The sequence below is a fragment of the Coloeus monedula genome (assembly GCF_965178545.1).
Source record: "Coloeus monedula genome assembly, chromosome: 3".
Taxonomy (NCBI): domain Eukaryota; kingdom Metazoa; phylum Chordata; class Aves; order Passeriformes; family Corvidae; genus Coloeus; species Coloeus monedula.
In genome coordinates, this window is record NC_138783.1 from 115575580 (window position 1) to 115719758 (window position 144179).

Genomic DNA, 144179 nt, shown 5'->3' on the forward strand with positions numbered 1-144179 from the left:
AAACACTTGTTAGAGGCAAGTCTGACTCCTGTTTTAGAAGCTCTGTATCGTGGTCCCCTCCTCTATAGCTTAAAACCCTCTCCCAAAAGCAGACTTTGCTTGATATGATGTTAGAGAGAAGGGAGGACTAGGAGGCCTTTTATTTCCTTGTTCAACACTTCCTTATGCAGAAGTTTTGTTCTCTATGGGTGACTGAGGAAATTAGGGGCTTTTCGCTTGACGTTTTCCAGGGAAGGTGATTTTCAGAGAGAGTGATTTAAGGGCAAAAAAGCAAGAGTACTTTTTTAAAGCTAGATTTTTTTTTAGCCTCCCTCTGCCGAAACCAAGATCTGTTTAACTCAAACACTTCGGAAAACAAATTAGGAGACCCACATCTTTGCTTGCAATTAACTTCCTGTTCTGTTAATTTTGTTTTGGTTGAATTAAGTTTACAGGTTTTCTAATTTAAACAGATGCCAGAAGAAGATGATCAGACACAATGCAGGTTATACTTTCAACGTGTAAAGTTTAGAAAAAACACCACACACTGTAGCAGAGCAGTTGAGAGAAGGTTCTGGGCCAGGCACGGGAAGCTGGACACAGTGACTGCATGGGCATTTATAATTAGATTTATAATACAGTATGTAATAATACAGTATGTAAATATTGCCAGTGCAGTATCAAAATAACATCTCTATCTCATCTATTCCAATGGATTATAATCAGGTCACGGTCCTTCCTGTTGAGTCACAAGTGAGTTCCCCCTGCTTCCAAAACTTCTCAGAGCAGCCTAGGTGCAACCTGGTCCACTTACTGTCAGATTTGGTCAACAGTCCACGTCTAAGGAGTTACAGTATGAGCAGGTTCAGCTGGAAATGTACAGATTTACAGTCTTTGGCCCTGCAGAATTCACCATTACAAAGCAACAAAGCACCTCTGGAGCTACTTTAGGATTTTATGTCTATATTTGGGTGGACCTTGGATTTATACACCTGTCCAAAAGCGTTGGAGCTGGAGGTACCTTGTGGGTATCCCTGGTGGGGGCGCTGGGGGAAGTGGGGAGAGAAGGGGGTGGGAAGTGGGGGAAAATCAACCCAGAAACTCCCTGCACCTTTGGGACACCAGGCTGCCCTGTTGGCCCAGTCTCCAGCAGCATTTTATATCCTTTTTGTCGCCAGTGTCCACCAAAGCTAAACACAGACATCTCAGCTCCTGCTCTCTGGAATGAATTATTTATGCAAACATCCAGACATCCCGCAGTAACCCCCCAGCGTGTTTACTTAAGACAAACCCCATGGCTATCACAGAGGTGGAAGGGATATGGAGGGGGCTGAGGATGCATGAGGAGACCCAACTACCTTTTGTCACCCTTTACAAACATCGAGATGGGGTGCAGACCACAGGGTACACACACACACACCAGCCCCGAACAAAGGCACCTGCAGTCAGCACCAGAATAAACAAACGTGTGGATTTCTGAGGCCACACCTCTGTTCTCCCCCTGGACCTGGAAAGGGTAAGTAGGTTGTGTAACCCTTCCCTGTGCCACATGGCATAGTGATTTCTTTGTGTACTGAGCCGTGACAACATCGGATGGAAGAAAGGGGGAGAGGAAAACAAAACAGCTGCAATTTTTAAGAGCCCTTCTACAATGGGCCAGAATCCACATGTGAAACATGACACTTGGATGACATGATGATACTGAAAGTCTGCCAACAATTTCCTCTCACCAGAGCTGCCCCTGCCTCCTTTGCTGGGACAATACTGATTTCCTTGAGCTATACCTGCAGAATTTGCCTGCCTGTGTGTGGGAAGCCTCTCCCAGCACAACACGAAGCATTCTGCTGCTCGCCCACATCTGCACAAACACCAACCTGCTCATGGTTCTGAAGAGGAGTTGCTTTGGTTTTTTTGTAACGAGCCTTTGGCTTTGCATCTGGAGAAGATGAGAAGCCCCTACCAAAAAAATCCCCTCTCAAATCCAAGGTACAGAGCTGCAGTGCTGAACCCACACAGTTCTTGGATTATTCACTCTCTGTCCAGCCAGAGGAGCACATAAACTTCTGGCTGGCACATCCTGTGACTTCAGGATAAATTTTTGGGTAAATCTCACAGTTTCTGCGTTGTATGTTTATTAACTCTAGCTGTCTTCTCATAAAGAAAATGAAGCAATGCAAAGCTTACGATCCTACTCATAAATAGTGCTGGCTAGATCATCTTGCTGAATACTGGCTTTAAAAAAAATTAAATGCCATCTCTCAGTTGTCTCCTTTTAATGAGGAAATAATACTAACATCTTTTCTTTTTTTTTTTTTTTTTGCCACTCCAGAAAGCAAATAATCCTGCTCCTAGCAACTTTGTTTAATCACACTTACTTTAGACACTTTTTGAAGCCTTGTCACATTAAAATGAACGAAGATAACAGTAAAAAATTGCATTACTGTTTTTAGAAGAAGGAAAGGAGAAACTTACCCTTGTAAGGAGAAACTTACCTCCTGTAGCAAGGAGAAGCAGTGACTTTCCGAAACTTCTTCAGATGCTTTTTTATATACAGGCTCCACCTACCCACTACGATGACAAACAGCAGAAATGAAACTAATTCTCACAGGAGAAATATTTGGCTTCTGTGGAAATGACCAGGCTGTTTCAAAAGATAGATTTGCCACAAGTGGGTACCACTTGCTTACCTTGCACCTGGCTCAAATAAGGGCATGGTTATCTTAACACATGGATTGTGTCCACAGAGAATGGGAGACCTCACAGCCATAAGTTCAGAGAGCCATAGAATGCTAGAATGGGTTGGGTTGGAAGGACACAAAGATGATCTTGTTCCACGCCCTCTGCCATGGTCAGGGACAGGGACACCTTCCACTGTCCCAGGCTGCTCCAAGCCCCGTCCAACCTGGCCTTGGACACTTCCAGGGATTCAGGGGAAGCCCCAGCTTCTCTGGGCAACCTGTTCCAGGGCCTCACCACCCTCACAGGGAAGAATTTCTTCCTAATATCCAATCTAAACGTACTTTCTTTCAATTTAAAGCCATTCCCCCTTGTCCTAATACTACTTGCCGTTGTAAAAATCTCAGTCTTCTCACTGAAGCCTCTCAGAAGACCAGCCACACTTCTGTAACGCTATTCAGCAGATGATACCCAGGTGAAACTAAGCTTAACTATTGCTGAACTTTTAGTGAATTGTGAATTATTAATTAATCACTGTGTAGCCTTAGGATATTTAGCACTAATGCAGCAAATGCATTTATCAAAGGCAATTCTGAATCTGTTACAGCTGTCACCTCAAAACACAATTCTCAACTTGGCAAAACTGTCTCCATGAAAGTCCTTGGAGGGGCTCTGTCAGGCAAATGTGAAATTCATACTCTTAAGGTGACAGGTTTGTGATAGCTCTGGAAATAATAATGCAATGTGTTGGGATTTTTCCTTTCATTTCCCTGTTATGTTTAGTGCACACCAGAAACGAAACTCTTCACAACACAGCTGAGCTCCTCCTTCCTTGGCTGTACTGTGTAACAGGATGTCAGGGACAAATGGCAGCAGCATTTGGAAATAACTGCCTTTGAGCAAAAACTTGCCTTTCCTCCCCCACAAAAAGGCATCTCAGTGAGTCAGTTCGCTCATGCCTGGGGCAGAACCTGCTGGTTCAAGCTGCTGTGCCCCACTCTCAGTGGCGTTGCCTGCTGGGGATGCTGGTCCTGTGCCATCCAGGGGCCCTTTCAGCCTCCTCATCCCTCCATGCAAAAAGCACATGGGTGAGGGCCCCCTCCACACGAGAGGGATGTTTTTTCCACCTCCCAGTGAGACTTTCCAGCTCAGCCAGGGTGGGAAACCATGCCACCATTCACCTGGGCTGTGCCTTGGCTGCCAGAGGCTGCAGGGTATGGCTGAGGTTGTTGGATGTGGGTGGCAAGAAAGCAAAGTGACACACAGTATGATTTGTCTCTATTATGCACTGCTTCAGGACAGTTCCAAGTTGTTTCTCATGACCTTGTGGTATTTCCTCAACATCACTGGGTCAGGATGCTTCCTCTTCTGCTGTCTTTGCTTTCCTGTCCTCATTTTTTTGTGTTTTGGGATTTTTTCTTTGTTGTTAATAGGCTCTAAGCTGTTAAGCAACATCAGTATTCTTTGTTCAGTCAGGGGTTTTGCAAGTTGGATGCAGGATCACCCCTTAGTTCTCACTCCCTCTGGTTTTGTCCATAACCTCGAGTGATCTGCTGTTCTCCATTCCTGGCTGTTTTGGTGGGTTTCAAACTGCCTTACTCAGGTCCATGGGTCTGACTGCACAGCAGTCACACTTGTCTAGATCCAGCCCTTTTCCCTCATTCCTCACCTGGCAGTGATTCAGACAGGGCCTGTTCCCAAGCTCTGGCTGTGGGTGGCAGGATGTGACACACAGCCAGGCTGGGCACAGGCTGCAGCAGGACACCACAGCTCTAAGCTCTCCTGGCCTCTTTCACCACCCTATACTTGCACTTAATTGTACAGGAGAGCACTCTGAATGACATTCTAAGTCATACTCTTGTCCTGAAATGGCTTTTTTAGTCCTGTGTGCAGGAGGCTGATCCACACACAGAGTTGAGGTATTTGGTTTATTTACAGTTCTGCACAGAAGGAAGTGCTGGGTGGCAAATCCACAAAGCCAGCACAGCGACTACCAAAACTTTTCACTATTTATACATAAAGGTATTTATGTTCACTGGCTACAAGTCACAGAGTTCTCTTATTAACTAGTATTTTATCTTCTACTGATTAAATGATTCTCTCACTTCTTTTGCTAATTAGTCCTCATGCTCAGTCTTTCTCCTCTTTTGAATCAGTGAGTTTTTTGGGTTGGTGGGTGGTGAGTCAGTGGTTGTGATCTCCCCTTGCCAAAATTACCCATTCCCGATTTAATGAGCTGGCCTTGCTTTGTTCCTTGCTATCTGGCATTATCTTAGTTTATTCACCAAATGTCCTTGGGTTTTGGTTCAGCAGTGAGCTCTGTCTGGCTGCAGTTGATACATTAGCTCAAGTTTCTTCTATTCTTTTTTTTCTACGGCTGCTGCAATTACTGAGACACACTAAACATAATTTATCTTTTAGGGAGTTGTTCATCATTTCCTCCAGTTGAGGTTATGAAGCCACAACAGCACTCAAAAGCCTCACTTTTTATGAACATCACACATTTTCCTGAAATTAATCACAGGGATGACTGGCAAGTTAATTGCTTCAGGATTTTTCAAATGCAAATATTCAGTGCTGCAATTAAGACAAAGCATAACAGGGTTAGCATTGAGAGAGCAACAACAGGGTGAAGTATCTTACTGAAAATCCCTGTAAGCAGTTGGTGACCATCCAAAAACAGTGTCTCACCATTGACGTTCTGCAGGAATAGCTGCACCTTTCTTTCTGTTGTCAGATTTCCCCCCCCAACACAAAGTCTGGCTCTGCTCATCCTCCAGAATGCAAAAAAAAGCATCTTTTAAATCCAAAGCAGTCAAATAATTATTTGTCCATGATTGTTTTACTGCTCTTAAATCTTGTACCAGCCTATACTGCTGAGAACGAGGCTTCTTTTCTGGGGTCTGATTCAGACTGACCCTCTCCAAGCAGCATTCAGGATGCCATTCTCAGGTTCCTCTGAGCTCTGGTTCATTATTAAATGGATTCAAGCCTCCCGTGCCTTTTCTTGTGAAATACATAGAGGTTTTCTGAAAAAGGTTTTCAAGCATTTAACTTGCAGAGTACATCTTGTCCTAACAATTAGGGGACATCCTGGCATACAGAAACTCGTCAGTTTAGTGTCTCCAGCTGTGCATTCCATGGGTTGTAAGAATGGCTGTGAAGCTCATTTTCCCATTACCCCAACAACCAGAATTTTAACTCAGCAGGCCCTTGCAGAGAGTTATTACTGAATGTCTGGCTCTGCTATCCACCAGAAATGCCTGGTTTCAGCTGATGTATTATCTTAAATTTCTGTCTTCTACTCTTTGTTTTCTATAGCTGATGCAATTACTGAGACACGTTAAACATAATTGCTTTATTTGGGATCCGTACATCAATACAAGTGATTAACTTATGAATTTTCAGCAGTGCCTTTGTTATGTGATCAGTTTTGTTTAATCACAGGATTATGTTTCAAAAAAAGGAGGAACTCTGAGCAGTATCACTTGCTGTGAAGGGTGAAATCAGGGTTCTCCTTTCTCCACACATCAAGTACTTTGGTTCTCATATTTTGTCCTGAAACAGCAACATAAAAACTTGAGCCCCTTAGTGGGAAATGTTTTAGTGTAAGGCACTGAAAACAGTTTTCATGTTTATGTAATGATTTATAACAGCTTGTTTCACTGGCAATACAGTTCTACAGATTAACACAACACAACAGGGATGTTTAAAATAGACTAAGCAAAATTTAATTCAAATCTGAGAGCAGAGAGTATGTTTTGAAATAATTGTAATGAACAGAAAAAATGGGGCATGATGCAAAAGATGAATGACCAAGCATTTGTCAAAGCCATTTCACACCATCATTTAAAAAGAAATCAAAATATAAATGCAGTTGTTGGCAGGATCCTTATGTGACAGAAACAACTAGGCAAAATCCTTACTCATAAAATTATGCAGGTATTATACACGATGTTGTCTAGTCAAACCTTATAAATCAAAGTGTTTCAGACCATGTTGCCTAAGGCTTTATCCCAGTGAGTCTTGAAAACCCTCAGGTATAGAAATTCCACAGCCTCACAATGATATTCATTTAAATGACTGACTAATGACTTTTTCCCTTCTTCAGATCCAGTTGGATGTACTCCCCATGTTCTTACCCCGTCTCTCATTCCCCCACTGAGCATCTCTGCACAGATCCCAGTGCCACCCCATCAGACAGGGGTGCTGGGGGGCTGCTACAGCCCCACCCCCAGAACCACCCCTTCCCCAGTGTCCTGAATATGGCTGGGACAGAGTTAATTTTCCTCCTGGTAGCTGGTGCAGAGCTGTGTTTTGGAGAATAGTGTTGATACCACACAGATGTTTCATTGTTGCTAACTACTGTTTACCCTCAGTCAAGGACATTTCAGTTTCCAGTGCTCTGCCAGTGAGGAGAGGCACAAAAATCCAGGAGGGAGCAGAGCTGGAATGGCCAAAGGGATATTCCATACCATGGAATGCCATGCTCAGTGTTTAAATGGGTAGAGTTAGCCAGAGGGGTCCTACTGCTGATCAGGGACAGGCTGGGCATCAGTCATGGGTGGTGAGCAACTCTACTGTGCATCACTTGGGCTTTATTTCTTTAAATTTCAATTAGTAATTATTACAATAATATTTTACTTGTTCCAATTATTCAACTGTTCTGATCCCAACTCACAAGGGTTTTTTGTGATTCTCCTCCCCATCCCACTGTGGGGGGGATAGATGAGGGAGTTACAGCTCCTGCAGGAGCTTTGCAGCTCCAGTGCAAAGCTGGTTCAGCGCAAGCAAAAAGCAGCATGTCCCACGTGGTGGGAAGGAGTGGGTGGGGATTTGAAAGGCTTTAAAATAAACAGAGGAATGGAAAGATCAGAGAGAAAATATAACTGGCAGAGGGTGCATTCTTGGGGGGGGTGTGTGCATGAAAGGGTCTGAAAAATACATCAGTGGGTAGAATGCTCTCCCTGGTTTGGAGCAGAGAGAAACACTTAAACTCGAGGCATTCTCTTCAGTTACGTGTTCCTGAGCCTTGTTCTTCTCTAGTAAGGGATGAGCTATAGGGAATTGGGTGATTTGCTGTGTATGAACTCTTCCACCTCTTCCTGCGAATGTCTCCAGTGTATTTGTCTGCTGTTTGACTTGGCTGAAGTTTGGGTCACAGTGTTTGACATGCAGGTTTCATCCTTACAATGAGAAGGACAATTCTGAAGAGTGTGAAGGGTGGGATGAAACCAGTCCTCATTCATGTGAGAATCCATCCCTGTGTGGCTTCCTGTTAGTCACAGAGAGGGAGCCAAGAGTGTCTTTGTCTGAGTGTGGTTTGGTGGGGCCTGATTGCCTTATGTAAATTGGATATTGTAATTAAGGGGATCTTTTTCCAGGACAAAAATACCTGAAATTCGAGAGATCCAAATTACTTGAAGCAGTCAGAGCTGCTGACTAATACCAGGGTAATCCCATGTGCATTGGACTATCCAGGTAATGAGTTTTCTGCAGTCTCAGGTCCTTCCTACCATCGCCTTGTGGGCTGTGTTCTCTTCAGCTCCGTGCAGAGACTCACGGCTCCCATTACCTACTCACTGTCTGGGGGCTTTCCCTTCTTCCAGCTTTCCTGCACATTTGTTAGGCATTTCTGGGCAGAGGGGGTGGTTCAAACTGTGCAGGGCAGACAGGGGAAGTTCAGGTTAGACATCAGTTAGAATTTCTTCACTGAAAGGGTTGTTAAGCATTGGGAGGGACTGCCCAGGGAGGTGATAGTGGTGCTCAAGAGACAACTGGATGTGGCACTCAGTGCTGTGGTTTAGTTGATATTATGGTGTGTGGTCAAAGGTTGGACTCGATCTTGGAGGTCTTTTCCAACCTAATTGATTCTGTGATTCTGTGATTTGTTAGACTTCAAGCTTTCTGGGCAGAGGGGGTGGTTCAGACTGTGCAGGGCAGATAGTATCTCTCCTGTTTTTACTGCAGTGATCCTTCCTTCCGCCTGCCCTCCCTTCTGCCCCCCTCCTCTCTTCCTCTTTCTCTTGTGTAATCCTTGCATGGCTCCCCCCACTTGGAACTTTCCACCCTGTGGCATGCTAGCTACTATCAAGGCAGACAAAGAACGCCACAACAACGAGTTTTGATGTAAAAAGTCGTCGTCTTCGTCTGGCTTTATTGCAGCATCAGCTACATTTATACTGGTTCAATATACATACTGTTCTAAAAATAGCATAGCGTTATTTCCAAACATGGCATAACAATAACTCATTAATTAATTTCAGCATCTTACACAGTTGTCAGTTCTAACATCCTATCTTATCGTTTGCATCCTGTCCACAGCAATTATCCAACAGTCAACCTCCCTGCTTCTCTTGGCTTGCTGCTTCTGCTTTCTAGTTCCTCCTCACGTCTCAGGGGTAGATGATGATTGGTTTGTGGTCAGAGGACAACTCTGCAAGGTCATCAAGCCAGCTGACAGCCTTCACACCACCCCACCATGGAGCCAGGCACATGGAGCTCATCATCCTGGAGACCCTGACCCGTGATCACCAGAGGGGATCTGCAGGGAGCAAAGGGACCAGACCCAGATGTCACCCCCAAGGTTGGTGTGTGAGGACTCCAGTGGCTTCTGTGGTGGACAGAAGTGATTCCTATGTTTGAGTGTTGAGCAGTGGTTTATTCCATATGAACAGGACAGTTTGAAGAACATGTGGATCTTCTTGGGGTCCTTTACTGCAAATTTTGTGGTCATCAGAAGTGATTGTGGTAATGGGTAAAGCAAAGTGAAATTCAGATGTTCTGCTTGAGAGGCATGGAAGAGACTGTGGTTTCAGTTGATGCTTTAGCAGAATGTTGAGTAAATATACAAATCTAATGATGTAGAAATTTGGGTTCAACTTTTAAACACAGAGATTTATGTTTCCTTTCTGCTTTAAACAAAATATTTCTTTATTTCTCATAAATATTTATGGAGAGTCCTGTAGCTAGTCCCAACTCCATGTGAATTCCCAGGCTGGTTACTCTCAGCCAGAGCTGGATTCATCAACCAGAGCAATGATTTCACCTGAAAATGCTGTAACTGTTGGCTCTGTTTACAAATTGTCTGTGCTGGTGCACTTGCCAAAGCCATTTTGCCTGCCTGGACACTGAATATTGACCTAGGGCTTTTCTTTTTTACACTATGAAAACCAGAAGTAGCTTAAAAAGAGAGTCTGAAGTCAGTCCAGGCACTAACATCTGAACTCCCTCTTTGTTGTTGTTGTCCAGGCTCCTGAGCTTGTTTTCAATTACATGTTGCATTTTTTTATCTCTTTCGAAAATGATGAAATTTCCTATTGTACAGGGAGTATATGGTACAAACTTCACTGAATAAAGGAGTAAAGATTTGCTGAGAAGCAACAAAGAGCCTAACCCACCAACAGCTGATAAGGTGATGTATTTTTCTGTCTTCAAATTGCAAGGTAATCACAAGTAAAAACTGAATTAATGTATCAAAAAAGAAAGAAGAGTTTTAACTGTGCAGTGGATTGGACACTCCCCCAAAGCAAACTCTACACAGCAAGAGTCCCAAAATTAATTAAATAACCCCAATGAGTAGAAGCTATCAAAAATGGGGAAGAGGAAAAAATGAAGAAAAATATCCCCCCTCCAAGACAGGGACCATTTCTTCAATTTATATAGGACAGTGTGACTAAGAATTAAAACTTTGTTATCTAGAATATTAAACCAATTTGTTCAAGGGGTATTGAAATCTGTTAATGATCATTATGATGACGGTATTTAAACAGTTGCCACTGGGACATTTACAAGTGGTGATATTTTTCTCTAACCATTTTTCTACTTTCCTGGTTTCTGATAATGAAATAGGAATAGAAGAGTGCCATCTGTTACCGATAAGGCAAATAAAGGCAGTTCCTCACAGCTGTTTAGCATTAAAATATTACAATTTGGGTGGGGCAGGGAGAGTCTGAAACCTAAAACACAGCACGTGGTGTGTTTGATTGTCCGTGAACTGCTCAGGTGCAACTGGCTTTGCATCACCTTCCTCCTGCCGGTCCCTTTCATCTTGTTACATTAAAAATTACAGAGATGAGCTCCTCCATTCATGTAAAATACTACTGCTAACAGGAAGTTAAATGGTAGCAAAGGATCCAGCAGAACAATGTTGGGAGACTTTTGTATCCCTCGAGGTGGATTAAGCACGTTTGTACTTAAATGCAAAAACATTTAATGAACAATGTCCAGAGCAGAGTCCTACTGTCATAACTGGTTCTACAAGGACAGTGCAAAGATGTGGCACGGGCTGATTCCTTACATTTGCCCTGGTATCCATCGTGTCAGTGCTGGCACAGGGCACCTCATCCCTGTGGTCCAGTCCCCAGCACCAGCTCTGCTTCCCAAAAGTGGCTCCTGAGTGCTCCCATTGCAGCACTGCTACCAAAATGCTGCAGCATTTCTTATCTCATCACCCAGTGAAAACTCCCTCCCTCCCTGACAGGGAGCAGCCCTGGCTCTGGTATCCCTGCCTCCAGCCAGGGTAACCCTTTCTTTCCCTCATTCTGTCCACGCCAGAACATTCCTTGGTCAGGAATGACCATTGCTAGGCAGTTACAATTTGAATTATCCCTCCTATGCCATACAAGAAAACATGTTATGGACTTAATTGACGCTCACTCTTTGCTATGAAATACGTCGGTATTTCACTGACATATTCACTTCACTGCAGTAAAACACAAATAGAGGTGCAGACACCAAGCAGTGGACTGTGAGAGAAGGAAAATGCTTTCCCCACAGCACAGAGTTGAGGAATACAATCAGTGCAGGTGGCTCAGGATGCAGCTGCAGGAGCTGCAGGTTGAGCTCTGGTGGGTGGGAGCCCCAGGCAAGAACTGGCACTGACCCTTTGCCCCTCAAAGGTCACAGGAACCTGTGGCACCAGCGAGGGGAATAAATTGCTTTAAGGATCCAGATGCCTGAGACTCTGCTATGGGAAACCTGGGCTTGAGCTCCCAAGTCCACAAGGAAGCCATGTTATCTCAGGAATAAACATGGGAAAACAGCATCATGAAATGTGCAGGGTCATATCTGAATTGCACCAGTTGTGCCTTATAAACGTTCGAGAACACCAGAAACAGTCTTTTTCCAAGGAACAACGTGATCACATACACGTTCCACTGATGTTTTCTGGCTAAATTACATATATATGAAACAAACCCTGTAAAACTCTAAATGCAAATTTCTCTGTGGGAAATCCCTGGGATGTTAGACATCAATATCAGCAGCATTAGAAAATTATGGTCATAGTGAAACATGCATAAACAAAGAGTATTTATGCTCTTCTGAGCAGGGTGAGGAAGCCTTCCTTTCATTAGTTTTACTGCATCCCTAATGGAGTTAGAGCCAACCCAGATAGATAAGGGATATGTTGAGGTGCCGTGCAACAAAAACTGTGGGAAATTATATCTTAGGGAACTCTTGAGCCCTCATTTCTAGTACAGTGCTATGAAAGTTTTAAGATAACAACAACAAAATAAAACCTCCCCTTTTTTGTCCATGGGATTGTTAGGCAAGGGATCAGAGGAGTGTACCATTGGACTGGGGTCCTATCTGACTGGAATGTTACATAATCCAGAAGGGAAGAGCTGGGAAATTTACTTTGTTGAAGTTCCCCGGGGCATTTAGGAAAGTCCTTGGAGCTGTACATCGACATGGGGCTTGTGACAGGGAAGCCATGAACTTTCTGTGATCCTGGCCCATTTCCTGAAATGACACAAAAAAGCCCTCACAGTTCATCCATATGAGCTCTGAGAAGTGGGACTCAGTAAAGAAGAGATTGCTCTAAATCAGTTGCTGGTGATGTGCAGAGCTGCTCTCAGGCCAGTGCTACAGTTGAAGTGAACAGGGATGCAGGGCGTTCTGGTGAACCCTGAGCTCCACACATTTTACATATCACTAACAATCATCAGTTGTTTATTTGTGCAGGAGCTGTAGCTGTGTCCCCCAATCCTGTCTGTCAAGCTGAGCAAACAGTTCCTAAACCAGGTCTAACTATAATGTACTTGGACATGCACATATATGATGAGTTGTAAGTGAAGGAAATGAAAAGCTTGATCAGGAGATTCTCCATGTCAGGAGAAAGCAAGCACCACAATAAATGTCAATTCCCTGTTCTTTAATATTGGGCAACTGCAGAACAATTATAGGGTGTGTCTTAAAAAGATGAAAGACAGATTTGTGATGAGTCATACAGCAGTGATCTCTGAAGGGCAGGTGAACATTTGTTTTTCATTCATCTGTAAAAAGGGGTTGCTTTCATTTTCCTTTTAACACATCAGCTCCTGCAGCACAGTGAGGGAGAACTGATTTTCTGTTCTGATTTATTTTTGTAGCTCCTCTGAATAAATATTCCTGTAGATAGAGTGAGTATTTGGCCTCCTGTCTCTAGACCAGGATTTAATGGTTGCTAGTGGAAGGGCCTTAAAGATCATCTAGTCCCAACTGATTATCTTCTGCTCTGTCTCTGAGACCTCTTTCCTATTTCTTTCTATCTCTCTACCTCCCCTTTCTTGGTAAATAAAATCCATATTAAATGAAATCCATATGTTGTCCTCATATGGTCTCCTTTGCACTTTCATTCAGGCAGAGGCATCTCTCCCTCATGGGATCCTAACACCTGTGCAGGGTCCCTTCCAGCCACAAGCATTCCCAGATTCTGCCAGCTCCTCGCTTCCCTTTTCTTCTTCCCTCTGCTTTGAGCTGGGGCTGTGCTTGGGAATGTCCAGCAAAGAAGCCTTTGCTGTTTGCTCTGGGAGCCCACTCAGCTTCGGGACCTTGTCACCTGAACGTGTCTCTGTCACACCAGAACGCCTCTCCTGGCCTACTCTCCCCAAGGAAAGTGCCCCTTTTTGCCCATCCTTGGCAGCGCTCTTCTCGTCCCATTCTGCCCATTCTGGATGGTGGGGCAGAGCCTGCCTTCAGCGAGTTTGCTGGTGACACAAAACTGGGAGGTGTGGCTGACACGCCAGAGGGTCGTGCTGCCATCCTAAGGGATGGGGACAGGCTGGAGAAATGGGCTGAACCTGGCAAAGTTCCACACAACAAAGTGCCAAGTCCTGCACCCGGGCAGGAACAACTGCAGGCACCGGCACATGCTGGGAGCAGCTGGCTGCAAAGGAGTTTTGTGGAAAGGACCTGGGGGTCTTGGTCCACAGCAAATTTCATACGAGCCAACAACATCTCCTTGCAGCAAAGAAGGCTAAGGGCAGCCTGGACTGTATTAGGAGCGTTGTTGGCAGGCTGAGGGAAGGAGCCCTTGCCCTCTCCTCAGCAATGGTGAGGCCACTCCTGAAGTGCTGTGTCTCCACTGAAGAGAGAGGCCACTGAAAGGCCGTGAAGATGATTCACAGGCTGGAGCATCTCTCAGAGGAAGAAAGGCTGAGGGAACTGGGGAGAAGAGGCTACAGAAGTCCACGGGGGTGTAATAAATGAATTGGTTTCAGGGTGTTGGTTATTACTGTTTAGATGAGATATAAAAGAGGGGAGTTGAGGGTGGAATAGATGGACATGTTAATTGAAGGAAAGTTGCGAGACTGCACGGGTGTAATGCTGGAATGTAACCACTGGATGGGGATATAACAACGACCCAATGGGTTTAATGGAAGGAACTTTCTAGTCCATTGCTTCGTAGGGTACAAGGGATGAGGACGATGCCCTGGACTGGGATTGGAGAACGAGCCAACCAATGAAGAGAACTCATTTGAAAATTATTGGTGAGGGATGCACGGAGGAATGGACCAACCAGCGAACAGGGAAGGGACCAATCAGCACGAGGATTGAGAAATGCATCAATCCGGTGGCACCAAAGACTTTAAAAGCTACCAGGGGCTCTGCATTTGGTCCTCCTGCGGAACTTGGAGTCCAAGGCAGCACCTAGTGGATCTCACTGTCCTTTCTTTGTGTATTGTTTTACTCTGGTTTGTCATGTGGAGCCCGGGCTTATCCTGGGTTCCTGCTCTCAGCAGTTAATAAATAAACGAGTTGACTTTTCTTTTCAAAAGTCTCAGCCTCGTTTCACAACAGGGGGGCTTGATCAGGGTATAGAAATGCTTGAAGGGAGGGTGCCAAGAGGACAGAGCCAGGCTCTTGGCTCTGGTGTCCAAGAGACAGAACAAGACACAAAGGGCACAAACTGAAACGCAGGCGGTTCCCTCTGAGCAGGAGGAAAAGCAGTTTTTCACTGGGAGGGTGAGCAAGCACTGGAACGGGCTGCTCAGAGAGGCTGCAGAGCCCAAGGAGATGTTCCAAAGCCATCAGTGTGGCCGTGGTCCTGCACGAGCGGCTCTGGCTGGCCCTGCTCGAGCTCGGGGCCGGGACAAGGGGCCGGAGCGGGCGGCGGCCGCCCCTCAGCGCCGGCCCGGCCCCGGCGGGCGGGGAGCCCTGGGCAGCGCCCTTGGGGCAGCAGGGACCGAGCCCGGCCCGGGCTCTGGCCCCGGGACACAGCGGGAGGGGCCTCGGCCCATCGCCCTCAGCCCCAGCCCCCTTTTCCGTGCAGCGCGGGGCTCGCCCCCGCTGCTACCAGCAAGTGCCGGGCTCCAGCTGTTGCTCAGCCCCGAACAAGCGGGGCCTGCAGGGCAGAGACTCTTCGGCCCTGGGCTTTCCCCGGCCCTTGAGGCTGCAGGGACATTCCCCACCGGAGGGGCTGTGGGGCAGAGGCAAAGGCTGCGGGTGCTCCGCTCGGGCCAGCCCTGCTGGAAGCGGGGACGGGCAGGGCAAAGCCCCAGGGCCCAAGCAAGCGCTGGTCTGGAGGTGCTGGGAGCGGCCAGGGAGGCAGCGCTAAACGGAGGCATTTGAAGGTCTCTTCCAACCTTCATGAATCCGGGGCTCGGGGATTGCCCCAGGCCAGGTGCAGGACCTGGCCCCGGCCTCGTTGAACCTCGTGAGGGTCTTGTGGTGCCACTTGTGAAGCTTGTCCAGGTCCCTGTGCACGGCCCCCGCCTTCCGTGGTGCCCCTGCCCTGCTCAGCTTCCCGTCCCTGCAAAGGTGCTGAGGATGAGCTGGATCCACTCTCTGTGTCCTTGGGGAGGCCATTCAAGAGCCCCGGGGCCAAGGCAGAGCCCTGAGGGACACCCCTTGTCCCCGGCCTGCAGCTGGACATGGAGCCAGTGCCCAGAACTCCCTGGCTGTGTCCATCTGGCCAGTGGCTCGTGCCCCAAATAGCCCAGCCTCCAAAGCCAGGGCTCTGCAGGGTGGGGCTCAGGCTGTCCTGTGGGACCGTGTCCAAAGCCTCACAGGGGCTACAAGTGCCCGAGTCCAGGGCTGCTCCATGCCACTTCAGTGGGGTCAGCTGTTGAAGGGATGCCGGGGTGGCCCTTTGTGACACAGGTGTGTGGTGTGCCCTGGGGTGCCCAGTCCCAGGAGAGCTGCTCTCTCAGGAGAAAGCAGCTCCCGGGATCTTTCTGCGCTAGAGCATGACAGAGTAGGACAAAGTGAACCCCAACTCCCAGCCACCCAGCCCCTCGCCCAGCTGGCCAGAAGAGCAGGCCCTCAGTGGGCACTTGGTGGGGGCAGTGGGTGGCTCAGTCCTGCCCCTGTCAGAGACTGAGGAGGAGGGGGCCTTTGTCAACGTGGAGGAAGAATGGGAATCAGAGAGGGATCACGAGCTTTCCCAGTGGGGAGATATTAGGAGCTACCAAGAGGTCTCCAACTGGGAAGAATTTCTTGAGCAAGAGCTCTCCCAAGGAGATGTCAGTAGCTCTGGAGAACTCTCCAACTGGGAAGAATTCTTGGAGCAGGAGCTGTCCCAGGGAGAAGTCAGTAGCTCCCCAGAACTGTCTGGCTGGGAGGACTCCGTTGGCCAAAAGCTTTGCAAAGAGGAAGGCTCCATTGGCCAGGAGTTGTCCAAAGGGAATGGTAACAGACCGTCCGTGCAGTCCAGTTGGGAAGACGACAGTGACAAAGAGCTCACACAGGACAAGTGGGAACATGTCAGCGTCCACAGCATCGGGGTCAAGCCCCTGCTGCAGGAGGAGGACGTGTGGGACAAACTGAGCTTCTTTGAGCTGAGTGAGGAAGAAGACAGGGAGCAGAGACTGGGAGTTTTTGCAGAAGACGGGCTCCCAGTGCCTGTCCCTCAGGAGGCCTGGGTTGAGCGTGGGGCAGCTGAACTGTGCCACCAAGTGCTGCTCTGGGCCTCGCCTCCCCACCTGGCAGCCCAAGGGCTCCTCAGAGGACACGCAGCTTCTCCTGCCTTCGAGGAGCAGGTGCCAGAGGCAGGGACAGAGAGCTCGGTGCCTGCCTCGCTCAGCTGCTTTCTGTGCTTTTCCCAGCTGGGAGCCCTCGGGCAGCGGCCGGCGGCCCCCAAGAATCGCCCGTCCCGCTTCAGGCGGGCGCTGCGGGCGCTGCCCCTGCCTGAGGGCACAGCTGGGCAATCAGTGCCTGCTGGCAGCGCAAGGCCAAGCCCTCCTGCAGTGCAGGTGACAGTGGCCACTGCAGCAGAGCGTTCAGACGACTCCTGGACAGGCATCCAAAACACAGAGGTCTGATTCTCACTCTGTGGTTACGGCGAGTTCCCACGTTCCTGGTACTTCTGAGTTTACATGTTTTAAGTTTATTGGTTCAGGAGTTCTCCACCCAGTTTTATGTATAAGTTCATGTTTGTGTATTTCCCCTAGTTGCTTATGTATTAGTTCTGGAAAGTTCTCCTTCTTCGATGCCCCATTGGTCTACTCATGTAATTCCCTCCCCTAAGTTATCTCCATTGGTTATTCCCCTGTTATCTTCTCCTCCTCAGTCTATCCCCATTGGTTGTTTCCTTTTGTTCCACCGCCGTATAAAATGCTGTGCTTTCCCCTTTTTTCTGGTCTTTGTCCCTGGGTTTTTCCACTGGCAGTAAACCAGCTGGAACGTACGCAGAGACCCCTCTCTCATCCTTTGCCTCTACCGACGCTTTTACACCACCTTTGTTTGGGGCTTGCTCCTTGCAAAGGAGCCAGCTTTCCCTGCAAGCTGCAGCTGACAGCTTTCCCTGCTTGCTGCAGCCAACCCCTGCCTGATGCAGCTGACAGCTTTCCTTGCAGGCTGCAGCTGACCCCTGCCTGCAGCAGCAGAGGCCAAGGTTGTCTGCAGCTGGACGCTGTGCTACCTTGGGCAGCCCCAACAGTGTCAAGGCCCTGCAGGTGGCGGCCGGCCCGGAGCCTGCCCGGTGTCCTGAGGGAGCCACACGGGCTGCCTTTGATGTCCAGGTGTCAGGGACATCAGTTCCTTGTCGGGAGAATCTCCTGGCTGAGGCTTAGGGCTTGACAGGCACCAGTGGTGTCAGAGCTAAGGGCAGGTGCCCAAAGCCTGGGGAGAAGGAGCTCCTGCTCAGAGGGGACACCAAGGATGCAGGAGGGACAGGCCACAAGGACATTCGGCAGAACTTCCCAGATGAGGAAGAAACTCATAAAGCCAACTCAGCAGCTGTGCTGAAATCGGCTCTGACCGGGCATAAAAGTGCTTCAGGCACGGGGAGACGGCGACCACCGACCCCCAGCTCAGTGACCCCAGAAACCCAGCGAGAACAAAGGAAACTCTTCAAAAGAAGAGACAGACCGAGCACAGAGAAGGACTAGTTAGCATAAGAAGTGGGGAAACCTTCTAGTCAACAGAAAAATAGTAAGAAATTAATATTAAGATATTGATACTAAGGTATCAGTAAGTTATTGCAATTTGATATTAGTAAGAGAAAGCATCAATTTAATATTCAATAAGCAGCAAAACTGGCTAAAGGGTCTATGTTCTCATCTTCTGAAGAAGGAGCTGCTAGTGTAAAGCCTGTATTTTTGAGGAGAAGATACATTTCCTATGCTGCTAAAAACGTCTCCCAGAAAGGAAAACAAGACAAAAAACCAAACCAAAACAACCAAACAAAAAACCAAAGCAAAACAAAAAACCCAAATCTAAAGCAAAACAAAAACACAGCACAAAGAAAACCCCAAAAACAGAGCAGAGAATTGAAATCAAAACTTCAGAGTCCCCAGAAATGACGAACTGCTGTCACTCAAATGTTATTAAAACCACGCATCTCAATCCCCTGAATTCTAGTCATTGTTCAGCATTTCAGTGCAGCTAAGAAGAGATCACATAAATCACAGTCATATATTACTTCCCTCCCTCCAGGCACTATGTTTAAGTAAAAGCATCAGCTTCTCTTTGCTTGTCTGGGTGGATTGCACTTGGTCAGAGTCTTCAAGCACAGCCTGCCTCAAAATGAGCATCTTTCACCTTTCTTTCTTGTATTTTGCTTTTAAATATAGTGTAAACTTTCCACTTTGAGTTAGGTAACACTGCACAAAGAACATGAAGAAATGGTTGCCACTGAGAAACTGAAAATGTTACCTATTATTTGATCAATATTTCCTACAGCTGCCATTGAATTGGACCGCCAGGGATCCATGGAATTTTAAGAGACATGTCAGGACCCTGAAACACTTCTCATGCTCTTAAATGGAGAAATAAAAAAGGAACTCTGTCCAGGTACTTTGTTCTTGATAGGACTGGTTGTTATGTTAACACAGGAGATAAAAATGGGAGCATCTAAAATGTGTTTCTACATGGTCAGAGGGGTACGAGGGACCTCTTCCTGTGGAATGCTCTGCTAGGGATATTTGAAATGGGAGCCTGCCCCTGGCAAAGTGTAGGAAAGGAAGGTCTGGCACATTAGGGACAAAGCTGCTGGTGTCCATCCAAGGTGACCACCACCCATGTCTGTGGCTTCCATTGTCTGCCCAGGACAGGAAAGCACCTAAAGGTTGGGTATTTCTAGAGATGTAGACGATCTGGAAGCCACTGCTGCCACCTGCTGTGCCATCCCATCTTTAAATCCACAAACCCACGCCCTGAGTAGTGCCACAGCCTAAAGCTCATGGCTACCCATGGGATTTACCTACTGGGGTTAGAAAAAGATGGATTGCTGTGCAGCCTTTAACCTTATTGCATGGTGGTGACCCCACGTGTGTAATAAGCACCCAGAGGTATTACTGCTGGCCTGGTTCCTACGGTATATCACCGTGTCCCGCAGCCATAGGGAGGAGGAGGAGGAGAAGATCCAGCAGGCAGGAATTGTGCAGCAAGATTGATTCATTTAATTATTTTACAAACTCTTTATAGACTTTTTTCTTCATAGTCTAATTGGACAAAGGACCAGCCACCCCTTGGGGGTGATTGGCCAAAATCCTAAAACATCCATTGTCAAAATATTTTTCTACTATACCATAAACAAGACTTTTCAAGGTTGCAGGTGGCTTGGTTGTTTACATTCCCTGCTACCTCTTCTGTGAGAGAGAAAAGTCTCCCACGGACTTAGAAAATAGCAAGAAAATCCTCGCTAGCAGCATTTTTGTACCTACACAGCGCTATTTCCCAGCCCTTTCCCAGCTCAGGAGAACACAGGAAATCACTTCCTACCTGCTGCCTGTGGTTGGAAGTGTCACCTGGCATGGAGAACATTGACCTCCACCACTGCAGCTGTTTTTTTTCCCTAGATTAGTTTTTCAGAATTAGGATTCCATGAAAAAGCTTTTCACTTCTTCCTAGGAGGCAGTTCCCTTGAAAGTGTTCAAGTTGTAGGTGCCAAGTCAAAATCCCACTTTCAAAGCAACTCTGCAAGATTGCTTCTAATCTGAAAAGTGACTGAAAAAGTGGCAAGTGGTCACTTTCCCATGATTTCTTCAGATCAGAGGGTTACCAAAGTATTTGAGGGTCCTTTGCCTGCCATATTTAAGTACTGTGTCATGAACAAATGAAAACAAAGCTGATGATGGCTACTCAGCCCTGCAGATTATCAACACACTTCAGTCCAGTCCAGGTGACTCAGCTTCCTCTCTGAAAAAGTGAAAAACCCATGGAGTTAAAGACCATTTTTCAGGAGTTTGTGCTGTGAAAGGTTCTCGGGGTGGTTCGATCTTTGTTTCAGATGACTTGGATGATGATTGCTTTTACTGTTGCAAAGAGTGGAACACTTGCACAGAGCATGAAGAACAGAGCAAATGTAAAGCCATAAGAATGTTGTACTTCATGGTAACTGCTAAACAGAAAGTGAAGTAAAATTTAATTGTAATTGATGCGAGATTAATTGTGGCCTGGAGCAGAAGGCAGTGACTGCCAGACTGCACAAAGCTCGAAGGCTGTCTCAGAGCTTGGCACTCTGAGGACTGCCAGCCATTAGCACTGCAATTATGTTATTTTCACAATTCAGGCATGTAGCAGAGGGTGACTATGATGAAAAAGAATAAATGTCCTGCCAGTAACACAATCACCACCAAAAGTATTATTATTATTAAGAAGAATTACTTAATGTGGAAAAGCATTGAAACAGCTATTGAAGTGCTCAGTTTGTATCCACCTCATCAGCAGCAAGGTGCTAAGGAGCAACCACTGAGTCTGCCAAAGTCAAATTGAATCAAACTAATTTAAGTGGTTTTTTGGTAGTGCCCCTGGGCTATGGAGCAGTTTGCCAGCCAGTAGCAGGAAACTTCAGGGACTGGTGAGGGACACACCACCAGAAAGCTGCTGGGAACACAGCAGTGACCACAAGTGGCAGCCATGGTTGGAAACTTGAAGCTTTCAAGCTTCATTTGACGTTTCAAAGGCAGCTTCAAGCAGGAACCACAGAGCTAATGTTTTAATGGTGAGAAAAAATGTAAAGAAAGATTAAAACAGGTGGGTTCAGTCTAAGGAGGAGAGAGTAGATGAGAACAATCATCAGACACATAATGGACTGGTATAAAAAGAATAGTGATGAGTTATTCTCCTTGCAATTGGCTTGGTCCTTTTTGGCTAATTCCATATATGGAATGCTGCAGGAAGCAACTTAAGTTAGGGAATCAGCTATATGGGAGACTTCTGAACAACAGGGGGACACCACTTACAACCAGTCCAGACACTTTCTGTGCTTCAAAAAAAGGGAAATCGAATAAATGTTTCTACAGCTTCTTTTCAGTCATGTGCTTGATTCTATAGTTAACATGAACAACACTTAACCTTGCATGAAGTCACTGCAGTTTTGAAAGTAAGTTAAACTTACAGGAAGAAAAAATAATTACATCAAACTATGTAGACTTGCAGCTTAAATTTGGCAAAATAATTCAGGTAACTGGATCTTTACATGTTAGCATTGCTGTTCTGTGTTGTCAGCGTCACTAAAATCAGCTCAACAGATATAACTGCTCTTGCCATACTTTCTCCAAAGAGATGTTATTAATAAACTGACATCAAAGTAATTTGCTGTACTGCTAGTGTTTTTATATTACAATTTACATTAAGTTCCATTTGCATATTAGTATTTAAAGGGAACCAAAAGAAAAGACATACTAAAAAGAAACAAGTAAAACCAACCCCCTAAAAGTATTAATGATAACGTACACTCACTTTCAAAAATCCCACCATTTTATGACTGACCTCCTGAACATTGTAATTCCAAACCAGTCTATTCCAATTCCAGAGTATTTTATTTCCACTTATCAAAATACCTATTTGTTTTCAGATTAGAATAAAACCACAGAGGGGAAAGAAAGGTTAAAAACTCTGCATTTGACCTGTTTTATAAAACTTTTATACACTAAAAAGCTAGGAGCAGAGGAATTTTCCAGCTGCTGCAGCATCCTGTGAAGTTCTTCTTTTTCATGCAAGCTAACTGAGAAACAGTTTGAGGTTTTTGTAAACCAAGGCTTTATCTCACAGGTGCTAACTTGTTATGCATGGTCTTGTTATGGTACACTGAAGAAAATATTTTGAAATGGGTGTCAGAGCATTCCACCAATTACCCTGAGAGGTGGATGGTCAAGCAACCAATGGTGTTATGCCACCCTTGCAAACAAAGCTATATAAACTGATTTATATAATTAAATATAGCCACTTATCCTGAAACTGGACTCATGTTGTCTTTTCACTGTTCTTGGTACAACAGCGACAGTTTTACCATTGGTGTTTGGATGCTTACTGAGTTCTGGAGGCAATTTAATAGAGCCATAGATATAAAAATATAGAATTGTCTTTATTAATGAGGTATGCATTTGTTCAGATCAGGTTTCTTGGGATACAGCCTTCTATTTGGATTTCGGCTGGCCAGCCATTGTATCTGTTCTTCTTCTGGTCAGAGTGGTTTATCTGTAAAAATAAAATAGTTTTTTAAAAAAAAATCAGTATTTAGTTTTTTCTATTTACATACCAGTTTGTCAAACCTCATACAAGAGGAGGGGGTACTGAAGGAGGACTGGGAAGCTGAGGAGAATGTTGCACATCTTGCTTAATATAATGGGTAAAGATTCTGCCAGTTTCTCTCTTACACAGAGTGCTTTATTTATTTCCCAGATGGCTGTCATGATATACACTAAAATGAGTATCTTTGTCCAGCAGAAGCTCTGGAATGTGATGAATATTGCAACAATATTCTGCACCAGCACAAGCTGGGGGTGACCTGCTGGGCAAAAGCTCTGTGGAGAAGCACCTGGGGGTCCTGGTGGACAATGAGCTGTGCCTGACCAGCAGAGGCCAAAGAGGCCAGTGGTGTCCTGGGGTGCACTGGGAAGAGCATTCCCAGCAGGTCAGGGTTATCCTGCCCCTGTGCCCAGCCCTGGGGGCACCTCTGGGGTGCCGTGCCCAGCTCTGGCTCCTCAGCCCAGCAGGGCCAGGGAGCTCCTGGAGCGGGGCCGGCGGAGGCTGCGCAGCTGAGGAAGGGCCTGGAGCAGCTCCGTGCCCAGCACAGGCTGAGGGAGCCGGGGCTGCTCAGCCTCGAGAGGAGCCCCAGCTGAGAGGGGCCCTCAGCCCTGGGTGTCCCTGGCTGCAGGGAGGGCTCAGGGCAGGGCCCGGGCTCTGCTCCGGGGCCCAGCAGCGGCCCCAGAGCCACGGGCAGGGCCTGAGCCCGGCAATTGCCCTGCACAGGAGGCAGAACTGCTGCCCTGGGCAGGGCCAGCCCTGAGCAGATTGGCCACAGAGGCTCTGGGCTCTCCTCCCTGGGGATATTCCAGAGCCATCTGGACACAGCCCTGTGCTCTGGGATGGCCGTGCTGGAGCCACCATGGGAGGTGGAACCAGAAGACCCAGCGTGGTCCCTTCCAGCCTGACCCATTCTCTGAGTCTGTGATATTCTGGGAAAAGAGCCCCATTGTGGAAGATTGACATGACTGTGGAGGGAATCAGCATCATCCATGGACCTGACCTCTGTGTTGGGTTTTCTCGTTTGTGTCTGCCTCAGCCACACAGATGAACATGACCGGGCTTACAGAAAGTGAACACAACAAGGGCACAGATGGAAACAGAAATCTCTGTGAAAAACAGTATCTTTAGTCCTCCTGAAACCTGCAGGCAAGTTATTCCTAAAGTTTTTGTTTTGGTATGCACACAAATATGAAGTGAAAATAAACCAAATCTGACCTTTTCTTTTTGGAGATTATCTGGCAGCTTGAAGCCTTTGGCAGCTATAAAAACCCAGCTTGACCTGAACTTTATATTTTTTATTTCTGTACTTCCCAGTTCTTCTATTAATTTTTTGGCGTCATCTTTCAACCTAGGAGAACATAGTGAAAAAAATAAGTGTTAAAAATTCAGGATGTGAAAAATGATGAAAAAGATCATGGCTGATTCATGCTTTACATTCAGCATTAAGCCTGCAGAAGCAAAAACAAGATTTAAATAGTCCTGAGAGCTGTGGTAGTAGCATGACATTGAATTCACAGAGAATTGAATTTATCAATGTTTTTCCTTCTCAGTAAGTTCCTGATGTTAATACAACAGCATAGTAACAGCATAGCAGAAAGAAAAATGTATCTCAAAAACTATCTGATGTTTCAACAGAACAAAGGACAAGGGCATTAAACATGGATTAAGTCTTTTCCTGGACAATTATCATATCATGAGCTTAGCTAAAAACCCTTGAGATTCAAAAGCACCTGAATAATCAGGTTAAATGTAATAAGGAACCCAAACTAGAGACGTCATAATTGGGGGTGTGGATAAATAACATTTCAGAATAAAGAAGGTTATAACCCAGAGGTAACAGCAGTGCTCTTTGGGGTGCTTTTAAGCAATGTAATTTCTACCCATCCTAGGGAGCACCAACACACAGATATGTGCAATCATGGGAAAAGACATGGAATTAAAACTTTTAGAGAGGAAATGAGAGAACAACTCTTGAGTATAGAATGGAATTTACCATTCCTTTACACCAATTCACAACAGTAATTTCCCAGCTTTTAACTGCTCTGCACCTCAGCCTCCATAACCTCCTTACTTGGTGCTTCCATCATCGTGAGTGGCCATCAGAAGGAGGGTCCCTTCTGGTGCATTCCTGACAAAATCCGTCATCTCACTTGAGTGGTCTGTGGAATCAGTGACACAGCTGGTTATTCATGGCACACACACCACACTCCTGTTCATGCACCCAGGGTCACCAGCATTTTTAGGGAGTCAGGGAATCAGCTTCCAGTGCCTCGGAGCGTTCTGTTTCTCCTCACTAATAGGTGAGGAAACTTATTGTTCAAAGTTTAGAAAATGTGTTAAAAGCTATTCTTTAAGTAGATTATCTTTCCAGATACGTGGAAGGATGTTAAGAGACAGATTAGCAAATTTCCTATGATGATTTTATAGCTATGATGATTTTGTAACTAAACTAGTACAAGATACATCCGGAAAAGCAATTTTGCTGAGTGAAGTATCTGGATGTAGTATCTGGTTAAGTGCTATTCCTACCACAGTGAAATAAAGAAAAAGACAAAACAAAAAATGTGAAAAGAACAAGATAATTTTTAAAAAATTAACTATCTCAGAGAGAAATTCAGCTTTTCAGGCAAAATTTGTCATCATAGCTGGCCAGAATATATTTTATGAAGACAGCAGCTGTTTGTTTCTAGCTGATCCCTATTGATAATACAATCAAAGTCAAGCAGGAAAGAGGAGGATAATGATGTGAATTTAAGTCTTTTATTAATACTGAAACACTGACAAAAGCTCTATTACCCTCTTTTCCTTACCTCCTGTCCACATTTCAAAAAATTTTGTCGATATAGCTTTTCCTGTTTTATCTGTAATTAAAAAAAATGTCTAAATATTAGGAAACATTATTTTATTCAATCTGCAAACATAGCATTTTCAGCTAAAGCTAAGCATCTCTACTTTTGTGTATTATTTGGCTTCTTTTGTTTCATTTCTTAAATTGGAAGAAATACGAAATAGCACAAGTTTAAGATTTGGGGAGAATATATTTTGTTTCATGTAGTCTCCAAATCATCAAATGCAACTACAAAATTTGTATTACTTTTATTTTAAAGAAAAATTCTTTTTTTGGTGTGTGCTTCCATGTTTTTATATCTAAATGCACTATCCTAGATCACAACCATAGATAGGAAAACTGGTTAAGCCACAGACTATTTGAATGAGCTTAATTCTGTGCAGTGTTTGAGATGCCCAACCTTTCATCCCATTTGAATGCCATAGGACACTTATTGAGAACAGTCATTATCTTGCCTATCTAATTAGTGGACATGTGAAAAAATACGTTTTACTACAGACTGGTGCAGGATAGTGGACAGATTTACCTGCTCCTATTTGCCATCATTTTTCTTGTGCATTCAAGATGAGTATTTCTCCTCTTACTCTCATTTTTAACTCATTTTTATCTGTTATACCTACCCAGTAAAGATTTTATGATTATTGGAAAAAAAGGCAGTAGTTAACTGGGAAAAAATTTGGAACAGATTCTTGTCCATGGTTAATTTAACCTTCAACAAAATCATGCAAGTTTAGACAAAGCCAAGAGCTTAGCAATAGTGAGACAAAAAAATTGGAATATAAGTATTTTGTAATCAAAGCCAACTTGACTGTGCCTGTGAACTCCCTTTCTTCCTCTTGCCCACAAGATTTAGGGATTCATTCTTCCCTGGATCTGTTGTTGAATACACTGCACTTCATCACCATTCCCATTCATCTAAATCAAAATTTAGGATTTAGGTGCCTCCAAAGCTGGAATAAAGTGCACCTGCTGCTTTCCAGTGGCTTTTACTATAAGCAAAGACATGTAACGACAGTTTAATATTAATTAAACTTTGAGTTTGTCTTTCTGTACCCTGACCAAGTCTGGAAAAGGAATTTGTACCATGGCTACACCTTTAGGCAGTACTGCAACTCTCAGTTCCTGCTTCCTCCTTATCAGTGGAGCAGCAGATGTATTTTATCAAGGACTGATGCTGAAAGTTGAGTTCTGCTGCTGGAGATCACAGATATTCTTGCTGTGCTACAATTCTTTTGTCTAATAAAATACACTTATACCACTTCTGTGGACACATTTTCTGTTCTGTTTTCCTATACTGATTATGAACATGTTTCTTTTGTTTACCCAGAAGACTGTTTTTATCACACAGATTTGTTTTTCTTACATTAATGCGAATTAAGTTTGCAGTATTTTCCCTTCCATACTAGCTATTAAAAAAACCCACAAAACAAAATATCCAACCCCCCAAGAACATTGGTAATTTATTGCACTACAAAAGTATGTCTTTCTCTAACATTTTTTTCTCATACTTACAATTCACAATGGCAATGTTTATACCACTTCCAGCATCATCATTCCCTTCACTTACAAGCCTGGAATTGAAATTAACACAATATCAGTAAAATACATCTGTTTGGCAGGGCTGGTGCAAAATTATGTTTACCAGTGCTAAGTAATTTTCTGATATTTATGTTTTCTTCAGTTATTTAATTCAAGAGTTTGTTGTAAACAAGAGCTTAAAAATCTTGCACAATGCATCAGTCAGTTTCCTTCAGTGACTCTTTCAAAATGAGCCATATGAAGAAAATATTCCATACAAGTGCAGCCAGAAAGATAAAGAAGAAAAAAAACCCCAAAACCAAGATAAAGTGGTTTTGTGGCTGTATGCTCTGTGGATTGTGTCTCCAGGAAAGGTCACTGCAAGGTTTTGAAGTTATTCCACCTGTCCAGTAAGAAAAGCCATGAAAGAACCTGACTTTCAGAAGGTGCTGAGCAATCAACCTTCTGTAAATCTGTTATCCTGCACCATGAAAATTAAAAATCCCACTGAAAGCTAACAGTTGTCTGCAGTTTATGTAGAGGAACAAAGAAAATCACTGAAGATTAGGTTAAAAAAAAAAAAGATAGAAGCAGAAGAGTTAAATGTTGTCAGATAAATTCTGATGTTTTCTACCAGAATAGGAGCCCCTGGTTGGAGCTCAGTTGCTGCTACTGAACCAAACCCAAACACCTTTCCTCACAGTACAAAGCACTTGCTTAGATGCCAACTTGGAGTGGTACTCACTGCTCATCCTCAAAACAAATTTTAGCCCTCCTCTGTTTGCCACCGCCGCTGAGGATGCGATAGGCAAAGTTCCCAGGTGGGCAGGGAGACCAGTGGTCACACTTCTGCCTTTTGGGGGCTGGGGCTGCAACAGCAAAGATGAAAAAATGTTTTACTGGATGCTGCATGAACAATTTCTACATGGGATCAACCCCCAAAAGTCAAGGTGCTAAACTCAAACATCTAAACACAGAATCCTGACAGTTCTCTGGGATCATGGCAACATTATCACAGGTTTGTTTGGGCTGAAGGTGATCACTGATTATCAAATAGATGTTGGGTCAAAGCTTATCCAGGGAAAAATGCCCCATATGGTAAGATCTGGTATGAATACAAGGTATTTATTATCTGTTATTCCATCCACAAGGGCTACAAGGATAAAGGTTTCCTACCCACAGCTTGAAGTGAATAGTTATCATTCTTACTTTAAGCCCTTTTTTTTACACAGTAACTTAGTTGTAGAATGACAAAAATATACACATAAGTCACCTGAGCTAAAAAATAATGAGAATTTAATCACAAAGTTTAGGTAGTCGTTCAACTGCTTATCATAAATATAAACTACATGTGATGGAAGCTACAGCTTTGCACTTCTATGCCAGCAAACAGATACAGTGTTCTTATATCAGTGTTCAATGTGCACAGTGTCAAATACAGGCTGACATTGTGTTTCTTCAAAAACAGTGTCTAAGAAAAAGTTTAGCTTTGCTTTAATTAACTTTACAGTCAATTTTACAATAGCACATAAGTAATTTCTTAGCTAACAAGCCATCTGCCATTTAGGACATAAATACACAATATCAGATATAAGAAAAAAAAGAGGAAATAAATACAGCTACACACCCCTCAACACTGGTTTCTTTCCCATCTCTTGAAGTGCAGCAATAGATACTGTGTTTTGGGGTACATGAGCAGCAACAAAGTACCCCAAATACCAAGCAGCCAACGATGTCAACAGCAGTCCGAATAATCTCCAAACAGCTGTGAAGGCAAGAATAAAATAAAATAAAATAAAATAAAATAAAATAAAATAAAAATAAAATAAAATAAAATAAAATAACCACAACACCCCGAGACATAAAAATGTTTTCATAGCAACAAAAAAAATCTTGTAATATTTTCTGGATTGCTACCCAAACTGACTGTTTTCTGTCTGATTCACTGTGCTAACCACAGCCTTCAGAGATGTGGCAAATAGAGTATTTGTGGCATTCCTATCTAGGACAACCCCTTTCATTTCTAAAACTTGATCTTCAAGCAGAAAATTCCCCCCAACACTCCCTTTAATCCACATCTATAATACCCCAAAGAAACAAGAAATTCAACTTAATCCTAGTAGGATTTTGACTCTGAAAAGTAAGTACCAGCTATTACAGAGGTGTTTTGCAGTTACTATTGATTTTTTGAGACAGGCAAACACTCCAGGAATGGTTTTAAATGCTGACCACACAGGGAATTCCCTGCACCCTCCCTTTCAACACGCTGGGTTAAAACAGCAGAAGGCCCAAACAACCCCTTTCACACCATGAGCTCTGACTGCATTCAAAGAATCACAGAATAATTTGGATTGGAAGGGACCCTCACAGTTAATCTATTTGACCTCCTTTCAATGAGCAGGGGCATCTTCAACTGCCTCAGGTTGCTCAGAGCCCTGTCCAGCCTGACCTTGGGTATTTCCAGCGATGGGGCAGCCACCACCTCCCTGGAGAGCCTGTGGCAGTGTTTTACCACCCTTGTTGTGAAAAGCTCCCTCCTCATATTGAATATCTACTTTTCCTCAACACCAGAAGTGCTAACAGGCTTTCCTGATGAAATACACCACCTAATTTTATGATGCTAAACAAGGAAATATCACACTGCAGTAGTGGAACAGGCTGTTTGAGGCATGAATCACTTCCTGATGTGTAAAGAAACATGTCCTTCAAAACAAGGGTCTGTTAAGTGGAGAAAAAGAAAATTATTAGTTTTATAGTCCTGAAAACTGAGTTCGACAGGACCAATGTCCAAAAATACCCAGTATGTTCACTTTGCCAGCCTTCTAGAAAATACTGTGTATTATCTAGTCTAAATCTTCCTTTTAACAGTTTACACTCATAAGATACTTCTTTCCTTTCCTTCTTGGAACTGCCTTTTATAAACATTAAGATTTCTGCCCTACCCTTTCTCTAGAATAAGGCCAAATTTTTCACTTGTCCTCGTCAAGTCCTGTTTTGCTAGTTCTGCCAATTTCCTGTGAATTCTGCCCATCTGGTCTGCATCCAAATTCTGAAAAATTCTGCAGAATGAACACACTGCTCCAACACAGACATTCCTGAGCCTTTGCTTCTGGTTATTCATGCCAGAAGGAACTTTGATTTTTTTTTCCATAAGAGGAGACTTTACTGACTCAGGTTCTGTTGATAATCCGCCATAAAGATTGAATTTTCCCTCTCTAGCTACTCCCTATTTGTATTTGTCCACATGGTTATTCCTGCATTCTACCAGCTTTAAAAATAAAAAAGCCCAGCAAAACATTGCAGAAACATTTGTGTGACTGCAGGGAAATATTATGAGAAACTTGCTGTGTTTTCATCAAAGGATTAAGACTGAGAAAGTAATATAATGCATCTTCAGATATTATAAATTTCCCTGAGTATTCCCCATGAGAAATCTCTCATTCCACCACGAGCAGTGGTGCAAACCCACTCTAAAATAATACTGAAAATTACTCTGACACTTCATTTGTGCAGTGATGTGAACACAAACACTGACAAAGTTCACATGCACAACTCAGGAAGCTGCTGGAACCAAGCAGAATGACACCAAACTTTGCTCTTTGTGAACATTCAAAAAAATTACCAGATTTATACACAAAATATATTTAATTCATAAAGGAGGCCAAGTCACAAGTTTCAAAGACAAAATCCAGGAAGAATGACGTGAAAATGACAATTCTATTGAGAGATTTTAGTGACTGTTTTTGGGGAGGGGATGGGGCGTGGTACATTGCAAAGACCTATGAGAGCACGAGTCAGATTTTGTTTTGCTCATTCCATAGTTAGCTTGGCAGGTTTACCCTAACAGTGATTTTGCACTGTTTTTCATCCTTATTATGGAGCAACTCTGTTGCAAAACAGGTTCAACAGTGCAGCATTTTACCTAAATAGACGAGAAAGTACAAATGTCTAACTGCTGTTACGCCTGATGTTATTCCCTGGTGGCTGGGAAAACCATGGAACAGATCATCCTGAGTGTGATCACATGGCACAAACAGGACAACCAAGGGATCAGCAGCATCCAGCACGGGTTTAGGAAAGGCAAGTCCTGCCTGACCAACCTGATTTCCTTTTATGATGAGATGACCCCCCTGGAGGATACGGGGAAGGCTGTAGATGTGTGTACCTGGACTTCAGCAAAGCCTTGGCAGCATCTCCCGGAAAAGCTGCAGCTCAGAGCTTGGACAGGTGCCTGGGTTAAGAACTGTCTTAATGTCCAAGCCCAGAGAGTGCTGGCGAGTAGTGGCACACCCAGCTGGTGTCCAGTCACGAGTGGTGTCCCCCAGGATCACTTCTAAGGCCGTCAGGTTCAATGTCTTTATTGATGATCTGGGTGAGGGGTTTGAGGGCACATTCAGTCAGTTTGCAGACAACACTAAGTTGGGTGGGAGTGTTGATCTGCTATAGGGCAGGAAGGCTCTGCAGAGCCATCTGGGCAGGCTGGATCGATGGACTGAGGTTTGGATCAGGAATAGTGTGGCCACAGGACCAGGACCCACCTGTGCTGGGCACTGGTGGGGCCACACCTCGAATCCTGTGTCCAGTTCTGGGCCCCTCGCTACAAGAAAGACATTGAGGGGCTGGAGCGTGTCCAGAACGGAGCTGGGAATGGAGCACCAGGAGCAGCTGAGGGAGCTGGGAAAGGGGCTCAGGAACAGGGACAGGAGGAAAGGGAACGGCCTCAGGCTGGGTCAGGGGAGGCTCAGGCTGGACACCAGGAAGAATTTCTTCATGGAAAGGGTGGTCAGACCTTGGAAAGAGCTGCCCAGGGAGGTGGTTGGAATCCCCATCCCTGGAGGAACTCAGGAAACAACTGGATATGGCACTCAGTGCTACTCTCTAGTTCACAGGGTGGTGATAAATCAAAGGTTGGACTCTATGAGCTTGGAGATTTTTTCCAACCTAAATCATTCTATATATATTCTGTATTTTACTTAAAACACAAGCTTCTTAAATATTTTTGAAATATGCCTTTTAAGGCTCATACATTTACCAGCCCTCCCGCACAGTTTGTACTTGGTTCTCAAAACTCATGGAGTATTTTCACTGTCGACCAACTTTTGGTTTTGCTTTTGGGGACTCAGAAGGCACCAAGGGACCTCACTGACCCGAACTGCTGGGTCCAGCTGGCTCTCTTAGGTTTAAATTTACTGAGGTTATTTATCCTGCACACGTACATCATTTTTGGGTTTCTCCATAGACACGTGCAAACCTCTACACAGTAACAGCAAAACCATAGACTCAGACGAAGTTAACATAGCCAAGAGCGCTTCATATTTGTGATTAAGCAATTAAGAGTTATAAAGCACAAAGTCTAGCCAGCACGCAGCAAAGTCAGACTCTGCTTTTGCTGCTAGTAGAGGCTGTGGCTGCTCAGCAACAAGGAGCAGTGTGGGGACTGTGAGCTGCTTGCTGTGCCTCGCTCCATTTCTGCCACGGAGGAGCTCCCTGAGAGCTACTGCTCTGTTACTGTCATGAGGCAGAGATACTCAGCAATACTCACAGTGCAGGCAGAGAAGGCGGCAGAGAGGAGCCGGGAGGAAGGACAGTCAGGACGGAGGTGTGGCAGGACACATAAAACAGCAGAGCGCAAGGAAAAGATGGCAGAATCACAGAATACCCTGAGTTTAAAGGGAACGACAAGGATCATCCAGTCCAACTCCTGGCCCAATACAGGACACATCAGCAATCCCACCCTGTGCCTGAGAGCGTTGTCCAAACACTTCTTGGCGCTCTGTCAGGTTCGGTGCTCCCCACTTCCCTGGGGAGCCTGTTCCGTGCCCGACCGCCCTCTGGGTGAAAAACCTGTCCCTAATACCCAACCTAAACCTCCCCTGAGAGAGCTTCCTGCCATTCCCTCCGGCTCCTGTATCAGCAATCCCACCTTTCAGCAGCTCCCAATTTCCCTTCTCGCTCAGGTGCCCCTTGGCAGCAACTAAATCACCAAATATAAGCCCAGTATTGGGTTATTTTGTGTTTAGCTGATTCAAAAACCCCACGTAGCCACACCTCGCTAATACACACACCCACCCGCACGCAGCTGGGCTTGAACAGAGGAAAAAAAGCAAAAAAAGAGAATATATTTAAGACTCGAGCATGAATTATTCCAGACTAAGAGCTGGGTTTTGAGGCGGGATCCGCCTTCTCGCCCCTTCCCCATGGCGAGGGGGTCTCAGCCCGCCCGGAGCGGCTCCGGGGCGCATCCTACTCACAGTGCCGGATCAACTTCATTATTCCTCGTCGTCCTCCTCCTCCTCGTCCCTCTCGCGGCCTTCCCGTGCCAGCACCGGGAAGGGAGCGGGAAGGGGAGCGGCCGCCTGTCAGCACCGCACCGCCCCAGTTAAAGTTAAATCACTTTAAATTATCTTCCGCAGAAAGCACGCAGCTGGCCGGCGGCACAGAAGGAGGGCTCATATGCCACTCACTCACATGCCCGTTCGGAAAGCTGGACTTTTTCTTTTTTCTTTCTCCCCCTCCCCCCAATGTTAAAATCATACAATCACAGAATGGCTGGGTTGGAAGGGACCTTAAAGATCATCTGGTCCCAGCCCCGCTGCCGTGGGCAGGGAACTTCCCACTAATTACATCAGGTTACTCAGAGCCCCGTCCAGCCTGGCTTTGGACACTTCCAGGAATGGGACAGCCACAGCCTGCACTGTTCCAGTGCCCCACCAAGCTCACAGGGGAGAATTCCTTCCTAATATCTGATCTAAACCTTCTCTCTTTGAGTTTGGATCCATTCTCCAGATGAGACAGTTATTTCTGAGTTGAACCCAACCCAGGACTTTTTTCCACTGGAGACCCCTCCTCCTTCTTCCACCCCTTGCCACAGCATTGGGATGACACCAGCCCACCCTTGGTTCATCTTTTCTTGTGTGCCAGGTGTTACACACCATCACCTGTAGGTTTCCTTCCTTAGAAAATCGCTCCAACTACACTGTGATTCTGTAGTTGCCCTTAAAACATCTCAGATTTAGTTTCCATTTTCATCCCCTTTGCCTCTAACGATGCACAGGAATTATGTTTAGCTCTGCAAAGAGATTAATAAAATCCTACAGGAGGATCCATACAGGAACAGAGTGGGGCTTTTGCATTCCTTCCAGGACACCCCTGAAAGCTGTAAATGCTTGCAGTCCCTGGAGAAGAGCTGTTTCTTGTCCTTGTCTGTGAGTTGTATGTTATCCCATCAATTGCAGATGAAACCTAAGGGAGTAATTGCTGCTGGTTATTTTCAAATGTACTGGAGCTTGCAAATGAAAAAGCAACGTCCCATAAAAACTGGGAGCGTGAATAATTAAAGAGGTAGCATGGGACAAATAAACTTAAGGAATGAAAAGCATAGGACAGAAAAGAAAAAGAGTTCTAAGAGGGCAGGAGGAAGTTAAGGACAACACTAGTCTGGCATACTTTCCAACATACGCAATTATTTCTGCAGGAAGTGTTATCCTGCAAGCTGGCACATCAGAAAATTATGCCTCTGTTAATAAATGATTGAAACTGTTGAAGACTGCAGTTCTAGCCCTTAAAGTAACAATAATCCATCTCTAAACCCAAAACCCTGTGTGATAACCAAATGAAAAATTCCTCTATTTTTATTAAAGCCAGGAATATTAACTAAGACTTGGAATAATTTAATTTTGAAATAAATTTATTGTATGAGCACTGGTGGGTCACAGATTCCATAGAGAAAAATTTTAAGCCTTTAGGAACTTTGTCACCACCTCAATACGGTGAAAAAACCACTTCACTGGCAATCAGTGTCTATTGGGAAACTGCAATTTTACCTGCTTTTACCCACAAGAAAAGTGTAGCAGGTTACTTCCTTTTCATTACTGCCTAAACTACATGGAACTACACCCAGGCATTTGCTACAAATCCTGGTTTGCTGGCCTGCCAAATCCCAGGGATCCAGTGGCTGAGGGGATTTTAAGTACCTAAGGATCAGGAAACTCTAAAATGTTTTACTTCAGATATCTCAGTTTTGCATCTGCAAAGAACCAAGCGACACTGTCCTTTCTTTAGTGATTCATAGAAGATGTGGGGTGCAGAACCCTTCTGAAATATCAGTTCTGATTTTATCCTGCAAACATTCATTCTGTCATTTGAAATCTTAGGGGAAAACTTACAAAATATCAATCTTCACTCTCAATTCACGTGAGGCTGTAAGACCCTTTGGTGATAAGCAGGACAGGAAATCTATTCAGGAAACAAAGGGCACTGAATGGAGCAGGTGAACGCATCTACAAGGTCTTAGTCTTTTCTTATCATCACAAAATCCAGTCAGCAGAGGAAGTTAATGGGCTAACACAGTTAAAACTACACCAGAGAGCAAGTTCCTGCTTTCCCTTTGAGTCATGGCACCAACAGAGAGCTTTTCTGCAAACACCCCACTTGAATAACAAATGAGCAGAAGTGTCATTGCAGCCCTCATAGGAATTTAATTTACATGTTTTCTGCTTGCCCACAAATGGCCAACAGTGCATTTTCAATCCTGCTAGGACCAGTTCAAAGAATGCAATGATTTGAAATGGAGGCAGAGTTTGCAAGGCAGGGAGAGAATGCTGGACTAAATCTTTGCTTGTAGAGCTCACAAGAACTTAAAAAACCAGACCTCCTACATAAAGTGTGCAGCTGATGACTAAGTTAAGTAATTTTACCCAAGACTTGGGGCAGACAAGAACATGCACGTGGACAGCAGGGGCAGCAATGTGGAAGAGCAGTTATTTAACTCACCCGTAATTTGCCATGTGCCTGTGCCATAATTCAGGTAGAAACTCAGCATCCTGTGTGGTGGTGGCATGAAGAGGAATGTGGAGAAATAGAGATGTAAATGTGTATTGTAATACAATTACTGTTTTTTGATTGTTATTTTCTTTTCTGGTATACCTTGACTGTCTTTATGAAATCCAGGAGCAAATAATTAAAACAAGATGAGAGCTTTCAGATATTTCTTTTGTGGATATAAAAGATTAAAATCACCTTCCCCAAGATATGCAAAAATGATCATTTAACAAAGGGAAAAAAGCAAGCCTTGATTACTTTCAGCTGATAAGGTGGAAAACCTGTAATGCTTGTGAGCCTGGGACATTGCCGGCCTGCTAACAACACAAAGGTGGGGCTAATTTGTGTGTTTTTCTTCTGCTTTGTTAATTCAGAAGAACAGGTGGAAAATATATGGAATTGCACTTCATCCAGATAGAAGACAGTTACATCAGCAATCAAAAATAAATCAGGAGCTAAAAAATCAATATAAACCACCAGCCTAGAGAATGTTCAAGATGTCCAACAATAAAAAGAATCTCATACAGTAAGAATACAGAAAGCTGAAAGTAATGTTAAATTTACAATTAAAAAGCACTCAAGGGAAAAGTAAATAGTATTCCTACTCATAGTACTTCAGAACAATTCTGGGTGCATGAAAAGAAAGAATTTGAAGAATCACAATACCTTGTTTATTGCAAAAAAGCAGTCTTTTCTAGCTAACAGCTATAAAAATCCAACACTCTAACATTTGTGTAGGTACTGGCAGCACAGATCCTTGCATTCTTTACAACAACCTGCGTTTCTTGGGGTATGCTATTGAATTCCCTAGACAAACAAATGATGAGTCAAGGTGCAGGCAGATGGTATTTGTCAGCCTCTAGAACAAAAAAAAAAAAAAGAAAAAAAAAAAGAAGAAAAAAAAGAGCCCACAAGCCATTTATTTTTAAAGAGTTTCTTTTGGTGGAGAAAGGGAAGAATGGTTAACGTTTACTGTTTAAGTAACACATTGTCCTGAAAAATTACACTGAGCACTTGCATCGTCAGCCTTCACATATTTGTCTACACTCCACTGTCATTATCAAAAAAAGCCGTATTCTTGCAATAAATTCTTACTTTTGTGTTTCATACACAAAGTGAAAAGCTGTTTTGTTTCAACAATCCAGTTTTCATGGGCAAAGATGAGCAAGAGAAGTGTGAATAAACAGTTCTGCAGCTTTGGATTCTGTGAGCCTCAAGTCTGGAGGGTGCCCTGAAGATGATGGTAATTTCAAGAGCATAAGAGAAGTTTAGGCACAAGTAAAAGAATGAAAAGTTGTGAGCAGAGCTGTGTAATAATAGAATCATGGAATGGTTTGGGTTGGAAGGAATTTCAGAGACCATCCATGTAGTCTCAGCTCCCATACCATGGGCAGGGAGGACACCTTCCACTATCCCAGGTTGCTCCAAGCCCCATCCAACCTGGCCTTGGGCACTTTCAGGGATGGGACAGCCACAGCTTCTCTGGGGAATCTGTGCCAGTAATGGAGAGGCTTCACTGAATATCAGGACAGAAATAAGCAAAACCTGCCAGCTTTGAAGGAAAAATATTAAACAGTTGGTGCCACTCCATCGTACTTGACCAACGCCCTTAATGTGCAACATACACAATAAATACACCCTGCTGCCTTTAGAAAGCTCAGGGCTTAAAATAAGGGACTTTCTAAGGAGGCGTTTAGGTGGAGGGAAGAGGGAGATGATAAACGATCAGAAGACCCTAAGTTAAGGGCCTTTGAGGCCGGATATTTAGAAAAGAAAATAAAAGTACTTTTAATAGGATTCGGGCAAGGAACAGAAACTGCTGGGAGGGTCCCGGAGTTGGGAAACGCCCCTTGGGCTCCACCTGGCGGGGAAAGAGCGCGGAGCAGGGCGGGCCCTGCCATGGGGACAGGGACAGGGACAGGGATAGGGATAGGGACAGGGACAGGGATAGGGATAGGGACAGGGACAGGGATTTGCGTCCCTTCCCCGCCCGCAGTACAGGGCAGCACCAGCCCAGCTATGAGCCGAATCCACCCCAAACCAGCAGCACCTTCTCAGCTTCATGCTTTCTCTGCTCGATGCTGTCCAACACTGACATGAAAAGCTGAAGCAGAAACATCTGTTATTCGGGAATAAGCAGGGAAAAATCACCTCGGAGCTAAACTTGGCCACCTCCTCCTCCTCCTCCTCCTGCCAGGGTCAGATGGGACCTAAAGCAGCTCTGCTTTCCCCGCAGAGCTACAGCCAGAAGGTGGAATTGAGAGTCACAGGAGGAATCTGGACCGATAAAATTGATCAGCTTTGAAGTTCATCTTAACAGGATTTAAAAAGACACACAGAATAGGCTGAAAGAATTAATAATTTATTTTACGCAGCATAAAATTTGATTTTTTACATAGTGTTTATCTGAAAATGGCAAGACCTGAAAGTACAAAGTATCAATTTTTGAAAAACTGAGTAATGAGGCTTGACAGTAAGTGGGATAGAGATCCTAACATAACCTGAAGATTGAATTAGAAAGACTATACCCCCATTTTCAAAGTTTTGATCCCATTTTCTTTTCAGTCAATGTTAAAAACATTGTCTAATAAAAAACCAAAACAAAGCAACAGGTGAAGAAATGCCTCTCTAAATTGGAATAATTTCCTTAAAGGTGAAATCCTTTCCACACTTCCTGAATAACTATCAAACAACAGTTAATGTAGTGTTAAAACCTTAAAAGATCTCTGCATCTCCATATAAAATTTGCAATAAAAAATGTGAACTGCCTGTTTCAGGTAGGTCTTAAACACTGAACTTTGTATAGTTTATGCACACACACAGAGTATTGGCTACCAAAGCGATTTCTTCCCCAGCACATATTGCAGTAATCCACCCTTTGTGCTGTCAAGAAATTGTCAGTTGTCTTTTTATTTCCTCTTCAACATTCTCAAGTCCATTTTTCTTTTACCACAGAATTTTCCAAAGGACAACCATGCTGCAAATAGCCATTTAAGCATTCAGCTCTATAATCCCTCTCTGAAAACACAGGAATAAACATGCCCTTTGCAGGTTTGACTTGGCCCTGTGAAAATTTCCCTCATCAGAGGGGGATGCGATGAGAGCATTGTTACAAACAATGTCATTTGTTCAAGTGTTTTGCCTAAGTACACATTGCTGTAAAATCAGAGCAAACTCAGTTGCTCAGCTGGAGTTGTTTTTAGGACAAAAAATGTCACAGAAGGAGCTCTCACAGCTCCTCGTGGTCCTCTTCTCCACCCTTGTATTTCCCAAGGGCAGAGAAAAAGGAGAATGTACAGGACCAGGGAGTTATTTCCAAGTGGGAAGTGAAAGAAATCCAGGGAACGTAGTCAAATGCACAAAGGAGTTCTTGGCACACAGTAAAATTCAGGGAGCCTTGGCACAGGTAAAGCTTTGGCTCTGATTCTTCTAATGGCACTGCAAGTATTTTCAACCTGCAGCTAATTTTTCAAGTGCTAAGGAACTACTTTAAAACAGGTCTGTGAAATGGTAAACAAGAAAAATGTACCTTTTGTTAGAAGGCTGAATTTGGAATATGGAGGTCGTCAGCTTTTAGGAACTTTTGGTTTTCTGGGAAAGAGAAGGGGTGAGTGGGCCAGAAGACAAATTAGAAAAATCAGATTTACACCCAGAAAATAAGTAAGACAGCAAACATACTAAAATATATTTATTTTAAGTGATTGTTATAAATAAAAAAAAAAGAGAACACTTATTGAGGGCTACTTCTTTTTAAACTCCGAAAACTACCTTTTGTGTTTTACTCATTGGCTAGCTCAAAAGAAATTCTGTGTGTGCTTCCCTAGTCTAATCTAAAATTCCCAGTATTTCAAAGACTACCTGACCACAAAGATCCAGCCAAATGCAAACCATTTTTGTATCACTACTGCACAGTCACTGATGTCAGCATGTTTTATGAGATCCTGTCCTGTTGCTTACAAACTGGCCACTGCTGGGGGTGAGAAACAGCTGTGTGTGCCCTGTTATATGAGAGGGGAATATTCAGCAGGTGGGCAACGATCCTACCTAAAGATGATCGTGCCCTTTGTTCACCTGGGAGTGGATAATTCCCAGTAGCACCAACAGGCACCTTGGAGTGCTGGTTTCCAAAATATCCAGGCAAGTGGACCCTTATCAAAGGAACTGGGGACTGGCTGATGTTGCACCTACAGCAGCTTCTCAGCAGCTGCTGTTGCTCTCTGGCTTTTGTGTTTTGGAGCCATCCCATCCAGAAGTTTGGCTGAAGCCAAGTATTTCTGCTAGCATTCCCAAAGCTATAAGCAGGATGCTGGATTACTCACAAGCCTGGATTAGCATCTAATTAGGACTCAAAAGCCAGCAAATCTAACTGGCTCAGAAGATTGCTTGTATCCCATTACCAATCTGTCTTCACTTCTCTCAACAGCAGCAAGGGCTTCAGCAGCCAGAAATGAACAATTTATCAATCAGAGAGTCAAGTCTGACAGCAACTAATGTCTTGGTAAAAAGTACAGTACTTCTGAAAAGGATCAACCTGTTATGCTCTTGCCATTTTTAATGAAACTAAAGGAATCCTATTTATTTTTCTTTCCATAATTTCCTTTACTTCTACCTCCATAGGTCACTGTACCAACACCTTTCATTACACAGCTCATATTGCTATTTATATTCAGGGCTGAGATGAGGATATGACAACCAACCAGCCCAGTTGTTGGAAACCCTGCAGAAATCAAAGAAACTTCCAGCAGCACAATCATTTTGTAATATTGGAAAATTTAAAGACTTCTCTCTCTCTCTCTTTCTCTGGAAATGTGCTGTGTTAAGCAACTCTCACAAGCTTTTTAATATTTAAAAGGAAAAGGTTGGCAGACAAATGGCTCATCCTTCAGTGAAACAAAGCCAGCATACACAACAAGGAACTGGGTGGGGTACTCACAGGTTAACTTTAGACCACAAATTTTACAGTTGTTGAGCACAAGAGATACCAAAACCCCTTACACGTTGCATTTAGGTTGATCCAACGTGCACATCCTAAGCACAATCCTTCACCTTAAAAACAGAACAATCCCCTCTACCTAACTTCTTTTACAGCACCTAAACAAAAGCCTTATTAAAATGCCTCATTTATTTCCTTCAGCATTTAAATTGCGCCAAACAACCCCCATGATAATTCTAAAACTTGCCAAGGCAGCAGGATAGGATTAACCTATTCCGAGGGCTGGGCTCAGGTTTAACCACTCGAACTCAAACCACACCCCCTCAAACCCCTGGCGATTGCACCGATGGCATCAAATTACCTGCAGGGCTGCAGCCAGGGGCACACGGCTTTCTGACACTTTCCTGGGATGTGGTGTTACATTCCCATCAGAGGAGAGCTGGGTCAGCAAGAAATATGGACATGTGTACAAGGGATGGTTTGGAGTGCTGTGATTTGGAGCATCCTGCCTTCCATAATAAACAAAGGATATTTTCCAGTATCATCTTTACTCAATGCTCTGGGTTTTTTCACTCCTCTTCCCTCCTTTTTTTATTTTTTTTTTTTTCAAGGTGTGGTTTATTCTTACACCTGAAGTTGGTTAACAGGAGCATAAAATACCTCACAACATATGTATTTTTTGAAATATATCAGGGAAAGAGATCACTACAAGTTACCAAGTGATTACACTTGGTTATAGTGTAGTCTGTCACTGCGTTTCATCTTCTGTACAAAACTGCTAAAGAGCATTATTTTTCTTAATGTGTTGTAGGCTAAAAAGGAACCCTCAAGGGTTTCTATTGCTCTCTTTGTTGCCAGAGCAACAAAGCAATGCTCACCTGAATATCTGCCAGTCTAAGTATCAATTTACAAGCCCAGATGAAGTTTGTGCTGCTCACAGGTGTCACTCCCAGCATTTTTACTATAAGCCACATTTTAATTGTGAAGGAATGGCAAGAAAACTCAAGAATATGTTAGTATTTCATATGTGCTACTTGATTATTGCTCCTCTTCACTCAAGTGTTTCTCTTAAAATACCTTGACCAATGATATTCTAAGGGAAAGAGTAACACTTAAATCTTTTAAATGAAATCCAGTGCACTAAGAAGACTTTGTTAACCAACTCAGAAGAAACCTCAGCTGTCATTAAAAACCCTCCTCAGAACCTTTCCCAATGAATTCCTTCAGAAAACTCATTGTGGTGAGGAGATAAGAGGTTCTGGGGTGAGGGGAGCAGTGATGAAACTTTTTAAGAGCATACAAGTTGTTTTTACTTTCTGAAATGAAAGAGGGTTTATTGTTTAACACTGTATCCACCCAAAATCCATACTGTGTTTCTGTTTGAAACAAGTGACAGAAGAATAACTGCTATTGCCATACTGTAGAAAAAGAAGGAATACAACTCTGAAGTTATTTGTTATGTGTAAAACCAAACCCAGGAGGACAACGTGGAACTCTTAATTAAAATATATTAAGAAAGAGATATGGAAAATAGAACACTGAGAAAACAGCTACACTCTATGGCTTATTTCATGTAATTCACAATTTTTCTCCTCCTAAAAACTAAGAGGCAGAGGAAGAAGGAGGCAAACTCAAAATTCCCTCCTGTTTCCAACTCCGAATTCCAAGAGAAATAATTTTCAGATGTTGGATCACAGCATCAATTATTTTACTCTGTTGAGCCAAGCAATCTGAAAGTGCAAGAATTGAAAAGAAAACCACAGGCACTTCCAGTTATGACGTGAAAGACACAAGTCAGTTAAAAAACCCCCCACAGTGTTTTATTTTCGCACACATGACGTGCACCTCTGTAAATGCACCATTTCTGGAAAAAAATTAAAAAATCTTTCCTTATTCCATGCAGAGTCAGATGCAGAGGCAGTGTGAATCAGAGCTATATGAAGGGATTTTGGGCAGAAAATCGTCTAGGCGAGGGATTGGGAAATTCAGAGCTAAGCTTTTTTTCTTTTCTTCATTTCCCATACAGATATGCAAACTGCTCTGCTATCAAAATGCAAAGGAATACTTTTTCCTTTTTCTTTATAAAAAAAAAAAATCCTCAATGTTGCAATGTTTATCTTTCCAATCCAAACACTTAGGCCGGTGTTACAGAGAAGCCACAGAGGTCCTGCAACTAGAGAAAAGAAAAGAAAAATTGTCCTGTCTGCAAAGAAAACACCTTGTTCTGACCTCAGCATGACAATGTGCACTTGCAGAATGGAAGCCTGGTCAAATACATTCTGCCCTGCTCTCTCCCACTGTTGTTTCCAGTCCCACCTACATGTTTGTTTTCAGCCAGGCAGGACATACACTTTTCATTTGATTGACACCAAAATGAACACCTCCAACTGCTGCTCAAGCTGAAAAACAAGCCAGCATAAAGACTTTCACTTCACAGCCTGTCCATAAAGACAGGTACTTCTCCCTTGAATTTCTAGGTTGCTGAGCTCAGCCAAATTAAAACAAAAGAATGTGTCTTATTTAGTTTTCTTTTTGTTACATGCTCTCTAGAAATACAGCAGAACACAGACCTTGCTCTCTTGTCTGTCCACACATAAGCAGATCAGCCTTTTCTAAATATCAAACTCAACTCAAACAACAAACCCCACATGAGGGGGGGGAAACTGAAAGGTTTCTTTTTTTTTTGTTTTGTGCACCGAAGTGGAAAGTCATGAAGTATTAACTTTTATAAAATCCAAAAAAATTTCAAAGCCAAGCAGTTCTGTTTGGTTCTATGGAGCATCTTTGTGCTTCAAGACCAGTTCTAATCCACACACTTACCAGTGGTAGCATCCTTGTAAATTAAAAGAGGTAGTCTTGTTTTACTCTAAGGCTGAACAAGTTTGTTTCCTAGTTTTCACCACCTTGGACTATTTTGTTACAATTCTCAGGGAGGGTGACCCTCTCAAAGTGGCAGCAGTGATCTTGAGGGCAAGAAACCACAAACCAACATTTCTTCTTGATCTCACTTGCTTTCCTCTGCTGCTTAAGTCTGACTTTCTCCCTCCCCCATACCATAAGCACAGTTTCAAAATAAACTGATGTAAACAGAAAGCAGTATTCATTTAATGCAATTAATAAGAAAGATTATTAATTTTTTTTCTCTTTTCCTACAGTCAGGGCTTGATTAGTTAGAAAATACTGACAGCTCCTTTTTCTTTGTGAAAGAGAGATGGACAATTTTGTTCAGACAGTGGAAGAACATCATGGTGTGGTTTTTTATCTTTTTTTTTTTTAACTTTTTTTAAAGTTTTTTTTGTTAAACAAGGTACTGTAGAGACCATAAAGGCTCGTTGTACTGCAGTAGCAAATCCAGTACCGTAGCACTTCAGAGGTGGTTAACAGTGCTTTGGTTCAGAACTGGTGTTAGAAAATAAAGCTATAAAAGTCACGATGCAGGATATTTGGTGGGATTTTCAACAGCGTTTTGTAAGGAACGTAGAAAGGACTGAGGAGGCATTGGCTTCTTGCCCTTGGCAGAGCTCTTTGTCCTTGGTCTTGTTTTAAGTCTCAGTTTTCAGGATCCAGCCTCTCATTTCCACCGGTGGCGCACGAGGGAGGACTCGTCGTTGACCACGTCATTGTCCGTGTAGCGGTGCTGGCAGCGGGGTGGGATGAGCAGCAGGATGATCAGGACGAGCAGGATGATCCCACACAGGCTCATCAGGGCATAGGAGGCGATCCACAGCACCGGCTCGTGGAAGGAAAGGCTGGAAACGCAGTTGCTGGCGACGTCTGCTGTTGAGAAAGGGCCTTCGATCTCCGACACGGGAGAGCCGTCAACTTCTGAGGAGTTACAGACAGAAAAGGATCAGGTCTACAGACACCATTGAAAACCACTTGTATATCCCTCTCCCTCTGTCACCACACATCTCAGCCCATTCACGTTTTACTGCATTTCTCATTGCAATAAAAATGCAAGAATCTCATGTTTATAAAAAGGAACTCTGAAGCATAAGGAGACCGTGACACTCCCTCATCTCCACAGGCTGTCTAGGAGAGAACAGGCATTTCAATCAGTCAAAGCCCAAACCACTGGATCACTTTTTTCTCTCTGGATTAACCTTTCAGAAATGTCCTTTTAAATATCCTATGACAACCACCCTGGTGTAGGGCAGGGCCTGGGCAGTTTTTTGTTTGTTTCTGATATTTCCAACAACTGGAACAGCACCATAGATGATATTGTGATCGTCTCTGTTTGCTGTCTTCTTAGGGAGCAGCAGGAAGGTTCATTAATCCTTAAAGGACTTCATCCTAAACACAAGGTGCAGCGTGGAAAGCAGCACAGATACTCTTGGGGGTGAAAATCCAGAAGGAAGGGGAGGTGAGGCAGGAGAGCTGGGTGACAGCTGTCCATGAAAAGGGAGCGGAGGAGAGGAAGGTCAGTGTCAGGAGTGAGGAACAGGAACATGAAGGAGCAATGGTGCTGGGCAGGGAGAGCTAACCCAGCTGCTCAAAAAATGATAAAGTTAAGGCAAGAAGCAGTCATAATTCACTTCTCTAGTCAGCCACTTCCAAGACACATCTGAGTATTTTTTTATAAAGGTCTCAGTTTTAACTGTCCTGCTCAATTTCTCGCACATTTTATATACAGGCACACTCTTTCCTGATTGGAAGTGATCCCATCTACTGAAAACTGGATTTCTTATTTTCACATATCTTAGTCATGACTGCTGAAACCATGTTTGAAGAGATTACCATAAAATATCCCTTGGAAGGAAGAAGGGAGCCTGGATTTGCAACGGCAGGAAAGTGGTCTTTAAGGTTTTTTGTGGACAAAAAAATGTAGAATAGGTTGGTTGCTTTATCTGCATAGATTTTAGTCATCATTCAGTCCCTGGCCTCATAAGACCTTGTATTATTTTAAGATTTATGTTTTGTTAGACTTAATTCAACTTAATTGTGGGCTGGTGTTGAAAGGGACAATCCTGCACCCTCACTCCTGTCTCTCAGAGCCTCTTTTGTGTTGGTGGAGGGAATGGGAGGCTGCAACTCGCAGATCAGATGGGAAACCAACCTTCACAACAAACAAAATGCCCAAACAAGGAATTTTCTGTGGAATCACTCATCTGAACCAATCCCTTCTCCACCCCTAAGTGTGGGAAGACTCCTTTAGCAGGAATATGCCGTGAGAGCAAACCGGGGGAACCCGAGGCTGCACCCACGAGGACCCTGGTACTGGTGAATAACCAAACACCCACTCCCTAAACTCATTAGATGGTAAAATTCTGCCTAGAAGGTCTGTGGCAGAAATCCTTTTTGTCCAGAGCCCCAGGATTTCACTTTGTCTGCCATGCAATTATTTCTTCTGGACATTTCACCCCCACACATCGTTTGTTTGTCTCTATCAAGTTCTGCAACAACACCACTCAACCACTTAACACCAATCTGAAATGCAAGGCCTAAGTATCATTACTTAGTAGTATTTTGAAAAAGTGGGGGGAAAGAAAAAGCACTACAATTTCCCACCTTGGAAATAGCTTTGAAAATAAACAGTCTCTAATTACTCATTATTTGGCTTGAGCACAGTAATTACTCCTATTAAAGAAGAAAACACAAAACTGTTTCCATAGTGGCTGACATTTTAAACTGCATTTTGAGAATGCTTGATAGCAGCACAGACTCTGCTTTCTCCCCTCCAAAAGGCAAAAAAGATTTCCCTCACACTCTTCCACCCCCAGAGAAATTGAGAGGAAATTTGCCTAAATTGTTCAAAGAAGCCCTTAACATAAACTAACAGTCACACTCAGCATATTACACATTAACTAAATTAGAGTATTTCGGTGTATTATTTTAGAGTATCTGGTGGTACCTAACTACAATACTTTTATAACCTTGAATAAATGAGATTTTCTTCTCTGTTGATGATTACAGGACAAAAAGGCGCCTCTGTGTAGAACTCAACACATGCTGGCTCACCCACTTGGGTGGTTACAAAGGAAAAAAACCTGGGATTAGATCAAATTCCTCGTAAAATTGTAAAGTACAGCTTGAAAAGGGCCCCTGGAAGTTACCTAGACCAGGATCCTACTCAGAACAGGACTGTCAGGATCAACAGATCAGTTCTGCTGCAGATTTTATTTACCCAGCCAGGCCTTGTAAAACCCTGAGGATGGGGACCTGTTTCAGTGCTGTACCACCCTCCTGGTGAAGAAAAATCTCCTCATGTCCAGTTCCTGAATGTCCCTGGTGAACGTTGCTCTATGTTATGTAATTTCATTTTCACCTACCTTGGCTTGCATTCAGCTTAGGGCCTACCAAAACTTTCCCACAGGGCTTTTTTTTTTTTTTTTCTTATTTTTTTTCCTTTGTTTGGGTTGGAAGGGACCTTAAACATTATCTAGTTTTAACCCCCTGCCATGGGCAGGCAACTTTCCATTAGACCAGGCTGTTCAAAGCCCCATCCAACTCGGCTTTGAACATTTCCAGGCTGCTTCAGTGAAACCAACTCGTTGATCTGAATATCCTGTCTCAAGAAGGGACCTGATCCAAAAACCTGTCCTAGTCATCCTGTAAACAGTAGGTTATCAATGGGCAACTTGAAATTATTTGTCTTAAGTCTTAAAGGGTTTCATGTAATGAGGAAAAGGCATATTTCCTGCTACAATGGAGTATCTTCCTGCAGCAGTCTATCTAACTTTCCTCACTCTTGGTACATCCTGGAGAATTACAGCAGTCCAAGGAATATTGTGGGATAAGCCAGTTCTCATCTCTAGCCAAATCTGAAAAGTAACCAGGAAGTTCAAAGAAATAAAGGTTTTTAGTCCTGTTCCCTTAATTATTCTATTCATCGAGTACAGCTTTAACACCTTATAAAAGCATGGATTTAACTTAATGTTCACTCTAACAAAGCAAAGGTCATTGCAAAGCCACACCAAACTGTCTTTAACATTTCTCCATTTCTGAAGATTCAAGCCATCAGCAATTCAGTTTAATTTATGCCCACAAACAGCCTGGGAGGCTCCAAATAAATGGGATGAATGTAGTTGCTGTGGAGGGCATGGCTGGCCTCCACGGGAAGCCAGTTCGGCAGCTCAATCCCTCACCCTGCACCGAGGCGCTCCACTCGCAGCAGTGGCTCTCTGATGAAAGTGCTGTTAAATATGGAAACCACAAGCTGTGAAGAAGTGAGACTCAGCAGAACTGGCACATCCAGCGAAATGTCATCTGCCCCATGTGAGTGGAACCTGACAACTCCGTGCATCTTGTCCCAGCCAGTCAGATGATTCCTCAGGAAGCCGAGTTCCTGTGATGCTGGGTTACACATAGGCAGAAAACGTGGACGAAGAGACAAGGAGGAAATGTCTTGGAGCACCAGCTGGGTGTAATCACGTGTCCAAGCTCATGTAAATTCCAATGGCAGTTCTACTCAGCAAGCTCAGTTCTTCCTCTCTGGCAGAGCTACGTGAAGTGGTCAAACTATGCTTGCAGGTAGCAATATTAACACCGAGGTGTTACTATGCTACCCCGATTATTTTCCTCAACAAAGAAGGGCTGTCAGAGCAGTTCTTATGCACAGCAGCTGCCTCGTGTCCCCTGCTGACCACACGTGGTCAGTATGTTCTGTCAAATGCCCCCTCCTCCCCCCACTGATGGCTGCAGCGGGACAGGGACAGGAGGCAGCTCCACACTTGCTCCTGCTGCAGTCAGGAGGCACCAGGAAGAATGAAAGGCAGTGAAACCCGGCCTGCATTGTTTGTCCAGTTACACTCTCCTGCCAGATACATTCATGAAGTGTCTTTCATCACTGCATGGCACCTCACAGGGGTGTCCATTAAGCAACTCTCACCAGTATCGAGATTTTCTTTGGGAACGAGCTAAAACCTGACAAGTCTGAGCCTGTTAACAATGTAGAGATCAAAAAAAACAAGCTTTAAAATTGCCCTAGAGCTGCAACTCAGCCAGCCAGTTCTCTCTTCTTCCTCTCTATTACCTGATTGCATTAAGCACTCCAGCCCTAACTACCTTCACCCTCTCTAAGAGCTTAAAGAAGCACTGTCAGTTCCAGTCCTTTTCTCATGCAAACCTCAGGTGAGACAATGTTTTTCAGGGCACGGACCACTCCTGTTTGGGACAGAGACCTGCATATGGGTGCACATCCTTCCCCTCCTCTCCCACTTGGATGTTCTTGTCATGTTAAAGCAATGTCTGAACAACAAGGGGAAGAAACCCCAAAATTTTTGCTTTAGCTACCCTTGGTAAGAAAAGAATAATCATGAAAGTTACCCAGCACAGTAAAATCAGCCAAAAATTATGAGCTCTTTTATATCTCCTCAGCAGCTAGTTAAAAAATTAATGGCTTTCTGCTTACACTGAGAAAAGTATTTGTTTAGAACTAACACAAACACTGCAAGTCTAAATATGAGTCCAATTTTCACCTCAGCTCTTTCTTTGCAAATTTCTGAGGGGCTGAACAGGCTCAATTTACATGAAGAGAAAAGTGTGAGTAAGGCACTTCACTGCACACTGCAAGAGTTGGTTAAAGAATCCATTTATGCACAGCTTTGAGCAGGAACTAGCCCAAAATGAAGCTGCATTATAAGCAGGGACTCATTTGATGTAACTGTTGGGGAAACTGCACACACAGACAGATGTCCCAGAAAGATCATCTCTGTGAGAGGGAAGAACCCAGCACAGATACCCAGAGCTGAGGCTGATTCACTTCATGCCAAAAGATGTTGCAATACAGTTGGTTTTTTTTTTTTGTTTGTTTTTGGGTTTTTCCTTCCTTTGAAATGTGAATGGCTCGGAACTTCTTCAAAATACACCCTTCACACTGCGGGAGTCACCACGCTTTTCCCCAACAGATAAGTGGCAAAGGTGTTTCTCTGAGTTTCCTCACTCAAGTCCTGAGATATGTTTCTCTTACCTGCACAGGGGCTCACTGCAAAGCCCACTCTCCTCTGGGCTCTGTCAAAGATGACATAGAATCCTTCCATGACTGTAGCACCAATGACCAGAGCGTTTGTGGAGGAGGAGATGCCGAATCGGTAGCACTGCAAATTATCTCCTATCACAAGGATGGGTTGAATATAAAGCTGTTAAAAAGAAAATTTAAAAAAAGAAAAATAAATTAAAAAAAGGAAGCCAGAGTGTAAAAAGCAACACCTCACAGCAGGTAGAAGTTCAGACTTCTTCATTTTTATAGTTCAAGCACACAAATCCCACTGGAAATAGAGAATGGATTGGGGCAAACAGATTTCTGTACATGATTTAAAACCAGTCAAAGCTTACAGGCAGGTAGGAGGTAAAGCTTGTGGATTCTAAGATAAAGTTGAACACAGTCAGTCACTGCATGCAGGTCAGCAGCAAATTCTCGAGATTCTCACTATTTACCATATTTTCCATAAGGGAAGGATGGCTGAGGAAGAACTTGGGATATGAACTCAAATTAGAGAATAATTTAGTTATTAAAAAAATTACTAGGATGGAGTTGATTCAGAGAGCATTCAGTGTCAGCTTCAAGGTTCTAGATCTTACAAATTCAAGTCACATTTCACCCCCTGTCTCCCCGAGGAAGATGAACGATTGCCAAGCTACATGATCAATACAGAAAAAGCTTATCATAAGGCTGTACTATATTTCAAGTTAAAATGTACTTAATAGGTTCATTCTTTCCTTTGCTCCTGCGTGTCCCTTGAGGTAAAAGAATGTATTAATAATGTTGGAGGATACCAGCCTGTAGTGCACCTTATACTGGGAGGAGAAGACAGAGAAGAAAAACAAAAGTGGCACATTATATTCTAAAAGTTGGGATGGAATATTAATAAAAGATAAACCAAGTGAGTTACAGAAACTGGTGAAGAGCTCACAAAGGGTCATTGCCAAGATTTTCATATTCAGAAGAAGTGCTCCAACTCAAAATGCCTGGAGAAACAAATCAATTCCCTTCGCAAAACGAGAAGATCAAAACGAGCAGAGACATTCTGTATTGACATCTGATGTGGCCAAAGCTCATGAAAACAAAACAATAACTTGCCTATTTTTCCCAACAAATTGAAAAAAAAAAAATTCCCAACTAGATGGACTGCACTGAGAGGGAAATTGTGCTTTGTGCTTTTCCTTTTTGCTTTTAGGTTTGACAAGTTTGTTATTTTCCTACTTAAAAATTGATTTTTAAAATTTGATTAAAAAAGGTTTCCCTGGCATACAATAAGCCAGTCCCCTATTACTGCTAAAAATAGCTCCTGTTTTTTAAGAGCTTTATAATTTGCTTTACAATAGTAAAAATAAATGCACAGGTGAATAAACAAAGAAGGCTGAGACCTGTGGTAGGATAGAGATCCGAAACGACCTACTGGAGTTTTCATCCCTCAGGTAAATGGAGAGTTTGGGAAATAAGGACCAGGGTTTTTCAGTTCTATCCCAGCATGCAAGCTGTGAACCAGTCCAGAAACCAGAAGAGAATTCTTGTATCTGTAAAACAAACCAAGCAAACAAAATTACACTTACAGATTACAGACATTTTGATAGATTTTTGTAAATGATCACTGCCACTTGGATACTTCTTTCACTCCCATGGAGAAATTCAAGCATGAACACAAATCTCAGCTGCTTCTTTAAGGACCAAAGCAAAAACCCAAGCCCCAACACCCAAAGTGAGGTGTGTCATAACTCATCATGACTTGGGAGAAGGGAGAAGAGGCAAAAGCCAGTTTAGCTCTCCCTTCCCACTCTGTGTCTCACTGTTTCCACTGCTGCAGAGAACATGTGTGGTGCCACAGAGCCAAAGCACCACTGGGATTTCACTGCCTCCCTACCTCCTCTCTGGAGTTTTGAAGCAGCATGTTACATTTTATAAAATACACAAACCAAAATACAAACCACGTGAATATGTAACGAGGTCATCCCTGCTCCTCATGCACCTACAGCTTCTTACTCAGCTTCAGAGTTTTGAAGCCAAGGGCTAAGCCAAAAATCTCCTGGCTTCGAAGGGAACCAAGGTTTGCTGGAATGGAAAAGAACACATCCCTCTGTCTCTTCTGCTGCCCTGTCACTCCCTACCAGTATAACCTGACATGCTTTTGAAATAAAATTGATTAACAGCACTTAATATATCCATGGAACTAACAAAACAAAAAGCAAACCCCTACAGAGCTTGTTTGGCTAAGACAAACATCTTGCTCAATGCTCCTGCTCCCTGAAGTTGACCTGCTGCCAGATCTGAGCAAAAACCTTCCTTGTTTCACTGCATTACTTTGGCTGCTGGTTCTTGTTCCCCCACAAAGCAGCATTCAAGGGAGGAGCTTGATCTGAGGCTGCCCAGCCAAAGCCTCCCATCTGGGTGAAGAAAAAGATGGAATCCAGCCTCTGCACTGTCCTCATTTGTATTTATGTGTGATATTGATTATTCTGTAAGCATCAGCTCATTCATTAATATATGGCATTTTACTGCTGACAGGCACTCGCCACACACCTGCCTGTGAAGTGTTTGTTGGGGCTGCACAGAGACATTTTCCTATTTCCAAGTGCTCTGCTCTGTTCTTGGGCCAACAAGCACAGACTCATGTGAACAAGGAGATTTACCACCACAAACAGGCCTTTTACCCGTAACTCTCAGCACAGGCTGAAGTGCATCCCTTGGCAAGGGGCAGAACACTTTTCCCTCACAGCTAAGTCCCAGGCCAGACCTGATGGGAAATACAGTTCTTCTCTCTTTCCATTTTGTCTTGAAAAGCAGATCTGAGAAAAATCACAAGATACCACCCAGACAGGTCAGGCCAAGCCTATGAAGTGCTCTGTTTTAAGTGCCTGCTTTAATTTCCCACAAAGATTGCTTAATGCACTGCACTTCTTTCCCTTCCTTCTGCATGCTGCAGCAATGCACTGGGGAGATGTGAGTGCATGATACCCAAAAGGCTATTAAAACAAAGATTTTAGGATTATCTGAGCCTTCCTTTGTTCAACTTTTTAACTTAGCATTGTATTAATGCTGTCCTGACTTCAGCTCAGTGAGGTGTAGTAGCTGCCTGGCTCATCTCTGCTCATCTGCCAAAATCACCACCCTGCAACACCAAACTACATCTTAACAGCTGCTCCCTAAAAGACTTCAGTCCACAGAAGTAAGGTTCAAAAAACCATCTGCACCACTAAAGAGCACAGAGCTCACAGCCTTGTTTTTTAACGGAGCTGAATACAGGGATGTGTCACACACAGTTAACCCAGCGTACCTGAGGGGGAAATAACTTCTGGCTGGGATGCTCATAACAAGCTATGAGGAGCAGGAACTTGTTAACCTGGCTCGCCTGTGGTCAGAAAAGTGTGTCTGACTACAGCAGATGATTTTTTTTTTCAGTGGTACATCTCCTGCCAGAAGCACAGAGCCGCAGTACAATTGCTGAAAATACCTGTTTTCCTGACATTGCCCCTACACAGCTGGAATCCCATCCTTGCACCCTGTAACTACTTTCTTATTTAGCAGGCTATCTCCTTTGTTTAGAGCTGTCAAAGTAAATTTTGGGGTGTGTGGAGGGAAAGGGGTACAGCAGGAAGGTCCTTGAGATTAAAAAGAACTCTGAAAAAAAGCTACTGTATGCATTTTCTGTAGGAACAGAAAAAAACCCATTAAGCAGAGTGAATGGTTCCCCTCTAACACCTTAGTGATCTGTCCACTATTTCCTTGTCAGGTGGAAGGCCCCAGTTCAAATGTCCTGACCAACATCAGAGAGGAGTGTGGACCACTGTGAGCCACTTCCCAGGAGGATTCCTTATCCACAGGGTGACGTTACAAGAGGCCTTGGGGTGGCTTCTTTCAATTCCACCCCCATGGACTGAACTTGTTCCAGTCAACACTGAAGGGTTGTGCAATAGAGAAGAACTTGTACCTGGTACATTTATTTCAGATACTGGACATCTGCAGGCAGAGAAGAACACTTCATGCCACATCTCTGCTCTCAATCAAGTAGGGAAAAGGATCTCAATCTTGAATTGTCAGCACACAGGCAAATGCTCTGTCTTTGGGGCAGCTGCTTACTGTGTTTCCTGTGATTTGCATCAACAGCCACTGTCTGACTGTGAATCCATGACAAAAATACCAAGTTTGTTCACACTGAAATAGCTGGTATTTATTCTTCCTCTTTAACCTTCTTGGTGCTTTTCCTTGTATTGAACAAAAATTTATGAATAGTTTTTATTAACCAGAAAATGCTGCTTCAGCCACTCTACATACAGAGAACACCACCATGCCCTACTTCTAAAGCCCACTCTATTTCCAAAGAAAGATGCTTTTGAACATAAATAATTCAATAATGAAGGTCAAAAGCAGCTTTATTGATATGAATAATCCTAATGAATGGCATTTATTCTAGACAGCAGTAAGAATTACACTTGGAAAGGAACTGCTTGCAGCAGCAGGTTCTCCTACTTTACAAACACTCTGTTTTGAATGAAATGACTGATTTTTGCACTCTTAATACTTTGACTCAGAGCAACAGGGATTATGTCCTGTGTTTCTGAAATGCTTAGAATAAAATACTCCATCTCTGACCTATTTCTGATGCATTTCCATACACACACTTCTTGTCTGCACTTGGCCCCCCCCCTTTTCCCTCCTCCCTTTTTTTTTTCACCTCTTCCTTTCCATCAAAGGCCATCAGTCATTTCTGCCTTATTAACAGGGCTAGACCAAGGAAGATTCCGCTCCCCTCAGGTGAAAAACCCACGATTTGCAAGGCAGGCAGCAGAGATGACACTCCTTTCAAAGACCCTGTGATCATTTCCCAGGAATTTCACATTTTTGAGCAGGTTTCATGGCGTTATCTTACCAGGGACGTGCGAGCTATTGCCTGCACCACAGCACTGAAGACTTTCTCTGGCAGTCGAAGGAGAGTGGTTCCACTGTCTACTATGGCTTTATCAGCATTGTACTGGGGAGGGGAGAAGAAAAAAGGAGAGAAGTTGCACGCTGTAGTCACTGTAATGCACATCCCACTGTCTCCTAACCAGAACAAAGCTGCTCCTTTTTGGCAGCTGCCTTCCCAGAACTGCATGTCACACTTGTCAGCAGCTCTCTTCAGCTGATAGCTTCAATTCCAATGAAATCTGAGAGCAAAAAAAGCAAGATACTATCAGCCCAGACGCAAGAGTGGGTTTATCTGCACCAGTCAGGAAATTACTGTGTCACCACAGCTGGTGCAAATGGTCACACTGCTGTAAAAAAGTGAAGTCTGGCTCCTCTCAGAGGGGGCAAAAGCACTTTATTATTCAGTAGAGAGGTGCTGAACATCCTGATGCAGCTTCCTGAATCAAGGTCTGTGCTAGCATGGGTACAACTCTAGTTTAAACACAGCAGCCTCTTTTAATGGCAGGCATATCTAATGTAAGAATAGTCAGAAAAAAATCAGGCCTTATTACATGTCTGTACTGGCTCAAGAGTACAAATGCTACACCTTCATCCCTTGACTGCTGAAAACTGCTAAAACACGAACAAAAGCAAGAAACTTGAAATTTCAGTCTTGCTGCCTTAAAATCTGCACCACTCCCCCCAGCAAACAATGCTCTTATTATTAAAACTTCAACCCTCAAATTAAGAGATTTCAGCAAACTTCAGATACGGTCCATGAAATAGAAACTTTTTAAAGAGTAAATCCTTTTTCATGAACTCTTTAAAAACTATGATTAATTGTGGGGAGAAAAAAAAAGGCAAGCAGCAGTGGCAGCTATTTGCATTAACTACTTTTGCTGCCAGCTTAGGCAGCAGGATTAATATAACTGAGCTGTGACATGTTTATGGCATAATCATAAGACACAGGATGATATACAGCCTAAGCTACTTAGGAAGAGGTCAAATAGCAAGTGAATTTAAAATACACTGATTTAGATGTTATCAAGTCACATGGAGTCCCTTTAGTGCAGTGATGAAAATAAAACACACCAAAAAAGTAAGAAAAAGTAACTCTGATGGTGATTTCTACATTTCTTTTTGAAAGAGCTGCTGTAGGGCTGCCATACAGAGCTGACAGAAAAGCAAACAGGAAACCATTTATTACACACTTGGAAATACTGTTAAAGAGTGGAGAGAAATACCATGGCAGTTTGCAGTTCATTTTAACAGATTTGTACCACAAAATACACAATCACTGGCATCCTGGAATGCCACCCTTGGAAAAAAATAGTTAAAGAGGGTCGACCATTAATATAAAACTGTGCAAAAATCTGGGTGTAGCGGGATTGTTCACACTGGGGCTGAGCACCTGGTTTTGCCTTCTTGGCTTTCCTGGTTAATATTTACCAGTGCAAAGTGCACTTTTGGCAGCTCAGGACTTCTCCCAGCCCCGGCTGCCAGGCTCAGGGCCACTGCTGTGGTGTAGCTCTGGACAGATTCCCAGCATTGAAGCAAGGGAACAACTTTTCCCTGGCAAGAAAAGGAGCAGTCCCTGGTGAAGGCTGCAAAAAAATGTTCCATTTCCTAGAAAACAACGGAGAGGAGACAACAACATAGCTCCTCATCCTAGAGTGAATCATGCATCCTCTGCAAGCTCCTAACCAGCCAAAATTTAATTGTACTATTCCCATGTTACTGCTCTTCCTCTAAATTTCTGTGGGAAGGTTGCCTTTGATCCGGGAAGGTTTGATCCTTCTGCACCAGTGAAAGCAACCCCTGGCTCAGAAGAGAGCAACAATTACAGGAAACTTTCCTAACACACCACTAAATTTTTCAGTGAGTTGTTTTCTGGCAACAGCATGTATTAAACCACTGAAGGGCTCCCCTTCAAAAACATGTTGACTGTTTTTTAAGGCAAGAAAGAAAAGCAAACATTTGTTTTAAAGGACCAGTGGTTTTGCTTTCCTAACAGCACAATAGAGGCATTTAAATAGACCTTGTTTTGCTTATTGAGTTGAAAGATGCTGCGACTAATTTTAAATAATTTATATGGGATTATGATTTCAATATTTTGCATGGAAATATAATATTTATGCACATGTAATATTGTAATAATGAATTTCACTTAATTTATATGAACTGTAAAAACTTTAAACTTATCATGTCCCATTGATCTCCAACTAAGAGCACGAGCGTAAAATGAAATTAGGATGCCTAAAGAAATTGGGGCATAAAAATTACAGAACCAAAATCAAAACATGAATAGCAACAAGCAATAGTAAGAAAGAGATAAAACACACACATACACATATATCCTCCACAAAAAAAAAAAAAAAATGAAATGGCTTTGGAATAAAAATTGCAACAGCACGGTCTCATTAGACCGATCCAGATACAGCAGAACATTATTCCCAATAAAAACAGAAAGCTTATCCATCAGGAATAATAACTGCCAACCACAGGAGAGCAAAAGTTGATTGCAAAAATATAAAATTGAAAAGGAGGCATAGGATGAGAACTTGATGAAGCAACCCAGGATGACACCTGTGCACTGCCACCATGAACTGTGAGCTTAGACAGCTCTACAGGGGTCAGTCCAAAATCACCCACTGCCTTTGTTAGACCAGAATTGCTTTAATTTAATTCTCAGGAGACTGCGATGCACATCTGCTTGCCAAGACAAAACTGATCAATCAGGGTTTTTTTCTCAGCCAAACTTGCATTTTATAGAGACAGGAACACAGAAGAGCCAATACCTCCCTGCAGTCCAGTTCGAGGTTCTGTCCCCCGACCTCCAGTTTGAGGATTTCAACCTGGTAATACCACTCCTCTTTGATGGGTGTGTACCAGATATCCCCCGTGTACAGACTTGGCTCAATTCCACCCAGGACCTAAGGGAGAGGAGAAAAGAAGTCACATACTTTAAATTCCCAAATGTTCACTTTTGGGGCAAGTACATGCAGAAAGGGGATACTTAATTGTGATACCCAGGGGCATCAAAATTTTAATTTAGCATCATTTGTAAGGATTTTACTGTCAAGTTCTCTGTCAATAATAGAGCAGTATGAAACATCTAGACATTAAACAAACTGTCCTTCAGACAGAATTCCCATACTGGGCCAAATCAGCAGCATCTTCATCTACAACCTCACACTGATTCTGTTGTGAAAACTCCACTGTTGAAAATCAACACAGTGTCTTCAGTGGTTAAATCTAGGTAATGTATAAAAATGGGACAGAATATTGAACTTACACGTGAAAAACTTGCTTTATCAGATCAGAAAAGCTTTAACACTGTCCAAGAACATTTCATTTTTTCTTACACACAAAATGGAATCCCATCCTGTCACTGCTATCACTATTAGCTTCCATCAAAACCTAGGCTGAGGATGGCTGGGAGCATTTGTGGACTCTCAGACTCTGAACTGAACATAAGCAAATTCTCTCTTGGTCTTCAATTATATGAATAACATTTACAATATGCTAATTCTCTTGAAAACGAATATTTGTGATCAGCTCCTGTGCTGAGATGCTTATTTCAGCATCATTTGGGAAAGTCATTCCATCTCCCAGTTCCAGATACATAATGGCCAATTCATGGTCCCACTACAGCTGATGGAAAGACTTTCCAGAGTAACAACAAGCAGGAGATCTGATCTACAGATTTCTCCCTTTAATATGTTGTCGACAAAAAAAGAAAAGCCCCTTGATTCCTCTCCCCCTTTTCACATCATGTACAAAAAAAATTACTGGAGCATTTTGATGAGATTGAACAAATTTATCAGCTGAATAAGGGACTACTCAGTTTGAGAAATATAGCAGAATCTGCCCTGAGGAAACACCACAACATTCATGTTTTCCTTTGTTGAAAGATGAAAAGTTTACTCAAACTTGAGAGAAAAAAAAGAATCGAGAATGAAAATAAATAACACTCGAATTTTGCCTAAGGGTTTAATTTCCTTTCAAAAAAAAGATAGAAAGCATATTTAAAATATGAAAATATATTTAAACACTAAATTTGGCAGAAGTAGGGGATAGTCAGAGAAAAGAGGGAGAGAGATGAACAAAGATACATCTTCCCTCTCCTATTGACAGATACCCACAAGACTACCTCCGTTGGTACCACTTCCAGAAACAGGGAGTCCAGCACCACACATCTGCAGGGAGAAAATGTTGGGGATCTTTGCCTGCCTCACAAGGGAATCAAAGAATGTCTCCACAGAACTCGAAGGCTTGAAGGTGTTGAAAAACAAAACAAACAAACAAAAAAGAATTGCAGGGTTCATTAGAAAGTTTCTCTGCAGAAATCAGCAAATCATTCAAACAAGACCACTTTTCATGAGTAAATTGAATTTCTGACAACCAGCTGATGAAAATTCTAGACATAAGTCATTAAAACCTCAGTATCTGTCATTTTTCTGTTTCTGTTGTTTTTAAAACATTTTTACTCTCGACCACTGTCAGTGCTGCCGCCACCAAATCCCTAAAACACAAGAGTAATTTTCAATTGCAGTTTTCAAACTCAAACACCAGTTTCAGACAGAAGCTCTCACTGATAATTTCTGTCTGGAAGAAGCTTTGTGTTATTAGAACACTAAAATGTAACTTGTCTTTCACACCTTTCCATAGTTAAAAAGCAGAATTTTAAAGTCAGGATTTTCAGTTTTTCAACACTACTAAATTCTAATGAACTTTGAATTCAGTGGCCCTTATTTCCTCTCTTTTCTTTTGCAGAACTTCATGTCCAAGCACACTCTCTTCAGCTGGTTACTGGCCAACAGGCTCTTCCCTACGCTGCAGGTCCTGTTTTCCTTTGCCATCACTGGCGTGCTGCAACTTGCCTGTAATTCACATTTCTGTGCACGAAGGTCTCATGATGGGCAGAGCCCCTGGCTCCCTCCAAGGAGACAAACCCAGAGCAGCCTCAGAAGCCAACAACCCCTAAGTCCTTGGAAGAAGGGAAGAACAAATGCCCTGAGTACTCTCTTTGCCCGAGCCAGAGTTTGAGAAGAAGCTCTTCTCTTCCTGCTGACAGTCCATGAAGTCAATAAATACAACGCTCACACAACTCTGGAGTAAAGCAGAGTCGTCAGGCAGAGTTGAATTGTTTATTCTGTCTGCGTAGAACTCACTTTGAAAATTGTAACTATGTAGTATTCCAATCACGTTTTCAGTTTGCCATTTAAGGTTATGCATTTTGGACTAAAAATGTCAGGTTTTAATTGAATCTTCTACCTGAATTTCCTACCTCCAGAGGAGCAGGATGTGCTTGGTTCTATGTTCCTGAAAACAGTGTAGCTAATATTCATTCTGAAATTATCCATCCACCTCAGCTTTTACTTGATGAATGGAGAATCTCCCAGAATGAACTGCCAAGGGCTTTGCCTTGGACCAGTCTTGAGAAATGTCATCAGAGCTCCAACACCTCCCTCCACACACATCCCAACACCACTCTGATACTACAAGCTCTGTAAAAATGTATTCATTCCAGAGGAGCTAAAATCAGCATTTTCAGCACCGGAAAAGCCAAAATCCTCACATGGGACTGTGGTACCTTCACAACCCAATTTATTCTTTCTGGAACAAAGACAGAAGATCCGCAGGAAGGAGTGGCTGGAAGGGTGGAGTCTAATGCTGACAGATCATCTGCTGGCTTTATTTTAATGGATTTCTGTTTGCTGTCCTTGTGGAAGACAGTGGGGAAGGGATGGTTTACCTTGGCTAAGGCATCGTAGGCAAGACCAAGGATCCCGTGCCATTTAACCCCTGGCAGGAAGAAATTCTCTGACTCGAGGATAGTGGCAATGTTGATGGTGTAGCTGCCATAGAGTCCTTTGGGCATGGTAATGACATCTGTGCCCAGCACTCCAGTCCAGCTGCCTTGGCTGTACTTCACTGTGACTTCAATCCCTTCAGATCTGTATGTGCTTGACCTTTAAAAGGAAAGGATACACTCATGCACGAGCTGTTCACTTACAGTGCAAGGCAACAGAATATATTTGAGCTCAATTTTTCCCAGAGAGGGGAAAAAAATAAAGTGTGTAAAACATATATTCGTACTGTTTGTAAAAGCAGTAAAAAGCAGAAATTTAAAAAACCCAAAACTCAAGGCCCCATTTTTATGCAGAAGCCATCAATAACTCAAATCTTCACAATGTGTATTTAAAAAAAATAAATAATCTATTATGTCACCTAGTGCAGTGTCCCTGGCTCAGACTGGTCCATCACAATAGGAGCAACACTTTTAACTGGAGAAGGAATGCATTAGATGGCACTAGGAAGTGAAAAGCTGCTGAATTCAGATCTAAAATTGAAATGCCAAGATAACTAAATAGCTGTAGACTAATACCTCATTAATATTCTTAAAAGGTCCATTTTGGGTAAATTGGAATATTATTGTGAATATCAACAGCAAGACAGAGGTTTCCTAAATCTGCAGGCTGGCCTATGACCAAGTAATAGACTTGGATATTATTAACAAAAGATTCACTGACTTGGAGGAGGAAAGGAACTGATTTTTTCTAGACCAGGGAAGCAAAGGAAAAGAAGCAGTTAAGTATGGCAAGCAAAGGAAGGAGCAGAATCCTGTTTAAAAGGCTTAACAAAAACATTAGTAAAAGCTTCAACAGATTTTTCATTTTAAAGACCTGTAATCTGTAAGTATTGTAATCATATTCCACCCACAGCTCTGCTGAAGAGCTACAAAATTTCTAGATCCCTTACAATTTATTTTGGAGCCACTCCTTGGCATACAGCTTCCCCTTTGGAACAGACCAGACTCAGTGCATCTGAAGAGACTTTTCACAGCAATCCAGCTTTAATCTAACAGCCACGTGAAGTGGCTTCATAGCCCCTGTGCCTGAGCTTGCCAGCATGAATTTGGTGTGATTTTCATTATTATGAGGAACAACCTTCCGACGGCAACATGGACAAGCCCCGTAATTCAAACACTTTATCCTGAGGGACACTTTGGCCATATGGATCATGCAACTGACTCCTCCTAGCTGAGGGAGGGAGGAAGGAATAAGGAAGGAATAAGAGGCCAGGTTCTAACCCTAAGAAGTTCTGGATACTCCCAAGACCTAAACCTTCAAGGGTTAACATCCAAGGCAGCAGAAATACATGAGATAATATTCAAAAAGGCAGGAGTTCCAGAGATATTACCTGTATCTGATAATTTCCACTGCTACTGTGTAATTCTGCATTTGTATGACACTTACACAAAGGGACATCTCAGCTCAGGCAGGGTCTTCAGAACACCGCTGCGACACTGGCAGTACATTTTATAAATCAAAATAGAGTCTGAATAATTAGTGGCATAAGGGAAACTGGGGGGCAGGAAATGAAAGGGAGAATACAGGGTTCTTCATGTAGAAAAGTGTCAGGCTGGGCAGCAGAAGAGGAAACATCTGAAATCAGAGAGAAAATTGAGTGCTGGGAGAATAAAGCGAAACAAATCTGCAAATACAAGCAGTGCATGACTAAAACAGCAGCAGCACATGGCTCTTCTTCCATAAGCAGGAAGAGCCTGATGGATCAAGCTGTGGACCAGGACACAGAAAGACTGGATTCATTTTCCAGCACAGCTGGTGACCTTTCTTGTGGAAAGGCACGGCAAGCCCCTTCCTCACCATTTCTGCCTCAGCTTCCCCACCTGTAGAAATGGATATGAAGACACTCGTCTCATTTGTAAAGCTCACAAATGTCATATTGAAGAGAAGACTTTATTACTTCCTTCAAGGAGTAAAATTGCTAACGTGGGAAGGGATCCTGCCTAAACCTTGTAGCAGTAAATTATATTTTGTTCTGCAAAACCACCTCCTGCCCCATCTTCTTGCCTGTAATCAGCCACTCTGAGTTTTTTCACCTTTCCACCTCGCTGATCTAAAGGAAGAAAACTTTAGAGGTCAAAACTAGAGACTTGTTGTAATTCATGGGCAGAGTGTTTTAAAACAAACACACAGCACAGAAAAGAAAATTATAAACAAGCTGTTTTGGCTGTGATGAGAAAAGAAGAAATTCACATCTTCCAGCAGGACAAAGTGTATCTTAGCCAGAGGCAAAGAATAAGGTCTCCTAGATCGTGGTGCTGTAGTGACCCTACTCCCTCCTCCCTCTCCTTCCCATTTCTATCTTCTCTCCAAAGCAGCCACCAGAAACCTGGTCCTCAAACCTCAAATGGATCTCAAGCCTCAGCTGAGCAAACTAGCAATGGGGTGATTTTCTCTTGCAGAGTTAATCCTCATTACCAGCACACAGCACAGAACAAAACACAACCAAAATGTTATTTCTTATGTCACGAACCCTTTGCAGCAAGCTCAACATGGCAACAGCAAATCCACCACCTGCAGTAACACCAACCTCACCAAACAACTTTAAGACAAAGCAAACATGAAAATACAGCAGAAATTATTGATTTCTAACCAAGAAGTCGCATTTAATCTGCAGGGTTCCCATAACAAGTTTATAATTCACCCCAAACCACCAGCTGTACAGTGCACACAAGCAACGCCACAGGATCACACTGCAAAAGCAGCAGGTTTTTTTGTTTGCTGGTATATAACTTATTGTATTACCTCAATTTATTGCCTATATTTTTCTTACCTCCCTATCTCTTGGAAAGATCAACACTTGAGCAGCTTGCTTTTGAACCTTAAGATGGTGAGGCAGTAGTACTCAGACTGAAAAAAATGAATACTGTTCCTGAATAGTGAAAGCCCTGAGCATGTCATATTTACATATTGCTGCAGAGCCATTACTGATCACTTGGGTTCAAGTGTAAAAATCCCTTTATATGTCTGTTTAAGTAGCTCTTTTATCTTAAGTAGAGTACTCAACAAAACTACTTGTTATTTTGAACGGTGTGAGAAACAAACACTGTGATTTCTTTTCAGTTCAGGACAAATTTTGCAAAACCTTTTACATTGTGGTGACTTAGAGAGCGTGATTATCACAGCAAACTCAAAACTTTTCACAGCAAAGGTTTGTCACAGCCACTCAAAAGCCAAGTTGTGAAAGAGCTCATGGTAACAGCTTTACTCGCCTTGTACAGAAAGAGCCAGGCAATTGAACAGCAGGATTATATCACATAGATTATATGATACACAACATCATTTAACAGGTTAGTTCTAGAATTGCTCCAGGAGGGCTCTTCCTGAAAAACACACTCTTCAGGTCCTTTGAAACAGAGATAATGCCTTTCCCAAGCACCCCCCTCAATTTCAGTCAAAATAGAATCATGCATTCAATTTCTGATTTTGATCATCTGATTAAAATTAAACTAAGAGTGTGGCATCAGGAAATTAAGACCCATCACTCTCTCCAACACAACATGAATATTCTAATAAGCACACATCTATAACTCATAACCCATTAATTTAACAAATTACTAATCTTTCTTTCCCCTTGTCTTCAACTTGCAGTTTAAGACGTCGGAAGCACTCCATGACAATATAGGGAAAAACTGCAGGAGTGATTACCAGATGAGAGGAAACCTCTTTATCTAATCTTGAAGTGTTCCACCTAGGAAGGAAGAAAAGTGCCCATAGGTCGTTTTTCTCATTTACACATGGGCAAAGGTCGCTCTTGGGTAATTTTACAGATCCAGCTGATGTGGTATCAATGCCCCTGTTTACCATCTCTGCAAAATCATGACAACCAAGTGTGCTGGTTTGGGCTGGGGATAGAGTTAATTTTCTTCACAGTAGCTAGCACAGGCTGTATTTTGGGTTTGTGCTGAAAACAGGGTTGAACTATAGAGATGTTTTTGTTATTACTGAGCAGCTCTTGCACAGAGCTGAGGCTTTTTCTCCCTCTCACCCCACCCCACCCTTGCCAGGCTTGGTGTGCACAAGAATTTGGGAGGGGACACAGCCAGGACAGCTGACCCCAGCTGACCCCAGGGATATCACACACCATGGTGTCATGCTCAGCATATAGAGCTGGGGAAAGAAGGGGAAAGGGAGGGATGTTTGGGGTTATGTTGTTTGTCTTCCCAAATCCCTACTACATGAGTTGGAGCCCTGCTTGATGGCTCAACACCTGCCTGCCATGGGAAGTGGTGAACCAATTCCTGGTTTTCCTCTGCTTGTGCACACATCTTGGGCTTTACCTGTTACACTCTCTTTATCTCAACCCAGGAGTTTTACCACTTCTACACTTCTGATTCTCCCTCTGACCCCACTGCTGAGGGAGGGAGTGGCTGTGTGGGGCAGAGCTGCCATTGAGGTTTAAACCACGACACCAGGGAAGGTGTTCCAAATGCTCGGAAAAGTCTGTCCTAAGGCCAGTCTCAAAACGAGACAAGCAGCAGGACCCAAGGGACTGGAACTGACTGGGCTTCACCTCAGTTCAGAAAAAGTCTCCAAGAACAACCTCCCAGAATTGTTTCCAAGCACCTGAAGGACAGTAGTGCAGTCACAAGCACTCAATGAGGAATTTCACAGGCACATCACACAGGACCAGTCTCACTGCCTTCTACAAGAAGACTGGATGCACAGATGAGGAGAACAGTGGCTGTAGCACATCTTGGCTTCAGTCAGGCTTTGGACACCGCCTCTCATGGCATTTCCATGTGGAAGCTGAGGATGTGGGGCTGAACAAATGAGCCACTGTGTGGGCTGAAGATGGGCTGCACCTCTGGGTCCAAAGGGTGGTGATCATTGACTCATGACAAGCAGAGAGCCCCACGGGTTGTGAGTGGAGGAAAAACTGCTCACAGCCTGGAGGAAAGGAGGCTCAGGAGAGACTTCCTCACTCTTTACAACTCCCTGGCAGGAGGGTGCAGGCAGCTGAGAGTCAGTCTCTTCTCCCAGGCAACAGCAACAGGACAAGAGGACATAGCATCAAGCTGTGCAGGAGAGGTTCAGGCTCGACATCAGGAGGAATTTCTTCATGGGAAGGGTTGTTAAACACTAGAACAGGCTGCCCAGGGAGGTGGTGGACTCATCCTGCGTGGAGGTGTACAAGGAAGGCCTGGATGTGGCACTCAGTGCTCTGGGCTGGGTGACAAGTGGGGATTTGTCACAGGTTGGGTTGGACTCAATGACCTCGGAGGTCTTTTCCAACCTAAACGATTCTGTGACTCTGTGAATGTCTTCATCAAGAACCTACATGAAGGACAGGCTGCACACTCAGATTTGCACAGGTCCTACATCAAAGGGACTAGATGACATGCTGACTGCCAGAGCCATGAGTTACATTTTTTGAGGTTCAGGTTGGACAACAGGAAGTATTTCCTCCACAGGAGACTGTGGCACGGCACTGGAACACGCTGCCTGGAGAGAGCATGGATTCTCAGAGGTTTATAGGACTTGGCGGGACACAGCCATGGCTCACCTGCTCTGGTGACAGCCCTGCCTCATTCAGGATGTGTGCTAGGTGACCTACAGAGCTTTCTTGCAACCAGTGTTTTTGAAACATCTCCCTGATTTCACTGGGACCAGGATTCCTCCGAGACGGCATTTATTTAAATGTAGTTAAAATATTTAAAATGGAAGCAGCATGGTGTACCCAGGAGTCTGCTGATGTTTGTATTCTGAGCACACTGCAGGACTCCATCAGTGCAACCCAAACCAGAAACTGTTGCTGCAATTGCTCTGGAGTGTAATGACTTGATTTGGAATTTTACAAAGCACTCTTAACTAACTAACTCTTCAGGGCGCAGACTCCAAGGTTTCATTATCAACCTTGTATTAAACTTCTCAAAACACAGTATCCACTGAGAACACCGACCAGAGGCTGTAACCTTCACATGATTCCACAGTCTGTCCTTTTCCCCACACAAGCTCTGCTGTTGCTGTTTCTAATGGTTTATGTTTCTTATGAGAGAGGCCTTGTCCTTCCAGTCTCAATAACATCAATTAAGAGACAAGGGAGAAAGAATGCTTGTGCTTTTAATTCCTTGCAATTAAATTTTCTCTAGCCACTGCCTATGGAAGGGGATAACTGGCTGGCAAGGAATACTCTGCAGTAGCACAGAAATAGTTATCAAGTGCAAATTCTGGATTTTCCAGACCCGTATCATATCAGTGTGATGTGAAATATCTCTGTTAACATCTAAATATATGACAGGAGGTGAGGCTACTCTAGTAAGCAGTATGGAAATAATGGATTTCCCTCCATTACCAGTGCATCTTACTGGAAAAAGTGTAAAACCCCATGTTAAAACACATATGAGGTAGTGAGAAGGGTGATACTCTCCAGTTTCCCAGCCCTCTAAGTATTTTTATCCATATGCTTCAGCTAAAGATAGACACTGCATTTTGGAGAAGTTTACCTGAAATAATTGAAACTAGAGAAAGGCAGAAAGGGAGGAAGAAAAGAGGGAGAGTGATTCAGACAGACAAAGCTGTGCTTGGCTGTGATTAATGTCAGCTTATGTTAAACACAGCAAATTTAGTGCATAACAAACACCAGAACCACCAAGCTGTATTTTATAAATAGCAAGATTCATCAGGGTCTGTCCAGATCACTGACTGATTGAGGCCTGAGGCCTCAACTAAACATCAAATTAGGTTTTGACTAAGTAATTTTGCTTCTGGATGAAATGTCAAGTAACTGATACAATTACTGGGTTTTAATTTTTGTTTTCAAACCAAGGCAAAGCATATTGAAACTTTTAATTCCTTGCAAGTCTATTCAGGTAAGAAATTGGCTGAAATTGGTGTGATTTGCAAATTATTTTTTACCTTCTCTTTTCTCTAGCCCTTATTAGTGCTGCTGATATTCAGCCAGAGCTCAGCTGCACTGCCATCAGTGGGGCTGTTCATGGTGTCAGGCAGGATTTTGCATCAGGCAAGGCCAAAATTCCCACCAGGCAACCAACACCCACTCCCACGGGATGTCACAGGTGCCCCAGGAGCTGCCTTATCATCCTGTCTTGCACGGAGGAGCCAGAATCCAAAAGACCCGCTAATCTCCACCACGGGGTGTTGGGGTCCCTCCTCCCTGCCATGTGGTCCTGGGAGAGGGGCCCTGAGGGCACAGACACAGGATTTTCCTGGCCCCTGCTCAGCCTCGTTCCCATTGGTTGTTTTGTGTTCCCTTGCACGGGCAGAAGGACCCTCGGGTCCCGTGACTGCCTCAGTTCCTCGGCAGAGCCCCGGCCATGCGGCTGGAGAAATAAACATCTCTGAAACATCTGTCAAGAGTCGGTCCCTATATATTTCTTTTCCACGGGCCTTGTTGTCTGATACACGTGTTGCAGTATCCACACTGTAACAAATGGTGGATACTGCGGGCAGAACAATCCCTGATCCCTAAGGACAGCGACTGATTTGTGAGTAAACTCTGGATTTCTCTTCTTGTTTTTGTTTTGCTGTTCCATCTCTAAACTGTGGAGGAACCGTGGGAAGACTCTTGGCTCTCAGAGCCACATATGGACATTTATCTTAAACTTGAAAAGATTCTTGAACAACAATTTGTAAATTTTAGCTTAATTCAAGCTCAAAAGGAAGTGAAACATTTCCTTTCATGGTTGTTTAAGAACTTTTTCTACATTTCTTGGGATTTGATTCTTACCAAAGACTTCTGGAAGACTGTTTGGACACAGTTAATTTCTGAGTCAAAATATATGCCGATGGAAGAATATTTTCGTGAATATTATTTAATTACCGAGACTGTTGAGCAATGTCAGCTGTGTCCTGGCGAAGGGAAGCCTGGCGCAGGGACCGTGCGGCCCAGGCCCCGTGCACCGAGCGCTCTGCGAGCAGCAGCGAGGCAGTTCCTGCGTGCGGGCGGAGCCGTGAGAGCCGCAGTGTCGGTGGCGGAGCGAGGCGCGGCCGGAGCGGCGGGACCCGGCGGTGCCCACCCGGCCCAGCACAGCGCGTGGTGGAGCGAGCCCCGTGAGAGGAGTGGTGGCCGGTGGCAGTGGCGGCGGAGCAGAGCCGCGCCCGGCCGAGACGCGCGCTGGAGCAGGGCACAGGGGGGTCGTCGCTTGGGGCCCCGGCCGAGATGTGGGTGCAGCCCCAGGCAGTGGCTGTGCAGCTGAGAGCTGAGGTGGCGACGCACCAAGAACTGAGCGGCGCGGCCCGGCCCGGCCCACGCGGCCCCAAATGCGACCCCGGGAAGAGCGCGCAGGCACCAGCAGCCCCGATGGCCCCAGCAGCCCTGGCAGTTCCAACACGGGAGTGAGCGAAAGCAAAAGAGAAAGCAAAAGCACAGCGAGACAGAAAACAGCAGCCACTTGGAAAAAGGGAAAAATCACGTTAGCTAAGGTTTTAGGGATAGTAAAATGGTACAACGTTAAACAAAATTATGGTTTTATAACAAGATGTGACAACCAGGAAGACATATTTGTTCATAGACCTGCTGTTAAAAAGAATAACCCTGAAAAATACATCCCAAGTTTAGGAGATGGAGAAGTAGTAGAGTTCAAAATTGTGAAAGGTAGAAGAGGGTTACAAGCAGCAGAGGTCACTGGGCCTGATGGTGTTTTTGTGAAAGGCAGTATATATGCTAAAAATTGTAGTCATGTTAGACAGTATCCGCATTATAAACAGTCGCTACAGTCTCCCTTTCCTAATCCCACCTTTCCCTTTTACCCTATGTCCTATTACCCTCAGTGTATTCCCAATCCGTTTTTTCACTCGTGGTTTCCCTCACAAAACCATGCCTTTGCCAATTGTTTCCCCAGAAATCCCTTTCCAATGCCAAGTGGGAGATGAAGAGGGGGAGGGAAGAAATTAACTATTGTTGTTTAGAGTACCAACAGGTACAAATGGAAGAAACCCTCTCCTGCCTCAGTTTCCCCACAAAGCATGCCCGGAGAGCCCTGTCTCCCTTCTGTCAGCCTTAAGATGTTCCAGAGAATCTGATTGGACATTTAAAGACTCAGGAGGGTGGCTTGTTTTGTCTTGAAACTGTTCTTGTTATGCTTATCCAGTTGTTTTCAATGTTAAGTTTTAAATCTCTTTTTATTAAAAATAAACGGGTGAAATGTCGGGGTCTCCTCCCCCTGCCATGTAGCCCTGGGAGAGGGGCCCTGGGGGGGAGGCACAGGCTTTCCCTGCCCCTGGTCAGCCTCGTTCCCCGTTGGTTGTTTTGTGTTCCCCTGCACTGGCAAAGGACCCTCGGGTCCCGTGACTGCCTCAGTTCCTCGGCAGAGCCCCGGCCATGCGGCTGGAGAAATAAACATCTCTGAAACATCTACCAAGAATCTGTCCTTATAGATTTCTTTTCCACTGGCCTCATTGTCTGATCCATCGTGTTGCAGTATCCGCACTGTAACAACGGGCAGCAGAACAGGTACTTACAGCTCAGGATTGAAGTAGGACGTGACATCAGGATCAGGCACACCTGCTACAGCAAAATTACTGCTCCCAGTGTCAACCAGAATATTTAACTGCCAAAAAGAGAAGAAAGGAGAGGTGATTTGCATATCCAATTAAACAAACGAACCAAAAAGATTAAAAAACCCAATCATTGCAGTTTTTATCTAAACTCCCTTCAGTTTTAAAATCATGGTGAGCATTGCCCTGAGAAATAAATTTAGTGTCACTTTTGGGAAAGATATGCTGCTGCAGCCCCTCCAAAACAGCTGATCATGCTGAAATGCTTTAAAATAGTCCTGTTCCTGGAAGGGGGAAAACCCGCCAAGCCCACATTTGCACAGCAGATGAATTCTTGATCATCTCAAATTTTTTTGGCCCAACCCATGAGTCTTGGCAAGCTGTCCAGGAGATAGGCTGAATTATGGACTGCTTAAAGCACTGTTTGCCTTAGAGCTTATGAGATTCCAAGGTAGGGGCTGAGCGCAGGTCTGGACAGAAATAAGCAGGAGCAGGAAGCTGCCTCGTGGCCTGGAAAACATGGGGGCTATGCCCAGTTCATCCCAAACAGCAGCAACCTTCCACAGCCTTCACCACCTTTAAAAATGAGGGTGGCAGATTTATTAACACCGTGATTGAAAGGTGGCCTAAAAGGGGGCCACTTGTTTGGTTAATTGGGAGGGTGATTTAGGCTGAAAACTGCCTCACAAAACCACATGGACAAAACAAGACACCTCCTTTCCCCATCTGGCTCAGGTAACCAGGCTGGTCCATCACAGCTGCACAGTGGCAAAGCTGAAGGAAAATGCAGCCACATGCAGGATCACTTCTTTCAGTGAGACCTGGAAACTACATTAGGTACAGAGCCATTAAATGCTAAGTTCAAATCAGTCAGGGACACTGCTGCTACCAAAAGAATGGTCACACTTCTTCTCTGCTCCTGGCTGGATGCTTCCCAGGGCTCCCTGGTGCAGCCACGGGGCTGTGATGCAAATCAGATCAGGTTCCTCATCTACAGGTACCAAAAAAAAAAAAAAAAAAAAAAAAAAAAAAAAAAAAAAAAGCAATCTGCCCTATCAGGCAGCTACTCAAATGGAGATGGTAGGAGCATATACCAGAAAAAGGCAACCATGCCTCCTTTGGTGACAACATGGTCTCAGATTGGCTTAAAACACCTGTCCCCAGAAAAATATTAAGGAATTAAGAATTTTCCTGTAGGAGGGAGTGAGACACGAAGATTTGGTTGCCCATGCCTTAAAGCCAGCTCAAACCAGCCCCTTTGGTTGTCCTCATCACTCCTTAAGACGTGATGTAGCTTGGGATCTAGAACCGGAAGGGGATGTGGGAAGGGCAAGAGAGAACAATCAGGGAAACAGGTTTGGTGTTGACACGGGAAGTGGAGAAACAGGGCTGAGCTGAGAAATGAGTGTAAACACAAAGGAGAAAGCATTTGAAGAAGACGTGCTGAATCCTTCTCTAACAAGACTGAGCGTAGACAAAAAGTGTGAGTCAATGCTCAAAAACATCTTTGGTTTGCTCATGGAGGGGGAGGGAGGTGATGGTTACTCTCGTTTTACCCCCTTAAAGTTTTATCCCCTTAAGTATGGGAGTGAGGATCCCTGAAATTTAGACAAGAACACAAAACCAAGCAGTAGTTTCTGGGAATCTCTTCTCAACTGCTCGCACACTCTGTCATTGGTATTCCCAGCTCCAAACTTGCAGAAATTTTAAGACTAAAAAGAAACAAACCTACAACCTTAGCCAAGCACCTCGCTGCATCCCAGATTTTAGATTAAGCAAAGACAATACATTACAATTTATTGCACCCACACGAGTGAGACAAAGACATCTAAAAAGGACATCCACAAGTTCACCTGGCTCCAGGAGCTGGGGCTTTAAAAGAAAATAAGAACCTCTGAGACACTGCAATAAAATCCAAAGTTTGCTACATACTTCATTTCAATGATATCAAAACCCAAACACTTTTTCAACCACCTAACGAAGTACAAACTATTCATTTCCACCCCCCCTCCCTTCCCTGGCATAGAAACCATATGAAAAATAAATAACAAAGACCAGCTACAATGTGTGCATCTATCAGGACCAACAAAATTTGCCTCAAAGGGGTGCTGCAGGGCTTAAATTAATTAGCCTTTCCGAGGTAGTCCATGAAGCTTGAGTAATGGGCACTGTACATCAGCTGCATAAATACATGTAGGTGTTACCTTAGCCTCAGTGATATGCATGGCACCGTACACGGAGGAGAACTTGGGGAAAAAAACCAACCAACCAAAACCAACCAAAAATCACTAAATATGACACATATGAAAGATATTTTACCCCCGCACCTTAAATACAATGTTATCGTCAAGGAATTCACAAACCATCGGAGGAAAGAGCAAATTTACTACCCACAAGACGGAGCAAAATCAAGATTTCCAGAAGAAAACAGATATCCCCCACAAAGAAGGAGGGAAAGCACAAAGCCGGCTAACCATGCAAGCTCCAGCCCACTCAGACACAGCAGAGCTCACATGACAGATGCTATTGAGGCTGACATTCTCTATCCACATGTTTGTGCATAATGAGATGCAGGCGGCCAGGGCAGACACTGATTTATTGTAGTCCTCACAATAGTGCCAGTGATTAGCAGCTCATTTTGGGGTGGGTATAACTTACTGAGTTCTCTTTCTCTCGTGGCTACCCTTCGGGTCTGAATTTTCTTTAGTGCCTTCACGTCTCATTAAGAGCCACTTTCATGTTGTGAAGGCTCCACTGGAGCCTACTTCATTCCACGGTGCCCGCCGGGCTCATGGTGCTGCTGGGGGCAGCTTCAGGCAAGCTCTGGAGAGTCACAAGGTGGCCACTGAAGGAGCCATGGTCCAGGGCTGTCCATCCTGTCCTGTCTTGATCAACCGTGGAGAGCAGCCCTACCGAGAAGGACTTGGGGGTGCTGGTGGCTGAGAGGTTGGAGATGTCCTAGGAAATGTCAACTTAAAGCCCAGAAACCAGCTGTGTCCTGGGCTGCATCCAAAGCAATGTGGGCAGAGGTGAGGGGGGGATTGTGCCCCTGTGCCCAGGTGAGAGCCCACCTGCAGAGCTGCCCCAGCCCTGGGACCAGCACAGGGAGGATGTGGAGCTGCTGGAGAGAGGCCAGAGGAGGCAGCAGGATGAGCAGAGGGATGGAGCAGCTCTGCTGGGAGGAAAGGCTGCGAGAGCTGGGATTGTTCAGCCTGGAGAGGAGAAGCTTTGGGCTGAGCTCAGGGTGGCCTTGCAGGGCCTGAAGGAGCTGCAGGAAACCTGGAGAGAGACAATTCCCAAGGAATGGCTTCAAACTGACAAGAGTGGGTTAGATTAAATATTAGAAAATACTTCCTCCCTGCGAGGGTGATGAGGCACTGGAACAAGTCACCCAGAGAAGCTGTGGCTGCCCCTGGATCCCTGGCAGTGTCCAAGGCCAGGTTGGACGGGGCTTGGAGCAGCCTGGGATAGTGGAAGGTGCCCTTGCCATGGCAGGAGGGTTGGATTTGGATCTCTAATTTCCCTTCCAACCCAAACCATTCTGTGATTCTGTGATCTCCAGAGGACAGCCCTGCCCTCTCCTAAAACACGAAGCCACACTCTGTGCTCACTCCCCAGCTGCTGGACTTTGCTGCCTGGCTCACAAGCAAAAACTGAATTCCATGGCACCTCAGCCTGATTCCCTGAGCAATCCGCTGACAGCTGGAGGGTGACCACACCTCTCTGTGCCTTCACCGTTCTCCCACAGGGACAGAGGACCCTGACACCGAGGCAGAGCCAGCAGTGGTGGCACGGTTGGTAAATCGGAGCTCTCACGGGCAGGCAGAGCAGCTTCCTTGGGTTTATCATGGCCATCCCGAGTGGAACACTTCCAGTCACCCAGAGATGCTTGTTTAGTGATCCCCTTGTTCTGGCACAGATTGTCAGATGAAACCAGGTTTTGCACAGGCCACCTTCAGAGAGACTTGGCTGGATGAGGCTTTGGAGTAAAACTGCACAAAGACTGCTGACTGATCATGTGCCCAGCATTAAAACCAATGAAAAACTACTTTCCTTTTTCTTTTGGAAGAAGCAAAGCCTTGTCTGGGATTTTTTTTTTTTTTTTGTGGTTTCCAAGTGCAATTTCAGACCTAGACAGCAGACACTGAGAGCAAATGCACTAAATTGTTTCTTCCCCCCAAAGGTCATCTTTACCACAGCTGTGGGGCATGAAACCTGCACCTAGTAAAGCACCTGGAGATTATTTTGCTGTCTGCATTTCCTATATGCAAATAGTGTTATTATTAACAGGAGGTTCCCAAAGATCCCTAATTTACAGAAAGCAAGACAGGAACATCCACCTCTGCCATGACAAACTTACAGAGGGAATCTGGCACTATCTATATGCCATTAAGTTGTGGCTATAAAAACAAGCAAATCCAAACTTCTTTACTGAAAGTCACAAACACTGAAAGCAGAAGCCTCGGAGGTCATGCATTTTACATTTTTTCTACTCTGAAAGGGCAGAGACACTAAAAAAATCCCCAGTCCTAATGATTTCTTTCCACTAGAAGTCAAACACTTTGTCAATTCTTCAAGGATCCCTTAAACTTCCCACTGCTTGATTTAGCACCAGCATCAAATAGCACTTACTGTATGCTATGCTGCTTCAATAATTTAACTTACCACTATGTTTTTAATATTTCTTAGCCTTCCATTGCTAAATATTGTTGTATTTTGCTATCAGAAGAAAAAAAATTGCCTATTGATGTGTTATCTTTTTTTCATTCAGCAAAGCTTTGGCACTCTGTGCCTCAGGCACCTGCCCTGGAACAGCAGGTGATGTCAATATGACAACATCCACACTAGAATGGTTATTATCCATGCCTCATTTAACTGCCTGGCATAAAACAATTTGCAGTTATCCACCATGCATTCAGAAAGTGACTTCCTTCACATTTTGAAGGAAAGTGAGAGCAGCAATCATTCATTTTTTGCTGCAGAGTGGTTGCTCGTATCCCTTAGCTGGGACAGAAGTTGCCTCTGTTCTCATACACGGCCCGCTCACACTTTGTAGAAGTTTCTCTTCCCTCTTTTAGTTTGAGGCTGGGAGGTTTTGGTAACTTCCAGAAAAATATACAAAACAAATCCCACAGGCTGAAAGTGCAAAATGCACTTCTTTGAAGCAGCTGTCTGCATGATTTAGCATCCACAGCCTTTTCCAGGTGTGGAATCCTAGGGCTTGCCATCAAACCTCCTGCTTTTGATGTGATTCCCCAGGTCACCCACACTGAGCTAGGGATACTCTTCATCCTCACTAAGAGACTGGTCCATAGAAAAAAACGCTTTATTTTTTTTCCCCAAGTTCACAGGTCTGATCAATCCCTTTAGGTCAAGCAGTAAAGTTCCACAACTGGACAGGCTGCAATTTCTACAACTGCTTGAAAGGAGGTTGTAGTGAGCTGGTGTCAGTCTTTTCTCCCAGGAAGCAAGTGACAGGATGAGGGGGAATGGCCTCAAGCTGCACCAGGGGAGGTTTAGACTGGATATTAGGGAAAAATTTTACTCGGAAATTGTTGTAAAGCACTGGACCAGACTGACCAGGGAAGTGGTAGAGTCACCATGCCTGGAAGTGTTCAACAAACATGTGGATGTGGCACTTGAGAACATGGTTAATTGATGAACATGGAAGGTGGTGCTGGGTTGATGGCTGGACTGAAAGGTCTTTCCCAGCCTTAACTATTCCATGATTCTGTAAAGAAACCAGATTGCAAAAATGTATTTGCCTCTTCATTCCTGCTTCAGCTGAAGCATAGGCAGTAGGAAGAAAATTAAAAAAGGAATAGGATTTGCACAGAAAGGTCCATAAATGCAATAAACAATCTCATTCAGCCTTACATTTACTCTGGGATTCAGACAAAACCTTAATGGTAATTGATAATTTTCCTTCACAAGGCAGCAGAGCAAAGAATCTGGCTCTGTAAGAATTCATAGAATCATTGAATGGTTTGGGTTGGAAAGAACCACAAAGATCATCCAGTCCCACCCACTGCCATGGGCAGGGACACCTTCCACTATCCCAGGTTGCTCCAAGCCCTGTTCAGCCTGGCCTTGGGCACTGCCAGGGATCCAGGGGCAGCCACAGCTGCTTTGGGCACCCTGTGCCAGGGCCTCACCACCCTCCTCAAGGAAGAATTTTTTTAAATATCTAATCTAAATCTACTCTCTTTTAGCAATTATATCTCTTTTCCTGATGAAAACTACAAGCCATCATGCCTCCTCTGGGATTTTAACTCGACCCAAGGGTGCCCCTTTCTTTTCCCTCTTCTCTTGGCCTCAGCAAAGAGCAGCCATTCCACACCAGTAACGTTCATGTGCCACTCAAAATCTTGTCCTGCTGTGCTTTCATGATTTCTCCCAAAGCACACACAAAATAGGGCTTGCAATTCTACTCTGCTTGCTGGAGCATGTCACACAGTGAACTATGACAAAGTAAAAAAGTTTTTTTCCCCATGTAGAGACCAGAAATAGGAATCCTCTCATTACCTGCTCAGGAGCTGTTACCACACATCACAATGTACTGGCTTAGTAGAAGTCCACCCCATGTCACCCCTGAACTTGTACCATCTCTTAACTCTCTTTCTTACTTTGCCCTACACATAATAAACCCCCCAGAAAATAATCTGCTAGACAGTACTTAAAAAAAAAAAAAAGACTTCAAAGAAACGCTGTTTCTTGTTAGGGATTAGCAGCTAGAAATCATTTGGGTAACAGCTCTTCTTTTTCAAGCTGGTTAATAGATAGGAAAATTAGTTGGCAATTTAAATGCTGCCTCATTTAACACAATGATTCCTAATTACATTATCAGCCCATCTGGCAAGAATTGCTTACAACCATCACACAGAAAAGAAAACACCAGTAACTATGTGCTGTGTTTGCCCACAGTTATTACGTGTTATTATTGGCACTGACTGTCAGTCAGGTTATTTCAGCAATTTGTTTCTACAAATTAGTAATATTACAATATGCGGTGGCTTTTTAAGCACAGACACACTGTATGTTTTTTTTCCCCTCTGTGTTACTCAGAGTTAGCATTTACAGCCTACTTTCTAATAAAAAAAAAAATATCAGAAGGCTAGGCTTTAATATAGGTTCTTCATCTCTTCCCCTAAAGATGCAGAAATAAAAGCAATTTAAAAGACAAGTTAGAGAAATCTTTGGAAGCATTTCTAGATGTAGAAGACTGCAAAGTCAGACATAAAACTTAAAAAGCCTCCACAGAAACACATTTCTGCTTGCAGAATAACATGTACTTTGTTTAAAAGGTAAGACTGAAAATAAAAATAGGTAAACTTGTTGGGCTGGCACACTGCCCATGAACATTGGGGCAGGGATGGACTCTCCCATTTCTCACTGCTCACAAGCAGTCCCTGCAGCAGAGGAACATCTCACCCCAAAGCCAAATGAGCCTCTGCACCTTGGATGGAATTATGCTTCACCTTGGAGAAGGAGGAAGAGGAGGAGGAAGGGCACAGACCCACATTTTACACCAAGTCCAGGAGGAGAAGTATTTCCAGTGTTGCCCTGAGTGAGGTCACCTCACCAGAGAATAGACCTATCTGCTCCTACCTCCAAAAAAAACCCCTCCAGTGGTCATAAGAAGGGTTCACCCGTGCAGCCAAGATAAGAGAGGCATTGTGAGGAAGGAAAAAAAAAAGAATGGAGATTAATTTTCTAATGACGTTTGTTCAGCAGGTGGTGCCCACATTTCGCTGCAGCTCCGGGGATGCAAAGGAAGGTGATTTATTGCTGCATGAAAACATGGGCAAACCAGAAGGTCAAGTTTATCACCAAAGATAATTCCTGCTTTCACAACAGCAGAAGTTTGTCACAGAAACTGTGCTGTGTTTGTAGTCTGGGGAGTCAACAGGAGAACAAGTGGCAGCAGCAGGCCAAGCTCTCCAGAGTGTGTTTGGCCTTTGCTGCCATTCCCCTCACTCCATTCCCAGCTGGTGCCAGGACCTGGGATTTACATTTGCTGCCTTTACATTTGCTACCTTCACATTCACTCTCTTCCCCAGCCACTTAAAACATCTATTCCCAGAAACTCTGACACCCTCACTGGGCCCCACAGAAGATTTTTTCCCCTCAATCTCTTCATGATCTGCACTGCTAGACTGGGAGGAATACTTTCTTTTCCCTGCCTGAAAAGCAATAATCTCTTTGCTAGAAGATTACAAAGTACTATCTGGATTAGCCAATCTATCCGTGCTTAAGAGCACTGCATGCTTCTGTAGTGCAGATTTGTATAAAAAACACAAATGCTAAAATGACAGATTGCTCTGAAGTATAAACTTGCTAAACTAAATTGTGAGTTGAAATATGAGCATCTGACTGCAGGACTGATGAATAGTCATTTTGAAGAAAAATATTACAGGAAGTGCTTTATATATATTATCATTTTGACAATAAGGGAAGGCTATTATGGTTTAAAGACAAAAAAAAATAGTCAGCCAATCAATCCTGGTAACAAAACAAAATATCTATTCTTCATTTCTATGCTCTCCTTCCTGCCAGTGCCCTCGGTTTCCTAAACATTAGCATTCTTTCTGCACATGCCATCTCATGTGCTATCTTATTTTTCAGGCTGAAATTTATTTGCTGTGTCTAGATTTATCATACAGCACATCCATCCTATTCATGCTATATGAACATGCTTTGCTGTTGAACATGAGCCATTACTTGCTTATCTTAGAGCTGTGTGAATCGTAGCAATTTTGTCTCATTGCCTTTTCAGAAAAGATTAACCTTTTTTTTCCTCTTTTTTGTATTTTTCCCCCCAGACACAAGTCTCTCTCCCACCTCACAACCTAGAGCAGACAAAACCAGGTGTGTGAAGCAATCCTGTGGTTCACATAAACCAGCTGCAGCTGAAGTCCTGCTCTAGGCACTGGGTTTTGAGTAAAATCTGGACTCATTAGAGAGTAACAACAATGATCTAGAGAGCTAGAAAAAAAATCACCTGTAAATAAGCATTGACAGGCTTTAAATGGCTTGAGAAGACTAAGGGAAAAGTGGTAGTCTTTTAACAGATGTAGGGTGCCACAGAGACCCCCAGGGAGCCAAACCTTTCAGAAGGAAGGGGTTGCTCCCCAGTGCAGCCACCAACACTTAACCACAAGCAGAGTTAGTGCTTACTGAGAGCAGCAGGTTCCTCGAGGGCTCCCAAATCTGAGTGAGGAAAATCTGTAAATTCACTGTACTTATACCACACACGTTCTTGAATGGAAAGATAATGAGTGCCTAGATAAATGAGGGATTAAAAAAACCCCCACAAACACTCTGAAATTCAAGAATGAATGCATGAGACATCAGCTATTTGCGCTCAAGTGCACACAAAGCTCTTGTTAAATACAAAAGCCTGTTTCCACCTGTTAGTAGGTGTAAAGGAACTAAATTAATCAATTTCCTGGTAATTACAGCACAGCACTGACGAGACGGGGAGGCTGTAAGCCGAATGCCACTGGGAGCAACTCTCACATTTAACTGCAAGCCTCATGAGGAATCCCAGTGCCCACGCAGCCTCGGTTTAGAGACGGGCTACGTCTAAGCTCTGTGCCATGTCCTAAATTAGCAGGAGTCTCATCCAGAGCTCACCCCTCCCTCCCTGGAGAACAGGGTGACTTAAGGTGCAGGAGAGACAGCTATTGATTCAATAATTCCCCAGCTAGAAAGAGCCTAACTCTTGGAGATGTGCTTGTGAATGGCATCGCCCATCTCACAGGCTCCTTCTCAGCATAAAACTTTCTCACTCGGAAACCCCAGACTGTACCCACCTCAGAGCAGACCTGCTGGGCACTGTCCAGCAGGATCTTGAGCTCTTTGGGACAAGGGCCAGCCACATCAGATGGAGCTAAGGGTGCTGTAGGAGGACCTGAGGAGAGGGAGAGCTTCCAGCTCCACAGTAAACACGGCACTGTCTGAGTTAAGTGTCTGCTGTGGCTGTTCTGTTCACCTGCACTGCTTAGGGCATGCTCCTTCTAAAAAAGCAGAATCATGTCAAAGAATTTTAGAGGTTGGGTTTTCTTAAGGGAGTAAAAAAGAAAAACAAACAAAAAAGGAATTATGCTAATACATTACCTTTCAGAATACAATATTAAGGAGGGCTTTTTGCTTTGTTTTTTTTTTTAATTTTTTTTTTTTGGTTAAGGAAATGAAATCAGTAAGCCTACATTAATGTATTATATCCAGTGAATGATTACAGTTAGAAGCTGCATACAGTTCAGAATTTCAATTTTCCGAGGCTTTTGCTCTCCAAAATTAGCTTCCAATTTATTTTGTCAGGTCATTCTTCTCTTTTCCTCTATCGCTCATTAGACTCAGAGAAACTGCTATCAAACTGAAAGAAAAAAAAAACAAACAGGCATTTTTAACTCTTCTTCTCTACCTAGCCTCAGAAGTCCTACACTACAGGAAAAAAAAAAAAAAAAGCTTGTTTTGAAACTAAATCAACAGCTCTCCAACTGCAGTGAGACCAAAACAGTTTTATACATATGTACACAGCCAAGACATGCTAGGCAAACTCAAGAAGGCTTGAAGTGACTAATCTTTAAACCTTCCTCACCCTGTAGGTGAGTCACTGCCCATGTTTACTGTGCCATCTGGAAATAACAAAATTAATCAGGGGAATGAAGCCCCCTCCTGATGTTCTTGAGCTTAGGCTAGGAGGCATCCCTAGCCTCATGAGCACTGCTATTTTTTTGGTAATCTCCCTTTTGCCAAAGACACCACAGTCCCTTTGTCCTTCAGCAGCAGGCAGAAACCCTTCAGGAGAAGTTCAATCTCACTCCTTTATTTCTACCTCTATTTAAAGGTCTACCTCACACCACAGATCTGAACTTCGAACTCAAATTTAAGTAAGATCCCAGCTTTCAAACTGCATTGGAGATGTGAAACCAAGTGCCAAAGCTGCTCCTTCAGTATTTAAGAAGGTGTTTTTTTGTTTTGTTTTTGAGAGAGACTATTTAAAAGAACATGGGGAATGGCTTCAAGCTGACAGAGAGTAGGGTTAGGTGGGATATTAGGAAAAACTTCTTCCCTGTGAGGGTGGTGAGGCCCTGGCACAGGGTGCCCAGAGAAGTTTTGGATGGCCCATCCCTGGCAGTGTTCAAGGCCAGGCTGGATGGGGCTTGGAGCAACCTGGGATAGTGGAAGGTGTCCCTGCCCATGGCAGGGGGTGGGAATGGATGAGTTTTAAGTTCTCTTTCTACCCAGGCCATTCTATAATTCTGTGATTTGAAGGCAGCAAAAAACTTTGAGAAAAGGCTGTATTTTGGAGGCAAATAGAAAGAAAATGAAACTTGCACAGGACAGCAGTGAGAAAAATCAGATTTTTCAGAAGGCTGCATGCCAGGTCTGATCTCTCACCTCTCCTCCCCCCATCACCTCGCTTTTGTAGTGACACGATTCTTTCCAGGCTTTTTTTCCCCCTCCTCTGTCAAGATGTTAGGTTTGGAGATGAGGTTTTGTTAGCAAAGGTTTTTGAAAGCCTGGAGAGCTGTGAGGAGGAGAGGTGAAAGCAGGACACTCCTGACTCATCAAGTCTTATCTGTTCTCCCCAGAACGAGCTCTTCCCAACAGCACTTCCATACCCACACCGTGGGGCACCACTCATTAGAGAGAACATCCTCCTAGCTGCACTTACTGCCTGCTTTCAGGAAGTCCTCCTTATGTTTTTTTAGTGCTTCTCTTCAAGGGCACTGAATGCTTAGAGACATTTTCCAGTCTGTTCCCCTAAACGCTGTAACAAACCCAAAGTGGATAAGCACAGGTTTCCCTGGGTCTCCTCTATCCACACACCACAACAGTGAAGCAACCAACCTCCCCTAAACATGAAAGTCAATGGATATGATTCCATGGGAACACCCACCTTGCTGCTTACGTGAAGTTCATGGCTCTGAAAGCAGCCTGTCCCTCCTGGAGGCCAGGAAAGAAAGTACAGACATGTTCACGCTGTGAGATCCCTGGATTAGCCGGGATAGTTGGGTATGGAGAGGTAAATAAAGAAGAACACACCTTGGAAAACCAGCTGTGAACTCCCTGTACTTCAAGGCATGACCTCTGCTGTAAAAATGCCATGACTTGTTCTTCAGGACTGAACTGCAGCACTGCCAGATTTTATTTAACACGAGATCTGGGTTGTGTCAGCCTGAGGAGCTGAAAAGGCCGATCCCACCCTCTTAACTACCTTGAACCACCTCTTCCTCACCTGTCATAGCAGCTCCCACCTCTTTCCTCCCTTTCTGCCCAGAAACAGCCACCATCCCACACTTTCACACACCTACTGGGCTGGTAGGGTGGTAAAGGGACATGACTGGATCTGCCAGTGCAGGCGAGGGAGGGGAAGGAGGGAAAGATCAGGATAAAACCCCCAAGTTCAGCTGTGTCAGTCACAAGGACTGGAATTTGGTTATTCTGATTGTGTTTCCTGTTAAAAACGTTGTGCCACCCCTCTGGGGAAAAGGTGTAGGGCCAGGCAGCTTCCCACTGCTCCGTGCCATCTTCGGTGGCCACAGGAATGTGCACAGGCAGTCCTAGGTCTCAGAGCACAAACAAGGTGATGCAACTCCAGTGGTTTTATTTCCCTGGCAATTAATAAAGGGAATACAGCAGATGGAAGGCTTTTGCTCCCCATTGCACCTGACCTATTTAGGATACTGCCAAGCAGAATTTGATTGTCATCATGGGTGTTCCTTGGAATTATACAAGGGAGTTCAAAGGCACAAACAGAAAACAGCTTTATGCTCCATATTATCAGGAAGGACTATTTGATTGAGAAAAGAAAATAAAAAAGAAAAGGAAAAAAAAGCTGTTAAGCAATGTCATAATGATGTGTTCGATTAATTAAAAATAAGAATCATGTTTTATATTCATATTTGTTCTAACATTTTTACTTAAAAATTCATCAGGACAATTTAAAAGGCAGTTTTGATTCTCACGTGAAATAAGATATGCTTTTAAAAAAAAAATTCTCTTTTTTGAAAGCAGCACTGTTCCTCCCCCTGCTATTGGAGTCATTTATTTTGCTCTCTCCTTCTCAAACATTCATACTTTACTCTTTCCCCTGGCTAATACTGGAGAGGCAGCAGCTCTGGGAAATGAACCAGCTTTGCCCGTGGCTCATACATCATTACAATTGTTAACCAAGTTCCACTATAAAAATCTTGATTACACAGGAGAACACAGAGGCATGCAGGAACACAGCTTCATTTCCAGATACCAGATTGAGTTTGTAGGGCAGGAAGTTAAAAGACTTTGTTATGCTCTGGGGTTGATAAAGCCTGCCAGGACACACCATAACAGCACACGCCAGACTACAGCTTCCTACAACCCATTCCTCCACACAGCAACCTGCAGGTAGGACTGAGCTACCTTCTACCCTGGCCAGGGGTTACCTCCTGCTGTGAGATGGTGGATGTGTGATGGGAGCTGGAATTGGATGATCCTGAAGGTCCTTTTCAACCCAAACCATTCTATCCATACCACTGGAGCTGATGGTGCTCAGGGCATTGGAATTGTGGAATTTCGCCCACTGGCAACAGCAAATGTTGTTGTGCACACCTGCCATGGAGAAAAGCTCCCAAACCTGGATTAAAAGCTGCAGGTAGTACCACTGGCATCTGGTCACTTGCCAGTGACCAAAAGTCATTCAAGGTTAACCTGAAGGCTCAGCAGAGTGCAAATGTAAGTTAATTTTAGCTGGAACATGTAGCACACACCAGCGTTCATAACCACAGCTCCTGAGAAATTTTGGGAATTTTCCCCATCCCCAACATTATTTATCTCAGCAGTTCAAATGCAAAAAATCTGGCACTTTGGATCATGTGAAATGTTTGTGTTACTCCCTGAAGGACTTTGCTTCTGAGAAGTAATGAGAAGATTACTCTCTGACAGTTAAACTGAAGCACTGTGACTGCATCAGATGTTATATTGCTCCAGCAGCTCCCAGACTTTTGGGAAGTGTGACCACCTTTGAACTCCTCTGTCTTATTTGCAACCCGAGAGTCACTGAGAAGAAAAATTAAATAAAAATATCTTTGGTCACAGAAAAGGTAGGATTGATGAATCATTCTCTGACACACCTCACACCTCACTCTTTCCTGTAGCAGACATCTACCAGGCAGCACAGCAAATAAAAGCACAGCCTTTCCAAACCATGCTTAAGCAGCACAGTAATACTGCCCTGAAGAGCTTCCAAGTTGGTGTAGTGTGCTCTGGCTTGAATCAGAGAATCATGGAATGGTTTGGGTTGGGAGGGACCTTAAAGATCATCTCGTTCCAGCCCCCTTGCCGTGGGCAGGGAACCTTCCACTAGAGCAGGTTGCTAAAAGCCCCATCCAACCTGGCCTTGAAAAGATGCCACAACTGTTAATTCCTTGTACTGCAAACACTGACAGTCAGGGTTTCTGTATCAGCACGTATCATAACGGAATTTTGGAAGTAAAGTTTCCATTTACATAGGAAAAAAAATGTGAGGAAAAAAACCTCCCTCGAGATTTCACAAAGTCACAATTTTGAAAATAGATCCAAATCCCACAGTCAAAACGAGACACCTCAGTATTTTATTGTCTGTGTCAAAACTATTGCTGCCAATGGCATTCTTCAAATTATTTTCTTCCCAAACAGCACAATAAAATTTTCAAGTTGGCATATGCAGGACCCAAAGCAGGTAAGCCTTTTGTTCCTGTAGAAGCCCCAAATCCTGATTTTCTCTGGTGTGAAGCTTCTTATGGCAGCAAAGTAGAAAGCAGAAAGAGCCTGGGTGGTGAGAAAATGCTCACATCTGACCTTGACCTGAGCCTGAGCACCAGGTGGGCTCCAAGGTGCTCTTCTGAGAGCCACTCTCACAGGCAGATCCACTCACAAATACCAAGGAATTATCTGAGAGATGGCTGCCAAAAGTATCCAATTATTTTTCCCCTGTCAAATGGCAGGAGCTGGCCTTTAATCCTTCCCTCAAGTGGAAAGGTGACTCTCAGCTCTTGAGTTGTCAAGTCTTTTTCCTTGAAGAAAAAATGCCAATTTTGGAGTTTTGGATCCCTAAGGATGGATTCTTCTCTGTATTTAGGGGGGAGGAGCTTACCACGTGTTACTGCAGCATTAATACCTTTCCTCTTTTAAAATAAGACCAGCCTAGGATGTGAGACCAGCATTTTCCCTGAAAGCATGCAATGTAGCTCAACTGCAGTTTTTGCTAGTAAATAGGTATAAAAATAAGCCAACCACAAAGCTAAATAAAATCAACTAATTTTAGTACTTGCAAGCTGAGCAGAGAGGACAAAATCTACAAGTAATTTGTTTTTCACCGTATCAAATTATTAGTAAGCAGCGGTGAGGGAAAAAAGGGATTGCAGAGTGCAATTACTGTCTTAACAGATTCCCTTCAAAAGGGCCTAATTATGACACATTAATTGTATTCAGTGAATTGTAATTTTCACTCAAATAAGATTTTTTTCCCCCATCTAGCTTGTTTTATTCAAGTTCCCTCCCCATGATACCCCACAGATTTTATCTGTTTGAGAAGGACTCTTAAAAAAAAAAACAAAATAAAAGTCTAAAACATTTGTCCCCTGCTGCCCTCCCCAAAAAATACCCTTAGACATAAAAAGGCAGCGAGACCAGTAGGAAAGACAGGCAAAATGAAGAATGAGGGAAGAACTCTGAGGGAGGAGAGAGAACAGGGGAAAAAAGGTGCTATTTTATCAGCCTTTGGCAAAAGAGGAAGCAAACATTGATTCTGGCCCCGAGGCTTTCTGAAGGCTCCAGGGCTGACTTTGCTACGTGGCTGCTCTTGGATGTGCACAGCCAAAAGTCCATTGGACAGCCACGCCTGGAGCAAGGCTGCTGAACAGGCTGGGCATGTGGGCAGCAGCAGCTGCCACGGCCAAACTTTCATCCTAAGAGGGAGAAGTTTGCAGAGCTCCTTGGTGAGGCTCTCAGGTGATCCCAGGCTGCTGCATCTTTCACTGTGCAGAGCACGCAGGAGCTACTGCAGCAAAACCAAAATCATGGGGTTGGTGCAGACTCAAGCTCCCTCAGGTGCTGCCAGTGGTAGAGGAGCTCCCTGAGTGTTGCAAGTCAAGGGAAAAGCACAGAGGATTGCTCATGCTGAGGTCCTGGTCTCAACTAGGCTGTTAGTAGGCCGAGTGAGCTGGGTCCTGCCAGCCCAGTTCCTTAATGCCACGATCCAGTCACACGGCGGGCTGTGATGGAGGCACGTGCAGAAAGGAAAATAAGATCTATCAAGTTGTGGGCTACTTTAAGTGCTTTGAAAAGCACTGAGCTAATGGATACAAATTCAGGTGTAAAAGTGACCATAGAACAAGTTCTGTGTTTGCTTCATGAGCTGGATCTACAGAGCAAACCCAGGCTGGGAAGCACCAAGACATAGGACAGGCCCATCAATGGCAGGAAAAAACACTTCCTTTTTTAAGGCAGCTGAGCCTTACTTTTTACTGCCTCCTTTACTTTGAAGATTTGATCTCAAGCCTTAATCTATGCTGAAATAGAAGCAACAAGTTCCTTCACTTATTTACACAAGTTGTTTGTATGATTAAAACTGTATTTTACAGCCAGTAGGAAAAGGGAGAGAGGTCTGTCCATCTCGTACTGGAGAGGCACACGTGCAAGCCATTGTACCAGCTTCCTTCTTCAAACAGAGCTGTACTTGACAATGACCAGACAACATTTCAGGTCAGACTCGTCTCACTTACACTGAGTGAGAAAATTTCAAAGATAATAATATGTGGAGGCAATGTAATAGCTAATGTGTCCTCACATACTCAAAGTCGTAACTGCTCTTCAAGAAAATGAAGACTCCTGCAAGGTGTAGTAGCTTTTAAATCTCTCTTGGCAGATGCTGTCCCTAGAGCTCACAGTCCTCTAGTTGGGGGGGGGGGAGGGGGAGAAGGAAGAAAAAACAAAAACCCAAAAACAACAAGAAGAGAAAGATTTCTTCCTTAATAATTCAAATGAACCAAACACATGGAAATTCCACATGGGCTTTCTTTCGTCCACTGGTTCATTTTCATCTCATTTCTACTCCAAATCTGAACTAATTTACACCTTAATCAGGCAAAACAGTTATTTGCTCACCCTCTACTTTCCTCTTTCCAGATTTAACTGATGCTTTTTCCTTGATAGAGAATGAAATGCAAAGAGTGTAAAAAATGTGAGCCTGACACTTATTCCCACCACCCCTGCTCCTCACAACAGCTCTTCTGCACCAACCCACCAGGATCTGAATTCAGGATTGCCATGACCAGAGACCCTGGATAACAAAGCTTCCACTAATCCTCTGAAGAGGAGAAAGCACCTTTAAAGGAGCAGTTAGTGGGGCTCTAAACCCTAACTCTGGGAGAAGAGCACATCCTGAGGAATGACCACGGTGAGCCTCTTCCATTTACTGTAATTAGCACTCGTATTTTGGGTTATTCCATAGTACAGGCTCTACTCCCTCCATGCAGTCCCTTTTGCCAGGGCTAATTTTGAATGGAAGGAGGTGCTGGAATGCTCATTTGTAAAGGCAGGGATTTTTCTGTCAACCCAAACCTGGTATGTTTGTTTGCTTTGTCTTGGGTGAAAAATACATCACAGCCCACTAGACCGCAGCTGTTCACTGAATTAGTCCTGAATTACGACTGCCAGGTCTTTGTCCTTTTTATTTTGCAGGTATCCAACAGCAACAACCACCAAAATCTACTCATCTCATCATTTAACAACAGGCATATTTTACATTTCAGTAGTGTTTCTGTGAGACAGATCTGGAGGGATTTTGATGCTGCCACCTCAAAACACTCCAGTGCACCACAGAGCTCGTCTTTGCTTCTCAACTCTTCGTTTTTTCAGCTTTCATTAAGAAATCATAAATAAACACAAAAGACCCTAGTAATCACTGAACAAAATAAAATTAAAAAGACAGAAAGAAGGAGAGATTTGAGATGGAACCTGCCTTCTAATATTTGAACCAAGAAAGATCACATTTTAAAACTTCTATCTAGAAAGACAGTGCGCCCCTTTTCAGCAAAATTAAGAAAGCGGAGCTGAGGTTGTTGGGGAAGAGCACAACACCAGAAATCAGATTACAAGAGCAGCTGAATCTGTCCTCACATCTTCATTCCTTCCAACACTCAGGGAGTGAGAGCCACCAGCAATAAAGGAATAATGGCTGCAAGTTCAGAACTTGTTAATGTGTGTGTACATCACCTTCAGAACACGAAGCCATCAATTCTGAGTCCGTGACACGCTAGAGGTATTTAATACATATCCTTCTTTATCATTCCTTTCTTTAATAGCTGGAAGAAATGGAAGGGAAAATAACCTCCCACCAATTATGTGGGAACTGAAGTTTGTGTTTTGCAGCGGAGGCCGTTAGACCCAACATCCACGCTGACCTTAAAACTTGGGAGCAAGTTTATAGAAGGGGTTTTTGCTCACCCCATGCACAGAACAAACTGCCATTAGGATAAACAGCAGATAGAAAAGCCTCTTCATGCACAGAATGAAAAACTGACACTGAAAGAAAGAAGCAGTGGCATTCAGAGTACAAGTTGGATCCTTCTGTTGTTAATCAGACCCGGAGCTCTCAGGGGCCACACACCCAGCCACTCTTTCACAAAGAAGTTGCAGGAGTAACATTTACCTGTTCTCAATAAAAACACAGCTCAGAAATGCAGTGGGACCAGCAGGACTACCACCACCTCATACAAGAGACAAGATGAGGCAGTGGTAGTGTCCCTGCAAACATTTAATGCAGTCCAGATGGACTTCAAGAAAGCTGTGAAAAGCATGAGTTTTTTTAAGAGTGACTATTCTTTTGGTCAAAAGCTTGTAGGAGAAACAAAATTAATATGAAGAGAACTGCAGCGAAGATAGCAGAAAACCCTAAATGATCTTTGATTCAATTTCTCACAGTGCCTTTAATCTCAGGGTAGGCAAAATAATAAAAGATAGAGCAAAGGAATTCTATCGGATTATTTAAAGAAATAACTAAGAACACTGCATACAATTCATATTGGGCTCTTGCCACCTCTTATTTAAATCTGGAATTGGAAGAAGTGCACCTGTACAGACAGATATAAAGCACATCATCCATCAGGAGAAGGACACATAACACATCCATGAAATAAGGGACAAATACATCACACCCTTCAATTCAATAGACTGTTTTCACCTTTCACATAATCTTAAGTAGGTCTACATGTGAATGGGTAAGAATTAATGGGAGTAATAACATTTGACACCGACCTGGTAGCTGGTCTGGAGATCTGATAGGATTAGGAAGGATACTGTATCATAAAACTGGAAATGATCAGAAACACTTTGGCTGCAAACACTTTGCAAAACTGGATTGACTGCACTGAAGTTTCCTGTCTTGGAAATAAAATAAATTTTGACTTCACACAGCTGCTCTATTTTTGTACCGTCAGAACAAGTGTTTCAGAACTGCCATTGTGAATCGCAGTTCTGTGCTGTGTTTATCTGCTATATGACAAATCAGAATTGGAATGAAAGCCAAAAAGTATGCCTTAAATGACCTGAAAAACGAAATTCTGTCATCGTAGCTTCCTTCCAAGAACAGAAATTAAAAAAAGGAAAAATTCTAAAAATGCAGCTGAGCAGTAAAGCAAGCCCTGCAGTGCTGAAGCCTTTCACAAATGTTCATTCCCCATTCTGGCACAGCAGCTTCCAACACTTGACGCACACGCTCCCGAAGTCACTGGGCACCAACACTGATGTGACCACGACATCAAACCTGGTGCCTCTTCTCACAGCCTGCTACTTGGTCATGGTCCCCCACTGCCCTGTGTGCATTCCCCCATCCCCTCTCTCTCCCATCCAGAGCAGCAGCTGTGCCATCCACCTTTCAGTACAGAAGCGCAGCCGCGCTGCTCCTCCACTCTTCCTTGCCAGCATCCTCCTTCCTCCTTGGCAAAATGTCAGGGCAGTGTTCCTGCTCTCTGGGCTGGCAGTCCTGGGGCAGGCCTGGCTGAGGCAGGGAGCTGGGAAGTCCCAAGGTGGAGGGGTGCAAGAGCAAAGGAAGGTGTCCAAGCATCACTTAACAGCGCAGCTTGTGACGTGAAGCGAAGTCAGGTTGGGAGGAGCATTTAAATCAGGAAAAGATTTTCCTTTTCTACATGATCATGCACAGCCCACTCCCAGCTCCAGCAACGACTTGCCCAAGGAGCTTAACACAATCCAACGCTTGGCACTATCCAGACACTTGCTTTTAGTAGCAGCATGTGAAGCATTCCAGCACCAACAGTAGCAGCTTTGTAGCTTTATACTACTCATTGCAAAGCAGAAAAACAGCAAGTACATTTGTGATCTTTAAGTCTTCTGGTTTTAGCCAGGGAACGAGAGAACAAATTCATCCTCATCAAAAGTAGCGAATAAATTCTAACTGTGCTCCACTGAGTCATTACACACCAAGATCTGATTTGGGAAATAGAAGCATTTATAACCTTACTTACAACCTCAGTGGGTCTACTTGTAAATAAAGCCTCACATGTGTCAAACCAGTGGTGGTCTTTAAAATAATTAACTTTGCAAGAAGTCTGAACTAGTTCAAAATAGTAAAAGCTTTGCAGCCAGATTCAAAGTATGTTTTTTTCATGTGGAAAAAATAAAAATCAGAGACAAGTTCAGCTGAAACCTTACATCACCCGTCATACAAGTGATACGAGCTGTTAAGCATAAGTGAAGCCTCTGGGTGTACTGAGGGCAGCACATTTCTCCCTCTTAGACCTCCAGTCATATCATTAAAGGCCTGTCACATTTTTCCTTCTCCACTTCTTCCAATTTCAGAATCCCCCAAGACATGTAAGGAGATAATATGCTTGATAGCCACTTTTTCTACCTGAATTTTTTTTTTTTCATTTAACACATGCTGAATTGGGTGATTAGTCCAATCAAATCTGGTGCCTCGATTCTGGCAGAAGCCAATATTGAATGTTTGAATGTTCCCTGGAGTTATGAAGCACACACCATGCCACACTAACAGAACTACTCAAATATGCATCACTCAACATGGAGGAAAATTTATTTCATGGCCTCTGTGGCTACTGGGCCACACCTTGATATGTCAGACCTAGTTAGATTTTTTTTTTAAACCCTATTTATTGATTATAAAACAATGCCAGCCTTTCTCAATGCATGTATTGATCCTAGTGTGATACCTTTTGATTAGAGAGATGATGTGGTCAATCCTCACACATTCGAGGGTCAAAAAAACGTCCAAAAAATGCAATGACGGCTGAACACTCCCTATTGGCTGCACATTTTGGCATTCATTGGCTTTTTATTACGTAGGGGAGTTAAGCAGAAGAATAAAGAAATTTTTTTCCCCTGTCTACACTGGGAACATAAGGACCCAAACTCCTGAAGCAAACAAAAAGTTCTGAAGGAAAGCCCCGAGGGCTCTCAGGAAATTAATCCTAACTCAGCTGACTAGTCATCCCCACCAGCAGCCCAGCACCGCTCCTCCTGGGATCTCATGACACAGATGGAAGAGCAACTACACGGCAAAAAAAACCAAAACCAAAACCAAAACAAACAAAAAAAACCAACCAAACAAAAAAACCCCCTGAAACAAACTTCAGCCACTCTGCTGGAGGCAGAGAGGGAAGATTCAAGGCAACACGGTCTATTTGAAAACAATATTCAGAACACACACATTCTTTGCCCTGTTAATGAGCAACACATGGATTCCCGACAGAAGGGGCTGGTTGTGCCCAGCCATCACTTAGTTTAGCAGGAAGATGCCGAGTGATTCTCCCGGGAGCACCGGGAAGATCTTCCAAAGCATCCAATCACGATGCAGAGCAGCTTAAAAAAGCAAAGAATAATAAAAAAAGCACCCTCTGTCTCTAGAACACGGTCAGTTCGACTGGCAGAACAACTCGCTTCGGATCCAAACGCCGTGACACAGCCTAAAAAAAAGCCTGGGGACCAGATCCGCAGATTTCCAGAGCAGTGCCCGGGCCGGGGCAGGACAGGGCAGCCGGGGGCTGCTTCTCTCCTTTCTTCCCTCCCTGCCGGCCGGCGGAAAGTCGCTGCCGCCGCCGCCGCTCCCCCGCGCCGGGCACCGGCCCCGTCTCCCGGGAAGGGGGAGAAAGGGGAAGGAGGAGGCGCCAGCGCCGAGCACGGCGACAAAGTTGCGTTGGAACCGGGGGGGCCCGGCAGAGTCGCTCCCACCCAGGACAAGTTTGGCCCTCTCCTTCCCTTCCCTTCCCTTCCCTTCCCTTCCCTTCCCTTCCCTTCCCTTCCCTTCCCTTCCCTTCCCTTCCCTTCCCTTCCCTTCCCTTCCCTTCCCTTCCCTTCCCTTCCCTTCCCCTCCCCTCCCCGCGCCCCCAGCCCGCAGCCCCCGGCCCGCTCCTACCGCCTGCGGCGGGGTCCCGATCAGCATCTCCAGGTAGTAGCCGCGGCCGGAGTCGCCCTGAAGGTTCTCCACCATGGCTAAAAAGTTGAGGGTGCCGCCGGGATCCGAGGCCAAGGCCAAGCCGTCCGCAGCCCCGGGGGCATCCTGCTGCCGGCTGCCGCTCGCCGGCCGCAGCACCACCGGGGCGGGCGGGGAGCCGGCGGGGGCGGCGGGGTGGGACACGCGGAGCGGGAGGGAGAAGAGCGCCCGGCAGAGCCCCGCGGTGCCGGCCAGGAGGAGCAGCAACCCGGGAGCCGCCAGCGGCGTCCCCATCCCGGCGGCAGCGCGGGGCCGGGAATCGCTTCCCAAGTGCGGCGGCTCCGGCCGGAGGCAGCGGCCGCCTGGCTGCCAGACTGGAGCAGCCGAGGGGGGAGGAGGAGGAGGAGGAGGAGGAGGAAGAAGAAGGGAGCGGCTTACCCACGCCCCGACTCCATCTCCCCCTCCCCCGAAGCGAGCTCCTCCTCGCGTTTCTCCCGCACGGCCCCCGGAGCTCCGAGCGCTCCGGTTGCCCGGGGGCCGTGCGGGAAAGTTGCTCCGACCCAGCGCCCACGGGAGAAACTTCCCGGCTCGGCTCAGCCCTGCCCGCAGCCCCGCTATCGGAGCGTGACGGCACGGTGGGGAGAAAAGTTTCCGAAAGCCTTAAAGGGAGAGCGGCGGAGCGGGGACCCGCGGCTCCGGTCGCCTCTCGCTGTGGTGGCGGGGGTGACCGGGGCTCCAGGCTCCTGCAGCCTCCGTGGGGAGCCGCTGCCATCACTTCCCCGCGGCAGCGGAGGCTGTGGTCGGGCAGGAGGAGGTGGAGGTGGGAATTCGGGGTCACTCGGGGATGCGGGAGCGTGTCCCCGTGTGCCAGTTCACACGGTGGCGGCTGGTGTGAGGAGCGGGCGTGTGTGTGTGCGCGTGTGGAAATTCATCTGCTGCACCGGCAGGAGCGAGGCACGCAAGGCGTCTGCTTGAGAGAGCATGCGAGGCTTTAAATGTCTTCATCATGCACGGAATTAATAACGGCAGTCAAGTGCGGCCTTTTGAAAGATGGGAACACTTAGGATGGAATTAGTCTCGACATCTCTGGACTAATGACAGTGCCTGATGGATCGTTGGATGGAGCAGATAGTCCAAAAGCCTTGAAATGTAACACTGGGCAAGTCTAAGCAGAGTCACTCTGTGGTTGTTTCTGGCTCTTCCCCCAAGTCCTGGCTAGTAGATAAAAGTTGAAAAATATCCAGCTTAAGTCATGTGTTCTCTCGGTGTCCCCTGATCAATTTGCTGTCCTAGGCAACCACCTGGTCTCTCCCTGTGTGTGAATCTGTGCCAAACTGCGTGGACTAAGATCCCTCCCCTGCCAGAGTAAACTGAAAGAGCTCCCTCCTTCCCTTCCTTGAGCTGGAGTAATCGTCCGCAAGATTTCCAGGTGCTTCACAGCTATTAAATGAAGTTTCCCTAAGAGGTAGACAGTAGTGGTGTTCGTTCCTGGGAAGGCTGAGCAGCCTGTTTGGGGGAAGGATACTCGAGTGAGGCTGTTAATCGTAGCCATTTGTCAGAGTTGCTTGAAGACGGTAATTCTTACAAGGAAAGTGGGAGCCCACCTTCCCTTGCTGAAGGAAAATAGGTGTTTTCACATTTTTTCACTGATGTTTTCATTACTCTGGCTCTGCCACCTCAGATCTGGAGCCCTTGTGGTCACTTTGTAGGGCCTCCCTTGGATCATTTCTGGTGCAGCTGGATGCTTTTCCTCCTGCATCTATGGCAGGAGGGGGATGCAGACCCTGTCCTGGCCGGTGGAGCTCTCTGAAAGAAGGGAAGTGCTGCAGGGGATGTGGGAAAACCTGCAAGGACCTTGGCCTGGCTGGGGATGGAGGAGAGGATGTAAATGAAGCTTCCTCTCAGGAGGTTGTTGTGCTTGTGGGAAACCACACACCTTGCTAAGAGGTGAAATTGTGCAAAGTTCCCCTGCTGCACAAAGCTCTCTATTTGCCTGACAAGTAGGAATGTGAAATATCACAGCCCTGGTCTGTCTAGTCTCACCTGCTCCAGACAGAGGGAAAATGCTGCTGTGGGCTGATGGTAGCTGAACACCTGAGGGAGTGGCAGCCAGGCTCACACAAAGAGGATATCTCCGGGGTGCTACAGTAATGGCTTTTCCTAACGTAGCTGGGATAGTGACAGGTTACATTGTGGGGTCTGTCTAGTCGCAGATGAAGCTGAAGGGGAATTAAAATGCTTGGGGCTCTTCATGGGTGAGCTGAAAACTGGAGAAATGCCCCCGCCCCTTTGGAAAAGGGAATGTGAAAAGTAATCAGGAGTATAATTGAACACCCCCTCAGAGTGGTAGGGATGTATTTAGAACAGTCAGCAGCTATGTGCATTTTGTTTTAATTCTTTTACAGTACAGTAAGTCTTCCCCCTTGCCGCTGTTGCTAAGATACGTTACCACACTCCTGGCTAAAGCAATTCCAGTCCAAGGAGTGTATAGTTTTCAGAGCATAGAAGATATAGCATAGCCTTTAAGTGTTTAAGAGAAAACTTGTCCTTTTTTCATGCTGTTTGGTAAAAGTTCTTCTCATCCTGTTTTCCACAGCCCTGGATCGGTCTCGTAGTAAATGCACATCAGGCAGCTGCTGCACAGGAGATGCTGTGTGTGAAACCTTCTGTGAATCATCCCAGCAGGGCCTGTTGTGGGGTTTCTGCCTTGCCTCCTCTGTTCCTTTTATTTATTTAAGCATCTGATAAGGATTAGGCTGTGCCACGTACAGGTGAGAAGTTCCAGTGCATTTCTGAATGCTGGCAGGAATGGGCCTTAGAAGAGCAATGTGAACAGCTGCTCAAGAAAGGAGATATAAAAAAAAGTCCTCCCAGAGAGCCAAATGTAACTACATCCAAGATGTTCCTTGGAGAGGAAGTCATCTGTATGCAATGAACGCCACAGTCAACATGCACATTTGATTTTTTATGTATCACATACAGAAAATAAATGAAATGTCAGAAGTAGGCACAAGTTTACGTGTCTATATGCTTTGTATTCTACAATATTTGGTGAATCTTGTTTTTCTCTATTTTTGTGATTCCAAATATGTGTTCTTTGAGTAAATAACAATAAAAATAATTTAAAATATCGGCCTCTGTGAAAAGGTGTTGTTTTTTTTTTTAAAGTCAACTGTGCACATATAAATTTTCAGGTAAATCTTGACTTTAATCCAACTCTGCATTAATTTTATTCATTGGTACCATGGTGCTTTAAACCGTGAGGCACTTGACAGTGAATTAACATCTGTCTCTATAACACCATCTTCCACCAGTATTTACAGGATACAGAGCATCATAAAAATGCAACTGCTCTGTGCTGTGGGCAAGGTGTCTGAACTCAGTCAGAGGGGACAGTTGCTCTGTGGAGATGTTAGATCAGGCCTGCTGAGAAAACAAGCAGGAACAGAGAAGGCATCTGAAGATGAAGAGGAAGTGCTGGAGCTGATCTGAGCAGAGGAACTGTGTGTGGCTAAAAAGAGATCCTCTCCTTCCCGAAGAGGAAGCTATTAGGGGACTGCTCAGATCGAAGCGCCTTCTGCTGAGCTTCTGAAGGAGTCAGACTGACCTGTGCTATCGTTACACAATGATAAGGGCAGATGGACACAAAGACTTCTGTCCTAAAATTGCTTTGTATACTTTCTGTGTTCTTGCTCTTAGCATAATCAATACTTTGGTTTTAAGAAGAGTGATTGTTCCTTGCTGCTAATTCCGCACTGTTCTGGAAGGAAGCCCAGCTGGACCTGCAGTGTGCAAAGGGTTAATTCACAGACTTCAGCAGCCCTGGGAGAGGGGCGGTTTTGTTCTTCCTGAACCTTACTGGGAAAGGTCTTCTCTGTCTGTAGTTGTCTTGCAATCAGCTTTTTCATACTTTGGGCCTAATCCAGTGCAGTACTGCTTGTATGAGACAGAAGTGCAAACAATCAAGTGGCAGCAGAGGCCACAAGGTCTGGCTTTGTTTTATGTCTGCCAAGGTTTGGCTCTGTCATCAAAGGCCACGAATAAAACAGCTGCCCCATGGGATGAGAAATGTGCCACCCAGGAGAGCTGTTCCAGTCATATTCCCGGGGCTCTAAAATGTCCTCTGTGCCAAAGGGAGGGCAGGGACACTTCTGGACTTTTATAAGGATGAGTCTGTGCCCTGTGTGTAGAGCTCATGCAGAATGAATCTTGTGGCTGAAGACTCTGTGCTTGGGGATGTAGGTGCAAATCCTTATCACCATCCATCTCTTTATTTTGGGTAGAGAATCTGTGGGTGGGGGTGTCTTCTCTGGTCACTGTCTGTGCAATGAGTTGTCTGAATGATGATATCACCCTCTGGCTGCAGGCGAACATGTAAGGTGGTGTAGAGCCAAGGTGAGCAGAGGGATGGAGCTGCTCTCCTGTGAGGAAAGGCTGAGAGAATTGGGATTGCTCAGCCTGAAGAAGAGAAGCTTCAGGGTGACCTCATTGTGGCCTTCCAAGAAAGATGGGGAGAGACTTTTTACAAGGGCATGCAGTGACAGGACAAGAGGGAATGGCTCCAAACTGACAGAGAATAGGTTTAAATTAGATGTTAGGAAGGAGCTCTTCTGTGAGGGTAGTGAGGCACTGGAAAAGGTTGCCTGGAGGAGCTGTGGTGGCCCCATCCCTGGCAGTGCCCAAGGCCAAGTTGGACGGGGCTTGGAGCAACCTGGGACAGTGGAAGGTGTCCCTACCCATGGCGGGGGGATGGAATGATCTTTAAGTTTCCATCCAACCTAAACCATTCCATGGTTTTATGATCCTTTTTTCTCTAACAGAGTGGTGTCTGACCAATCAAAGGGCAGACATGCAAAATACACCTTGTTTTGTGCTTGTCCCAGTGCTAAAGCAGAGGGGCTGTGCAGAAGCCATGGTCCCTCCTTTGTGGAAAGGAGTAGGAACCAAGGAAGGGGAGGCAGAAACAGCTGCAAGTCCAAGTGGCTCCAAGCAGGGCTTGCTCAGGCCCCACAGTCTCAAAGGGCAGCAGAGAGCTGAGGTTAAGGGAAGGGTCATGAACACCCTGGTGCTACAGCACCATCAATATATTTGGTATTATGTTTGTTCTGATGGTTTATCACCTTCTGTTTGAGTGTTTCTGGTCTGGTGTAACTCGCTGCTGTCTGGGGAGCTGCCGTTTGAGCTCCTGCTCCACATCTGAGGCAACCTGCAGAGCTCTAGATAAATGCATTGACCACTCTCACAAAAGTGTTATTTCTCCTCAGAAAGTTCTGCAGGCTTCCTCAACTCTGTTCTCCAGCTGGCACAGGGGAAGAAATAATTTGTGGGTTAGACCTTCAAATGATCCAATATCGACCTCCTGATTCCAGACCTTCCTACACCACAAACGGCAATGGTTATAAATTCATAAACTATGAAAAATTAAACATGCAGTGAACTATAACAGGGCTTTGAAAACAACACATTGAGAGCTGGCACTGCTGAGATTACCCAGACATAAATGTGGGGCTGCAGCCCACTCGGCCAGAACTGCTAGACTGTTCATTTATTGTTAATAGTAAGAGTAGTAGGAACAGCTTGTTACTGAATGTTCAGGATACCCCTCAGCTAGGTTAAGACTTTTCAGAAGTGCTTAGACTCCACAGTATTTACTTGGAACTGGAGGACATGGGATAGAGAGTCCTCATGGAAGTCTAGGCAATAGTTGTTGAACTGCAAAGTTCAACAAATAAAAGAGCTCACACAGAGCAAAATTAATTCCTGCAACCTGTCTTTATAACCTGCTGCTTTTTTTGGTTCACCTTTCTTTATGACCCTGGTGCTGACCCTGGCAGAGCCTCTGAAGACTGGTAAATTTTGTCATAATCTATGAAAACCTGCAGTTTCCTTAACTTGGGGCCCTCAACTCAGTGACTGCCAGCTGGGCAGAGAGCTTCCTTCCTTTCCTCCCTTCCTGGGCCAGTGCATCTCTGGATTCTGGTTTAGATATGCTGCTGTAGTAAATCGAGTCTGAAATGCTAAGGCTGAGCATGAACCACGTGCCTGAGTGATTCTGGGAGGAAGGAGAATTTAGAGGGGCAACCTGGGGACATGCAATTAGCAGCAATTTTTAAGAAGTTTGTTTTGATAGAAGATTATTTGCAACCTGACAATGAGCTCTTTATTTTTCATTTTTGGCTTTTTGGTGTTGAAATGGTACTTTGTTTAAGAATTTTGCTTTTTTTTAAGTTTTTTTTTTTTTTTTTAATCCAAAAAAGTAACAAACACTGGAAAAAAATTGTTACACTCTTCCCAGTGACCTTGATCAAAATAACTTATTCTGTATCCTATTTCTTTCTGATTAAAAAGGCAAAACCATAAAAAAATCCAACAAAACAAATGAAATGAAACAAAACAAAAACAACAAAACAAAACCAAAAAACCCAAAAAACCAAAAACCAAAAAAAACAACCAACCAACCAACCAACCAAAAAAACAAAACAAACAAAAAAACCCCCCAAAACCACCCCCCCACACACCAAAAACCAAGCAAAAAGACCAAACAAAATTGAGCTCTGTTTTTCCAAAAGTCTTAGAAAGGTTGAAGTTGCTCAGTTCATGCATGTAAAGAAAAACATGTACATGACAAATGAAGATGTCACCAGCAAAGTAAGTCCACAGGCACTGAAATATTCTGGGCTTCTAAGCCATGGGGAAAATCTGATGCACCAAAGAGAGGTTTGCATCTATCAGCTTTGCAAAATAAGGTCGTCTTGTCATCCTTCTGGGCCTCTGGAGAGCTCTGGAAATGCCAGAGAAAGGTGGAATGGAATTGTGTTCTACAGAATGAACTTTGAGTTCAGGATGTACCAGGGTATATTTAGACTTTTGAGTGTTTGTGCTAATGATAAACCCAAAATGCTACTTAAAACTCATGCATACTCTAAAAAAAAGTGATAATGAGCTCTTTTCAGCTGTGAATGTTGGACTTTCTGCAGGATAGAGCTGAAAAATTGTTTAGGTGCTTTAAGGTTAAGTAAGTCAATTAGTAAAAGGACTGTTATCCTACATTCACCTGGTAATGACAGTAATGAAATGGTCCAGAAAAAAAAAATATCCTAAGGCAAAAGACTCTGATCCCTTTCTAGAAAGATGAGTAAAAAATGGTCAACTTAAAAAGTTTGATTATGTTATTAATGTGTAGAATGTTACACAACTTTGCACTTCAATTTTTCGCTGTCTTTCCAGCAGTTCATTATTCCTCATCAGACACAGACTTAGAGGTCTTCTCATCATTTATGTCTCCTGCCATTTGTTTCCAGAACCCAACAATGAGAATAATTATGCTTGCCTCTTGGAATTCTTTGTTTTCAGGAAACAATGCATCAAGGAGGCTGTTTCAGAGATGCAGCCTCTGCCAGGCAGCCAGCCAAAAGGAGGCAGAAGGCTGAAAATAAAGCTTAAAAAACTTCAGGTGATTCTTCCCTCATTTGTAATGGTAGAGCCCACTGAAGTAAACCAGATTGATTTGCTGCTTGTTAAGGGCAAGATCTGGTAATTTTACTTCAGTTTGTCTTTCCTTCTTAAATAGTTTGCACTGTTTCTTATGTTGGGCATCAGAAATATATTTCTTGGAGTTGTTTGCATGATTTCTGATTAATAATGCACAGAACCTCGAATTAGAGAAGCTTGTAACTGCTAAACTCAGAGGCTGAAGTCCTCTGGGCTGCAGGTCTGCCAGAGACTCACCCTATTTTCTGCAAGTTTGTTCCAGGCAGTTCTGAGGAATGCACTGGAGAAAAGCATATTGTGCTGCAGTTTGTGTTTTTTTTTTTTTTTTTAAATCAGTCCATTTGGGGTATTCATGTGTGAGAAGCAAATCTGGGATGTCCAGGTGCTAGAAAACAAACAAAAAATAGACTCAAAGGAAATTTGCCTTTGTATGAGGTATATATAATAAAACCAAATGTGACATTATTTTCCTGCAAAAATCAGTTTATATGTGCTCAGTGGCAACCCATCTGGCAGCTCCTTTCTTCCCAGGGTCCCTTTTACACCACATTCCATTCCTCTGTTGGTCTGCACCCTCAGGCTGGAGGAAGCTCTTTGGTCCTGGTGTGGGGCTGGATCAGACTTTCCTTGGAGGTCCTGCTCTTGGGCACTGCAGTGCTGAACACGGGGACAGAAATCACAGAAGTGACAAGAGGCTCTCAGGAGAGTGCAGGGAGGGAGACAGCTTCCAGCTGAAGTGGCCTGGCGTGCTCAGGGGTGGACAGAAGAGCTGTGACAGCACAAAGAGAAAGGGACCTGTGCAGTGACGTGACTTGGAGGAGAAAAAGGGCCCTGTTGGAGTGACAGGAGCAGGCTGTGGACACAGAGCACAAGAGCTTTAGAGCACTTCTTACCCAGTGAGGGTGTGAGTGCAGGAATCCAATACGCCTCAGATGAAGTGGTTTGGTAACTAATTAAGATTTTCCATACAGGAATCTGTTCTGTCTTATTTTGAGAGCAACGAGACCTTCTGGATTCTCCCTTTTCCTTCTTAGTCTCTACTGGATGAGTTTATTGACTGCATTTTAACAGTTTCTGAAGGACCACAAAAAAACCCTTCAGGGTTTCACCTTCTACTCTGGTCCCCATGGCAAGGGTTTGGCTGGTGTTGCTTTTGAATATGATTTTTCAGGATTTAGTACTGATAATCCTATTAGTCTATTTAGGAAATGGAAAAAATAAGAAATAGAAGCTGACTCAATGTTGGAGGTAATCTCCTTTATTAGACTTGTATGAGAGAATACATGTTTCAAAGAGGAAAAGCACTCAGGATTTTCTGCTTCATCTTTCTAGGGTCTCAATAGAGGTAGGCTGAATATAATGTCTGTGCAAAAGTGCTGAATAAGTTTTTGGTCACCTCGTATTAGCAATACCCTTATCCCTCTCCTGTACCCTATTAGCACTTGAGTAAATCTTACCCATTTACAACAAAAGAGGGCTGTAACACGTAGTTCGGGTTCACTGCACCTTGTATAAGCAAGTTCTGCTTTAAATAGTTCATAATAAGCATTTGGATTTGAAGGGAAGTTGGCAGGAATGCTTTCTGCTAGGTGACCTTTGCAAATGCTTCTGCTGCTGCTACACGTAGTACCTAAGGAGATGGTGTTTACTGCGCTGGTTCTCTCCTGGGAGCTGGGAAAGAGGACAAAGCAGCTCTTTGAGGCTTGGCAGAAGATAACCAGAGGTGTCACTCCCCACTCCATTCCTGCCAAATGCAATTAGGACTTTTGCTGGGGAGAAAATCATTTAGGGGTTGCAGTTGACATCTTCGAAGGCACATGTGAAATGCTTCGTTTTCGGCAGCTGATGCTGTTAACAGAATGTAGATACGAATAATGGAGTAGAATTTGTTTTTCTTGCAATGAATACAAGGTATAAAGTGTTTATTGACTTAAAAAGAAAAACTGAACAAACAGAATAAAGAAGAAAGCGTTCATGGCTGCTTTGAAGGAAAGAATGTTTTTATTTCATACTTTGAAGAAATTGTTCAAGTAGTTCAGCTGTGTAAAAATGTGACCCCCTCTAATGCTGCCAAGGGCAGTGAGATCAGGGATAATCTGCTGAGGAAATGCAGCTCACGCAAGCCAAAGGCAGAGTTTTAAACTTACAGCACCAATTTTTTCCAAGAGTGAAGCATGGGCAGAAGGGTTTTTTTTGCTTCCTGAAGAATCCCATTACCTGTTTTGATGAATGTTCTCTCTTTGCTGTAGATGCATGTGGATGTGAGGGATAGTCTGACACATCTTCTCCCTCCATGCTCTCTGTCTTCCCAGTTAAAAGCTCCACATAAGAGTAAAGGGACTTTAGGAAAACTATATAAAAGTTACCTTTCATCTTGCATTATTCTTCTAAAAGAATTGCAGGGTAAGTGCCAGAAAAAGTAGACCAAACTGGTACTTTGCAGCACTTTTACATTAAGCAGGGACAGTTTCCACTCTCCCAGGTTGCACAAACCCTGTCCAACCTGGCCTTGGACACTTCCAGGGAACCAGGGGCAGCCACAGCTTCTCTGGGCACCTTGTGCCAGGGCCTCCCCACCCTCACAGGGAGGAATTTCTTCCCAGTACCCAATCTAAACCTATTCTCTTTCAGTTTGAAGCTGTTTATGTGGCTATAGAGAGATGAATGCTGTTGTCACTGCTGTGGTGAGAGGTGATGTGCACATGCCAGGCTCATCACGGTTCTGGGTGTGTGCAATTTACTCTTCATATTTGTGTGGTGCTGTAGGGTGCCCTTGGACGCTGCTGCCTGTGCCCTCTGGTTCCCAGTTTCCACTGGAAAATTTTGGCAGTGCTTCCCCTCCATAGGAAGAATGGATAGAGAATTTTCCTCCTTACCTCTCCCTTTGGGATTGGTGCTGCCAGGTCTGTGTGGTGCTGTGAGTACTGAAAGAGTGTCTGAAAGAAGGGTTCTGTGACACAGGTGGTCCTACAGTCCTTGCATTGACATGAAAGAGATGAAGTATCCTAGAGCAGGTCTTTATAATTAGAGAGAGAGAGATACCACCTCCAACACTCTGCTTCTCCTAAAATGTCACTGACTTCTTGTTCCTGGAATATTATAACATCTCTCTTTGCTATTCCTGTTGTGAGAAAACTCCAGTGCAATTGCTCAGTAGTCCCTCGCAGTTCCAAATATAAAGTCCTATTTAAAACAGGCTGCTTCAGAGGGCCAGAACCCCCAAGTAGTTTTCTGTGCAGTGAGGAGGCACCCTCTGGCCATGCCTGAGATTGGGCTTTCAGGATTTCTGTCTGGGTGGGCTGTGAACCTGACCTTCAGGATGGTGTTTCTTAGGACAGTGTGGGTGTACATGTTAAGAGCACTGGTGAGGCCACACCTCGAGGGCTGTGTCCAGTTCTGGGCCATGCAGTACAAGAGAGCCCTGGAGGGGCTGGAGCGTGTCCAGGGCAGGGAAGGGAGCTGGGAAGGGGCTGGAGCCCCAGGAGCGGCTGAGGGGGCTGGGAAAGGGGCTCAGGCTGGAGCAAAGGAGGCTCAGGGGGGACCTTGTGGCTCTGCACAAGTCCCTGACAGGAGGGGGCAGCCGGGGGGGTCGGGCTCTGCTGCCAGGGAACAGGGACAGGAGGAGAGGGAACGGCCTCAGGCTGGGCCAGGGCAGGCTCAGGGTGGACAGCAGCAGGAATTTCCCCATGGAAAGGGAGCTCAGGCCTTGGCAGGGGCTGCCCAGGGAGATTTGGAGTCCCCATCCCTGGAGGTGTCCCAGGAAGGGCTGGAGGTGGCACTCAGTGCTCTGGGCTGGGGACAAGGTGGGCATCGGGCACAGCTGGGACTGGATGGGTTGGGAGGGCTTCTCCAACCTCAGGGATTCTGTGATTTCTCTTTCTCCATGTATTTCTTTGTAAGCTTAAAAGGTTCCCTACCATATGAGCAGCCATCAACACTTGCCTTAAAGCAATGGCATCACTTTCTGAAGCATCTTTCTGTCCCATGGACAACAGGCTGCTGGAGTCTTTACATCTTGTTCTCATCCTTGCCCTGTAATTTGTTTTGGCTGTTGTCACTGAGCACTTCCATTCTCTTGTTTTCAAAGTCTTCCCCAGTGCTGCTTATGCTGTAGCTGAAGTCTGTAAGGTCAAAATATCAATTTGCTTGAGTGGGCAGTGCTGCTGTAGCTGTTGTAACACAGAAAAATGGTGGTGCTATACTTCCCTGCACATCAGACTTTGTTCCTTCACCCTCCCCTGTTTCTGCTTTTCCCCTTCTGGGAAGAGAACCCCAGACACAAGTCAGTGGAATTTACCAAGTTAGGAGCGTGCTGAGTTAGAAAGAAATGCTGCAGGATGTACAGAAGGGTACAGAAATGTACCCTTAATGATAATCCTCAAGCATTAAGGGAGGAGCAGCTTTGTAGCACTTTTCCCTTCAGTGCTCTTGCTCTGTGTCATCCTGCTACCAGACATCCTTGCTTTGCTCAGGAATCACATCTCCAGTGCTGTGTTTGACCCAACAGTTTGTTCCTCCTTCTTTATCGTGGTGCTGGGGTTTCACTTCACCTCATTTCCAGCCTGACTGCTCAAGTTCTTAGCAGTTTTTGAGGTGCCTCTTTTAGCACTGTGCCCAAGGTAGTGTTTTGGCCTCTGTGTTGTCTCTTTATTTACGCTATCAGCAGGACTTTTGCTCCTGGCCAGTGATATTGGTATGCTCATAGCACCCAGGTATGTTCCTTCTTTCCTGTCTGCTCACACACTCATCAATAATTCTGTTTCTGCCTCCCTTATCTCCCTCTTGGAGAGATACAACTGCTTTAAAGATAACAAAACCCAGAAATTCTATTCTTCTCATCTGATTCTCACCACTCATCTTTCTCCCCTCACTAGCAACGGTTGTGTCATTTTTGTTGTCATTGCCAAGAAAATACCTTTTTTAAAAACAGTGGTGCTCTGCTCAGGACCCGTCTCGCCCACACTATCAAAACATGCCATGTGTATTTTTAGGCACAGTTCATCACAATTCTTAATTTTGGCTCAGTGGATAAGCCCTTCCATGTGCCTTTGTTTTGTGCCTCAACATCACCCATATTATCTATGATTATTTCTTCATTTCCCTGCCCTGCACTCTCGTAAAGCTGATACAAACCAGACTGATTTTTTCACTTTTTTTCTGTTCCTCATAATCCCCATCTTTTCTGAAGACTACCTTTTGTAGTCTGATATTCTCACCTTATGCTTATTGTGGCTGTTCTGTTTATTTTTCTCATCTCCCTCACCACCTGCCAATTCACTTTTTTGTTTTCATTTTAGCATACTTTTCTCATTCCTTGCTCTTTCTACATCAAGCTTTTCTCATTTTGTACTTTAGATTTTTTTTTAATAACTCCTTTCACTTCTTGTCTGTTTCCAAAGTTTAAATCCCTTCTTAAAAGGACTTTCTGTGTTTTTCTCCTTAATCCCAAGCATATTGTCTCTTATAGATCAGCATTGGTTGTTTTCTTTACTAGGCTATATTGCCCTGGAAGATACTGAGCTTGCCTGATGTTTTTATGTTTTTGTTGTTGTTGGTTTCTTTATATAATCCTCCTCCAAGTGTCATATTAGAAACCTTTGCAAAGGGTATGGACCTTTTATTTCCAACTTCATCATTATTCTGTTTCTGCTCAAAACTAGCATAATTTTGAGACTATATTTTCCAGCAAGACAAAAACATAAGAGGGCTTCTTTTCAAAGGAATCAAAGATATAAGAACTCACAAACAACTTCTTCAGAGCCTGAAAAAATATTGCATTGGGCAATCCAACTGTGGAAGGGAAAGGGAAACTTTGGAGACGGTTCAAGGCCCAGCTAAATGTAACACCTTGGGCTGCAGACAGTTTCTTGGCCTTTTTTTATCTGGTGTGTTTTCATCCCAAATGCCAAGCACAGCTGGTCACAGATTTCTGAAGTGCTGAATGAGACACAAGGAGGAAGAAAAAGACTACAAAACTGTGCTTGATGGGTGGCTGTAAGCATGGAGGCAACACCTAACTCTGAAAGCCAGAGAAAAATACTTCTGGTTTGGTGATTCAATGTGTTGTTTAGGGTGCTGATTCCATCTCAAGTCTCTCTGTGTTTGAGACAACACTCAGTTCCTGAAGACAGATACTTTTCCTGCAATTCTCCTCTTTCACTGGAAAAAAACCCAAACATTATCTATCCTTTACATCTCTAGGGGAAAGAACATTTGATGTGACTGTGTCTGAAAGATTCATAAACCAGAATGTGTATGAAGTCTTTTAAGATTTAAAAAAAAATCATGCTACAATTTCTAAATCCATCTTCTTGATTCGTGGGACAGGTGATTTGTCATTTGCCATCACAATCAGAATACAAATACCTCTCGTTCCTACCAGAGGTGGGGAGATGTGGAAAGCCCAGTTCCTTCAGAAGGCCTTTGTAGGCAGATGGACAGTGGGGAAGAGGAGTATTTCTATGGGAAAATCAAGGAAGCTGCATTTATGTGGCACAACTACTGGGAAAAGCTCCATCAGGTACAAACTGAGGAAACTAGGAGAGAATTGTGAGATACTGTTCCACATGGTGGCATGCCTGGGAGGATTAAGGTCTCTTAAAATGCTCTTAGCTGTAGCTAAGCCTGGAGTGGGCTAACACCTCTATTTCAGGCTTGGAGGCTTGGAGATGTGTAAAAAAGCTCACAGGACCTTTAAGGACCTGGAAGGATGGTGATGTTCCCTGTGCAATCCAGTGATGCATAGCTGCAGGGATTTACACCAGGCATTGGATTTCCTGTCTGGCTTATAGAAACCAGCAAGGGAAGAGGTGGGGGGAAGTGCTCCTGAGAAAGGGAAAGGTTATGCTTTGGGTAAGGGAAGATTGAGGGATCCTGGTCTTCACTGTACAGAGCTGCCCTGGGCTTTTTATGGGGGAGGACATGAGGTTTCTCATAAGGTTGTTGTGATCCTCCCTGTCCTGGAAGATGAAAGCAGCCTGTGGCCCCTTTCAATATGTTATCAAAACAGTGGGTCTGGCTCAGGGGCTCTGACAGTGGATTTGCTGCTGCCTCCTTGGCACCCCAGGGGTGTGCTGAGGTGCAGGAATGGTTCTGTCAGCTTAGAGGGATTCTCTGGAATGTCACACTGCACAACACAGCTGTACTCCCTTTGGGCCTCAGCCAGGATGTGTAGGTGCTGCTGTGCTGAACAAGGCAGATTTGTTGGTCTGGGGAACATCTGCTTGGTGGTCTCCTGAAAAAGTAGAGACAAATCTGCAACTTCAGGATGGATGCAGATTGATGAAACTGGTCTGAATGCTGGACTCAACATGCAGACCCTTCTCTGTGTCCTGCACTGCAGAGTGTTGTATTGTCTGCACTCCCAAAATAGCTCTGGTAAGAATTGTTCTCCATCAGAAAACCCTCTGAAATGTATTTTCTTCCATGCCGTGGAAAAGCCTTCATGCAAACTCACACCTGGGCTGTATTTTATCAATAAAGTATAGAAATTGGCAGTAGTCCATATGGGCTGATTTAAGGGGTAGGAAGAAGAGATTTTCATGTGCTTCCCACCTGCCTGCAGTGGCACGGGAATATCTGTGTTGAAGGCAAAAGTCACAATGTGGTACTGTGGTGTCAGTCCTGGATTCTTATTTTCCTCATTGTTTTCTCACACAGACACATTCAAAAGCCATAAAATCCTTACGTGGATTTTAGGTCCCAACTATGATATTGAGGACCTTGTTACCATATTAACTTGTAGACTGCTGAGGGTTTTTTTTGTTTTCTCTTTTCCTTTTCCCTGGCATTTTGCTCCCCTGAAATATACCTGAATGAATGTCTCTGCATACATAGAGGCACAATCATTTCAATATCACAGAATCATGGAAAGATCTGGTTGGAAAAGACTTCTGGAGGGTACAGCAATCAGATTTCTTTTCTTGCAGTGAACCCAAAGCCCAGCTCCTCTCAGCTTCTCCTCGCAGGTCCTGTGTTTGTGCACCCTGAGCTATCTGGTAGCCCTCTGCCTGTCTCTTGTGCCAGAACCCTGCTGAACTGGGTTCCCACAGCTGTCCTCAGTCTGTGATCTCACCCATGCTGACCAGAGGGGAAGAGTCACTTCCTTGGATACGTTGTCCTGGCCTCCGGATGTGGCCTGGTGAGGAGCTTGCTGTGTGCACAGGGTGAGTTGCAGTGTTGGCTCTTATTCAGCCTGGTGTCCACCATCCCCCCAAATCCTTTGGAGCCCCTTTCCGTTGTTTCCCAGTCTGTCCTGATGCATGGAGTTGTTTCCTCTCAGCTCCAAAACTTTGGGCTTCTCCTTGTTGAATGCCAGAAGGGTTTTTTTTGGCCCAATCCTTCTGTTTTACAGGACTCCTCTGAATTCAAGCTCTGACATTCAGCATGTGAATTACTCCCCTTTTCCTGGTAGCCAGGTCATTTTCCCTGATTGTCATGAATTTGCATAGATGGCAGACAGGGGCCTTGCTATCACATCAGCCAGCACTTTCAGCACTCCTGCAGGTCTGAGTGAGCTTTTCTGTATCATTTGCAACCAGTTGCTCTCCCACTGTTTGCTGTCCTCCTTCCCAGACTCCATCTCCATGGTAAAACACTGAGGAATTGAACAAGACTTTGAATTTGAATACTAAGGAAAAAAAAAAAGCATTGAGCACGCTGCCACTTTCTGCATTGCCCATCTCTGTGCCTTTTGCTGAGGTACACGCTGAGGTTCACGCTGTCTGTGCAGGCACTGTTGGGATGTGCTCAGAGAGTTTTTAGTGTAAACTGCCCGTGGTGATTGAGAAAATAATACCTTTGCATTGCAGCAAATTGGCCCTGTTTGTAGTGCTCAAAACTGCCTTAGCTGAGGCACAGCGTGTTCCATCTGAAAATGTCACTGGAAACGACTCAGGCAGCCTTCATTCTGATGAAACAATCGTGCTCTACAACTCCATCTAACGCAAAAGAATGTGCACCGGTGTTAAATCTTTTCCCTGAGGATTTATGAGGTTTCAGAACACAGGAATGCTGATGTAATGGCCATGGCTCAGCTGGTACACGTAATTTGTTAAGGTGCAATGTGATGGAATCCCCAGAGGGCTTTGGAGGGGGATGCACAAAAGTAATGGGGTGGGAGACAGGCTAGTCTTCATACTCAGGACATTTGCTGTGTTTAGGGTATTTGTATTCCCATGAGGACAAAGGCAGCAGAACTGTGTGAGACTGACATCCTCCTGTGTTTTGCTTCTACTGACAGGCAGTGATCCAAACAAGAGTTGGGCAGGCCAGTATTAGAATCACAGAATCCTAGAATGGTTTGGGTTGGAAGGGACCTCAAAGATTGTGTAGTTCCACTATCCCAGGTTGCTCCAAGCACTGTCCAACCTGGCCTTGAACACTTCTAGGGATGGGACAGCCACAGCTTCTCTGGGAAACCTGTGCCAGGGCCTCACCACCCTCACAGGGAAGAATTTCTTCCTAATATCTAAGCTAAATGTCCCTTCTTTCAGTTTGAACCTATTACTCCTTGTCCTATCACTACAGCTACTGATAAATGGTCCCTCTCTTCTATCATTTGAAACAAGAAAAAATCAAATTATCTGAGACATCAGACGCATTTGATGAAGGTGGACCAGAGCTGCCACACTTCTGCACGAGAACCTTAAACACAGTGCTTGTATAACTTGCTAAAGAGTTCAGATTAAAAGATTATGAAACAAGCTTTTTTTTTGTTTTGTCCTCTGAAACTCTCTCCCACTTCAAAGAACGAGAAGTTTCCTTACAAGAATGAAAGGCGGTGCATTGATAACAAACAAGTCAAACCACAAGCGCTTTGTGTAGCAGCGACCTGCTGCAGGCAGCAGAGATGAAGGGCTCATTTCCTTGTAGGAGCTGAGGGTGGCTGGGGAGGTGCACTGGACCATGAACCTTCTGAGCTCAGAGCCTGGCAAACTTCCACCCAATGCCTGGCTGGAGCTGGAGCAGTTCTGGGGAAGCTCCGGTTACCTGGATCTACGAGCCATGCTTCTCCCTGTTGTGTCCACGTGCCAACATCATCTCACTGGACCCTCCCTCAGCAGGGAGTGGGAGAAATGCCAGAAAAAGGCCATTGTGTTAGCTCTTCCTGGTGGAAAAGGAGCCTTGTGTAAAGCCTCATGTTGCCTTGTGCTACTTCTTCCCTCCCGTAACATCAAAAAATAAAGTTTGTGTCCATGCTAAAAATACAGTTGGGAGCAGAGCTGATGTTTGACATGCAGAATTCAGCTCTCAGAGAGTGCTTCCAGTCACAGAACCAAATTAATGTTGAGCTTGTTCTGGGTTTCGTTTTCTCCTTGGGAATATCTGAAGTTTAGTGTTGTAACAAATGCTGCACCTTGAGTCACAACTCTTCTCCTTTTGTCTATGCAAGTCTGTGTAAGTGTGTGAAGGTTGAAAAACACTTCCATCTCTTTAATAATTAAAACTTCCCTGACTTAATAAATGTCCAGCAAATTCTCTGTGAGGCAATTAATGTGCTGGGGTATTCGCTTCAAGACAACATTGTGATGATTTGTAGTGCCAAACTATCTCATCTGAAGGTGAAAATGCAGCAGGCTCTCACTATTCTTTGTCATCCATGCACATGAAAAACCCTGCACTTAAATATCTGGTAGTTTTCATATCTTTAAGTGAAATGTAATAAGGAATAATGGTCCAAAAGGTGAAAATATTCAGTACTCTGAAAATACTTTTTGCTATTCATGAACTGTTTATTAACTGTATCTGGACTCTGCAAATCTGTTCAGTGGATAATACAGATAAACAATTGTCAATTTACGTGTGCAAACTATCTCGTTTGACTTTTTGCCCTCTCTGCCATGTTGCTGGTTGTGTGGCTTCGTAGTTATTCATGGATTGGAGGACAGATTTTTGCAGTGGAATACCAAATAGCAAATATTTGTGCTGCTGCATTGAAAAACTCAATTATGTGCAGGCATTTTGCAGGGAATAGGTATTTTTCAAGCATTCACATGAATCAAAAAGCTATTCACTGGAATGTTTATGAACTTCAAAGCGGTGGTACATGAACAGAAAAGAGCATAAGAGTGCTTCAGAATTCAAAGAGACATTCTTAAACATCGCTTGGCAGTGCCAGCCTTAGGCCAAGTGTCAATGCTATCTCCCTGCTTAGTATTTATTATTCTGCTGATATATGCACTGAGCAGTTGGGATGGCAAAGTATTCTAAGTTTCTGTTTTGCTTAAAATATTTGTGTCAGCGAGGGGTTGTAATCCAGGGAACTGCTTGGAGCTGCAGGCAACCAGGAAGGGGAATCAAGACATTAAATCTCACTGCCACTCTTCATAAGAGACAACATTTTTTCCTTATCCTCTCTTCACAAAGGGTACCTGGAAACTATTTGACTGGGTGAATGATCATGGGATTAGGGAAGAGCGTGAATAAATTTTCATCTGTTGATTTTTGAAGGACTCCAAAAGAAGTCTGGGAGGAGTATGGGCTGATTTTTGGCTTGTTTACATGGAATTTCCCAAGTTGCACCAGCCTGTCTTGGAGAGACAGAGGAGAATAGAAAGTAAGCTGGAGTTGGCCACTTATCAAAAGAGGTATTTTGGACTACAAATGTCATCCCTGCAGCATGGTGTAGCTGTTTGATTTATAAATTACCTGCAGACTTATCACTCACCTCATGATCCTCTGGTGAAGGATGCACTGGAATTGGGGAGGGATATCCCACACAGGAGAGTGGTTCAGTAGTGGAACAGGTGCTTGGAGATGGCTGTGATACCTGCATCCTGGGAGATTTCCAAAACCCTTTTGGATGGGGCCCGGATCCACATGATCTCACTGTGAAGATGGCCATGCCCTGAGGAGTGGGGTGGACCAGAAGTCTCATCTAACCCAAACTTTGTGTGGCTCTAGGTGCTGAGAGAGGTGTCCCCCGGGAAAAAGCAGAGGGAGAAAGGCATGAGATTAATATCTGTTTCCTATCTGGGCTGCAGGGCAGAATTCCTAAGAGCATAAATAGCTGGAGTCTCGTCTCTGCGCAGTCAGCCTTGCACAGATTCTTTATTCAGCCTCGATTTTTCTCTTGTGGATTTTATCTCGTCTCTAAAGTCATGGGAACTGAAATTTCATGTTACAACTTTTCTCCTTTTATCAGAGATGCATTGCTTTGTGTTATGCTATCTGTCTTATCTACAACCATTTTACCCTGTTGTGTTTTTTTTTTTTTTTTTTAAACAGCATAAATATCAGACCAGGAAGAGAATTATTGTGTAATTAGATACTACGGTATGAAACGAAGAGGAAGCTTAAGGGCAGACAACAAGGAACCCTTTCACTGCAAGACTTGAAGGGATGTAGCAGCCTTAAGTCATTTAAAACAAGTCTGAGCAACTTCTTGAGACTAATACTGTGGAGAAATACCCAAGATTTCTTGTCTGGAAACTACTGAGTTCTCTCAGTCCAGTTGTAGAGGCTAGAGCATATATTCAACTCCAGTCTTTTTACAGCCCAACAATTTCCACAGTAACACACTACAATTTATAAATAACATTAAATTTTTTTTTGTGCTGGCCTAAACTCTCGGTTTTCTTATCAGAAAGTATTGAATGAGACCTTCGGTGGATCGATGCCGCGTCTGTCCCTGCTGGGTCCCTCGTGGACACGCTTAGGTGGCACTCTGCCAGCACCCACGTGTGCACCCATCTCACCCTCACAGGTGGTTGTGAACAGCAGCTCACCCACATAGTCTGTGCATGAACTGGAGAAAGAGAGGGGTTCTCTGCATGCAATTCCGAGGTGTTTAATGGAACCAACACACCCAAAGGGAACAGAGGCAAGGAGAACCCAGAACTGAATGCCTGTGCTGGTTTTATCCCGAAAACTCCCAAAGGCGGGCAGAGCATCCAAACCCAATGGTCTGAGGGCTAAGGGGCAGAGGCAAGGGTGAGTGGCATAACAGGGGCCAGTGGGAAAAGGGATGGGAGGGGGAGAGGGCCAGTGACCAGCAGGATCTAGACAAAGGGAGAACTTTCCAGCACAGTGTTGTAAGGAGAGACCACTCTTAAGGCAACTTGAGGGGTGTAAAGTGGACTTAGCCACCACAACATCTCCCCCTAATTTACCTTAAAAGGAGGCCTCCCCCAATTACTCCAGACTAACCAAGGTGGGAACTGTTCTTCCCCTTTCTATGAATGAGGAAAGTGTATTTTGATTTTAACAGGGAGGGTCCAGGGTTGTGGCAATACTTCAAACAAGGAAAGGATGGCAGAACAACCAGACACACCCACAAAGCCTCTGGAGGGAGGCAACCCCTCCCCAGAATTCCCAATGTCCCAACAAGTCCCGAGTTCCTTGGATGGTGCTGGATGTGGTAGACCTTTTTGGGCTACTGAGGCTGCTGTTTCCATGCTCTTATCAGCCACAGCAGTGTCTCTGGGTGCTTGTTCGGGTTAGGGACATCTAGGAGACGGCAGGGTGATGGGTGCCAGGCTCCATGGGGGAGTTGGGGCCGGTGTCTCTGTAAGGGTCTCAAGCAAAGTTGTTAAGGATCATGGCAAGATCATTGAAAGGTTGAATCATTTCATTCTCCCTTTGTCAACTTCTCTTTTCCATCCCCCCTTTTCAAAAAAAGAAGGCAGGTATGGGGTGTAGGAAGGGGAAGGGATCCAAACCCAATGGTCTGAGGGCTAGGGGCAGAGGCAAGGGTGAGTGACATAACAGGGGCCAGTGGGAAGAGGGATGGGAGGGGGAGAGGGCCAGTGACCAGCAGGATCTAGACAAAGGGAGAACTTTCCAGCACAGTGTTGTAAGGAAAGACCACTCTTAAGGCAACTTGAGGGGTGTAAAGTGGACTTAGCCACCGCAGCAAGAAAGGACTTGGGGATATCTAAAAGCTCAGCAGACTCTTTTATCTGCACACATGGGGGAGAAGTTTGGTAGTGTTTGTTTCTATTGGAATACAGAATAGAAAAATGAGTAAAAATCTTGCTTTTTGGGGGGCTAGACTGAAATGGCTTGATTGAAGCTAAAATATATTTAGAGTATTTAAAATACAGGGCAGGCTACGTTCTCATGGGAGTACAGGAAGTTTTGAGGTGGAAAGTCCAGGTGGGTTCCCTCAGCCAGGACTGGAAAAATAAGGGCTGAACTTTGTGTTGCTTCAGCTGCTGGAAAAGTGAAATTATGAGAGCAGAGCTTTGGTGTGACCTCTAATCCCCCTGGGGCTGTGCAGAGCATGGTCAGCACCTCAACCATTGGGGTTTTCATTGGGGTGATGACAGTTCAGGACTGTCCTGAACCTGTGCTTGCTCACCTTTATAAATTCTATGCTGTGCCAGGCCAGATGTCACCAGGTCTCTCTGAAAGCTGAAAGGCTGATTCTGAGAGTCCTGGGTGGGGCTAGCACATAAAGACATAACATTCCCTCATAGAGCTATTACCATTAAAAAATAAATTAAATTTGAGGTAGTGTTGTCTCTTACTTCAGCCCTGAATAATGCCATCAACATTTTAAAAAGAACAGCTTGGAACTTTGTTTTGCAAAATATATGCAACCAATGTTCTTGACCAAAGAAAGAAATTAATAAATAATTAACCACTTCCATAGATCACAACATGTTCAGAGCAAGGGGGCCTGCTTTGAGATGACAGTCATAAATTGCAGAACTAAGGCAGCTGAAAGCTGATGAGGACTGGGCTTGAATTTAGGCAGGGGTATCTCTGTGATCTATGAGAGTCCTTCAGTGAGACAGTTTCTCCATGCTTGTGCCAAGTATGCTGATGAAGTTTCAAGGGGTTACCAGTCATGCATAGTCCACAGATATTTGTACTACTGAGCGAATCAGATGTGAAAGATAGCTGTTGTAGTCAGGGAAATGACTAATGAGGAAGGTTACCAGGAATTTTGCATTTTAAAGCCTTCTCAGTGAAAAATGGTGTAGGAGACAGAGGCTCCTTGCATGCTGATGTGTCGGGTCTCCCCCCTCAGCTTCTCATTCAAATCATGAAGCTTCCTACAACAGTGTTTTGTTTGATGAGCACGATGTTGTGTGCATGAGGCAAGATTTCCTACCTGGAAATGGAATGTTTTCCAGCATTTTGGTACATGCTGTGGTTTGTGAACCAAGATTTTGTTGAAGCCAAGAGTGTTGATACAGAAGCTTGTGAAAATGGTGATTGTAGCAGAGGACAAGGCTAGACCACTGAATTTCTCGCTGATAAAAGCTCCAGACCAGCAGGAGTATGGCCTGATGTCAGGTTGAGGCAGGAATCTGATATTCTTGTTATGGTCTGAGGTGGTGAAGTGTCTGTGAGCCTGAAAATGGGAATCCCACTGTCAGACACCCTCAATACAAGAGCTGTCAGTCCCCAATAGTTACTGTGGTGATGTGCATGGAGATTATAGCTCTGATCTTGACTTCAGTTGCATTCAGTTGCACAGGACTTTGCTCTGTGAATTCAGGCACCTTCCTTCTCCCTGGAATGTTGACTTCTCCAAGTTCTGGTCTTTCTGACCACTAATTATTTTTCTAATGGAACAATATCGTCCCAGGTCATGTAAATGAGATAACCAATACAGCTGATAAAGAGCTCAGACACTCATCCCATAATCTTGTCCTTGCCGCTTGAATGCTTTATCTTTTAGAAGATAAACAGAATCACAGAATCATGGAATGGTTTGAGTTGGAAAAGACCAAAAAGATCATCCAGCTCCACTCCCTGCCATGGGCAGGGACACCTTCCACTATCCCAGGCTGTTCCAAGCCCCAGTGTCCAGCCTGGCCTTGGGCACTGCCAGGGATCCAGGGGCAGCCCCAGCTGCTCTGGGCACCCTGTGCCAGGGCCTCACCACCCTCACAGTAAATAAAATATTGCATTTTTTTTGTGTTTATATTTTGCATACTATATGAAAGAAAAGCAATTTAGTTCTGGTTGTACCTCAGAGCAAGCTGACAAGGTAGGAATATTCCCTTCTGTTAAGGTTATTTCCAGTTTGATTTTGCAAAGATGGGCGCATCAGCCTCTGTGTGGAAAAATGTTTGTGAATTGATTAATCATAAAAATAAGTAGTAAGCATCATAAAAAAATCCGTTTGACTAATAACCACATATCCTGTATGCATTTAGTTTTTAGCTGTGCCTATTTTATCACAAAAAGAAAAAGATAAAAAATCCTGTTTAGATTTCTCTAATGAAGATACATCTAATTTTTTTTTTTAGTTGTCAAAAAGAGTCTAATTATAAATAATTTTCTCTTTCTGCTCACATGTTGACACTTCAGGATGCATTTTTGTCTGCAGTAAAGCAGGAGCAGCCAAGCTCTCTCACCGAGGTCCATTCATGCTCACGGCCACCGGGTGTCACTATGATATAGATAAAAAGAGGCTTCAGCAGAAGAAAAAACAAATTCCAGCTCTGCAAAGCTTTACTGCCAGAATTGATTAGTCGTGGCAGTCTTGTAAAGCACATTCATCTCTTCAGGTCCAGGGTACTGGAGTCTATAAGGAACAGTTTTGACTCTGGTGGTGCTGGCACTCATTCAGGATGCCAAAATCATGCCAAGGTTGAGTCTCTGATTTTGAACTCGGGCCCGGGTCTGGAGTGTTGGGATGTTCAGTAATTAGGGCACGTGGCAGGAAGGAGCAGCATTTGTTTATGAGCATAGTGGGGTTTCTGGTTTTGCTGTTTTTCATTATACATTCCTGTGGCCAAAATGTGAGGCAAAACAGCCTCGTGCTTCATCTCTCCAGCACCCCCTTGAATTTATAACTCTGGAGCTGTAATGACAGTTAATTGGAACCTTTTGTCCTTGCTGTGCTCCCATTTCCCAGTTTTTCCTGTATTATTCCAACTTCTCTTCACCCTGCCTCATCTCTGAGATGGGTCTTGATCTGCAGATGAAGATACAGCCCTGGGAAAGGCATTCATTCCACATGGGAACTGTGCTGCTGGGAGAAGGAAGAAGGAAGACATATTGTGGAATCATTTGCTTCTTTGTTTCTTTGATTTTTCTGTTTGTTTTTCAGCCACCTTGTCTGGTCCTTGGCAAATTGAGTCCCTGAAGACTCCTGAATTCTGCCTGTGTGGGTGACAGCAGTGCAATTAAAGGAAGGTGCTACTAAAAATAACAGGCTTGGGGTTCTTTTCTGCATGGGACAAGATTCCTGTTGGTTGTGCCTGGGCTTGGTGGGTGGACATTTACTGGTGGGACACGACAGAACTCTATTGCTCTCCTTGCCATTTGTTTTTCATGCTTTCTAGGAGAATGTGGATGCTGTTCTGCTGCCTCTGGCTTTTCCCACAACTTTAGGCTCCTCCCTATGATAGGTCATGGTTAGAGGTGGAGATTCTTCACCTCCTTCACACCAAGCTCCCTTTGTCTCTGTTGTAGCAAGGTGGGGTTGTAAGGGACCAGGCAGCTCCATCTTAAACAACTGGCAAACAGCACATGATGCTTCAGACTTCACAAAAAAAGATCAAGGAGACAACTGCCTATCTCCTGATCCTAGTGAAGAGTTCAGGGTGTATCTTCCATCTGGATTCTATTAAAGGAAACATTTCCATCTACTCTGCTTTGTGGGGAAGGAGAAAATCTGGAGGTGTGGAATGTCTCCCTCCCGATCAGCCTTGGAGTTTGCATCTTCCATGATCCTAACAAGAGCTTGATCCAGCTTCCACAGCCAGACTGGGGGGCATGTCTTGTATTGTGCAAACTCTGACATTCATTTTTCAAAATTACCAAGGAGTGTTGTGCAGCAGGCTTTTTTTATATGCCTCATTATATTTTTTTGGCTGGTGCATTGCTGGCTGCCATACAGCTCAATATAAAAATCTTTATGGGTATCTGCTGTCTCTCATAATACATAAAGTTATGTTAATTAACACTAATTAAATCAATCTAAAACATATATGAAACATAGCCCCACAAATTAGATAATTGAAGTGAGCTGGCCAAGTCCGTAGATTTTTGCTAAGGGCTGTTGGTGCCTCACGAAAGCACTGATAGCACTCTCCTACTCAGCTTGTGCTGTGCAGACATTCCTGGGCAGATTCTGGTGCTCCTGAGTTTTCTTATTTGCTGGAGGTGCAGGACCAGGAAGGTAAATGCCTGTTGTCATTTTGAATACAGCTGGAAAACCTAAGTTGCAGCACAGTGGCATTTCTTGCTGTTGCTCTGAATTTTTCTCAAGTGTCCTGCTCACATTAGTGGCCAAAAGTGGCCTATGGTGTAGCAGATTCAGCAGGGCTGAATGTATAACCTGAGTTAGGAAGTAGGAAACAGAAGGCAGGTTTGTTTAGATGAAAGTATTTGGAAGTTTTTTTAGAATAATGAGGAAACACGAAGTATCACAGGCAAAATGTCTCTACTCAAGGAATTTCACTTGATTTATTGTTATTTAATATAACCCCCTAATTACTGATTCAGACATTGAGAAAAGATGGAGAGAGAAATGATTAAGCACTTAGGGAAACACTTTTCCTCCCCTTTCTCAGGATAAGCTTCACCCCAGCACATCTCCTCCTTTGTGCCCCCCTCCACATCCCTTGTCCCTGTGTGCCACAGTGAGTCCCCACTGGCTCCTTTGGGCAGATGATGGGCAGAGGGAAACTTCTTCTGGCAATTCTTGCCTTCCAGGAGTGCTTCTCCAGCTCTGTTCTCAGGAGCATCTTCCACGTGCCCCTTCCATTCCTCCAAGTCTCTCTTTTTCCTTTCTCTTCACAGTTTTTTTGACATCCAAAGAAGGTGCCTTTATCTCCTTTGTCTCCTGCCCTCAGTGCTTGCCCCTGTTTCTTAAATATGTTTGAGCAGAGGAGCCAAGTACTCCTCTGGCTGGTTGAAATTTTGAGATTTAGGTTGTTTTCATGGTCCAGAGCTGTCTGGATGTGGCTGTAATCAGCTCAGGGCAGTTCATGGCCTCCTCCCACACAGGTCACCCCTGCAGTCCTCTGCTACCCAAATCCTGCCAGTGATGCCCAGTACAAGTATTCCCAGTGGGGTGTGAAGAATATCCTCACTTGCCCTCCAGGTTCCTCTAAAGCACTGAAGCACAGCTCTGTTATCCAGAAAGAAATAGCGAATGCAGCAGTTACAAAATGGAAAAGAAAGTATAAAATAAGAAAGAATAAAGGTGGGTTTTTTAGTTGTTGTTTGTTTTTGGTTTTGGTTTGGTTTTTTTTTTTTTTGTCTAAAAGATTTCTCCAGCTTGTTTATTTTCTTTCAGATTACTTATTTATTTTAAGGAATAAAGTGTTTGCTGACAGAGGCATAAGACCTTTTATAGGCTAAAATAACAGCAATCCATCTCCTCCTGTAACTCTGTGACAGCTACTAAATCAATGACAATAATGCATCAATGGTTAACACTGTACAGTTTATTCTGGAAAAAAATAGCTGTGAGGGTGGTTATTGTGATCCCATAGTTATGGACAAAAGGGAACTCAGTCTAAAACTGGGCATTTGGCATCTCCTTATGCAGAAAAACATAACCCTAACCCTAACTCAAACCAACAGGGTTAGAGCTGGACCCAGACAGAATATTGGAGCTCAAGGGCAAAATTCCTGACCTGGGCACTGCTTTCCTGTTTGACCTTGAGAAATGGCTTCAATCTTTGATGAAGGCAGGGCTGCTGGTATTTTACCACTGGTGAAATGAGAATAGCACCAGTTTTTGATCAGTTATTTGAGGGTGCCTGATCCTGAGCAGGTATTGATTATAGGAATTCAGTTCATACTTTTCCCACAGGAACAGGAGGGTCAGCATTGTGAAAGAACCCGGACATGATGTGAATAACTTGGTTTTCTGGTTTGATTGGGGTTGCTTACACATAAATCCTAGTTTGGAACGAAGTGAAACAGCATTTATTTGGCTGGGTTTTTTTTTGCTAATAACGTTACTTAATAGTAAATTTTAAACTTTGTTGTGTCTCTGAAAAGAACAGAAAGCACTAGTAAAATATTGCATCTGTTTAGATTGCATTTTAAACAGGATTAGCTATTAAAAGAGAGGCATGTATACATTTCCTGAAACAAGACTGGTTAAACACAAGATAGAATTTTGCCAACAGTGAAAGGAAAAGTCATTTTTAAAAGTCTCAGAATTAAAAACCAACCATGTTGCTTATGCAGAGGAAAGAGCTGGACTCAGAAAACAATTTTGATCATGAGGTGTGGAGTGATGGGCAATAGGCAGCTTGGCTGGAGCTAGGTCACTCATTAAGATTAGGGTTCATTTGCTGGGGTCAGCTTATGAATGACATAAGTGTTAAGTGTAGGGCAGAGAGGAAACTCCAGAGCTCAGCTGGTCCATTCCCCTGAAGAGGATCAAGCAGACCTTGATGATTTCTGACACGTTTCTCTACCGTACTCTTAGACCTCCAGTGATGGAGAGACAGCCCCAGCAGGAGTTCTGCTGTCCTCCTTCACCAGGCTTTCCAGTAAAATGTTTTTCCTAATGTTTTAATCTTTCTTGCTGTGAATTAAACCTTCTCTCCTAGCTATATTTCCACAAAGAACAGCTTATTCCCTGCCTTTATATGACAGCTTTCTATGTGAAGATGGCTACCTGGTACATTTTCCTCTGTTTTCAGCTACATATCCCAGTTCTTTCAATGTTTCCTCCCCTTCGGACTATTTTCTTTTATTGCAGACTTTCCTGGAGTGCAGTGCCCAGCTCAGCTGCGTTCTTGCCAGTGCTGGGCAGAACAGAAGGATTGATTCACGTCTCAGAAACCTTATTTTTGTTTCCGTATCTCAGTGTGACACTTGCCATTTTCACAACAGTGTGACACTGCTGACTCATGCTCGGTTTGTCATTGACTGTAACACCTACACCCATCTTTGCAGAGCTGTTACCTAACCTGCTTCTCCACATCCAGTATTTGCACTGTCAGTTGAGTGTAGGATATTGCAGTTGCATTTATTGAACTTTATTTTTTTCCCTATTTTGCTAGTTTGCAGACACAATTTTACGTTCTATTCCCATGTGCCTCTAGTTTCTTCCAGCTTTATTCCATGGTCGTAGCTATGAATGAAAACACTGAACTGGACTGAATCTAGATTATATCTACATAGTTCCTCCTAGACTGGGTTTTGCAACTTGCTTGTGTAAATGTTAGATCAGTTCATATAAAAATTCTTATTAAAGTCAAAACAGAGGACACAGAATCACAGACTGGTTTGGGTTGGAAGAGAACTTAAAGATCATCGCATCCCACGCCCTGCCATGGGCAGGGACACCTTCCACTATCCCAGGTTGCTCCAAGCCCCATCCAACCCGGCCTTGGACACTTCCAGGGATGGGCCAGCCACAGCTTCTCTAGGTAACCTGTGCCACGACTTTCCTACCCTCACAGGGAAGAATTTTTTCCTAATATCTAATCTAACCTTACTTCATTTCAGCTTGAAGCTGTTCCCCCTTGTCCTGTCACTCCAGGCCCTTATAAATAGTCTCTCTCCATATTTCTTGTCTGTCTCTCCTAAATTCAAAAGACGTTTCATCATTTAAAATTAACTGACTTGAAGTAAAAACCTTTGTTGTTCCCATTTTTTTAGGGAAGACTTGATGCAAAAGGGGCATTTACCATTGTGGTCTTCTTGGTGTCACCTGACAGTCACTTTCCCTGCCTGTTAAATAGCAGAGTGACACTCTCCTTGTTTATAGTGAACAAAGCTTTTCTCACTCTCTATTAGTGTATTTATGGAATGTTTCTTGTTACCCTCTGTGTCCCCTGATTATGGCTTTCTGCTTTATCCTTATGCGCTTATGTTTTTCTTTTCTACTTGTCCTTGGCAATCTGATTTAGTTCCCATCTTTTGGGTTCCTCTGACTTCGGTCTGACATCAATGAGCAGCTTATGATATATCTTAATTGGTCCATTATGCATGGTAGCAGAATGAAGGATAAACAGTTTCAGCTCCTGATAATTTTTTGCCTAAATTGCTGCTGTGCAATAAGGGTCACTCACTGAAAACCTTTATCATCCATCATTTTGGGAGCTTTGACAAGGTGAATGTTCAGAACTCGCTTTTCTTCCCCCACATTCCCTCTCACTGCAAAATCATAACAAATGCCTATCCAAAAGTTTCTGGGTGTGATTAGAAGTAGGGTGACCTATGGTTTATTCTGCTGTTCTGCAGAGACAGACCTCTGCTAGTGCTTTGTGTCCAAAGAGGTGCCAAATGTTCTCTTTGCTCCACTTAGTGGCTCATAATTAACAGGCACTGATCTCTTCTCTCTGTCACCAGGCACAGGACCTGAGGGAATGGCTGGAGCTGTGTCAGGGAAGGTTGAGGTTGGATATTAGGAAAAGATTCTTCCCCCAGAGGGTGTTCGGGCACTAGAGCAGCTCCCCAGGGAATGGTCACAGCACCAAGCCTGGCAGAGTTCAAGTGTTTGGACAACGCTCTCAGGCACAGGGTGGGATTTTTGGGGATGACACTGTGCAGGGCCAGGACTGTGATGATCCTTGTGGGCCTCTTCCAACTCAGCATATTCTATGATTCTATGATTAATAACAACGCTGAATCAACCCTAGAGCTGACTTCAGTCTGTGTTTTGGTTTTAGATCCATATTTGAACTTCCAGGGCTCAGTGTGGTGAGATGATGGCTGTGGTTTTACACTAATGATGATCGTCTGCAACTCCCACGGGGGTGAGCAGAATGGTTTATATTAAGTGCTGTAATTCAGCATCTCATTGTATATGAAAATGAAAGAGGATTGTGCATTTGTGCTGAACGTATTTCCACGTCAGTGCAGTGAGGGTGCGGTGACAAGACAGCTCTCTAAACCCAATTAGCTGAATGAATCCCAGAGATCTGGTCCCATCTTGTCTGAGAAATGTCACCTAACACTGTAACATGTGTTAGCAGGAAACACAGCGCCTGATCATGTCAGGAGCCTTCAAGGAACCAGTGTTCAGGTAACCTGCAGATCCTCTGTCAGCAGGTATGTGAAGGGAAACACGAGGCAACTTCAGAGAACTCCTTTGCAGGGCTTTAAATCAATGCAACTCATCAAAATCCTCCAACAAAAACCCATTTAAAATGAAAATAAAAAGAATACGACCTTAGATGATTAATTTCATTAGTTTGACTAATGCTGGTTGGGGATTTTGAAGATTTAAAGCACCATATGAAGCTCAGTATTCTTTTAGACTGCTGCAGGGTTGGATAAATGATCTCACATTTCTCACCTGCCTACACTCTGTGTTTCCACCCCCTCTGCTCACAATCTGGGTTTTGCTACTCTCTCTGGCCTAATGTCTCAGCATGTTCTGACTCCTCCTTCTGGGTGCCAAGACGTTCCTAGGAACGGGCTAGAAATAAAGGCAGAGGCAGATTCATGTTTACTTTGTACCCGTACTCAGACATTATGTAATTTCTATGGATCCTAATAGATGCAGGAAAAGACACATTTGTGGGCCACTGGAAATACAGATTCATTTTTATGTTCAGTGTACTTGATGTTGAGCTGGAACTCATGCTCGGATATTTTCTTAGAAGACAGTGCCCAAAGCAAGGACCAGAACAGTCCTTTGTACAGAAGGGGGGGTTTGTAGCAGGGGTTTCCTGCACATTGTTGTTAAACAAGCAGGAGAGTGCTGCTTGATACCTCTTAAAGCCCTCATTTTGCAGAAAAAAATAATCCTGCAAGGCCCCATAATTTGGTTAACTACTCAGGCCTGACACTGAATCCTTGGAGACATCATGAAGAGGCCTTCATTCTGCAGCAAACAGATTGGCACTGCAGTGATGATAATTGTAATTATCATGAGCATAATAAATAAATGGCAATGCATTTTGCTAGCTTTAGGAGACTGAGTAATCTGGCAAACAGCTTGCTGCACTCTATCACACAATAATGATATTCACTGCCAGCCCAGGAAGTTTACCTAGGGGCTGTGACTCATGTTTGTTTTGAAAGGCACAGCATTAAAGGCCTGTGAATTATGTCTGTTGTGAAGAACACTGCATTTAAGTAATTACAAATGCAAAACTAAAGCAAATCCACCAGGCAAAAAAAAAAAAAAAAAAAAAAGCTAATTGATCTCCCTGTTCCATACCCTTTCAGTCCTCGTTTTTCTTCATGAAATTTTTGCCGCTGGGGTGGTTTTCTTGGGATGGTTTGATTTCTGGTGCATCTTCTGGGGTCACTCTCTGGTCACTGGCTGACTTTCACTGTAGCATCAGGGTTGCTCTGACTCTGGGAGCCAGCCCTGGATGAGCCTGAATTTGGGGAATGCAGAGGCTTTTTCCTGACCTTCTACTTGGGCAGATAATCTGTGACAGAAAAGGAAAGTGAATTCCTGGGGATGTAGCAGGGAGATGTTAGGGACACATTAAACATGCATTTGTCTGAGAAACTGCAGATGTTTATGCTTTACTTTAAAGAGAGAGGTTATTATAGGAGTGGTTTCTCCCATTGTTTATCTCACCTGCAGGTAACTTCATCAGCAAATAAAAGGTCACCTTGGTGCTGAGAGGATTTCCAGTGCCAGTGTTCTGCTGTTTTTCCTGCTGTTAACAAGTATATGAAGAGTCCTTAAAAAAAGGTGCAAAACCTGAAACCACATTAAAATCACACATGACTAGTTAGTCAAATAAGAATGGTAGAAGAGAAATGCTTTAGAATAGACTCTAATAACCAAGAGCAAAATACAATTCTGCGTCTTTTTTTTCTTTAAAAGTTGCTCCCTGGGACGTGTTGTATACACACAACTGAAAAATTCACTTTTACTTCTGATCCTGCAAACAACTGGGCAGGCACAGAGCAGCTTTCCTGAACTGGGACCAGAGAAGGGAATAAATGGTAACTCCAGTCATTCCTTGTGTGCTGAACTGTAGGTTTTCCTGCTGTGGTCCCTGGGGCTCTGGCAGGTGAGCTGCCATGGCAGAGCGATGCCTGACCCATGGATTCACTCCAGCAGCTTCTCCTCCCTGCTCTGTGCTCCTCCAGTTCATGCCTGGGATTTCACCAGGTGCATGACTTTGCAGATAAACTGGGAGATTTATTTTTTTTATCAGAAAACCCTGTTACCTCTGCCAGCCTTCTAATTTCTCACCCAAATGTTGTTTAGAGTTACTGTCAACCTTTGCTATTGCCGAGCTTTTAGTCAAGATGAGTCAGGCTAAAATAGGCATCGAAGAGTAATGCGTAAGACTTCGGAAAATAAGTTAGAAATCTTTCACATTTGCCTTCTAGCTTCTGAGTTATTCACAGCACATTTGTTTGGCTCTTCCCTGCAAACTTTGAGGCTGGAAATCGTTCTGGAAAAACAAGTGAGTTAAGGTAGCGTTATGGAATCATCGAATCCTGAAATGGTTTGGGTTGGAAGGAACCTGAAAGATCATCCAATGCCACACCCTGCCATGGGCAGGGACACCTTCCACTAGACCAGGTTAAGCAGAGCTCTGTCCAACCTTACCTTGGACACTTCCAGGGATGGGGCAGCCACAGCTTCTCTGGGCAACCTGTGCCAGAGCCTCCCCACCCTCACAGTCAAGAATTTTTTCCTAATATCCCATCTAACCCTACTCTCTGTCAGTTTGAAGCCATTCCCACTTGTCCTGTCACCCTTGGCCCTTGTAAAAAGTCTCTCTCCATCTTTCTTGCAGGGTCCCTTCAGGCCCTGCAAGGCCGCAATGAGGTCACCCCAAAGCTTCTCTTCTCCAGACTGAACAATCCCAATTCTCTCAGCCTTTCCTCCCTGCCTCCTAGACTTGAGGCATGATGGAAACCCCCAGGCTGACCAGCCCAAGCTGAAAACTGCTCTTGTACCCAGTACCTCTGGCATTGTCAACAACCCTCTATCAAAGAGGGAGCCTGTGGCCATGGCCCAGTGGCACCAGTTCAGCTCTGTGGCCTGTTCTTCTCCCAGGTCATCGTGATTTCTCGGGGTCTGAGGTGGTGTGTTCCATTCCTGCATGAAGAAAGATACTCAAATTCCCTGGAATTTTTTGTGTATTCATGCAACATGCTATTGGTTTTTTTTCTAGTGCATTTAGAACAATTAATTTGGTGTCACATCTTAGGTCAGCATTAATTAGAGATGCCCAGCATTTGCTGTGTGCAGCCCTTCCATCTGTCAGACACTGACATGAATATATAGGAATGCTTTCAGGAGCATGACCTGCTATTGCTGTGTATCATTAATGTGTGATACTCATTCTGTGTGTTGCATTATCTGTATAGGACATCTTACTCATTTTGATTGCATTCATTTAATATAAAACATTGAGAAAGTTTAGGAGTTGCACAGGTTAAGTGCTGCAGTAACCACGGAAAGTTCACCCAGGAGTAATGAATTATCTCCTGTAACCAAGGAGTGCTGTGTGCTTAACTGTAGTGAATGTGGAGTAATATGGACTAAAAGCAGTAGTTCAAAAATACATTTCCAGTTTGTTGGATGGTAGCTCAATAATAATCCCTCTCTGTGTGTTTTGATTCACAGTTCCATTATGGAAACTGCCAATTTCTCTGCCTAAGTCTTGGCTCAGAAGATTCACAGTTGATCCCCGTGAAAAACAGGTGATTGGATTTTACTCTCATTATCTTCCCTCTAGTTGTGTTGCTTTAAAAATATGATTCTGGAAAAGAAGAAAGGAGAAAGGATGGAGTTTAAAACTACCCTTAAGCATCAGAAATCAGAAAGAGACTACTTGGGCAGCAGAATGGCCAATATCTGCCTCTGGAGCAGTTGATGTTGGCCAGTGTCAGAACCCAGAGGCTGAAACAGGAGGGCTTTGGATCTCATCAAGTTCCTTCTGGTAGAAGAATTATCAGAGGGATAAAAACCTAAACCCAACCCTAAGACATGTAGGTAAATAAAACTCAGAGTGGAAAGAGTGCAGACTGGAGGAGAAGCCAGAGAAGGAAAAAAAAGATTGGCGTGGAGAAGGGATTTAAGGAGGACAACTTTTCATAACCTGCTCATGTGGAAAAAAAATAAAAGGACAAATCAATGAAAAGAGAATGAAAACAGTAAAACTGCATGTGAGTATTTTTTTCTTTGTTGGCAAAACAAGAACTGCCTGACACTTTTGATAACATTCACTGTAGACTTTTAGCAAGAAAGTTGCAAAGTACTGGAAGAAGCTAATGATATGCTAATTTTTAGAAACTTTAATAGGTTTAACGCTAGAAACTTTAAACTGGCTCATTTGATATGAATTCCAGGAAGATTCCCAGAAAACCTTTTGCCTCACCTTGAGTGAGGCAAAAATTAAAATGTGGTGGTGTAATGCTGTCTCATCCAACAATCCCTCCAGGTAGAATAATATTCTCCAACTTCATAGTTTTTAATAAAGCAAGAAGTCACTGTTAACGTGATTTACTCGGATTTCTGAGAGGTATCTGAAAGGTCCTGTGGGCCCCTTTGATAAAAGAAAAACCAGTACAAAGGCAACAAACACACAAAGGTTGGTTAAAGTTGTCCTTGTTTTTGGAAAATGGGAGTGATGCAGGTAATAAGGGTGTTAACATCAGGTTTCTCCAGGAATCTGCTCTTGGTTCAGTCTGTCGAGCATCTTCAGAGCTAATAACAATAAATCCCAGGTGAGGACACAGACGTGAATAAGCAGGAAAGACAACTGGTTACTGATACAGCCTTGCCTCGATCTCCTGAGGAGCTGCATTCATCTGAACAACACGCATTTTACTAAGGTGACATGCCAGGGCACACATCCAGGGACAAAGGCAGGAGTTCTCACTTGTAGCATGGGGCAGCGCATTCCCAAGGCAGCGGCTCTGGAAAGGAGGCAGAGGCAGGAGCAGGTAATCAATCAAGCATGAGCTGTGGTGCAGAGGCATTGCTGAACAGCAATGAAAAAAGGAGGCAGGGGGCAGGACTTCTGATTATTAGCGAGATCACCCCGGGAATGCCATCTGCTCCAATGTCAACGCCTCGACAAAGGGATGCTGACAGCTTGGAGGTGATGAACCGTGTGAGGTCTGCGCAATTTGCCTCAGCAGAGGGGAAGGTGCAGCTCTCAAATATTAGTCCAGATAATAAAAAATACAGCATTTGAAGTAATAAATGCTTCAGCCTGTCAAAAGCTGGCGATGTCAAATGACTTGAAGTTTCAAAGGTGCAGAGTTCCTGCGGCTGCTGTGAGCATAAATCAGATTTGCAGGTGCTCCGTGCCTCTCGGAGCATTTCTACTTAGGAGCTTAGACATGAAGCCAGGAACATGAATTTTATTGACTGCTTCTGAAATTCTTGTCTGGAATCGGGGAATATCAAGAGCAAGCTGGTTTTGTCACACACACCTTGAAACCATCTCAGAAGAATCTGCCTGTTTTTCAGCTAAAGGCACGTGGGATCCTGCAAGCCTTCCTTGCCTTAGCTGTGTGCACCTTCACATAGAAGGACTGATTTGTTTGCTCAAAAAGCCAAGCAGCAGCTCCAGCGGAACAATCTGCTTCTGATGCCAGGCTTCCAAGCTAATCTGAATCCTGGTATTGCAGTCTTTCCTCTCTGCTCTGCTCAAATCTGGAGTTTTCATCCAAATTTTCCTAATTTTGGAGGAATTCTTATTTGGCTAGGGATCCCGAGTTACCATCTTTGAGATGTACTTTGTCAGGATGTTAACTTATAAATATGGCAGAATAACTGACTATGTTTCCTCCTCTCCAAGCACTAAGCAACCAGACAAGGGAAAATGTCGAGTTTTTGGCCGTATTTGACACAGGAGTTCAGCACAGCTTTCAAATTTTTTTCTTTCAGATACATTTAGCAGCATCTATTCAAGGAGCTGTGCAGAAATACTGTGAGTGCTTTGGCATGTTCTCTTGCAATCCCAACACTGCTCTTTGAGGGAAAGGCACCACAGAAATATTTCAGGTACCGTGCTGCCCATGAATCATGCAAAATGCTCCCGCTCCAGTGAGGGTTTCTTTTAACAGTGTTTTTTTTTTTCCTGCAATCTTGGACTTTTAAGTGTTTTTCAGAGTTCCTGGTAATGGAGGCTCTGTTCCTAAAATAATATCTGGCAGCAGAAGTGCACACAGAGCTCTCCCTGCAGCTGGTGCACAGGTGAGCAGCAACACCAGTGCTGAAGCCATCTGGGCTCGGTGGCAGGACAGAAAAGTGAGGACAGTGGCAGGGCTGGGACCATGTCTCGGGGTGAATTGAATTTCCCCACTTCACAGAGCAGGGGATACAAGAATGAGAAGCACCAAAGAAAGCAGAGAAGTGTTTTACTCAGCTGCTTTTTCAGAAGAGTGGCGTCATGTCAGGGGTTCTCATGCACAAGGGAGTTAAGCCACACGAAGCAGAAGAGGACGTGTCACCCACTGGGGCCCCTACAGTGCCACATCTGATACCTGAATGTCCCCCCCTTTGAACACACTGAGGAAAACCAACAGAAATGTAGGGAGATTGCTAATGAACCACGTGAAGGGAATGAAGAGAATTGCTAATGAAAGGATGAGTCTTTGGTGGCAGATCTATAAAAAGAGGAATAGAAGTCTTAGCAGATCAAAAATAAGTGATGCCAGCTTAGACAGTCTTTTTTTTTTCTTCATAAAATGATTTTTTATGAGAAAACAACTCGTTTTCCTTCTGGTTTTAATTTCCTTCGAGGAGCTGTAGGTTTTTTCTAGAACTCAAATTACAGGCGAGTCTTTTCTGCAAGTCTTTCCATTTTCAGCACTGAAACCTTTCCTTGTTGAGCGAGGAGAGAGAACATGGGATGAAAAGAAACTCAACTTGCCTAAAAGTTTATGGGTGTCAAATTGCATTCAGAACAACCACAAAGCAACCATTTATTCTGGCCAATTTAAAAAAGAAAATCCTGTTCTCTTCCTTTGTGGTCTCCCAATTTCCAGGAGCAAACCAGTACCACCATGGGGTGAATTTTTGGGTGCCATGAATGTGACAAAGCTGCAGAGGGAGTGAACTGCATGGACACTGTCCAGGAAAAGGGGCAGGGAGACCAGTGAGGGTGGAGGAATCATCATCATCATCATCATCATCATCATCATCCCCGATTACTGAGGAGAGGGAAACAGCATTTTTTAGGAAGGAGGGCAGCAAGATGGGAGCTATACACTGGAAGGAGGGGGAAGTAGGACTTAAACAGGAAGAACTCAGGGGAAGGATGGGGGTTGTATCACAATGAGAGTGGATGTTTCAGCTCTGGATAGTTTTGTTTTGTTTTGTTTTTTTAAGATTAAGTAATGGAATTAAAGTGTTTCTTTGTGTTAGCTGAGCTCCACTAGGAGACACTTTGTAATTATTTTTATTTTGTTCGTGAATAAAAATATATTCGGAACTGATATTTTTAAATCTCCTTCAGATGCAGTTGTTGCTTTCCAAGCCCCCAGGAAATCATGGACGCATCCTTAATGTCTGCTAACACAGAGCTGAACACAATTTTCAGGCGAGGAACCATCACCAGGATATAACCAGGTAAAGGTGAGCGGTTCAGGCAGTCACCGGGAAGACTTGTGAAAGTACTGATTCAGCACTGTAATGTTTAGGTAAATGCTACAACAGCTCTTTAAAAGAGAAAAGCGAGACACTTCTTATGTATGACTCACTAATCACTGTCTGTGCTGTAGAGCCTGGAGTACAAATTCCTTTTGTCATGAAAATGCTTGCTCCTTTGATCCCCACAACATCATTAAACAGTTCTAAAGAGTAAGTAAATCTTTTGGCACATTCTTTGCAAAATAAGCGTTTCAGGATTCAGACGCATGTGGGTGTGTTTGTGATGCTGAGGAGATTGATACCGATACAATTTTTAGCAGCGGGCGCAGACTGTGCGCGTTGCTTTGCTGAGGGAAAAAGGCAGAGAGGTTTTTCTACCTCCTTTTCCAAAGCAAATATGTCAAAAATTGAAAAGCGCAGGGCAGCCATGCAGGATTGCTGCACAGAGGCTGCTGGTGCAAATTAAACCTATTTTGCCTGGCTGTAGAGTGGCTGTGGATGTAGACCTTGCCTGTTGACACGTGGAATGTGCCCCCCCAAAAGGTTTTGAAGACTTTTATCTTCGTTCTGCTAGTTCAGATAAAATACATAGGTGGTCTTTCTGGAGACCCTGATGCTGTTAAGGATATTACCAGCACTTTCCCATGAAAAATCAGGGCTACAGAGTGGTGGAACACACACTCTGGGTTGTCCCCTGTCTCTTTGAGGAGGACCTGGTGCAGGCTGAAGGCACATGGAGGTTATTTCCTTTATCAGAATTATGCATTATGGTCAATTTATCACTTTCTCAGCTGCTTTTATACCTGGCAATGGTGTTTTTTTCTGGTCCTGTGCACATCAGCCCAGTGCCTGGACCAGCTGCCCTGCTGATCCTTTGGAGCTCGGCATCTAGAAAACTTAAGGGGCAGGGGGGCAGATTAATTATCCATAAAAATTTCACCAAAGGTCCTCTGGTATTTATCTATTAACTTCACAAGGCTTTAGCTAAAATGGGAAGAGCTTATGAGCTTACTGAAAGAATACTGGGGATCTAAACCATTCAAAGAAGCACGACTATTTAGAAGTGTAAGAACAGCATTCTCATGCCACATAGCACTCCGTGTGAAATAAGTTTGTACCCTTCCAACACGCCATCTGGCAGCAAACAGCACATTGGTTTGCATCCCAGCCTGTGATCTTGCAAGAAAAATGAAATCATATGTAATAAAATGTGCTTTTAAAAGTCAACGTTTTCATAATGGTCAGTGAAACTAATGGACTTAAGAGTGTTTTCAGTTTTCTGTCAGAAAATGTTTGGGTAAACAAGTGTCTGCTCTCAGTTGCGATGTGCATATGAGTAAAGGGATTTGTGTCACACTCAGACACGTGTTCTTGGTGTGCATCTGCACCTTGGAGTGCTCAGAACATTCAAATCTGCACTCCTGCCTGAGCCATTGCAGTGGGAGGAATCAGATTATGGGCTTTCAACTGGCACCCAAAGTATGGGTGGAAGGAGTTGGATGTTTGAGAGAAAATGGAGCAATTCTGTTGATTCAGGAAATGAGAAACTGACTGGAGTGAGATGCAATCTGTGGAAGTTCACATGCCTGAGTCCCCCTAGAACTACTTCCTCTCTCTTATTTTGATGCCCTTAAATTTAAGGGGAGATGATTCATGTCTGTATTGGGTAAGGCATCTCTCCAATTTAAAGCATCTTCCTTCTTAGCACTGTGATATTTCGAGGGAAGGCAAGTCTGGTGAAAGGAGGTAATAGCCACTTGTTTAAAATTCTCAGCAAATCAGGCAAAAAGCTTTCATGTAGTTGGATAATGGACAAGTGTGTATCTTGGAAAATAAACAAGATAAAATACAGGCTGATAGATCTGTTCTTCTTAGGTTTTATATGGGGAAATTAGTCTGGCCACTCAATAGATGATGAAATGATTAGGTAGAACCTTCTATCTAGCTGCATACATAGGGTTGTAGAGATTTGATTATGTGAAAAATAACAATGGAGGCTCAGCTTTTTAGGGATGAGGATGGGTTAAAATAATTTACAGAGAAATTACTGTAATTAAAACCACTCTAGCTGGTATTCAGTCTGTTTGTCTCCTTCCATTAAGGGTGCATCCTCAAGTTTGCATTAATATTCTCTGTGCCTCATGGTGTTCTAGGAACTCTTTCATTTGCCACTCCATGTAAATTTAAATTCCAGCCTCCCAGTCAGTGTTTTGAATCACTGGGATATTGAGTAAGTATATAATTCTTAGCTTAGACTCTGAACATCTGTTGCCATTTGTGTCCAATATGTAATTACAGCAGGGGGAGCTGGACAATCGGAGATTAAAAAGATGCTGCTTAATCTTCCACCACATGTTTCTACTTAAAAAGAATAACAGACTGGAGAAATCTCATGGCAGCTTGTGGTGTATCTTCTTCTCCCCCTGTCCTTACTCAACAGATCAACTCAACAGCTTCATTTGATCTCTGTCTGAGATTGCCACAGTCCTTCTGTTTGGGTCTGGGAGTGTGTTCACTTAGACCTGGCATAGCCCAGGTTCTAGGGCATGTTCTGAAGGACTCCATTCCTGGTTTTCCTCGATTAAAATATTGTGCCTTGTGGTAGTCCTTTCTCCTCTAATAATATATTTATATAGAGTTATTTTTACCAGCCATTTGGAGAGAATGGGCACTAGGAGAGCCTGTCGAAAAGGATAACACAATTCTTCCTCAAGAGTTCTGCCTGTGCCATGGAGTGTGCTGGACATCAGACCAGGAGGAGAGCCTGTTTTCTTCCTTTCTCAAGATCAAGCTGTTGATTTTCCAGTGGGAGTACTCAAAAGCTTTTACAGGAGAGTTAAAAGCAGCAGCTGTGGTGCAGTGGAGGCAAAGCATCAGGAAAAGGGCAGTAACCAGAGGTTGTAGGGTCATAAACCTGGCAAATTACCTAAGAGCTGATTCCAGACAGTGACCTTTAGGAAGAGGCTGGAAGGACAAATTGAGTGCTCAAGACCAGGCTGGATGGGGCTCTGAGCAAACTGGTCTAGTGGAAGGTTCCCTGGTCGTGTCAGGGGGTTTTGAACCGGATGATCTTTAAGGTTCCTTCCAATCCAAACCATTCCATGATTCTGTCCGGATCAAGGGATGTTGCAGAAGCAGTGGGAGAGAGAAGCAGTGACGTCCTGCAGAGGAAGGAAGGAGGGAGGCTGTGGGTTTCTATCACTTCAGGACATGTGGAGACACATTAAAGGAGCCGCTCTCAGGGTGCTGCCCACGTGGACCGGCTGTGGGTCGGCTGCCAGTGTGTGTGTCCCTCCCACGGGAGCCTCGTGAGATGCTGCGGGGGTGTGTGTGATGCTGAGTAAGGAAGTTGTGCCTCTTTCATTGACTGGGAGAACTTTCTGTCCTCTGCAAGTCTTTGAAAAAATGTGAGTGCAAAGTTGTAAGAGATTGACAAAACAGTTGCTGTATTTCAGTGAAAAGCATTTCACTCATTTTGTACTCAAGAGGGGAAACTGATTTTACTGCTGGTTGGAATAGCAACAGCCAGTGAGATGTGCCCAGTATAGACAGATATCCATTCTAAACTAACACAGTTTTCGTATTTGTGCTGTTGGCTGGTGTGCTTTTCCAAGTACATCCTTCTAGTCTCTATTAAAACTCCAGAAGGTTGGGGTTTTTAGGGTTTTTTTTGCTTGTTTGTCGGGGGTGTGTGTGTGTGTGTGTGTGTGTGTTTTGTTTGGTTTTGGGTTTTTTTAAGAGCTAATCTACTGAAAAATTCATTTCCCCTGATTTTCTTTAGGACAAAACTGAAATAATTTTTTTTTTCCCCAAAAAGAAAATTAACTTGCATGTCACCTCAAGAGAATTGTGGTTTTCTTAGAAATGGGCTTTGGAACTTGAAAGGATTTATTGAGAGATATTTTTGAGACACTGAATTTCAAAGTGTCAGATGTATTAGGTTCAGCCCTTAATATAATGACATGGTAAGGTGGTCTGCCAGACTTACCCCCTTAGAGAGGGTTTTGCTCAAGCACTGTGTTCTTTCAGCTGCATAGGGACAATTAAAGAATCACTATTTACTTGTTCACTTTGAAATATAAACACAACTATACCATAAACATCCTCAGAATTTCTTTAGATGGGAAATGAATAACAGTGACATGGACGGGGGAGTGCACAATGTTGGGTGTTGGAAGGCAGTCACAAGTAATGCTTCCCCTTTCCAGTCTCACTGCATTTTATCCCCTCTCCTAGTGCATCTTTAATCCTGGAATAAGCAAATAAAGATAGAAGAGACCTGGGCCTGGACTCAAGGCTTGCTGGAAGCAGTTGGGAACAGTCTCTTTGGCTTTGGTGTGACCTGCAGCTGTCCCTGCCCTCCCTTGTGTGCATCCTCTCTGTGCTTGAGATTTCTGTCCCTTCCCTCCTTCTCCAGGCATGGACATCATCTTTGCCTCAGCACCAAGGGCCTGCACAAACATCTCCTCGAGCTGCTTGCCCTGGATTAATCCACTTAGAGAATCAATCCCAGAATCCCAGAATCCCTGAGGTTGGAAAAGCCCTCCCAGCCCATCCAGTCCCAGCTGTGCCCGATGCCCACCTTGTCCCCAGCCCAGAGCACTGAGTGCCACCTCCAGCCCTTCCTGGGACACCTCCAGGGCACTCCAAACCTCCCTGGGCAGCCCCTGCCAAGGCCTGAGCTCCCTTTCCATGGGGAAATTCCTGCTGCTGTCCACCCTGAGCCTGCCCTGGCCCAGCCTGAGGCCGTTCCCTCTCCTCCTGTCCCTGTTCCCTGGCAGCAGAGCCCGACCCCCCCGGCTGCCCCCTCCTGTCAGGGACTTGTGCAGAGCCACAAGGTCCCCCCTGAGCCTCCTTTGCTCCAGCCTGAGCCCCTTTCCCAGCTCCCTCAGCCGCTCCTGGGGCTCCAGCCCCTTCCCAGCTCCCTTCCCTGCCCTGGACACGCTCCAGCCCCTCCAGGGCTCTCCTGCAGGAGCCACAACTGGGCACAGCCCTCGAGGGGCCTCTCAGTGCCCAGCACAGAGGGACAATCCCTGCCCTGCTCCTGCTGGACACACAATTCCTGATCCAGCCCAGGGGCCAGTGGCCTCCTTGCCCACCTGGGCACCCCTGGGCTCGTGTCCAGCCGCTGGCACCAGCACCCCCAGGGCCTTTTCCACTAAGCCACTTCCCAGTCATTCTGCCTCCAGCCTGTATCATGAAATTAGAGCAACTTCAAGGGGCTGAAATGGAAAAATAACAGCATACAGGGAGTTCAGATATGTGTCAGACCACTTATAGTGAGGGGCACATCAGGAAAGCTGTTCCACATAAGCTGAATTCTATGTTTCCTTCATCCAAGATAAGCACCAGACCCTTTGACATCATGAACTTGAGGCCCTGGCCCTGGCCCTGGCCCTGGCCCTGGCCCTGGCCCTGGCCAGGTGAGTTTAAGCTTGTGGAGCATTTCTTGCCTGAATCAGTTCTCTGGTTCCAGTAAGACAGTGTGTGGAGCAGCAAAATGCAGACATTGAACTTGAAGCTGACAGATTATTTACAGAAAATGTGTGGGTGTGTGGCTGTGTGTGTTTGTCTGCAGTTTTGTGCTGCCTAAATGCCAGTGGCCATTTCACTACATTTATAAACTTTGCAGAGTGTTTAAACCAGCCACAGGAAAATATGGGGAGGTTTAAGAGTCAGCAAATTCATGACCTGCATGGTTCTGGATGTAGCTGGCATGGCTCATTCTCAGCTATTGTTAAACTTGCTTTCACAGCCAATACTGAAAAAAATAGTCTTTTATTGCACCACTACTGTTTTCTAGTTATTCACTTTTCGCCTTCTTTGTTGTTTCTAGAGCCTGTTTTTCCCAAGAACCTCCAACCCACCTCAATTTGACAGAACTTTGATCTCCTCAAGAATATTTCAGAAGTTTTTGCTGTAAGCTTACATTTTTTAAGGGGTTGTATAATGCATTTTTCCATCTTCTATGGCGTCTTCAGAAAAACATGTCAGGAGAAACATACTTAAGACAGTAGAATTTAATTATGCATTAAAGTGCATCAAAATCCATTTTACTCTGTGGACCAGAATAATGGTACAAGCATCTTCACAAAGATTTGTTGGATTTTGCCAATATATGTTTCTTAGAGTAGCCTGTGCTACTCCTTTGTTTTGGACCTGCATGAAATCTTTATTTGTATGAGCTCTTAAGTCACTTTTACTCTGTCTGTATATAAACAAACGAGAGCATCTCAACAGTGTGATTTCATGCATTTATCTCAAAGTTTATGATGAAAATGTGGTGACTGAAATGTACCTATGTACTTACAGAACAACAGACATTGTTGGAGCCTGATTGCATTTCTTCCCCTTACTTTAAAGACCTACTTGTTTTAGTGATTTGTGATTTTTTGCTTCAGTGGTAGTGATTTATATTACAGAATATATCACAATCCTTTTGATCATTCTAAGCTGAAGAAATCCTCCCAGTGGAAGATCATGAGGAAAAATCAAGTTCTAATTTTCCATTGATACATCTGCCCTCACTAGGTGGTGGCCTGAGTTCAATTTATCTAATATTGTGCAGAAAATTTGTGACCAAAAGTTTGGCCAAAATATCTAATATTGTGCAGAAAATTTTGGCCAAAAACTCAGGCTGGGACCCTGAGTTTTGTTTTTTCAATTGCCCACAACAACATTGTCTTACGGAGAGGTCTGAGGGTTGTGTAGTTGTGTCATTTCACAAACAGAGCAGGCTGTTTCAACATGAAAATGTCCTTTATTTTCATGATTAAATGGGCCCAGTTTCTTAAATGCAGAATGAGTTGTCTGCCCTTCTTTCCTCCTAAACATGCTTTTGTCAAATGACTGCACATTCTTGCAGAGCGATTAGAGAGTGACAGCTGCAGGAAACCTTCAGCTCTGCAAGAAATTGATTGATAGTCAGTGGTGGACACCTGCATATCGTGCCCCTCTTGAAATGCATTCACTTAATCCCAGGGGCATTAATTTAATCTAAACTGTGTTTGCAAACTTGAGCACACTGCTGAAGCTGAAGGGGGGAATTTGTTTGTGGGGAATAGTGTGTAACACAGAGTGTGTAATACTAAACTTGTCTCAGAGTAGAAAGATCCGGGCATTTGCTGAGGATGAGATGTACTTCCAAAGTCCTGTTCCTTAAAATGCACGTAAAAATAGCCAAGCTCTTCCCTCACAGACACCACTTAATTTGTTCACTCCAGTGACAGTCGTTTAGCATTTCAGGGGCTGCAGAAGCTGCAACTTGTAACTCTTTGGAGAAGAAAATTTTATCTTCTGTCTCATTAGCTTTCTTCCAAGTTCATAATTTTTTCCCTGTGCCAGGCAATGTTTGCAAAGCTTCCAGTCTCAGAAATTCCTTATCACTTTCACAGTGCTGTCGCTGTTGCAGTGTGTTTTTCCATTGACTCCACCAGGCCAATAATGGCTATTTGTCAGTGTACCCAGGAGTTATATTGACCTGTATCATGCCAAATTTCATCAGTGTGTTTGCAATTCCCAAGCTTTTTGGCACAGTAAATGCGTTACATAGTTGGCAATGGTCAGAAATTGCAGTTTTGTGGTGCTAGGAAAATAATTAGAATAAAACTATATTTCCTATCTGCTAATGGAAAGCATGAAGTTCTTTTAATGAATCCATAGGCTGATGTTCTTATGGGGGCATTCGTCTCTCCACCCCCTCCTGCCCCAACAAAATGGATTTTCTGACATTTCTGTGACCTCTTAGAGAAAGAATTAGGTGCACAGTTACCAAGCAACAGAAAGTCAGGCAACACACTTTCGAAGCCCTCTAATTGCCCATAATGGTAAGAGCAGCATCCATGTTCACAAAAGCTTCATCTCCTTGGTACTTTCTCTGCTTCAGGAACTCATTTACCTTTTATTGCCGGGGTGGTGTTAAGCTCTAACCACCAAAGGAGGAGCGGGAAGTCTGAAGGCTCGGGAGCCTTGGAGCTGCTCTGCATATAGAGGGCCATAAGGATTGTCATTTTCACAATTCATGCCTCACATTTCACTTATCCAGAATATTTTAAGTGCTTAACTCGCAAGAGAGAAGGCACATTCATCTCTACAATATTAAAACCAAAGTGTATGCGAAAAAATAACTTACAAAGTCTTTCAAAGATTTAAATGAGAGACCAAAGAAAGGCTTTAAAGCACAATGTATTCTGACAAGTTATCCTCTAAGGATTTAAAATGACATGTTTCATGAGTCACACAATGAAGTCTCTATGGGGGGTGGGGGAGAAATACATGAATACATGTTTGAGACTTTGAAGGATTTCTTTTTTTTTTTTTTTCTCCTCCAGCTTGTACCCTGACTGCATGTGAGGAGTCAAACTGCCCCTTCCTTGCATGTCATATCTGGGACACTGTGTGCCACTCCTTCCTGAAGCTTTTCCAAGCTTTTGCATTTTATCCAATGACTGTAGCAGTCTCCATCCACTTTTCACAACCCACTTTCCTCAAGGGGGATTTAGGAGTGTTTTTCTTCAGGCACTGCATGGCTCCTCATGGAGACCATCATGAAGGGACAGTCCTAATCTTTGCCACTGGGCATTTTGACTTCCCTGTGCAGGATGGTGCTGGGACAAGTGGCAGTCACTGACTTCACTCTGCTGCTGCAGTTCCTTAGGGAAACCCTTTCAGTCCTGGGTGGGAGAGGTGGTGTGTCTGTGCTCTGGGCATCAGTGATCTGCTTTCCCTCTGTCCAGCAAGGGGTAGTTTTTGTGTTCAAAAAGGGCTTATTGGTATTTCTGTATGTACTTTCATTTATTTGCAAGCATACAGACAGTGTTCATTAAAAACAAATAAAGCTCTGGAGCTTCCTTCTTGTGTCATTCTCACTGGGGTTAACTCTGGCAAAGTTAATAGACATTATATTGGCATAAATGAACACAGGGCCACAAACTAAAGTTTTTTGTCCCAAGACCTAAAGAAAACCACACTCTAAACTTGGCACTCTGAGCAAAAAAGCACCTTGCACATGAGCTGTCCCTCCAATATTTTTTTTCCTTCTGCTTCTGTCCTCCAGCAGAAGTGAGGTTTAATGGAGTGGTATCATATAGTGGAGGTGAAATGGCCACACAATCTGTCACATGCTGTAGCTCCAGCCCAGCAAAGCCTGTAGGCATCTAAGAGCTTTCAGAGAGTCTCACAAAATGACACAATTCTTCAAAATGAGCCATGAATTGCCAAGAAATGTGCACACAGGGTAGGTGGGGGCTCAGAATTTTGAACTTAGAGAGAATAAAAAGAAGCTGAGGTTAAAGTATCTACACGTACACAGACATTTGAGCTGCATTTTCTATTTAGGGCCTTTTTACTTCAATGACTCTGCAATTACCACCTTTTCCAGAGGAGTTACTTCGAAAATACTATGTAGCTTCTTGTATCTGTCTAATTAACTTGTCTCATGACTGTAAGTGGAATGTACCATAATTTCCAATGTGGAAAGAACTTCCTTGGAACCATGTTCTGACAATTCAAGAATATTTCTGCTATTTTCAGTTCTAAGGGTGGGTATTGTTTGGAGACACACAGTCTGGAGGTGTGAGAGGAAAGTGAGAGTTATTGTATTTGCCCATTGCCTAAAATGAAGCTATTTTTCCTGGGTTTAGCTAACCTGTTTTTAATAGGAATTGATCATACTGTGAATTAAAATTTTCATTAGGAATTACATGTTAGAAGAGCAGTAGTAGTTCTGGCTGAATTTGGATTTTTATTGCTATAGGGTCCCTTAGAGCATATTTCTGCTGAGTCTTGCTGTTAATGTGGAAATATGAGGGGTATCCTCTTAACAATTGTACTAACCCCTTAAATCTCGCCCACCTCCCTGTTATTATAAATTTAAATATTAACAATGTAATTAACTACTGTTGGTAGATACATCTGGAGAAATATGCTGTGGTTCTCTCTAATTAGGCATGTTTTTGTTGGTATAAAAATACTGACCAGCAAAATAATGGTTTTCTATTGGAAATGAAGAGAAGATGAAGAATGGGATTTTCATTGCTCATTCTTCTCCCCAATCCAAAAGGGACACACATCCATACGTGTAACCATCCATACGTGTTCTCTCCAAATGCTTTGTAAAAGCTTTGTAAGCCTGAACCACTACCTTCTCTCTTTCTCTAAACATGCTGCAAGGAGTAAGTCCAACATCCTTCTGGCTTTTTTCCTCTTAGTGGTTAGCATTATACTTCCCAGCAGAATATTAACCATCTGCCATGGATTTTATCTACTATTATTGCAACTTCGATAAAGTCCCTGAAAGATTTTTAGTGGAACTTTAATCCCCCCCAACTCACGTCCCTGAGCATTTCTACGTAGGTTGCTTCAGAACACTGAAATGAGCAGTGTTGCAGCCATATCCTAATTGAAGGGTTCTACCTCTACACCACAATGAATTACATGGGCTGCCATCAGTCAACTGCCTTAGGGAGATGCCAGATCTCTAGGGAAAATTTCCCTTTTCTGGTGCATGTGGGGGGGGGGGGAAAATGAAGTGCATCTTTTAGAAAGAACAAGTTCCTCCATATTGAAATGTCTCACAAAGCTGGGATCTGTGTGCAAATTAGCTGGATATGCATGAAAAAATGTCCAGGGACTGAAAATGGGTTGAGGAGAATGGATCCCTTTTCCATTTCTGATATAATAACATATGTTTACTTTCATGAAGCTAAAAAAAGTCTCCTTATGGAGAAAAGAGGATGGGGGATCCTAACTTTTAGCCCCTTCCTCCACCTTCTTCATTCAATTATCTGCAGAGGTAAACAATTCATTTCTGTGGGGAACAGTTCACTTTTCAAAGTATTTTCAAAGAGGAGCAGGTCAGACCCTCATCTCCTTTGCAGCACAAACTCATCTGGGAAGTTTTCTATCTCTGTCTCTCACCTCAAGGACCTTTGGCCCTGATCTAGAGACCCCATTTTTTTTCTGTATTCAGGGTGGAATCTAGAGCTGTCAGTAGAGAAAAATATGAAACCATCTGTCATTCTCAAATTCCAATCGTCTTTCTATTGATGGCACTTCTGGATTCTGGACTTGCAGCCCTCAGCATCTCACCCTCTGCAGACTTCTTCTCTAGCTCTCAAAAATAGAAACTTGCTCTGGGATTTTTCCTGGAAAGCACCATGAGTTTGCAAAAATGATTGCTGCGAAGAACCTCAACTGAATAGCAACCCTTGTGAGCGTGCTCAAGAAAAAACACTCCTGTATTGCTGTGGAGTGTAACTGTAACTGTATTTTATTTATTTCATGAACACCATGCACTATTGCAGGCATAGATTAGTCAGTCAAGTCAGATGTAGGCGTCTGGGGCTTTTGGCACTTGTTATGCAAATAGCAAACAGCAGTAGTAACTCACTCCTATAGGTAATGACAACATGTATCTGCTGCCTTATTTTGTGTGCTCATTCTGCTCCTCGGAGCTGTCTGCACCTTGGGGCAAGTGTCAGGGGAAGACTTACTAGCTCCAGCCATGCACACGTAATATTAAAAAGCCAGGGAGCTGTAGATGGCATCTCCCTGCTCACTGTCACACCCTCCTCCTGAATGCAGTGAGTACCATTTCACAGCAAGGAATGGCCTTGTTACCCAGCTTGGAGCGTGGCAGCAGTACAGCTGTGACTGATTGCTGCTTGTCTTCATCCTCTTGGCTCCAAAACTGTCACACTTTCACCCTCTGACGTCTGGGTCCTGCTACAGATCATCTTGTGTCTGGTTCTAGTTCTTGAGGGTGCAGATCATGAGTAGCTTCTGTGTCTGGCTTTCACAGACCCACTCCTGGAGGTGTGATCTTGGAAAGGGGGTTTGAACAGGGATTCAGAGAGGCTGAGGCAGCAGGGAACTGGCTGAGGTCCTCGCAGCTGCTTCAGTCACTGCAGTGAGGAGCTGTCCCTGCAGCTGGTCCTGGTGGACTCTGCAGAGCTGGGGTGTGTGCTCAGCACAGTGCTGGGCTCTGGGTGCCTTTGTGGAGCTGTCTGGGACATCCACCTGGAAAAGGGAGCTTTAAAGTGCACTTTGGGTTTGATCACCCCAGGTGTCCCCGCTCCTGGTGGGGACACAGGGCCCGCAGTGATGGAGGACTGGCCTTTACAAGGGAACTGGCACTATTTCCTGGGAGCAGTTTTGTTTTAAAAAATGAAAGCTGTCTCTTCAGCCAGGATGAATGAAGATGGAGGGAAAGATTTTTGTATTGCAGAGCAACATTCTACAAAGTCTCTGTGCCCAAATTATTTTCAGTTTTGGCAACCAAGAGGCTGGGTCATCAGAGTCAGAGCAGAAATAAAATGGGAGAAAATCTCAAACTGGGGAGCCTTTCTTTTCTCTTCTGAATTTCCCCTACTCAGGCAGATGTGGTTCTGTTTAGCTTTTTCTTTTTTTTTTATTTTTTCCCTGAAAAACTTTACATGAAAAGAGTTAAGCAGTCAGCTTTTTGGCTTTGACTTGGTTTGTCCTCATTGCCGTGGAGAAGCTTTTGTCTTCTCACCTCAGATCCTTACCAGCCATCCCTGTGTACTCCCTGCATGGGCTCAGCATCCCTGTCTGTGGACTGGATTTGCAGAGCATTTTCTGCAGACCAGGCTTCCAACCTTTCAGGAACACCCCTCACTCACAGTTTCCATGCTCAGGTGGGGAGCAGAGTGCCCAGCCCTTTGAGTAGGGCAGCTTGGCCCCTTCTCACTATACTGTTTTTCCTGAGGAGAGCTGCTCCAGACCTTCATGGGTGACAGCTTTGCTGTTCCTCAGGGGTGACCTTCAATGCAGGTTTGGCTCAGGATGCACATTCTTGTGCACAAGCTCTTGGAGAGCGCAAGCTGTCACAGGGTGACCAGGTTGCAAACTCCTGGGTGCCCCAAATTAGTTGTTAACACTTCAGACAGAATCTTCAGGTGCTTCAGTCAGCTGTTAGCTCCATCTCTGAGTTTTTTCTGGAATGCTTTGCCAACAGAAGGCAAGATCCTCTAAATAACCTTTTCCTTGTCTCCTGGAAGGCCCTCTAAGTAAGACAAAATGAAAGTATCGTTTTTGATGTACACACGTTCACTTTCTGGATCTGCTTTTACAGATTGGATACATCTTATTGTGCTCTTTACCCACGAATGACGAGGCCAAACCTGATCCTTTTCAGAGGCAACACAGGTTTGATTTTCAGGCTCACAATGACCTCTGAATGCTCAGACTTGGTGGAAGCTGGGAATATTTTGTAGGAAAAAGGTTCTGTAGCAGCTCCTTCTCCTAAAGGCAGGGGTATGGTCTATTATGGTCTGTTCATGGTCTGTAGAAGAAATGAGTGGTTTGATCCAGCTTCGGATGAGTCATTTCATTTTAACCAAGAGAGATGCAATGTTTACTCCTCCTTGTTTTCCCCACAGCAGAGAAGGTTGGTGCACTGCCCACTTTGCAGTGGGTGGGAGAATGCAGGGTGCTGTGGGAACAGGGACAGGCACTGTCTTTGTCAGCAACCTCCAAACCTGCCCACAGTCCAGTGGACACGTAATATTTTACATCAAAGGAGAACCAAGGCTGCAAAACTCTGACTAAAGGCAGCGCTTGCAACCTGCTTTCCCAGGAGTGTGTGCTTAGTCCTGTCCTGTTCAGAGAGCTCCTGGATCAGAGTATGTGATTGCATAATGAAAGCTATGCATGAATAGAGAACTAGATTTATAGCTTCACATGGTTCCCTTTTGTTTGGCTTTTTAAA

General features: G+C 44.1%; 2 protein-coding genes across 2 annotated transcripts; both read right to left on the reverse strand.

The window, feature by feature from the left end:
- Positions 1–22624: 22624 nt before the first annotated feature.
- FAM3B (FAM3 metabolism regulating signaling molecule B) lies at positions 22625–33537 on the reverse strand. Its single transcript, XM_082278786.1, has 8 exons — positions 33451–33537; positions 28827–28964; positions 27945–28068; positions 27194–27252; positions 25644–25694; positions 24905–24992; positions 24049–24181; positions 22625–22782 (listed from the first exon to the last, which is right to left on the reverse strand). Exons 1-8 carry the CDS (start codon positions 33467–33469, stop codon positions 22693–22695), a joined length of 702 nt encoding a protein of 233 aa, XP_082134912.1. The 5' UTR covers positions 33470–33537; the 3' UTR covers positions 22625–22692.
- Positions 33538–44523: 10986 nt separating this feature from the next.
- BACE2 (beta-secretase 2) lies at positions 44524–92993 on the reverse strand (the record flags this gene model as incomplete). Its single annotated transcript, XM_082277741.1, is given in 11 exon segments — positions 44524–44777; positions 49861–50029; positions 51258–51407; positions 54755–54856; positions 57570–57704; positions 58917–59045; positions 60530–60746; positions 70068–70156; positions 92521–92852; positions 92855–92972; positions 92976–92993. Coding segments are annotated over 11 exon segments (1713 nt in total).
- Between the last annotated feature and the right edge of the window lie 51186 nt (positions 92994–144179).

Bases quoted from the DNA above. Each gene is read 5' to 3' on its own strand.
- FAM3B (XM_082278786.1), bottom strand. The intron at 27,253-27,944 runs GTGAGTACCACT...TTTCAATTCCAG, and splicing joins ATTTGTTTTGAGGATGAGCA to GCTTGTAAGTGAAGGGAATG. The intron at 24,993-25,643 runs GTAAGGAAAAGA...CTGATTCCACAG, and splicing joins TTTTGAAATGTGGACAGGAG to ACCACTCAAGTGAGATGACG.